Consider the following 144,179-nt stretch of genomic DNA (forward strand, 5'->3'; position numbering starts at 1 on the left):
CGTTTGTTCTGGAGAGTCTACTTTTTTATTCATAGGTCTTTCCCAATTGTGACGTATGTAAATCTGGTGTGTCCCTTCTGAAAATTCATTGAAGAATCGGTCCATCAATCTGTCGAATTGGAAGACCAGCCACTCTCTATTCGCTTTATGCTATAACACGTTTCTGCTCTTTACTCCAGGGACAAGGGACCTCAAAGAAGAACGAAAATAAGTAACAGCTTAATTTCACTTTCACTTCAAAGTTCTCTCAAAGTAGGAATATGCTGAGGGATTACTTGTCAAATTTCGTCGCTTCCATTTTAAAAGGTCAGTATGGGAATCAATTTTATACCATTAGTTTGGGGAGCATCCCACTTTCTGTAGTTAATAAAAATATGGCACTTCATCTACTGAGAATTTGGAAAAACGATTGTGCTTCATCTGATATATGCATATGTAATCTCTTATTCTCGCCTGGCTAGTTTTCATGTCATCAGACTCATCACAGTGTATCCAGGTTTATAAAAAGAATCACCTCAAAAATCATAATTCTCATTCTACTATTCACATTAATCAAGACAAGGGCATAGGAAAGGCTGACTGTTCGTCTCCCCTTGAATCACAGTCTCCCCTTGAGTGAGGAGGATCTGGCGATCTGCTACATTGCAGACTTATAGTGCAATTGCACTTGGACTCAAGCTTCATAGGTTTCATTCTATCAACTTGCTTTGGTACAGTAACATTATGAACGATCTCAGCCTGCAGAAGAGAATAGTATCTGTGGCTTCCTCCAATGTTATGCTTCTTGACAGAAAACCATTTGGATCCTCAAACTTTGATGTCTCTTGCTCTGTCAACAACAGTAAACCATGAGAATCAACCCAAGGGATCCCAAATCAGTCCAGTTCGACGTAGGACAAAAACTCATAAGATTCAAAAAGAATGAGAAGCTGATGGTTGAATGAACAAGCTTCCACAGAAAACGTAGTCCTTCATGCATGATACAATTTGAATTAATGTTTTACCTCTACAATGGAATACCACGTATAAAGTGACCTTAGAAATTTAATATTTAAGTGTTACTCTGCTCCCCAACCAGGAACTTCTAGCTCCTCCCGTGGTAAGTTTGTCTTTAACTTCTAGCTTATGTATTGTCCATGTATCATTTCTTAATACTGAGAAAAATTACCATCCAATTTGGCTTTATTATGTTATTATGTCTTCATGAATTTTAATTTTGATGACATTGTAGGTCTTTGAGTGTGCAAAGCCAAGAGAGGAAACATTATCAAGGCACTCAATTCTTGGACCAGGTTGATTTAACTCCTAATCCTATTGACTTGCCAATGTTAGACTCTTGACATTTATATATTGATATGGTTAATGGTACCACGTCTGTTTTAGTTGAAATGCTTCTCTTTAATAAGTTCATTCCTATTGTTTAACTTCTAATTCTGTCTTAGTTATTGTTTATCAACAGTTTCAATAAGTTCATTCCTATGATATTGTGCATCTTAATGGTCCTTTTTATTGTTTTGGTTATTTACATGTGCCATTTCAACTTATGTCAGTTATGTCGCCTGGTTCTTCTGATAAAGAATATTATCCAACTTCTAATATGGAATCAGTTGAATCATCTACCGAGAGAGAAGTTGTCTCCAAGAGAAAAAGGACTTCAAAAGTATGGATTGATTTTATGTTAGTTACATATAAAGGAGAAGAGTTTGCCAAATGCAAACATTGTGGAGAACGACTGAAAGCAAGCAGTGCTCATGGAACTAGCCATTTAAGTCGACATATAAAATCATGTTTAAATAGGCAAATCAATGAAGGAAAACAGAGAACTTTATCACTTGCAGTTAGTGACTCTGGTGCAACTTATGTATGTATACAAAAATTTGACATGGAGTCTATAAGAAAGTTGATGTCAAAGTGTATAATAGCACATGAGCTTTCGTTCAATTTGGTAGAGTATAAATATCATAACAAACTTCTTCAAACTTGCAACCCTAAGTTTGTTCCATTTTCTAGAAGAACTTTGAAAAGAGAAATTATGTCAATGTACAAAACTGAGAAAGCCCGACTTGAAGGATTTATAAATGATTCTATGCAGCGAGTTTCATTGACATTTGATATGTGGACTTCACAGCAGACATTGGGTTATCTATGCGTAACAGGACAATACGTTGATAGATATTGGAAGTTGCATGCTCATATGTTCAGTTTCGTACATGTACCTCCACCACATAATGCAAATAGTTTGTGTGAGGCTTTATTAGAATGCATCTCTAAATGGAACATTCAGTCAAAGTTATTTTCTATTACTGCTGACAATTGTTTGACAAATGATAGTGCAATGACTACACTGAAAAGGAACTTAGGAAGAAGAAATCTTATTCCAATGCAGGGGCAACATTTGCATATTCGTTGTGGTGCGCATATTCTAAATTTTATGGTTCAAGATGGTATGCAGGATCTACATGATACAATTTCAAAAATCCGTGAAAGTGTTAAATATGTAAAGGGATCACCAAAGCAGTTACATTCCTTTAAGGATTGTATAAGAACAATGGGCTTGATTGGTACAAATAAATTAACTTATGATGTTCCAACTCGATGGAACTCTACATATGTCATGTTGAGAGATGCATTGTTCTACAGAGATGCATTTCAACATTTAGCTTTTGTAGATCCCAATTATATAAATTTACCTTCTGATGATGAATGGTCTTATGCAAGTACTTTGTGCCAGTTCTTGAAGTTATTCTATAATGTTACAAATATCTTCTCTGCCACTAGAAACGCAATAGCTAATGTGGTTTTTGAAGAAATACAGAAGGTATGCAACCATTTGCATAAACATCAGTTGGCTGACAATGATTATATAAGGACATTAGCATACAAAATGCAAGAAAAGTTTGACAAATATTGGAAAAATGACTACAATGTTCTCTTGGAAATTGCATTTGTCTTAGATCCTAGATCCAAACTGAGATATTTGAAGTATGTGCTTGAGAGTCTAAATGAAATTGATGCAATGGTACAATATTGTATGCTGAGTACAAAAACGTGTACGGTGCAGACAATGAAGAAAATGAAAATGCAAACAACGTCATTGTTGATTTTGAAGAAGAGAGGGCTTCAACTTTTTCAAGAGATGCCTTCTTCACATATTACATGAGTTCTTCATCTCCTCAAGTACCTCACATAGATCTGGAAGCATATTTAACTGATCCAATAGAACGATCTCGGCCTAATGAAGACTTCAGTATATTATCTTGGTGGAAGGCAAATGAAAGTAAATATAGAGTTTTATCTAAAATGGCTCGAGATATCTTGGCAGTCCCTATATCCACAGTTGCATCTAAGTCTGCATTCAGTACAGCTGGAAGAATCATTAATGATTATCGATGTTCAACCACTCCTGAAACTATTGAAGCACTAGTTTGCACACAGAGTTGGATTCGTGATGAAGATATCTCATGTGAAACGTAAGATGTTCATTGTTTAATGTTAAATTTTAATCATTTTTTTTTGTTTTTCATGATATACTAACATTGTAGTTTGCTTGTGGTGATGTGTTTTTTGTAGTTTTGAAGATAAGGAAGAATCTTCTGGTGACGAATTAGCATGATTTATATTTCATTGTGGTAAAACATTTCCTTGACATTTTACAAAATCTTCTTGACACACATACACACACAGGCATAGTTTCCTATGCTATAAACATAGTGTTGCACCATATGAGATCAATCTTATTGTCTCTCTTTCTCTCTTTGCTTTCTCATGCAAATTCAATGGGTGTGGTTGTTACAGTGAAAACACATATGAAGGAAAAGGATGTCACATAACAAAGCTTGATCAGTTTTTGCTCGATCGGAAGACAACGCAGATGTTGCTCTTGTTTGCTCAGCCCTCCTAATATATATGTAGCATGCTATGTGGGTGGGATTTGTACTCTTTTCCTGTCTTGGTTGTCAAGGTGGTTTGAGATCTTGTAATTTCGAAAAGGAAGATATTATGTGCTGTTTAGATAGCTGGTATTACCACTAATATGGAGATTCAGTGATCAATCATGTACTTTGACACTATTGGAAAACAATTGCACATGCTTATGGATTTCTTTTATACTAAGGCTGTTTTGCTTTGTACTTGGATTCTAAACGTACATGGTTCTTGATTTTGTATAGCTTTAGAATACTTCATGGGGCCATTTGTACTCCACGCCATGCACTTTGTTTGTTTGAACCGGCAGTGTGTGCAATTCCAAGCAAGTGGTGCTGTCTTGTTGTTGATCCTTTTTATCTTACAAAAAATTATTGGTTTATTTTCTGTTTTGCAAGGTGATTATAAAAGCGAACTGAGCCCAGCAACATGTTTGAGAAACAGGCCCCGCCCGGCCCACCTAAAAGCCCGCCCGGCCCGTTTGATAACGGGCCGGGCCAGGCCTCGGGCATTAATCGAAGCCCGAGGCCCAATATTACATGGGCTCGGCCCGATAAAGTTTTTGGGCTTCATTTTGACATTTTTATCGGGCCGGCCCGATGCCCAGCCCTAGTGATGAGAAGAGACAAAAAATTAGATGTACAAGGTTTTGTAGTTGCAAACTGGCATGTGACCCAAACGATCGCTGAACATCATGTTACTACAACATTGTTGAGATGCAACAAGAAGCAAGAAGTGGTGGCAAGGTCCAATGCAGAAATTGAATATCGTGTGATGGCCGCAACCACATGTGAACTAACGTGGATTAAATGTCTCTCATGTGACATTGGAATTAAAATAGAGGATCCCATGGAGTTAAAATGTGATAAGAAGGCTGTAATGCCTATCAGTGCAAACCCAATATTCTATAAAAGGACAAAACACATAGAGGTGGTTTTTTATTTCTGTTGGAACTCATGGTAGGAGAGAAAGAGTAAAAAATCATCTATTATCAAACCCTAATAATTTACTTAAGAGTGACTAGGGAGTGGCAAGCCTTATTACAAAAGAACTTCACAAAAAATAAATAAATAAATAAAGAGGACTCTAACTCTCTAGAAATTTATAAAACTACCCAACTTAAACTTTATAGTTTTAACACTTCCCCTCAAGCTGAAGTGTGGATATTAATCATGTTTAGCTTGTTACAGTATCTAGAAAAGTCACCAATAAAAAGAGTGTTAGTAACTGCTTACTCTAGTGATAGACCAACAAGAAACTTAGCAACCATGGTAGGCTCAAAGTATGATTTATAACAAGATTTGCGTGGGGGATGCAAGAATTTCAATCTCTCACTGATCTTCTTGTTGAAGATTATGCAAATCTTCTTCAACTTGAACAATTTTACTAACATTTTGTCATGTGAGCATGTCTACTTAAGGAATTCTCACATCTCCTTAGCAGTGGTGTAGTAGGCTATAGTGAGAGTAATATGTGGTTCTATATTGTTCATAATCTAGGACATAATCATGTTATTGTCTTTTTCCTATGTCATGTACTTGCTTGACTTTGCAATAGGTTCATCATCTTCAATCACATGTCTTTTCTTATGTCCTATGACAGACATCATAAAGGATTTAAACTATATTTCATAGTTTTGTTCATCTAACTTGACTGTAGATCCATAATATAAGGGATTGTTGGTCACTTTATATTCATTTGCACCACCTGACTTGTTATTTTTAGTCATAATTATGCATGTTAGGAAGCTATATCAAGAAGACAAAGTACCACAAAAAATTGCGGCTGATAGTTCACACCAATAGACGTAGAACTTGTAATTAAATAGTCACTCAAGAAATTGACTGGTAGAACATAAAACATATATAACATGCACAACACCACTAAGAATTGGTAGATGATATCTCACAATAGTTTTAGTTCAATAAATTTACTGACCATCAACTATAAAAGATACAATTTTAGGTCTATTACATAAAAAGAAAACAAAAAACGCAACTACAAGTCAACCAACTCATCACAAATTCTACATCTACGTCATCAACTCCACAAGCACACCACAAACACAATAGAAAATAGCTTCCTACTTCATGCCACTTTTCCACATCAAAAGTCTAATCATGTCTACATCCACTAATGTGATTAGAGTCTAGTAACCACAAGAAGGATCAATCGATTTAGATTTGATCAGATCTGGACATTAGTTCTTCGTATCTAATCCTTGCAATAATGAAGGGAGAAAAACATGTCTGACATGACAAAAAATCAAATGATCTGAATTAGATCTCAATCTAACTAAAATTTAGAGATACTAAAAGAAAACTACAATCACCAAAATCTCTCCACTACTATTAGAATTTGTGAAAAGTGGTCACCGCTAGTGGAAGTTCTATGTTGCCACCATCGGTGGCTTTGATACCATGTTGGAACTCACAGTACGAGAGAGAGAGAGTCAAAACACATCTATTAGTGAACCCTAATCTCTACTTAAGAGAGATTGGGGGCGGCAAACCTTATTACAAAAGAACTTCACAAAAATATATTAAAGGAATAAAAAGGACTTTAACTCTCTAGAAATTCAAAAAGCTGCCCAACTTAAACTTTCTAGTTTCAACAATTTCATTAGAGAGAAGACGCAGTCCAAAATCATCAAGATATCATATTTGTGTAGTGAACTACAGTTAGCAGATATATTCACAAAGGCTTTCAGTAAAGAAAAGTTTCAGCTCATTTGTAATAAGTTAGGAATGTCAAATGTTGGATTCCCAACTTGAGGACGAGTGTAGAAAAAGCATGAGTTAGGTCCAGCTGTAAAGCATTCAATTAACTATCCTCAAGTATGTACAATAATTATTTTTATTCTCAATGAAATACAAAAGCTTCCTATGCAAGTCTCCAAATCTCCTTTACTCTTCTTTGTTCTGGTTCACCTCTTGCTCCTGTGAGAAATCTTTGATTTCACATATATTTATCTCAATTCTCATATATGTTTGTCCACATGTTGAATATGGTCACAGATACTATGAGCTTGGCTTTTTTGTAGTTCAACAACTCATTGAGATTTTCCAATAGATGAACTACACACAAGGTGTGATCGATTTCCTAGGTTAGACATGATCTATGGTTGACATGCAATATTAGATATAAATTCAGACATAGATCATGAATCATGCCACATATAACAAGTCATACTTTCATAACATGATTATGCACATAGGAATTTAAAATTCATAGCATAGAATCCCACTCATGTATTATGGATCCTACACATTCATAAGTGTAACTATCATGATTAAACAGTGGATTGTATCATGATATTAAATATTTCACATGCATTGCATAGAATCATGAGGTCTGCTTAACATGGATATGGATGGATCCTAATACAAATCCATAAAATCTGAGTAACAAAGTCATAATGAATTATTTAGAATATGTCTTCTTTATGCATGAAAATTTTCATTCAAGATGTTCATATTTGAATTCAAATTTACAACAAATTCAAAATCAGAACAAAATCCCTGATCTAGGAAAAACCATATGCACATATATTATTTATATTCATTAAAACAATACATTGATCTAATCAAAATCTTTAAATCAACTTCATGTCTATCATGGATCTGAAATTAAGTAATAAAAGCATATCACATCGTGTAAAATCTAAGTCTAATTCAAATCACATCGTGTATAATCTAAATCCAAATTCAATCTCAATTTATATCTGATTCTAATACACTCTTTAGATCCACTACTTGAATGGCAAATTCAAGTAAAGATATGTTATTTATCATTATTCTAGATCATATGTTGAATTAACTTGAAGAGAAAAAAACACATACTTGAACCAACATTATAAAGTGCAAGTTTTGAAACTGGAATGATAGCCTGTTTGAAATATATCACACATTTTAGATCAAGGTCATATAATAGAACTGAACATGGCATAATTTTATGCTAATTTCCCATAAAATTAGTCCATAAATTACATATACACAAAAGAAAGGTAAAATCAACCTAATAACCTTCAAGGAAAAAAATGGAGCACTTTTAGGTACTTGTTGTTATAGCAATGAGAGAGGGCAACCCAACAACTCTCGACCTCTCTGTTGTGCCACTCTATGTCTCTAACAATAAGAGGCAAAAGGAAAAAAATGAGGCACTTTTATGTGTCTATTGCTGGGGCAATGAAGGAGGACGACCTAGCAACCGTACCACCCAGCTCGATCTCTCTTAGGCATCGCCAGTATTAGAGACAATGGCAAGGAATACATAAAACATCATTTGTAGTCAATCCTTTGAAAAAATTATCACCCAAGAAAAGACAAACCCTTTCCCTGCTCATGCACCCTCAGTCACTTGATCATGGGTCACCCTTGAATCAAAACAAGGGTGTTCCCATTGGCAGGCATTCCACATCATGGCAATGCCTCTATTCAATTGCCCAAAAGAAAATTACAGATGACGAAGAAATCAGCCACTGACAATGAGTTCTGACGACTTTCTTCCTTTTATTTATGTACTTGCTTGTCTTATTGTAAAAATAAATACACATAGTATTATATTTCTAACATTGCAAGTTTAAGGCACAACTATCAACAACCTGCGAGACACCAAAGTTGAGCCAAAACCAGGCTCTGATACCAATATCGATCATAAAGCCATATCAAATACACATATGAATCACATTGAATACTAAGTCTACTGCTCCAACCTTTGATGTTTTGATTCCTTTGTTTGTAGTAGAAGGTGAAGGTCACATTTGTTGACTTCAATAGTTTGACAGGGTTAGACTTCTCACAAATGGAGGAAGCCAAAACTCCACAATCCTAATTGCATAGAGAACAAAACATAGGGAGAGATGCAGGTGAAATCTCCTCTTCAATGCCTCAAGCAGTTTCTTGATTCCTCAACTACTGGGTTTCATTTTCTATTCTTGAATGCTCATGTGAAGATAAACACTCACCATAGGATTATCATCAAATTTGGATGAACATCGTATATGGATTAGGATTGGCTCCTTGAAACGTGCTTGGGTGGTTGTGGCAGCAATCACTACCCTCGTTAGGATTTCATCTTGATCCAGACCATCATGAGCAGATCTTTATATTTATCCAACATTGAATTTTTATGTGATGCTAGAAAGATGAACTTATGCAAACAAATGAATGTGTGCCTTTTGAGCAATTTTTCAAGAGTTCCTTTCTTGCAGAGCCTAGTTAACCATTCTTGGGCTGAGTCTTTCTACATAACTTCAATAAGAAGCCTTTTGTTAGGTGCCAGGGTCTTAATGCCTCTACAATGGTCAGGCAATTTGTCCACTCTGTCTATCACTTCAATATCCCCTTTTTTTAAACCCCCTTGATTTCTTTTCCTTCATTGGCACATGTAGTTCTAGAATTTCTAATCAAGTATACAAGTGAACCAATTTTGAGAAGGGATCCATTATTTATGAAACACCTTGCACAACAAGAACTTGACGATGCGCCAATCTTGATAGTAGAATCTCTCTCATTCAAAGCCTTGTTTCCCCTACCATAAAAATGATTATTATAATTAGGTTGGCCCTTGTTTCTTAAATTCCATATCCTTCAATTATGGAAGCAACAAAATAAATGCTTTCATTGGAGTCTTTTGAAAAACTGACTTGTCTCTAATTTGTTAACTTGGTTAACACATATCATCACTCAAACTTCCTTTGTACCCAAAGAAATAGTCATCATCCTACCAAAATGAAACTAGCAATCTTAGATTTAGAAAATAAGTGGCTAAAATTTGTTTGGCTACTCTACAACATATATTAGCCATGTAGATTCATTAGGATTTGATCTTGTTGTCCATGAAAAACTATTTTTAAGGAAAGGGAACAATATGATGTGAAGGAAAAAAGTATTCTTTCAGCCAAATGGCCATAGAACTTTGAGATTTAATCCTCTCCCTTAAAGACAAGTTACTTGCCTATAAGGACACCACCACCTGAATTTGTCCTCTTTCATAGTGTTGCTCTTACACATGGAATTAAATTCCTTTATCTCTTTCTGAGGATGCATCAGCCAAGATGAGATAGACATAGATGAAGTCATACCCTTATTGCACACATGGTTAATTGATTGAGGTCACTTTCAAAATTTTTACTATCACTAACCTGGTTTGCATATTTCTATTAGAGAACCTTGCGCCAAGGATCATTCCAAAATTGAAGTGCATTGATTCCCATCACCAACATACCATTGTACACTACATGGTTCCAGCCCTGTTCTGATGGTCACTTCATATTTGCAGTTTGAGGAGGAATTACAAACTAAATTCGAATCTAAGTATTTTCTATTAATTAGTTGTTAACCGATGAACTTGATTCTCATGGAGAAAATGCCAGCCTAACTTTCCCAAAAACAATTGATTACTTTCACAAGTTAGGAACCCAAGCCTACACTCAAATGGGAGAGGCATGATTTGCTTCCATGAAATGATGTCAAGTTTCAATTCTCCTTCTCCTACATGAAGGCACTTATTGAAGCCCCCACAATTGAGATTTTAAGGCAATTTGAAAAATCTTCTATCCAATAAGCAGGGAAGGAATTTAGCACAAATTTAACAATTGGAGTTATTCTTCTTACAAGTGAGATACTTAATGGCTTAGCAACTTAATTTTCTTTAGGAGCTTATTGAGGAAGGAGTTCAATAATGTAGATCTCAACCCACCTTTGATTAAGGGAACTCGAAGAAAATTTAAAAGGAGGTCAGAGCATCTCCATTCACTTTTGTGGCCAATAATAATAATGCTATCAAGGGACCATACTAAATAGAATGAACAACATCCTTATCTTTACTAATCTCTGGATATGATTTTTTGTCATAAAATTCCAAGCTTTCAGGGGAGTTCAAAGTTGATCTTCCCTATCTTGGGTGAAGAATATGGTATCCTCATTATAGAATGAGCAACTGCATCTCACATTTTTTTTTTAATTCTAACCAATTTTATTAGATTTTTTTTAATGCCAACATGGAGTTAATCTAAAAATAGGTAAAAAAAGAAGTGATCTCCTTATCTCAAACCCCATGAACAATTTGTAGGCTCACTATTGATCAACATTTGAAATTTGTCAGGTTAAACTTCTATTCGTCTTTCCATTTATGCTTTGGGGGACCTAAGGAATTGGAGTGATCATTCCCAAACCCCTCAATCTACACTATCATATGTCTTGATAATATCTAATTTGGAACTTATTGATTTCCTCTTGCTATAAGCAAGCATGTCCACTATTTTGTAAGTCAAGATAATGGTGCCTAGGAAGCTTCTAGTTTTAGAAGGACAAATAATAGGCTTGATTCTATCAACTATCTCTTTGGAAATGTAAAATTGCATAAACTTATTTTGCAAAGATCCTTCAATTCAATTGCACCCTCTGATTTTCTTCTTCTCAAAGACACCTTTGACAACATTATTTATGTTTTTTTTTTACTATGTTCCAGTAAGACTAAAAGAAGGCTGTAGGGAAGCCATAGGGCCCTAGGCACTACATTTCCGCTTGATGAACCTCCTACTCAGTTACCTCCAAGATAAGCATTCTCCTCATTGCTCACTTAATGGTTTACATGAAGACACACCTTCTTCTTGACCATTATAGTGATCCTGAATTTCATATGAACTACTTCGGTTTGACCCATGGTAATACATGACATGCATTTTTTAGTCATATTTTACATGGATTTTTTGACTTTTTTATGGGTCTAACATTGATGTTCATGTTGGAAATGGTTTCAAAGAGCTTTCATTTAAATTTAGTAAACATCAGAGTTAAAACAAGTGAAATAAAGCAAAAATAATGTAAACAAAGTCCAATGGCAAAACTATCATTTCAAATGTAGATCTTAGCGCTAAATCCACCACAAATTCTATTCCTATCTTTGATCCAATGTAAAAGTCCAAATTAACCCCGTAGACCACCAAACTTGAATTTTTTTTATGGATCGGCTTAGGTGAAAAAGAGTTTCTAAGGGGGGTTTATGAATTTTCAGCAAATGTCAATTAGGGTTGAAAATTTCAATAAATTGCCATAATGGGGTCAAATTTTGCATCTTCCTCAATCCCAAGAGAGAGCTTTAGCCTTCCTTACATCCTTCTTCAGCTTCCATGGCAACAACATATATTTTGTTCAATCAAAACCCTTCTTCAATCATTTGCTCCAAACTAAGCCGATTAGTCTTCGATTTCACATATGCCTAAGCAGTGGACAACTTCAAGGTGTGGATTGTTGGCTATAGGATGCAGTTCTTGATGGGTGAAGATTGTCAGCATTTTCAACCAAGCCCTAGGTGAGTAATTGTCTCTTCTTTAGCTTAAGTTTCATGCATAAATTGCATATGCACATGGATTAGGTAGGATCAGTTTCATATAATACTTGTGCATATCTGAGTTTTGTTTTACGATATTTCTTTGCTGCAACATTTATCTAAGATTACATGTTTATATATGTGTTTAAGTAGGTACAGGATTGTTGAGGTAATTGCATTGAAGAGAACATATAAAAGCAATAATTCCTATCTTTGGCAGTTTCATTTAGGAAATAGCCATTGTTGGCTGATTCTTTACCCAAAAATATATATCATTGTTTTAGATTTGTTTGCACGTTCTTATAATTTTGTGATGTGCAGGGTTAGTGCATATTTTTTTCAGATAATATTTTGTTGTTTGATTTCAGGTTTTTTTTTTTTATATTTGATTATTTCTACATTGTCATTTGAAATATTGTGTCTTAGGCATCATTTTCTTTAGTTTTTTATGTTTTTTGTTGCTTCCACATTGGCAAATATTAATAGGTTGTAACAAAGTTGTATCATAGGCATTTGCATTTGAATTTGAATTCATCTTAATGTGAATAATAGGATTATGGTTTGTTGTGTTGGTGTTATGAGACATTGTTTGAGTTTTCTGCAAAGTGTATAGCTTTCTTGTATATTTTGTGTTTTATTCATGTTGATGGTTGTAGCTAGTTATGTGCAGGTTGTATTGAGGCCCATAAACTGTCAACAATAAATCAGACATGTGAGTTTCTCACCTGAATTGCTAAAATAGGCAATCATCACGAGTTCTCTTTTCTTGTTGGTAGGGTTGTGTGAGGAGTGAAGTAAATGGAGCTCAAAGTTTGGGTTAAGAAATGAACTTAAGTAAATGAGTCAAGCTTGAACTAGGGAAGCTTGGCTCATTTAAACTCAATTAACTTCATGGCAATAGAAGAAGCAAAAGGTGTCTCACAATCACCACAAAAAACAAGTAGTACCAATAGGTTTCTTTGTGGCTACCAAGGGTCAAGTTATAAGTTTGAATCAGGTTGCTTCCTTTGATGGTATACATAATTTTTTAAATAAATGGCTTGCTAAGCTCAAGCCAAATCTAGGCTCAAGCTTCACTAGGCCAAGCTCTATCATTCTTAAGCATGAGATGACCCGACCTTGACTCGAGTTTGGGCCGAGTTCAAGTTGTGCCTTTTGGGACTCTAGCTAAGTTCAAGCTGACCTAGCTTGGTTCGAACTTGGCTCATAAACAGCCTTACATGTCGGCAAGTTCATCCTTAATCATTTAAGTTATTTACATTTTTCTTTCTTTTCCCATCCTCTGCCTTTTTGGTTGGGAACTTGCAAATTGTTGATGACAGTTGCTTCTTCTTGCCTTAGAGGATGGAAGTGTCTTACTCATCAACAATGTCCCCTTCACATCCAAAATATGGCTCTGATAATACTCTATAGGTATGGAAGTCCTTTCTGTAATATCATCCAACTTGAAGCCTTGGTACTCATTTACTTACATTTTTAAGCTTGCATAGTGATCTTGGAGGATTCTTTTTAATGTTGGTCAACTGATAGAGTGTTTATCATATCCTTTACTCTCACTCTTGCCACAATGGCAAACAAGCAACCTGCAAAATAAAAAATCAACATTATACTCGAGCTGGCTGAAGGAAACCTCACCAAATTATCAGTTAAAATGTCTTCACGCTGTCCCCCAAAAATTCTTTTACACTAAGTTGTCTAGAAACACGAACTTGGTTATATATGCCATACTGGTGCACAAAAATTTCATGTGTGAGTACATAATGTCCATATTTGAAAGAAAAAGGAATCATTTTGTAAAGAAAAAAAGAGAAATAAAAAAAAGTGAAGGACTCACAAGGACATTTCTTTTTCAATAATTGCAAAAAGGTCTCATTTTTCCTTTATAAGAATATATTTGTTGTGTGCACCGACCGACACACTCAACTCGAACTCCTATAAACACCCGCTCGCCCATCATTCTTGCTGACTTCCTTCGTCTACGTCATCTCAATATTGACAATCTACTTCTTCACTGAACAAAGTAACAAGGAGGTAGAAGGTGGTGATGGTTTGAGGCAGTCAAGAACACAGTCATCTTTCAATCGTTGTAAAACTTAAGCTGTAACATGTGCGAAAATTATCCTTTAGCTGATTTGGATCTGATCGAACTGTTCTAAAAAAAAAATCAGACATTGAAAAAATTTGATATGAGATAGAGAAATCTGATGACATTCAGGTTTAAAAAATGAGATATGATCGGGTTTAAATATATATAAATATATAATGAGATTCAAATCTAAATTTAAATTTAATTTAATTTATTCAATTTAAAATTTGGATCTGAATTTAAAAATCAGACTTGGATCATGAAGCAGAATTTCAGATACAACTTTTCTTCACTCTTATTGAAATTCAAATTTAAATCCAAGTAAATATTTGAAGCAGACATGGAAGTGATTCGTTCCGTTGACATCGTGGTTTCACTCGAGGAGGGCAGGCGCGTCCGTCAGTTCTCACGGGCGGTCCCACCAGAGGGACCGACCTCATGGCCCCCCACAAGGTACCTTAATCCCTTGCAGGGAGCTCCGTGCTCACTGGCACATCCAATATCTCACCCAAGGAAGCACCGTCATCCACACCATCTTCTCGGCGGGAAGAGAAGAAGAGTAACCGACGGGAAGGATGCTGCTTGCTGCGCCGCCGACTCTGAGCTTGTGTGAACGCTTTGTGCTGCCCCTGCGGCTTCGCCCTTTAGGGGATGATGGTTCCGGTCTGCTGCAGCCGCATCGGAACGCTACCTCCCGTACTGCTGCCCTTGTTGTGAGGGCAGGATATACGCGGAAGCCCACTGGTACGCCCGGAGCATATCATCTCTTCGACGATAATACAGGCGAACGCTTCATAGTGTGGGGAGCCGCTGACGACGATAGCGAGGATTTTGTCGTGCCCCCAAAGGAAGTCCTCACGCAGAATCCTGATGTGCCGCCCAATTCAGGTCAGTCTACTTTTTTTGTATAGTTCAGGAATCTTATGCCTGCGCTGGCATCTGGTTGGCATCCGATGCTTCCCTTTACTCCTTTTTGTCGCTTGTTGTTCAGTAGTGGTGCTTGTTGCGTTGGCGGAAGAAATGAACTGCACGCTGCGTGGATACTGGTTTTCAAATATTTTCTTTAATTTACGGTGGAAATGAGGAATTAATGATGGTCATGACGATGACTGATGTCTGAGCGAAAACTACATGTTATTTAGGCACACGCTAGTTCGCTTCACATAGTTAACCTAAGCGGCAAGGACTAAAATGCAGATTCTCTACTTTTAAAGAAATCATGAGTCGATAAATTTTCTGCTGCAAACGTGTTTTGATTAAATGAGCAACTATATAAATCCCAAATTTTTATATTAAATAAGAAATGGCAATTTGGTGTAGGTAGAGACGGAAGGTGCTCGATTGTTTGTTGCGTGGAGCCAACCTGTGGTCTAGTGATGGTTGAAACACTTTATTAGAATTACACTATATAAGAAGTGTCAATACCATTTAAAAGGACAATAAGCCAAATCGATTCAAGGAAAGCTTTTCGGTATACGTCCAGACATTCCATAAGGACAAAGATAAAGATGAAAATAGACAGTTTTACATAGACCATTAGAAATGGTCATGTCGTCGAAAAAAAGGAGGACAGATCCCTTCTAATCTCTTGCAAGTTTGCCCTTGAGTATGTGGGTTAACTTTTTCTACGAATGGGATGTTTAAAACGTCTTAAATGTTTAATAGACCTTCGCTAGTCACAAATTGAACTGATTTAAACTTTTGAGTTTCTCTAATTGGAGAACATGAAATAAGGTGGTGTAAAGTTGATCTACAACCTTGCGGAAATCCATGGAAAGAGTTTGTCTGTTCTCTAGTGGATCATGACACTGATGTCTCACTAAATGACAAGTTGTATCTCAAGCATCTGAGAATTTGTCTTTTTTGCAGTGTCCTTTGGAAAACGCCACTCCAAATCTATTATTGCTTGATTGAACTGTATACCTGTACACAACACAATTACTTAGAAGGAGGTTTACGAAGATTTGAGGAACATGTTTAAGCAATCAGAATTCAATTTAAATTGAGTAAAACAAGAGATATTAAGGTGCTTGAATTCAGTATGATTTCTTATCCCCTCTTAAGATCAACCAACTAGTTTCTTTTTATTCTGATGAATCCCGTGAAGAAGGGTTTTGTATAAAGGTAGTGAAAACGTAATAAAATTGATGCCAGCCACAAAAACTTTAGGGGGTGTCTGGATGACAATCTAAAACGAGGTTTTGGGAGACAAAACCTGGTTTTGCCCCAAAACACCATTTCAAGAGTGTTTAGATGACATTCAAACCAGGTTTTGTCAAAACCTGGTTTCCATGATGGCCCTGAAAGACCTGCTTCCCCCCAGGTTTTTCAGGCAAGGTTGATTGTTTGCTCTAAACCAAGTTTTTCACTTGCCATGAGAATTTGAGAATGCTAATGCAATGCTAAAAGTTGTCAAGCTCTTTGAAAAGTCAAATTAAACTCAGCTACACTGTCAAGTTCCCCGTTATCAAGTCTAACAAATCAAAGTAAACAAAGATTCTCCAATGAGTGAGGCAACACTTGGATGAATAGAAGGTCTACACCATGGGGGTACAACAATTTCCAATGCAAAATTTCGCATGTCAAAGTATAGATGTCATTTGTGGTGCAGGTTCATGCCACAAAATTTCTTTTCCGACGCTAGTTATCAATGTGATAGGGAATGTAGAAGGATGTTGACTAACAATGGCAAAAAATTATCTGTTAAATAGCCTCTGCCCCTCCTTTGATTTTCTTTACATAGTCCAATGGAAATATTAAAATTGAACCCAACCTTGGCAAAACTCGGACTTCGGGTTAGACTGGACACGTTGAGAGCAGAAATACAAATACAGATCTAGTTTTTAAAGTTCATCCCTTGGATATTATGTACTAATAAGGTGAATGTACGTTTATAAACCTTACCTATTGGATGATATGTTGGACCAAAAAAGAAATTTATTATTCTATCAAAGACCAAATATCTTAATCTAATGTATACGTAGAATTAATCGAAGCTATGTCCATTCTGTTTATATGTAAAAGATGATAATACATCTCAATCCAAGGTTTTAAACTCAATGACTTGGTACTCGACTCGTAATGAATTGATTCGTAACTCATTGGGTCGACTCAGCCACTCGACCTGGTTTTGACAACTTCATTCCTTGGGTGAAGCATATTTTCATATTTATATTATAAAATAGAGCTTTTGATTCATTAAAGGACTGGTATATTACGCATAACATGCATAATAATATATATCATATATGAAACACAAACTTTAGTAATACATTTACTACAATTATGTTATATATATATATATATATAACCCAACCAGTTCGATATCTACTGCTTCATCCTCCACACCCACTAGTTTACTTCGTCGTTTTCTCACCCCACAGGCACCCATTCCTAACCTGCCTCAGCCATAAGCCTCCCAGTTTGTTAAACATTACAATGACTGCTACATGGAAGATCCTATTCAACCTAGTCAAAAACCCATGTACAACCAAGTAGTTGAACTCCTAGAACAAGGATACATACAAGGAGTTCAGTTCTGGAGCCTCAAGGATCACTATCCCAAGGGAATAGTACCAGATCGAACCATCAACTACAAGTGTGTTGAAGCCTCTCATATATCGCAATGTTCACCAGTTGATTCATAGAGCAATCGCAAAGTTTTGTTTGCTCTAAACAAAGTCATGCTCCCATCATGGAAAGATTCAGCTCTGCTTGAAGAATGGCAAGGACCTACTTGCTGTATTCAAGATATTACAGGTTGGGGAGGACACTTTATGTCTTTGACGGGGACAAAGAAAAACTGTTCTTTGGCCTCAAACACATAGTACCACACCTGAACGATGATAATCTGTTTGTCCCCGTTTTTTGCACTCTTAACAAGGTGCCACACAAGTTTGGATCGGAGATTCACATAAAGACAGCCTTCGACGAGAGAATCGACTTGGGACTACATCTCAAAGTGGATCGATTCGGAGCTTGACATTGAACGCATCGAAGACCATGAACCAAATCTCGTGGAACACACCATCTTAGACAGTGACGATGAGCATGAGCACAGACATGGTCATCCTGATCATGACAATGACTCTTCATGTAGCCATGACTCATGTCATCTGCCCCAGAAAATCTGCACGAAGAAAATCATGGTAGATGAATCCTGTTACAACTGGAAGGAACCCAAACCTTTACTGATGAAGATGTTATCTCGAGTACAATGAAGCAAACACTCTATTTTTGAAGCCGGAACATCCACAAAAATCTCAGAGATCCATTTTGCTCTCATTGAACATGAGATAGAATCATTCAATGATAATCAAGTAGTCTCATTTCTTGGAATAAAGAAGAATGATCTCTATATGTTGCCAGACAATATTATGAAAATCCAGAGATCCATCAAACAGACTGAAGTTTCACTTTCCATCCAAGGAAGTGGAATCAGGCCAGTGTTTCTCCTATTTTTCACCAAGGAAGATGTCCAAGGATGGATATGAAAAAGATACAAGTTTGTCCATTTAGGACAAATTGATGTTCTGGTGAAACCACATTTCAAGTACGAGTTAAATGCTCTGTACTTAATCTCACTCCTTGATGTTCACCATATAGACTGAAAGCAAGCCCTTATTCATCAATTTACAGAAGAACTCTCAAAAGATGGATTATATCGTGTCTAGCGAAACTTCACGTTGTCACTACAAGATCCACATCTCTTGCAAGCATTTGTTCTTTGCGTTCAGATTAAAGAGGTAAATTTGGTCTCCAAATCTATATATGCCACCATTACCTCAAAGATGCACCTTCAATCTCCTCCGGAGCACTATCACCAGCTTGAAATTGGACTATGGAATAAATTTTCCTTTGTCCATGAACAAAAATATCATGCAATTCGGAATGGAGATTTCGAATGAAGGATTTCTACAGGGGTATCCAGCAATTGGAGAATTTCCGCAAAAAGCATATTCTCAAAATATCCGGAAAAACATGCCTACAGGCAATTCCAGTTACAGCTGCAGCCTACAAGATCACTAAGCTTACCACCAGTACTTCCAACCATCAAAACGTTCTCTGAGGAAGCCTCATCCCCAAATAGAGACTCGGCGGTGAAGATGATGATGATGACTTCACCCAAAACCCCCAAAGCCGAAACTGGCGAAACAGTGGTCAACTATGTTCTTAGTGGAGATTGGCCCCCAAAAATGGCCTATACTATGACCACAACAGAAGAAATCCAAAAAGGAACACCCGAGTTCCGAGCAGATGTAAGCTATCTACTTCTGCACTCGGCCCAATCATCTAAAACCCAAGATGACAATACTCGGCAACTCAACTACCTCATTCACTGGAACACATATGCAAAAAAGCATTTACAAAGAGAAAGCTGAAGGACCTAAACCAATTTGAGCAATATGCTGAAGATTATCTCAACGAAGCATGTCGTTTAGGAGCACATGCCCTATCAACAATTGGTATGTTTTTTCTTGCTTCGTTACCCGAATCACTTGGTAACATCGTGCTAGACGAATTATCACACAAAAATGTCTTGGTGGAAAGTTTAAATCTCGTTGATCTACAACAAATAGTCCGACAAGAAATAAAAAAGTTATGTTACAGAATTAGGGCAAAAAATGAATTGCCCAAAGTCGGAAAGAATATTTACAGCCAGATTGACGGTGCTGAAGAATATAATTTGCCAAGACGATTCAAGCCAAGGTTCAGACGAACCAAAAGGAGGAGACAGTTCAAGTCCTATAGATTCTTCAGGAGATGAAGAATCAGTGACAAAAAAAAGCATGACAAGTATTTTGCATGTCGTAAGAAGGGTCATTATGCTAATAAATGCCCTAACAGAGCTCCTCAACAAATCAAAATGATGTTTGAAGTCTCAGAAATAGAAAAAGATTGGGATCTGATCGAAAATGAGGAAGAATTTGAAGAGTGCTTCAAGAATAAAAATGTGTTCTATCTTGAAAGTGAAGAAGAAGACGATGAAACGATGAGCACCATTAGCATTGCAGAAACATCGTCAGAAGCAGCAGGGCGAATTTTCATGGTAGCAAAAAAGAAAGAAAAAGATGCCATGATACAAACAGAATCTGAATCAGAACCAGACGAGTCCATGTGTAGAAGCGAATTTTGTAATAATTTCGCATCAACTAGTACTTATGATATCATTCATAGTAGCAGCAGTGAAAAGAACACAGACTCAGAAGAATCACAGTCAGGAGAATCAAGTTCAGAAAACGAAGGAGTTTATTCAGAAGATGAATTCCCGGTAGCCCCAAAACATCAGGAGAAATGGGCAGTCTCAGAAAATGTAGCAAAGGCTATACAGGAAAAAGGTACAACTCCTATCAATTTTTGGAATTTTATACCTAAAAGTAGCCTTAAAATTCTGAGATTAGGCAGATAAAAAAAATGTCCGTATTTGATATTTCCGTAATTATCTCGGTTCAAATTGTTGCAGATAAAAAAGGAAAATGGAAAAAGGACGAGCCTTCATTGACACTGGCGCAAATATGAATTTTTGCAAAAAAGAGATAATTAGCGACTGACTATATTATCTCGAAGGTACCAGAGTCGAAACAATGAACGGAGAAAGAAGACTCCATAACTTTGCTTTAAATGTCCCGGTCAAAATAGGAGAAAAAACGATAAGTGCATACTTTGTACAGATCGACGATGTCGGACGTGACATTGGGCTAGGATCAGTTACTTTGGACAAAATAGGCCCATATACCATATGTAGGGACTGTATTGTTTTCATGATAGGAAGAGAACAACAAGTTGTTCCGCGTTTGTCTGCCTCTTTTAAAAGGATGCAAAACAAGAAAAGAAACACAGAGGTCAAGACAAAAAACATGACTCTGCTTCAAATCATGAAGCAAGAGCTTGAGTTTGAAGAAGAAGTCGAAAGGATCAAAGCCATAAATCTACTACCAGGGCAAAGAATAGATTGTCTGCCTGAATTCACACAGGTAGTATTAATTCCTTAGCATTAATCCTTTCACGGATGAAGTGACGGTCAATCTCAACATGCTTTGTTCTGTTGTGTAGAACAGGGTTGTTGGCTAAATTGATTGTAGACTTGTTATCACAGTACATCTTCATAGGTCCTTCAATCTTTATTCCAATATCAATCAACAATATTTTCAACCATAGTAACTCTGACACTCCCATAGCAACGACTCTATATTATGCCTCTGCATTAGATCGAGAATATACATCCTGTCTCTTGCTCCTCCATACGACAATGTTTCCTCCCAAGTAGACACAATACCCTGTAGTAGACCGTTTGGTATCAGCACAACCTGCCCAGTTTGCATAATACCCCTCGATCTCTACAGTCCCTTGTCAGGATTTCTCTTCAAGTAACATAATACTCTGTCCACAGCCTTCAGATGTGCATCAGTAGGTGCATGCATGAATTGACTCAATACATTCACCGCAAAAGTGATATCTGGTCTCGTGAGGGTAAGATAAATCAACTTCTCAACCAGACGTTGATATCTTCCCTTAGCTTCTTCACAGAGCAGCTCTCCATCTCTAAGACTCAACTTGTGTCCAGTGTCAAGTGGGGTAGAAGCAGGTCTACACCCCAATTTACCAGTCTCTTCCAACAGATCTAATGTGTATTTCCTTTGGTTTAGCACAAGGCCGGTACTAGATCTAGCAATCTCAATACCAAGAAAGTACCTCAGCTTGCCAAGATCATTGAGATCAAATTCCGTAGCCAGTAACCCTTTTAACTTGATGATCTCCTCCTCATCATTACCTGTGACAATCATGTCATCCACATAGACAAGTAAAAGAGTGACCCTGCCCTCTTTTTTCTTCACGAACAGAGTGTGGTCTCCATTCCCTTGATTGTACCCATGATGTTGCATCCCACGTCTCAGTCATTCGAACCATGCTCTGGGTGACTGCTTGAGATCATATAAGGTCTTTTTCAGCTTACAACATTTCTTTGGTTCTTCATATCCTGGAGGCATACGCATATACACTTCTTCTTCGAGATCACCATTGAGGAAGGCATTCTTAACGTCAAGTTGGTACATCTTTCACTCCTTCATCACAGGTAGGGATATAACAACTCTAACTGTCTTCATTTTTGCAACGGGAGCAAAGGTCTCCAAGTAATTAATCCCATATTTTTTGCTAAACCCCTTGGCCACAAGACGAGCTTTGTATCTTTCAACACTTCCATCTGGTTTGTACTTGATAGTATACACCCACTTGGATCCAACCGAGTGAGCCGCCTCAGGAATCTTCACAACTTCTCATGTCATGTTTCTTCTCAAGGCTTCCATTTCTTCTTGCATTGCATAAGTCCACTTGGGATCACTTTGAGCCTCAGCAACATTCCTGGGAATCATAGCCAAAGAAAGAGAAGATACAAAACATTTGTAGTCTTTGATCAGTCTAGAATATGAAACAAAGTTACCAATAGGATGTTGAGTACATGACCTGACACCCTTTCGCAGGGCGATAGGAAGCTCTTCACTAGCAATAACAGTCTGAATTTCTTCTTCAACAGGTTGCTTCTGAGCATGACTTGGGTCATCTAGGAAAGGACTAACTGGATTGGGAGTAAAATTCTCACCACCTGTCATCTCATCAGTACAAACTCTTCGACAGACGATTGCATTCCTCTCCTGCCCCAGTAGAACCTCTCCATTTTTCTCTTGTTCACGCACCTCAATAGAAGGACCAACGGATTCACGCCTGTAGTCCAAAAAATCTATAAACAGAATTTCCTGACTCGAAGAATACTCTTCCTTTGACATAGAATTCTCCCCCTGAAGAGGATTCTCACCAAAATAGGAAGCATGTTCAAAGAAAGTGACATCTTTGGTAACATAGGCACGACCAGTGGAAGGGTCCCGACACTTATACCCTTTTTGAGTGCGAGAATAACCTAGAAATATGCCCTTAATAGACCTTGGATCAAGCTTTTTAATGTGAGGACTATGATTGTGAATAAAGCAAACACAACCAAAGACTCTTGGTGGAAGAGAGAAAGGTTCACGACTCCTCGGTAACATAGAGTGAGGCGTCTTCCCATTCAACACACGACTAGGCAAACGGTTTATAAGATACGTACTGGTCAACATAGCATCCCCCCAATACCTTTTTGGAATATGACGTTGAAAAAGAAGAGCTCGAGTCATATTCAATAACTGACGATTCTTTCGTTCAGCAACTCCATTTTGAGAAGGAGTATAACTACAGGAAGTCTCATGAACAATTCTCTTTTTCCGAAAGAAGCTATCAACAGACTGACACATATACTCACGAGCATTGTCAGATCGAAAGGTCTTAACAGATGCTCCATATTGAGTTTCCACATAAGCAATGAAAGTCTCTATGACAGTAGGAACTTCACTACGGTTTTTCAACAAGTAGACAATAGTGTTACAAGAACAACCATCTATAAAGGTGATAAAATATTGAAAACCATGACAAGAAGGAATTCCTGAAAGCCCCCACACATCAGAATGAATCATGACAAAGATCTCATTAGACCGATGGCTAGATAAAGGGTATGAAGCCCTGACATGTTTGGCCAAGTGACAGACATCACAAGACACCATAGTCATATCTAACCTAGAACATAAATAAGGAAACAGCTGTCTAAGAAGTCCAAAAGACAGGTGTCCAAGGCGCTCATGCCAACGTAGAATCAATTGAAGGGAGTCCTCTCTGTTCTTTGTTGCTTGACTGACTGCCGTCATGAGAGCCTGAGCAGTACGTATAGGTAAACGATATAGCCCGTCAGAAGTCAGACCAATCCCAATTCTCTTCCCTGTCACCAAGTCCTGCATAACACAGCGATCAGTAGAAAAGATAAATTTGCAATTCAACTCCTTCGTGATCTTGCTAACCGATAAGAGGTTCAAGGGAAGATGGGGAACATCTAGAGCATTGTGGACTAAGAACTTGTTCAAAAGTGGGAGACTCCCTTTCCCAGCCACAGAGATAGAGGAGGAACTATCAGCAAGAGAAACACGTTCCTTTCCTGACGAAAGCTTATACCCATGAAAGACTTTAGGATCGTCGGTCATGTGGTGAGTAGCGCTACTATCGATGATCCACTCTCCCATACGGGAATCCGCCATCACGTCGATAGAACAACCAAATTTCTCCTGCAGTGACAAAGGGCAGCCACGGCAATTGGGAGCACGCAGCAACTGGTGTGAGCAAATGTGCTGGAACTCTACAACAGATCCCGCAGGAGAACAATGACGCATGGAGTAGAGGCAGCGCTAGACGGAAAGGGCAACACTGAACCGAACGAACAGGAACTGTCGGGCGGTGCAGAGACAGAGGGGCGTCGGGCGACAGCAAGAAACAAGAGAGGCGTCGGGCAAGTAACGACTAGAACCGTGCGACAGAGAGAAGAGCGTTGGAAGGCAGAACTGGCGACAGTAGACCAGGATACAACAGCGGCAGTCTCCGGCAATGACAGTATACCGTAGCGGTGATGTCCGGCGGCAGCACTGGTGTCAGGCAGAAGGACAACAGCAGCGGAAACAGAGAGAGACGCCAGTGAGATGCCGAAACTTCACGACGGCGGCGGCAGCAGCAGCAACAGCAGGAGCAGTGGCGGCAGCAGCAACAGCAAGTGGTTTAGGGTTGGAACTTCACAACCCTAAAAAAAATTTTCAAGCTCGTTGGCTCTGATACCATGTAGAAACACAAACACGGAGAAAAAGAATACAAAGAACATGATGTAACGTGGAAAAACCGTCAACAAGAAAAAAAAAACCATGGGTGAGGAGGAGCTGGTTGCCCACTAGCCGCTAGACTTTCTTTCTCTTAAGATTTCATTTCTCATAAGGATTAGGGTTACACGACTTAAGTAATGCCCAACAAGGGCTACAAGATGGATCGGGTGATCCGGACCCGGTCCCGAGACCCGTCTAACACACTTCAACAGCCCTAATTCTGTAAAATAACTTTTTTATTTCTTGTCGGACTATCTGTTGTAGATCAACGAGATTTAAACTTTCCACCAAGACATTTTTGTGTAATAATTCGTCTAGCACGATGTTACCAAGTGATTCGGGTAACGAAGCAAGAAAAAACATACCAATTGTTGATAGGGCATGTGCTCCTAAACGACATGCTTTGTTGAGATAATCTTCAGCATATTGTTCAAATTGGCTTAGGTCCTTCAGCTTTCTCTTTGTAAACATCAGCCAGTCAAATGACTGGTGTGCTAAAAGGTTGGGCTGAAACTCCAAGATTATCCTGTTTCCCAAGACTGCTAGATCATCATTCATGATCTCTTGTTTTTCAAGATTTGGTAGAAATTTCCACCAGTTTGCTACTCGTTCTGAAAAGGTGAAAGGTAATATTCTCCATGCCTGGTCTGGATATATATATGTGTGTGTGTGTGTGTGTGTGTGTGTGTGTGTGTGTGTGTGTATACTCACACAAACACACGCATATAAGATCCTATCCATAGATGACTTGGTTAAGCCCACCTTGAAGTTGACTAAAACTCGAATTACTCGGCCAGGTCATCCCATGACTCTGCTTGGCCATGACAATTCTTTGTTTTTCCATATTTTTTGACCAGGTTGAGAACTGAGTTTCCCAAGTCAGCTCAATTGACTCAGGCGGGTTTTTTGACATTTTTCAATCTCCTTGAGAACGCATGTTTGGCATACTCATCATTATGTTATGTTTGCATTTCATATCGTGATCCCTCGTAGCCTTCCCTTCTTTTCTTTTTCATCTTTCCATGGTTTTTTTCTCTTTGTTTACTATTATTTATTTCTATTTTTCATATTGTTAAAATAACTTGAATTTTCATTTATATATTTTTTCTTTCTTTGTAAATATTTTTTGCATGTTAATTTTACTTGATTTTAGCTTTTCTTTCCTATTCTGAGTTCTTTCATATTGTTAAAATATCTTGAATTTTCATTTATATATTTTTTCTTTCTTTGTAAATATTTTTTGCATGTTAATTTTACTTGATTTTAACTTTTCTTTCCTATTCTGAGTTCTTTGAGTTTTTTCGAAAGCTCTCTTGTATATCAAATCCTTGAAAAATGTATAGAAAAGAACTTAAAATCATCCACATGTACAACAAGTGCTTTTTTAGCACTTTATCTTTCAAATTAATTATCATATGTCGATTGGTAAGTTAACCTTGGTTTAACTTTGGTTATTGACAAAGATCATAGGGATGTTCACATTGGCACTTAGATATTTCCCTCCCTCTGTTACTTCCCCTCTTTGTGAATGTCGGTTAGGTTATTCAGTTAGAGCAAGGAAAGAAATGGGTGGTCTGTGATGGTCGGAGAAAGTAGAGAATAGTTGGTGGAGGTCACCACTTCCATCATGGTCCTGCTGTTGGTGGTGGTCAATCGTGGTATATTTGCTAATGGAGTGAAGCCATGGTAGGTTTCCTAAGTATCCATGTCTTGGAACTACCTTCCTGACATGCAGTATATTACCCAAATTGGTACCCCAGTGACTTATCAACGTACTAAGAGTGTAGCACCAAATATGTGTTTAATGGCATGGAGCGTCAATCTATCTGTGATCAGTGGTTGAGCCAAAAAATTATTTTAGGGAGGGCCATTTATGTTTTCCGAAAGTTTTAGGAGGGCATCTATTTGTGCTACAAAATTTAAGAGGTGCCACGCACCATTTTTTGAAAAAATTATATGTAAAATTGAATTTTTTGAAAATCCAGTTACCCTATCGGTGACGAAGTCTTTAAATTTTTCATCAGTCTTAAGCGGCAAACAGATATTGCCCTCGTTGTCGTGGAAAAGAAGGCTGTTAATGCTACTGAAACTTTCTTATTCAACATTTTCTCTGGCATAAATTGTTTTAATTAATTATACTTGTTATGGTTCTCTAGGTGAGTTCTGATTTTTGCTATATTGATTTTCTGAGGAACAAATCTTTTGGACAACAGGGAGTGGCTCACTTGATGGTGTTGTAAGCATTGGGAAAGTAGAACACATGGATGGATTTTCAGGAAGCTTCAGCCGGTTGAAGGTTCATAACGTAAGAGCACTGATCAGGAAGTCCAAAAAGATGCAAAAATGCATTGGCAAAGTTAACATAGGCTATCAGAATGCACTTCCAAATGAAGAGGAAGATTCGGAACATCATCCTATAGTATTAGTGAGAGAGGATAAGGCGGTCATGGGCAAAGGTTCTGTGGATAAAGTAAATATGGCGACTGCTGATGTCAAACATTTATGTCAGAACCAAGAACATGGTGATGCATCTTTTGGAGAAAGTAGCTTTGGCTCCCTAAGTTCTAGTGAGAAGAATGTTGAAGTCAGAGAACCTTTTACTCCAAGAAATCGTTCTTCCTTGAGAGGATGGGCTTCTGGACGTTACGTTGGAAAAGATGAGACAAATGCATGGAAACCTTCAACACGGAGCAGGGGACTTTCTGCTGGTAGAGAATTTTTCAGTAGGAAGTCCTTTAAGAGCTTGGGGTGCAGTGACAGTATGATTAATGCTCTTAGGAATCTGAATATTCTTCGACCTTCTCATATTCAGGTGACTGTTTCTATTGAAATAGGAGCAGAATAAATTACCTTAGATCAGCTTTCAAGATCTAAGGTAATTAACAATGATAGACATTTCAAATGCAGATGTATAATGTTGAACTTGACCAAATAGTAACTTTCAGTCCTTTAATTATAGGCACTCTCATATCTCCCTGTCTTGGAAAGGAGAACTTGCATAATTGCTGAACAAAGTGGTTCTGGAAAAACTCTAGCATATCTGTCACCAGTTATACAACGGCTTCGGGAAGATGAAGCCCAGGGTTTAGCTAAATCATTGCCTGGCAGGCCTCGTGTAGTGATATTAGTACCTACTGCTGAATTGGCTTCTCAGGTTGGTTCTGACCATTTTGAGTTCCCTACTTTCACATTTCTTATCATTTTATCAGCTACTAATTGGTTCAACCAAAATGTTACCATTCCTTGTCACACATATTTCATTTCTTTATTGACTTGCTTACATCTCTATTTCGTGGCTAATAAAATATCTTACACAATAGGTATTGCTTTATTTTTTTCTTCTTAGATGTACAAATTTGGAGTCTTATTGCAGTGTATATAAGTTTTCTATTTTGTGCAGTTTCATTTCATTAATCTTTGTACTTGATGTTGAATGTGGAATACCCCTTAAATAGCATGATATTTCAATATTTTGATCCATTCAGTCATGTATGATTTTGTTTAGTATCTGCAGCGGTAATCTTCGTCCATTTTTCGTTGATAGGGTACATCACCGTCAACATAGAAGAAATTGATAAGATCATAAGAACAACACCGATCGAAGATTATGAGGAAGATTAATTAAGAAATTAGTTTAGGCAACCACGATTTACAGTAAAGCCCTAAATTTTGGGGAATAAACAAGAAAAATAAAAAGCCCTAAACTTGATTTCGTTTTTTTGCTGGAGAAATTAACATTGCTGGATGCGGTCGCTGGATGGAAGCTGTCGCCGAAGGAGCTGTTGCCGGAGGAGTTGTCGCTGGAGTTGTAGCTGGACAAGAAGCTGGCTGTCATAGTCGCCAGAGCACAGTAGCAGTCGCAGGAGCACAGGCTGAACGAGAGGCTGTTGCAGGAGCTGGAGCTGTCGTTGGAACTGTCGCTGGAGCTCTCGCTGGAGGTTGTCGGGCAATCGATGCGCAGCGTAGAGCAGCGGCAGCACTTCAAACAACGTTTCCGAAACCCCGTCACTAGCCTGTCGGGACTTATGAAATGAATTTGAAAACAAAAAATTAAAAATTGTGTGGATGAATTTAACGTTCGCTCACTTTGACTGCACCCGACTCACCTTTTACCTGGGTCGGGTGCGTGTTCAAACAATTTTGGTGGCGTCGGTGCCGAATCAGCAGCGCACCTGCACGCACCTCGCCCGAGTGCCCTTCAGTTATGTCCAGGTGACTAAGGCTGTTTGCCATCATCAATGTAAAACAGCCAGCAACAATGAGCTCTAAGGCACAAAACAAACAGCTTCAAAAGTTCAAAAGAACTTGAACACCTCAATGTGCTCTAAGGCACTGCTTAAAGACTAAAAGTAATATTATTGTTGAAGAAGAGGAGCAAGGAAGAACAAGATGCAGACATGGAGATTAATCCCCTTACAGCCTTACTTGTACACCAAGGACAGCCCAGCTAGCTGTAAGACTAGCCCCATGAAGTAATATTCTAGCTGGTGGGTGCTAGCCGATAGCTAGCTTGGTAAAAAATCAAACTCTAACGTTGACTTAAAAACATATAAAAAAAAAGTAAAGAAAAATAGAAAAATAAAAAAAGTTACATAATTCAGCCCTATGTACATTGTTCTCTATGTATGGATATTCTTAATGACACATACATGTCATATATACTTGCATGTCTTCTAACAATCTATATTTATATTCGCTCCAAAAATTTCTTGGTATCAACAACTTTGTCTGATGTTGGTTTCTTGAATAATGTCTGAACAAATTTAGTCCGAGCCAAAGGACAACTTCTTGGAGAATATGCCTGACTAGACGTAAACATAGTTATAAACATAGATGATAATTTGGAAATATCATGTTTTTTCCCAGAACAACATAAGCCATTTCTAAAGGAAAATCTCATAATAGTAAAGCAGTATTCTTGCAATAACGTTGTGATATTATCACACTATTATCACAATGTTCCCCCTCTTTATAAGTAAAATCTTTTTTAATGCATTATATTGTATTTTTCACTTGTTCGTTTATTTATAGAATTGGAAAGGTACATTTAATGTTTATCAATATGTTTCTAACAAAATGGTATAAAGCTCTTAATTTCACAATTTTTTCTATTATTTGTTTGAAGTTTTATTTCGTGAGATTTTCCTCAAAAACAATTTTGCCCAAAAATACTCAGGAAAACCATGCTGGCAGAAACCCGAGAATGTATTTGTGACTGTGGCTGTAAATATGCAAAAGGCTTATGGTTATCTGTAAAAGAAAATGATTTTTATATCACAAGCTGTAGAAGAGAAAACTAATGCAGAAAAATTATCAGTTAAAAAGCACAAAGAGGAATAAGAAACAGAAGGAGAAGGAGGTGGAAGAGAAAAGATGGACGAAGAAGAAAGAAAGGAGCAGTGGTAAGAGAAAGAGTTAAAAAGGAAATGGGGACAACAAAAGGGTAGAGTAGAAGGGGCAAAGAAGAGTAAAGAAGAGGAGTAAGGTAGGAAAAAGGAGCAGAAGAGGCAGAGGGTGAAGAAGAAGAAAGAAAAGGAGAAAGAGTTGGAGAAAGAAAGAAAGATCAAAGATAATATAAGAAGGGTGGTGAAAGAATGCAAAGAAAGGGAAGGGCCAAAGGATGAAGAGAGGAAAAGAAAAGTGAGGTGGAGAGAGGAGGAGAAGTACATGGCACGAGCCTCTAGGTCATTTGCTCTTCTAAAAAACTAAAAATTTTCTCCATATTTATAAATTATAGGAGTATAATTTTTTGGTAATTAAGTTCCATTTTAAGGACTATAAGTTAGACTTATTGTCAATGTAGGTGTCTATGCACCTACACGTGCTAGTGTTGGCTAGCAATATTCTAATCAAAACTTGGTTTTGGATTTGATATGTCAATCCACGTTTCCTGCAGGGTTCAGTTTAAGTATGAGCCCATTTGGAGCATGTGATTGCCTGACTGGTACAAGCAGTTAAGAATAGTACCTAAATAAACAGACCGCACAACCTCATGTAGTGAAATAACTATTATGAGATTATCCTATTTCTGGATTATTAATGATTAAAAATTTAAAAGTCAAAAAATAATTTAACATGGACATAAAAAGAAAGCATCATAGGCATCACTCACATGACCAATGTTATCCATAATCATAAGAAAACAGGCTTAAAAGTACCGAATCATGTCTAATCATTTGACTTTTCATATATGTAGTCCTTTTTCTCTTAGCCATATTTCAGTGCTGTGTGAGGTACTACATCTATTCTAGTTCTTTTGGTGGATGAATAATTTTCTAATTGAATTTATTGTTGTATATAAATAAGTTGGTTTGCGAATATTAAGCACCTTCCAGTCCTGCTTATTGTTATGCAGGTCTTATGTATTTGCAGATTGATATCCAAATCTGGAGTTCCATTCAGGTCTATGGTCACTACGGGGGGTTTTAAACAGAAAACTCAGGTGGATAATCTTCGGGAAGATGTTGACATTCTCATTGCAACACCTGGTCGATTGATGTTCCTACTTCAAGAAGGATCTTTGCAGCTGAATAACCTTACGTGGTAAAGTTACTTGATTGCTGGAACCTTCTTCCTGGTTTCAAGATTTTCTTGTGGATGTTTTTAATGCTATTGTATTGTTTGCAACTGGCTATGGCACGTAATTTAAATGTATGAACATATCTTGTATCCTTTCATAAACTAAAGTACATACCCTGTAAGAAGCACGTTTTTTAGGACTTCAGAGTTATCAGGGTAAGGAAAAAAATCCTTTAATGTGTCAGTATCCTCTTAATGTTTATGCAAGTTCTAGGCATAGTGGATGCTGTCTTCCTGTGTGTGTGCCGAATCAAAGCCATGCATTCTAGTATTCTGATGGACCAAGAAATTTATGGCATAATCCACATAATTTGTTGTGTAAAAGTAAATATAATGGCACCATTCTCTCATATAAGTTTGAGCTTGTTGGATGTGCTTTGTATAATTCATGGGAGTGTCATTTTATGTCAGCTGTTCCATATCAAAAAGGTTGGAGCATTTCTATGTTTTATAAGTCAAAATGGCAATATTTCTATCAAAGATACATTTAAAACCCTATTTTTTCAATGTAAGAAAATTATTCTTTATGTGCCCGAAGCCCCATGCTGTATGTTTCTTAACGTTGTCCAAACATCCTTAGATCCACTAATGTAAGAAAATTATTCTTTCTATCAATTTCTGTCATGAGTCATGACGACTTATCCATAGCCAAAGTTAGCCTTTAAGAGACAATTATAAGGGGGATTATCTTGAGCTCTTGTGCGTGAACTCCTATAGCAGTGATTGAATCTATCATCTCTATGTAGCATGAGACTGTTTACAGTATTATAGTCAAGTGAAAGAACAACAAACAACTCATATCTTTATGCCTTTTCTTTGGTGTTACAAACTCTTCTCTTGCATGGTTTGCCATTTAAGATGAAATGTTTAAGTTGCCGACCTGCACTGGTCCTGGTGCTTCTCCATCTCTCTAAATTGAATTTTGAGCTATCACAATTGCAGTCAGTCAGGTATGTGCACATTAAGCTGGACTTACTCAAGTGTGGTGTTGTTGGTTGTGAAGCTAGAAAATCTTTCAAAGAGTGTGTGGGAAAGGGTGTGGATGGGGAAGGGGTAATTCATGTTTTTGAGAAATTTTGGGGGGCTAAAGGTTGTCTTTTAAAAAATTACATGCAAATTTTGTTTTTTCAAAAATCTAGGAGGCCTGGACAGCGGACACTATTCAGTTCCTCCATTTGTGTTGTTAAATGAGTTGTGAATTTATAAAATTAATCAATTATCAATTTAGTCACATAAACAGTTCTCTTTGCTTCATACTCATATATATATATATATATATATATATATATATATATATATATCTGGCCACGTTCGCTGGTTTTTTTTTAAGAATTCAATCAACGGTGTGAACATAATGCCTAAGAATGTATGGTTGAAAGAAAAACTCAAAAACCTTGATGCGAAAAGTGCACCTTGTGCCGTTGGAAAACCCAGAAAGTTAATTTTTGAACCTTATAAAATCTTACTCACAGATTGTATTTCAATGTTTTTTTTTATTGAAAAGATTCATATAAGTTTGGTTACATAAATACATTGGTATGGTTGTATTTTTAAAACATGGCTGGTTTCTGACCCAAATGACTAGACCACCCCAGATGGCTAGGGTCTTGCAACTCTGTGTGTGTGTGTGTGTGTGTACAAAAAACGTATGTGTACAGAACAGAATAACATAAAAATTTTTATTTGATTAAACTAATGAATCAGTGACTCTGTCTGTCATTTGTTGATATCCAATTCGAGTAAAAGTCGAATTGTAAATGCATAGCATAGTTGACTGACTTGTTATAACTTGCTATTCCATTTGGTGAATAAGAGCAGCCCATGCAGCTGAACAAGCATACAATGTGGGTGCAGCACAGAGGTGGCAACCTCCTTAAAGAGTTTGTATTACAAAAAGGTCCAAGAAGTACTACTGCATGGAGATGTAGCATAACCTGGATGACTTCATTCTCCATGTCAACCATTTTACTACTTCTTTCGTGCGTAAATCATCAAAAAGGCCTTTTAACCAAAGTTCTGCCCCAGCAGTATCCGTTCAAAAATTTTTCACTACTTTCAGGCATACTCTTTTAAATTGAATATTGGTAAAAAAAATCACTTTTTTGAATTGAATATTGGTCAAAATCACCCTAAAGCATCCAAAACCAAGCATGATGACTCCCATCTTATCAGTATTCCATTTCTCCAGTTCGGACTACAACAGTGCTAATTTCCAGTCATTGCAGCAAGCTTGGAGGAAAATCCAATACCACCAGAAATTAGATGTGGTTTTGGTTCACAATTTGTGTAGGATGATGCTCTATCAACCCAGTTGAACGAAATCATTAAACCTGCACTGACCAGGTCACAGATGTCAAGGCCAGCGGTTGTGAAGTTGCTAAAAAGAGTCTGGTCTTAAATCCTTCACAATTCCAAGCATGGGTTTGCTGCTATCTTGAGCATAGGGGATGAGGAAGTGGCGTTTTCCAACATTAATAACAAAGAGCATGACAACCCTCTTATTAAGGATGGCCCAATAGAGGAGAGTGTTGACAAATGTCCCCATAAGGCTATACGGAGGAATTTAGCATCTTTCTGCTTATAGTAGTCTCAGTGGGGTCTGTTTGAATCAAAGTCTCAATAATGGAGGTGGATGGTATAGCAGATGACTGAGAAACTTAGGGGGGTAGAATGACATGGTGCCTCCAGAATAAAATTCTGGAATTACACTGTGCAGCACATGTACGTCAAACGGGGCAGTATTTTTCCAGAATTTAAGGGCCATTTAGGAATAAAAATTGCTGGATAAAAGTAGGCCCCTGAGGAGTTCGATTTTTATTCCAGACAAGTTATTTCTTGGATTCCTTTTTCTGTCTCTGTAGATATACAACAGTGACTTCTTGGGTTAACCTTTTGTAGTGTAAGTTGCTCAAAATATCTTGGGTTCAGGTGTTCATTTGCATCTGGTTGTTCCTTATTTGTTAGGAAACTATTCATAGGTGGCATTGTATAGGTATGAAGAAACTCCTAATAGCTTATTTTCTTCTGCTCAAGAATTGTGTTTGTTGCATATAATTTTCATCATTTTTTCTGGCATTATGTAACACCATTTTTTTTAGCATTCTTATTGTGCATGGAATACTCAGTCATGTCTAATTGGCATTCATATTGTACATTAAGTACCTTTACAGTATGATAAGCCGATACTATACTTTAGGTTAGATGGCAATCAAGTGGCATCTGGTGCTACTGGTTCATTGAGCATTTCATACATGGGGAAAGCATATTTTTCGCAGCACAAGATTGTGCACGGGATTCGTATACTGATTCAAGAACTTTTATGCCAAACACAACCATAATGGTCTGCTTAATTCATCCAGGATTCTTGGAAGTTTTTGCTGTTTCTCAAAAAATCAAAATGCAGAAAATGGTTTCTGATATAAGAATTCCAGGCCATCAAACACTGTCAAAGTGGAACCTGAAACATATCCTGTTCCAACTTCGACTGAGGAATAATGCTTCTGAAATTCTAGTTCCAGAAACATTATTCCAGGATGTCAAATGGGAGGAAATAGAAAATAGATGAATTAGTCATCGTATAATTCAGTAATTTTGCATGGCGGCCACATGAAGGACTTGGCAATGCAAGATCTTGCATGAGCCTTTCTGGTAAATTCATGCACAAATAAAAACTTGAGAAGTATTGCAATAATGAAATGGGTAATTCAAAATATGTTATTCTATGATAAAAAATTTTGTAAAAGTGTATGAGATGAGAAAATTATTTGAAATATAAGAAACACATAATGTAACAAGATATTGATGCAATAATATTGGGATCATGTGAAAGCAGTTTATACCTATCTCCATGTGATGTGCCATGTGAAAAATTCACGAGACAAAAACTTCTTTAATGTGTAAACTTTTCATCAATGTACATGTATCTGATTCGACGAAATCAGAATATGTGGATCCATTTTGTGCTTTATTATCATAAAAACTGGTTTAACATAATATAGTGCATTTTTTGTCTGTAAACATTGCCGTTATCGTTTTCCCCACTATGATGCTGCATTACACTAAGTATGTGGTATCTTATCAGATTCACAATTGAACAGTGCATCTTTCTGTCTCAATGCATGATGCTCCTGCTTAGGGAAATAAGGTTTGTAGGAAATATATGATGCTGCACTGTAGTAAGTATGTGGTATCCTGTCGTATCTACAGTTTAATACTGCATCTTTGTGTTTGAATGCATATTCCTGCTTAGATGAATTACAAAAGAAGTACAGCTTGTGTACATCTGCTCCTGGTGAAAAAAGGGTGTTATTTGAATAAAACTATATGAAACAAAATGTTGTGAATGGTAAGAATATTGTATAGGTGTTAGTGTTTCAGGAAAACAAAAAAATAAAGAAAAAGAAAAAAGGAGAAAATAAGCTCTGTAAAGTTTATTGTTAATCTAAGTTGAGTCAGGATTTAGTACAAAACCATTTCGCCCGTTGAAAGTTCCTACTATGGTGCTAAAGGATGAAGATGCTTGACAGACTAATTATTTTGTTCATATATGCTAACATTGCATTACAGATTATATAAATTGCCTTCCTTTATTTTACCATTTTCAGCGTCGTACTGGATGAGGTGGATGTGCTGTTTGGTGACAATGACTTTGAGCAAGTCTTTCAATGCTTGATCACATCTGGCCCTGTGGCAATGCAATATATTTTTGTTACCGCAACTTTACCAACAGACATATACAACAAGCTAATCGAGGCATTTCCTGATTCTGTGGCAATTATGGGTCCAAGCTTACATCAAATAAATTCTGGTCTTGAAGAGGTATGCTAGTGGTTTTTTGATATTGCACTGTTCTCATATTATTGCCATTTGCATGTGTGTGGGGCCCAGTATCTACAAGTATTAATAAACAGATTTCCAATAGCTAACTTATCTTAATTTTTTTTTTTTTTTTTGGGAAACTCGTGTTGTATTGACCTGATGGTTTCTTTTTCAAGTCCTTTTTATCACACATTTCCATCAGTGATATGACATGGATCGCATTTAGCTATCAGGATGGTGTCTACCTGTACGAGTTAAGAGAGAGCATAATTGCAATGTGTCTTCTTCATTGTATGCTTGGCTGGTTCTAAATTTTGTCGAAATATATGCTGATTGTGTTATCGTCTAATGCTCAGAAACAGGATAAAGTACAATTGCTATTGAATTTTGGATTTATTTGGCAAAATTAATTGATTTACTCATGAGTTAAGGAAGTATGTTTTGTGAAGATGGCTCTGGCTGGTAGTTCATTAGTTTAGCCACCCATTCAAGTGAATTTAGTGTACAAAGGTCTAAGTCCAAAAGCTTTTCATTTTTTGAAAAAATAAAAAAAAATATCGTGGAAGGCATGCTTATAAGTGATGTGGAACATTTATGTTGTATAATTTGATAATAAAAAGCATATAGTTGGTGCTAAAATGTTGTTTCTACTGCTTATCATCATATTTTGAACTACATAAGTTGTGGATATTAACAGATGATACATCATAATCTTTTTCCAATTTTCAGGTTCTTGTTGATTGCAGTGGAGACGACAGAGAAGAGAAAAACCCTGAGACTGCATTCCTCAACAAAAGAGCAGCTCTACTACGGCTTATAGAGGATTCTCCTGCATCTAGAACAATTATTTTTTGCAATAAGGTTTGTTGATTTATGTATCTATAGCTTGTCACCCTTGTTATTCCTGTAAAATGCCAAATGTGGAACTCGAGAATGGCCTCATACTTGACATTTTGAGAAAATTCTATGTCCGTATGTTCTAGTCCTGATGCTACCTTGTACCTCGGTTTGTACTTTGTAGTTCCTTTTTAAGGACCGTTGAAGCTAGCTATAAGATATGAGTTCTGAACTGCCCAAACTGGGCACTAAGTCAGTGTTGGGTCAACTTGGTACAAGTGACACCGATGTGTGCTCAACTCTTACATCGGGGTTGAATGCATGAGGACTGGTATTTCCTAAGGAGTAAATCTTGACTTCCCGAGTATAATAAAAGCTTAGCAATAGTTTAATATTTAGAACCTTGAGAAATCTGATGAGCAATTATGATTGAATCTGTTATAGTTCATAGTTTTTTGGTATCAAATTGAAACTGGTGTGTTAGCAGGTTAGATATGCTGGACAAGGTGTTGGGTCGTTATAACTCTTGCAAAACTGTTGCCATGGCTAGATTATACCATCTAAAGGATTGAGTTATTGGACTTCAAAGTTTAAACCCCTTTATGATCTGCAAACCCAATATGAGTTTTATCAAGAAATCTGCCGAATAGGAAAAGAGTAGAACTCCCAATATTATACTCCTTGGATGTGGCAACCTTATTTCTTCAACATACATCCCTTATTATTTGAAAACTGGAAACTGGTTTTTACTTTATGCAAATCAATATATTGATTCAGTTTATATATTGTTCATTTTATGTTCTATTGTATGTTCTTTCCTGACTCTTAGAAAAATAATTTCCTCCTGCAGATTGAGTCATGTCGAAAAGTTGAGAACATGCTGCATCGCTATGACAGGAAAGGCTCAAAGTTGAGGGTCCTCCCATTCCATGCTGCCGTTGCACAGGAATCACGTATGTCAAATATGAAGGAGTTCTGCAGTGCACAATTCCAAGGATCTTTGTTCTTGATTTGTACTGACAGGTAGTTAATCAGTTCAATTAACTGCATTTTACAACGATAATCTTTTTCCTTTAAAATGGATAATGGTCTTCAATGCTTATATCACTTGTCATTTTTTTGCCTGACTGGAATTTCCTTACCTCCCTTTGTAGCGACCATCTGGTAACTTCTTTGGTGGCACCGTGCACGACCTGTGTAGTTTATTAGGTGCCTTTGACCCAGAAGGCATACAAGCTTGACCAAACACTTCCACCCCCACCCTCTCTCTCTCTCTCTCTCTCTCTCTCTCTCTCTCTCTCTCACGCAATCTGGTTGCATCATATATATTGTGCCTTGGTCCAGAACATACGTATTAATATTTTGATTGTGACTACCTGGATCCTCCATGGGGTTCCTATCTTGCTAGATACGTTTGGACAGAAGTCTAGTATGTAATTTTTCACACTTGCTGATACATTGGTGCAGAGCATCTAGAGGAATCGACTTTCAGAAGGTGGACCATGTTGTGCTGTTTGATTTCCCTAGAGACCCAAGTGAGTATGTAAGAAGAGTTGGGAGGACCGCGCGTGGTGCTGGTGGCAAAGGCAAGGCATTTGTGTTTGTGGTGGGAAAACAGGTCTTCTTAGCAAGGAGGATCATGGAACGAAACAAGAAAGGCCATCCTCTGCATGATGTGCCTTCTGCCGAGCTTTTTGTATGAAGTTCCATGTCCATTTTATTAATGAAGTAGCAGGTCTCTTGGTTGAGAAGGCCGCCTCTCTCTCTCTCTCTCTCTCTCTCTCTCTCTGACCCTCTATGTTTTTTCAAGAGAATTTAAAATCATTTGTCATTGACTTTTAAGTCATTTTTGGTGTTTTTAAGCTAATTACATATTTTCAATCAATTTGAGCTATCAAATGAGTTTAAAATTGCAAATTGAGATTGAAATATCGTCAATTTAGATATTCAGTTCAGAGTAAGAACAAAGTATTCAAAGCAACTGGCAAATGTTAACGAAGTTTAGATAATACACTTGAGCGACCAAGTCTAGTGAACATTACCCTTATTTATCGTATTTCCTCTATATTTAACAAAATATCAGGTTGTCAAACTAGATATGCGGAGAATACGATCTTTTCTTTATTAGGATGCCTGCAGCTTGTATTCATGCATAGGCAAGTTTCTTGAAAATGATGTGAATTCTTTTGAAAAAAAAATCAGTTAAGTTAGTGTTTGACATCATTTTGACTAATAAAGTATTAGACAAAATGAAGTTTCGAATCGGGCAGGACTCACAGAGGAGACGACCTCTAGGACTTCACCTTGCATCGGCCCCATCTAACTAAGAAATCTATTTAAGATTTTCATAAAATCTTGTTAGTTTCGAAACCAAGTCTTCTTGACGAGAACTAGAAACAAAAAGTCAGGAGCTCCTGAGATTCGAAAACGATCAACTTGCTAACCTTTTGTCTCAATGCAAACACTCGTTGGGGATTCCTCTACTTTCTTAGTTTCTTACATCCTGAACTAGAAAGTGGGGGGAGGAAAATCACAACTCTTGTCCTGAAAGCCTGCAGGACTTAACCCTCAGCCTTTAAACCCCAACGATGACCGCAGGATAACGGCCACGGGAATTACGTGCTCTTCACGTGCCGCAGGTCTAGCCAGCTACGCTGCAGACCTGTTGGAGAGAGAGAGAGAGAGAGAGAGAGAGAGAGAGAGAGGCCGTTTCCATTACCACGAGTAATAAATGGTTTCCAAATTTGAAAGAGTACAGTAATTCCTATACTTAATTGTTTCCAGGATGTAAATTTGTTTAATTAAGTGGACCCTTTGAAAAGCTGCATGAACTATTTAGTAATACAGACCTCCTGCACAATGCTGTATTTTAAACATTTTTACCAACTTTACTTTCAAACCAACTAGTGCTAAGAAAATCAAAAGGCTGGTAATTAAGAGCCTTTTGTTAACAAATGGACTGTATTTGAAGATATTTTATGCACAAATTCGAAGGGAAGAGACTTCTCATTCTCTTTTTATTTTATTTTTTGTATGAAAAGAAAGTTAAAACAGAAGTGCCATCTTTTCTTTTGTTTAGAAGAAAGTTGAGAGAAGGGGAAGATGAAAACTTCGTCTCCTTCCCAATATATTTTACAAAAGCAGAAAGAGGGAAAATGCAGAATTGCAGAAGTTTAGATATTAGATGGGTGGTACCCAATCTCAACTGAGAAACGCAATAACGTTTTTCTCTTTATTTTTTCTCTTTTTCTTTTCAAAAAATGATGAAGCTATATTATTCATTATTTCCATTTAAAAAAAAAATGTGAACAGTTCCAAATTTTTGGCAAAGAGGATTGTTCAATCAGACTACATGTGGTTTTCGACAAGTTTCAAAGGTCTTTTTTAAAAAAGAAAAAAAAGAGAAAAAGATTAATTGCAACTTGCAACAAAATCTTTCATAATTAAATTTCCCGTTAGGAATTTCTATTTTCTTTCCCTTCTCCTTTCTTCTTCTTCGATTGAAGAAAAGAAAGAGTTAGAAAAAAAGAAAGAGCTAATTACCAGTTACATTTGAAATGGTGAGAACAAGAAGTAGAAGGAGGTTTATGCCCAAGAGTAGAAGTCCTAGAGTGAGTTATTTTCAATGTACCAGTTACATTTGAAATGGTGGGAACAAGAAGGAATCACCCGGCATTTCCAGATATATTACTCAAAAAATGGAAACAATAAAGCTGGTAAATTGGAATCGAAGAAATTCTGTCGCTATTGTCACTGGGTAGATTGAATTCGTGCTGGCATTGTTTAGGAGAAACATTGTTTTTTTGTTTCTCCTTCAACCTTATTTTAGCAAAATATGAACGAAATTAATGAACCATAGTAATGAAGCACCCACACTAAGTAATAAAATATCTGGAAAAAGTACAATAGCTGCACCATTATTTTTCATCGTAACTTGGAATGCCGTGCTAATAATTTTTCCTTAATAATATGTGACCTTGTTCAATTATATGTTTTAAGAAAAAAAAACCCCATATCTATATATAAACCAGACCACTTGGGTAACAAATAAAACTAGACCTATTAAAATTAATTATTAAATTTTTTTTTTTGCAATCTTAACCTTATAAATGTGATCTTAATAGTGATTTGATGAGAAATATATGCTAACTTAGTCCTTTACTTACTTAAGTAATGTTTTTTTAATAGTAAAAAATTGAACGGCTCTTATACCATAAAAAGTTTGATAGTATAAAGATCAATTATTTTACAAAACATGACTTGAAGTAAAACATGATTTATATTAAATTAATGTTTATAAACACATTAGAAAGTTCATATTTGTTTAAAACATTTTTTAACATGAATTTAATTGGTCTGGTTTTTGTTTTTATCCTTACTCGTGTGGTCTGGTATCTAGCAATGATATATATATATATATATATATATATATATATATATATATATATATATATATATATATATTCTACCAGCTGATAGGATGGCTAAATATTTAAAAGTTGAGGCTTATAGAACCATGAACTGTTGTTAAAAACATAGAAACCAACCATTATACCATAAACCATGGTTAGTGTTTTTATTTCATGAGATTTTCAGTGACATTTTTAAATATTGTCATCCGGTAACATCTGATAGGCAGGTGCGTTCAATTCCTATATATATGCATGAAAGTAAATAAAAATTTTAAGTGCAAACTTTGCTCTTCTAACTTCAACAATATACAAGAACGAAAATTATGTGAAAAGCGTTGCATACACTGCATAGACGTTTGTCACCATCTGTAGCCCTCCAACCCAAAACCAGTAAGGATATTAAATATGAAATAAATATGAAGGTCCTTTGAACACTACCAAATCGAAAGGACCCTGACAGACGCCACGTTGTATAGGGTTTGCATCTTTCTTGTTCTGGGTTTTTGTTAATTGTCTTCCGTGTCTTCTCTTTTCTCTAATATTTTTCTGCGTTTGATGCTGTTGTGGGTAGCGGTATAAGCAAGGAATCGCCAAAAGTCTGACAACACTGCTTAAAAGTTGTCCGCACCGTAGATTCATGAAACATTTAAATGTTCAAACTACCCCATTAATTTACCCTAATCTTTAAAATGGATTCATAGAACATTTAGAAAATGTTCCAACCGCCCCATTAATGTGCAGAAAAAGCTTCAAACAGGCAGCTTGGAAAATTCCTAATCAAATATGTCGCTAATATCAGCATATTACCAACAAGCATTGGTCTACAAAACTAAGACTGAAAAACTTTTGTTGCTGGTGTTTTACTTGCAGGTGACCGAGAGGTTATCCACCACCCAAATGAGGCCTGAAGGTCCCTGCATTCCCCATTTCTGAGATGCTGTACTGCGCAGGGCCTGGGTGGGCAGCAGGCCATCTTCAACTCACCTTTTAGCAGCCCACGAGAATGACACCCATAGGAATTAAAATGGACCACGCCCACACCACCCCCACCCCAATCAGCTATGCCATGCCTCTTGGTATTTTAGTTCACCGATTGAAAAAAGGACAAGTTTTTGTGTGTGTGTGAGAGAGAGTGTTTGGGATTGGACATGAAAATTGATAATGCCCCCAAATACAAAGAATATGAAAAAGGAGGCCTCAGTGACTTAACATTTCTTGGTGCCGCTATGCATTACATCCATTTTCCCGAAGTGCTGTGTCACCACTTTACAGACAGCGCGACATTTAGCAGGCAGCATAAACCAGTGCGGCAACATTTAAACAGCAAACAGGCTCAACTTCTATACACATGGATCAGTGGCTTGTCGCCAAGGCAGTTACCAGTAGCCCGAGGATGAGAAAAGGTTGGGCACTAGCCTACACAGAGCAGGAAGAATTGCATGTAAGCTTATAATATATGAAAGGGAAAATTCCATTTTAGAACCTACCGTTTGGCCACAATCCTATATATGGGTTCATGTTTTCCTTTTCCCTGATACAATCCTAAATTTTCCTGATAACTACCAAAAGGGAGCCTCAAGTTAAATCATGCGATCCTGACGAAATGTGAACTTACGTTTTGCAACATTGTTCTTTTAAGGTAAAAGTGCTAATTTATACACGGACTGTCATTCCCTTCATGTTATTGATATTTTAACTAGTTAAGTGATACTTGAACTAGAGTTAAGAAAGTCAAATCATTCTTTGATCAGTGTGGGTAAAAAATAAGGCCCATATCAGGAAAATCAAACAACCTAAGGCCCGCACTTGGGATTAAGACCAAAATATAGTCACCTAAATGGAAATTTTTCAATGTAAAACTATGCGGTATGAACAGGAAAAATAACACACCTGGTACTTGACATCATACTTGACTGGGTCCTTTAGGAAATACTGGAACTGTAAAAACAACAATGAGAGATTAATTGGACTGTGGACTTTGACATGGTATATCCAATGATTTTGATAAAGCATAATCACCAAATGTGCCCTTTGCTTAACTAAAAATTCAGCACAAATAAGAGACTGAAAGATGCTCCTGAAGAAACTATTGGAGGGAACAGGAAGATGAAGCGATAGAAATCAATGTCCATATGACAACTAAAATGTGGACAGTAACAGCATCACCTGGAAAATTACTTGAGGAGCAATCAAACCAAGTAATGCCAGTGCATAGTATGGCTTATCAGCTCCCAAAAGGTAACCTGCCATGATAAACAAGAGAAAACAATTAACACCACAATCATTATGATTCATTTTCTCTATTGTGGGTTTTAGGGATAAAAGCAGGTCAGCTTCAGACTGCATAACCTACAAGGACTTGGACTGAGATCAGATGGGGAAAAGAGATACTAGTTATAATCCATTAATTAATTCAATAAACATACACAAAGAAACAAGGATACACATTCAGCTAGCCTGGCTTTAGATTTATTGAACCCGAAATGATTGAACCACAATTTATGGGACACTGAGATGGATCTGATCCACTGACACCCCAATAAGTTACACTGCCACCATCATTATTTTATTTACACTTGCACTAAATGTAACAAGTTTATGTCACTGGTCACATGCTTCCACCCTGGAAACTTTTACATTTTCCATTTACCGTTATTATCGCTTGACAATATACATTGGTGAAAAGTCATGCAGAAACAGTCACAGTTCACAAAAAGGGCTGCAATGACGCAAACTTAGTGATGTCAACTACTAGAGAACAATGAACTTGCTAAAATGCATTAAAAAAATATTTGATTTTAACAAGGTTTGTCGAATCAGCCATCAGTATTATTGATCTTAATGTTATTATTAGCATGATTAGTATATCAAAGAGAATGAATAGCCAAGAGAGTTTAGCTACGAAATGCATATTGGTTGAAAACAAAATTTAGTTTCAAAGCCATTCATTAGCACCCAAAACAACACATCAGATATATAAGATTGAATTACATGATAAACATTTTTCAAAGAGCTAAGAAGTTCATGACCATAAGAAGCACAGAAGAAAATCATCTTAACAAGTGGGAGAGAATTTCCATACCAGCAACCGCCAACTGAGTCACGTCAATTGCACCAACACATATCCACTTTGCAGTATCAATGCCAAATGCTACTGGCAATGACTGCAAGAGAGTATGGCGAGAGACAACATTATGCGAGAAAATTAGTTGTTACTAGACTTATATTTCATATGCAATTTTAATGATATTTAGAACTTAAGAGTCAAAATTAAGCGGCAAACCTTCAACCCTAGTGCCCTATCTCCCTCAATGCTTTTGAAGTCATTTACTATGGCTATACCAAGCTGCATTTCCAAAAGGCAAAAACCTTTTTAGTGTGGCATCCACACATGGAAAGATCAAAGACCACAGAAAAAAAAAAAATCAAAGCATACACCGGCAATGCTATACAAGAGAGTCAACACGATTATGTCACTCGTTAGATTCCCAAATAAAGCTTGGCCTGCCCACCTGTTCATAAAATAATGAACTGGATCCAGTTATCCATAATTGTAATTATTTTACATGATAAAGAAACAATATACTGTTATAAGAATGTCATGATGCAAAGTACATTATATCCAACTACCTCTATGTCAAGATCCAGTTGCAAAGAGAAGTACACTGACATACCAGGGCAAACTGATGTAGCTTGCTCCAAGAGCAAAGTTACCAATCCATCCATTCTGCTTGAGCTGAAAATGAAAAGATCCTTTTGATCACAACATGTGTGTGCATTTGTATCGATATATTAGAAGTAAAACCATTTGTTCAATAGATGTTTCTTTGGAGGAAGACCCAAACCTTCAAAGGTGGAGCAGAGTATATGTATGAAAGTAAGGATCCACCGAGAGCAAGATAAAAAATTGTTGGAAAGGTATGGCCGGCCTATAGTTTAGAAAGTAATAAAGACAATAAGTTGACATGCAATTAATATATGAGAATATGCCAAATAAGAAGGCTCCACACAACACATCAACTCACCCATAGGTCCAACAAACCACCCAAGCCAAGGCCTCCTAGAAGCAGCAACCAAATTTGAGTTATAACCTGCAAGAGCATCCAGATTATCTCATTCAAGTGCTCAAGTGCCATTGCGACAAACAGAAATAATTGGCAAAGACTCATGAATACAATGACTCCAAGGTATTACAGCCTACATCCCGCAAAGATGGACATGGACATATGTACAGAATGATAGGTAATCTTTGCTAAAGAACAGAAATCCTTTTTCTGAAACTAGGACTTGACAACATGATCACATACCATGGTTACAGGCACACAAACAGTGTACGTGTATGCATATTGCAAGCATTCAGGTGCATGTCTATTTGAATATAACACTAACTCTTCAAAAGAGTTTATCCACTTGAGTCCACATGACTCAAGTGCAGGTGAAGTAACAAATAATTTGCTTTATTTTTTGATGAATCAGTCAAAAGTCATAGCTTGTCAATTGCCAAATTGTTAATTTTGTGGACAATTCATACATATACACACATACTGCAGCCATATTTGTCTGAAAAGTGCTGCACCCATACCTTGCACCTGTATAACATAGATGCGAATACATTCACATGCACGGCATGACTATATACACAACTTTTAATCAAAAACTGCAATGAGAATCTTAAGTACAAATACTTGAAAAACTAAGACCTAAACTGAAAACTGAAAGGCCATTTTAATCTGGTAAATGAACAAAAAAAAGCAACCAAGACCATGACAATGTTAAGGACGCAATGTCAATTATGCTGAAGATTGATTGATGTCTCTGACATGTCATGTTGTGTTTAAGTATCCTGCTGCATTGACTAGGAATAGCATACAGAATGAACTCTCATGAAAACTTTGACCACATTATCATGTAAACAAGTGAGTGTTTGCCTACATATGTCACCATTCGCTCCCTGTTCATTCTAGAAGCCCTGGACTTATAAACTGAAAGCATCACTATTGGTTAACCCACAAAAGGGAAAGTCTCAAGGACACACCTAATTTGATGAAAACAAAAAAAAAATCAATATTATTAAAAACACACAGGTTTTGCTCTGTTATTCAAAAATAACCTTCTGTCAATCATGCCCTAGGTTGTTACTAAATTAAGCTGGGTTAATTAATGAAATGACTTAAATACCCTTGATATAAATGAATGTCATTTTGATTAGTTTTCTATTGACCTCTTTGACCATATAAAATGAATTTCAGTTCATGTCCATGAACTTTAGGCACCAGGGATTAAATCCATGGTTCTCAAATCCACAGTTTACCAGAACTATGGACTCAAGGTAGGTCCCTCGTTAAATCAGATTCTTGGGTCTAAGATCCTGGGTAATCAAATGTCCCCCTGAAGATTTCCACATTATTGCAATCAATAGTTTCTTACAACCCTGCCAAAGATATGAAAGAAGTACCTATCCAAAAGAAAGAAAAAAAAATCATGTGGACAAAAAGACCATCCTAAAAGTTGGCCTAAAGAAACTCTACATTCATGCTACACAAAACCTCTCAGTTAATTTAAAATTTTGCAAAGTGGTTTAGATCCCATCTTCTAATGTTTTGACCTTTTGAACCATTAGAACTCCAATTATTAAAGATACCATCAAATAGTATCAAACATATGGGGTCTAGACCAGGTCCTATATATATATATATATATATATATATATATATATATATATATATATATATATATTAAAGATAGCATCAAATAGTATCAAACATATGGGGTCTAGACCAGGTCCTATATATATATATATATATACTTTCTTTATATGGCATGTTATTTTCATTGTTCATATTTTAGCACATTGTTGTCCTTTAATGTACTAAGCTTCAACAAGACCCATACTGGAACTCGTGACCATTTATCTCCTTCTTGTCCTCTTTCTCTTGTTTCATGTGGTTGACAAAATTCAGGTGATGCAACAGAAATCTAACAAGCTATTGAAACAGCGTTAGGTCCCAGGTCTGTGATTGCTTCCAAAAGGGATAACTCTTGAGATCTCAATCTTCTTTAAGTCAAGGTTTGCACCTTTTTCTGAAATCTTGCTTCTTCCTTTTCTTGTTGTGTCCTATGCAAAAATCTGTTTTTTTTTTCAATCTGCTTTGCATCAATCTATCAATCTCCTCGTTGATCTCTTTCTTGCTAGTAATTGTTCATAAATCCCCAATTTTCCTATCTGTAAACCCTAATTACTGCTTCTGCTCTTTCTCCCTTCCCAAAGCATCTGCTTTTGTCTCTATCCATACAATAAATAAGTCTTCTTTCTGCTCGTCTTTGTTCTTGTCCATGTACCAAATTTTGACCTAAATTTGTTAGCATTTTTTGTTGTGTTGGAGATGCATTCTTAGTCTATTGATTCAAGAATCAAGCTTCTTCATTACTTACAAATGAAAGAGATTTACGAACCCAGAATTTGCAAATTCTGATCTCAAAATTCTCACAGAACTTCAGTAGAGAATATGACTGAATGTAAACAATACTCAGTCAGTTGCACACACAAAACATTCTCACAAAAAAGAAAATAAATCTGCATTCAAGTGGAAGGAATTACATAACTCTCACAAAGAGAGCTCCCAAAAAGCTCAGTTTACAAGATGTATGTAGAAATATGAACAAGGAAAGGAAGAGGAACAACGATCACGATGTAACGTGGAAAACCCTCAACACGAGGGAGAAAAAACCACGAATGAGGAGGAGTCGGTGCCCACTAGCCGCCAGACTCTCTCTCTCCTTAGATTATCATTAACACATAAGGATTAGGGTTACATGACTTAAGTAGTGCCCAACACGGGCTACAAGATGGGTCGGGTATGGATCCGGACCCGAAACATACGATCTATCAACACTCCCCCTCAAGTTGGGCATACATATCAAACATGCCCAACTTGGATACATTCCTCTCAAATGAAGCTGAAGGAAGAGCTTTCGTCAAAACATCAACAGTTTGGTCTTCAGACTTCATGTAAGGTAAGATCAACTCTTTCGCATCAATTCTTTCCCGAATGAAGTGACGATCAATTTCAACATGCTTTGTTCTGTCGTGAAGAACAGGATTGTTGGCTAAGTTGATTGCAGACTTGTTATCACAATACGTCTTCATAGGTCCTTCAATCTATATTCCAATGTCAGTCAACAATATCTTCAACCATAGTAATTCTGACACTCCCATAGCAACTGCCCTATATTCTGCCTCTGCACTAGATCTAAAGCAAACATCCTGTCTCTTGCTTCTCCATACAACAAGGTTTCCTCCCAAGTAGACATAGTACCCTGTAGTAGATCGTCTGGTATCACCACAACCTGCCCAATCCGCATCAAAATAGCCCTCGATTTCCACAGTCTCTTGTTTCACATACAGGAGTCCCTTGCCAGGATTTTTCTTCAGGTAGCATAGTACTCTGTCCACAACCTTCAGATGTGCATCGGTTGGTGCATGCATGAATTGGCTCAAAACATTCACTGCAAAGGTGATATCAGGTCACGTGAGGGTAAGATAAATCAACTTCCCAACCAGACGTTGATATCTTCCCTTGTCTTCTTCACAGAGAGGCTCTCCATCTCTAAGACTCAACTTGTGCCCAGTGTCAAATGGGGTAGGAGTAGGTCTACATCTCAATTTACCAGTTTCTTATATTTCCTTTGGTTTAGTACAAGACCAGTACTAGACCTAGCAACCTCCATACCAAGAAAATACATTAACTTGCCAAGATCTTTGAGATCGAATTCTATAGCCAGTAACCCTTTTAGCTTGATAATCTCCTCCTCATCATCTCCTGTGACAATCATGTCATCTACGTAGACCAGCAGGAGAGTAACCCTACTCTCCTTTTTCTTCACAAACAGAGTGTGATCTTCATTTCCTTGTTTGTATCCATGACGTATCATCACTCTTCTCAGTCGTTCGAACCACGCTCTGGGCGATTGCTTAAGGCCATATAAAGCTTTTTTTAGCTTACAACATTTTTTTGGTTCTTCATATCCTGGAGGCATATGCATATATACTTCTTCTTCGAGGTCACCATTGAGGAATGCATTCTTAACATCTAGTTGATACATCTTCCACTCCTTCATCACAGCTAGGGATATAACCACTCTCACTGTCTTCATTTTCGCAACAGGAGCAAAGGTTTCCAAGTAATCAATTTCATATTTCTGGCTAAATCCCTTGGCCACAAGTCGAGCTTTATATCTTTCAAGACTCCCATCTGGTTTGTACTTGATGGTATACACCCATTTGGATCCAACTAAGTGAGCGGCTTCAGGAATTTTCACCACTTCCCATGTCATATTTCTTCTCAGGGCGTCTATTTCTTCTTTCATTGCATCAGCCCACTTGGAGTCACTTTGAGCTTTAGCAACAGTCCTGGGGATCACAGCCAAAGAAAGAGTAGAAATAAAACACTTGTAATCTTTTTCAAGTCTGGAATAAGATACAAAATTACCAATGGGGTGTTGAGTACATGACCTGACACCCTTTCTCAGGGCAATGGAAAGATCTTCATTCTTCTTTTCAACCTCATCATGAGTCTCCACAGTCTCCACGGTAGGACTTGGTTCATCCAGGGAAAGAGTGACATTAGGATTGGAAGTAGATCTAGCATCACAAGTCATCATCTCTATCTGAGTACCTCGTCTAGAGTAGAACTGTCCAAACAACCGAGGGCCTTCCTTCTCAATGCTAGTGTCACGCATTTCCTCCTTCTCAGGCACATCAACAGTAGTAAGCGATTCTGCTTTCTTGTAGTCCAAAAAATCTGTAAACTGAAGTTCCTGTCTCTGAGAATACTCTTCCCTGCCCATAGACTGCTCCCCCTGAAGAGGATTCTCACCAAAGTAAGAAGCATGTTCCAAGAAGGTAACATCCCTCGTAACATAAACTCGACCAGTAATAGGATCAATACATTTGTATCCATTTTGCGTAGGAGAGTATCCAACAAAAACACCTTTGATAGACCTAGGATCAAGTTTCTTGACATTTGGACTGTGATCATGGATAAAACATACACAACCAAAAACACGATGAGGAAGTAGGAATGGTGGACGACTGCTAAGAAGTAACGAGTGGGGAGTCATACCATTCAAAACACGACTGGGCATGCGGTTAATAAGATAGGCACTAGTAAGAACTGCATCACCCCAATAGTGTTTAGGAAGATTTCTCTGAAACAAAAGAGCCCTGGTGACATTAAGAAGTTGACGATTTTTCCTTTCAGCTACCCCATTTTGAGGGGGGGTGTAACTAAAAGATGTCTCATGAACAATCCCCCTTTGTCTAAGAAACTCCTCAACAGACTGACACATGTATTCACGGGCATTATCGGACCGGAAAGTTTTAACATTCGCACCATATTGGGTATGCACAAGAAGAATGAATGTTTCGATAATACGAGGAACCTCACTGCGGTCTTTTAACAGGTACACAAATGTAGCATGAGAGAAATCATCAATGAAAGTGATAAAATATTGAAAACCTTGACGGGTATGAATTCCCGAAGGTCCCCATACTTCAGAGTGAATCAGGGAAAAAGCTTCATTAACACAACTAGTAGAAAGAGGGTATGAAGCCCTCACATGTTTGGCAAACTGACAAACATCACAAGAAATGGAAGACAAATCAAAGGAGGAACACAAGTCTGGAAATAAATGTTTCAAAATCCCAAAAGGTAAATGCCCAAAACGTTCATGCCAGTACATAAAGGACTGAAAACAATCTTCTCTTCTCTTATCTGTCTTGCGGATCGCTGTCAGCAGAGCAGTAGCCACACGTATGGGAAGACGATATAATCCATCAGAAGCTAAACCAATCCCAATCCTCTTCCCTGTCACCAAGTCCTGCAAAACACAGCGATCGGCAAAGAAAATAAGTTCACAATTCAATTCTTTAGTAAGTCTACTGACTGACAAAATATTTAAAGGAAACTGGGGGACATGTAATGCGCCCTGCACATGAAATTTGTCCAACAAGGACAGAGTGCCTTCGCCTGCCACACAGGTAGAGGAACCATCTGCAAGAGAAACACGTTCCCTTCTCGAGGACAACTTATACTCATGAAACAATGTTGGATTACCTGTCATGTGATGAGTAGCACCACTATCGACAATCATTCCCCCACAGAAGAGTTACCTTTATTGCCAATAAAGGCAAGAGCATGATTAGTTGTAGTCTCCTCTGAGGTCTCGATCTTGTGGACATCGATCCTGCCCAAATAAGTCATTAGTTCACGAAGCTGATTCGCCGAAATAGAAAGTTTTTCCCCACTGGATTTGGGCGCCTCAGGCCCAGGTGTTTTCCCACTAGAAGACCTCCCTCTATTTCCTTTCTTGTCTGGATAGAGATCCCAACAGTAATCGACGGTGTGACCCGTCTTCTTGCAGTGTGTGCATCGGCGAGGGGGTCTAGCCAAGCCTCCAGGTCCACGGCTCACAAGGGCTGATCTCTCATGAGAGAGACCAAGATCCCTCTTGCTTTCATTGGTGACCAGCCTTCTCTGTTCTTCTGCTTCAACAACCGACGTCTTCAATACTGGACACCTCTCCAGAATTCAGAATCTGGCTCCGAACACCTTCAAACTCATCATTTAAGCCAGCTAAAAATAGGAACACTCTGTTTTCCCATTTCTGGGCAATGTAAAGTGCCTGATCTTGGGGACAGTGCCACAGAATATCAGAGTGATAGTCAAGTTCTTCCCACTTGGCTTTCAAAGCCCCATAGTATTATGCAACAGAAGAGTTCCCTTGGCAGAGGTTATAAACAATCTTCATTACTTGATAAGTGCGACCGTCTTCTTCTGGCCATACATTTGCTCAAGGACCACCCACATGTCCCGTGCAGTCTTCTTCCGAAGGATAAGAGGCTGAATCTCAGCGGAGATAGAGTTGACAATCCACGTTTTTACTTGATTGTCCTCAAGGAACCAAGTGTGCCACACATCACTTGTTCTTGCTGGTTCAGGGTTGCTCCCGTCGACATAGGCCATGCGACCACGGCCAGCAATCCCCATAGTCATAGCCGGCGACCACGAGAAATAGTTCTCCTTTGTGAGGCGATCTGATTTCAATTTGACTGACCATCGACGAGGAAGAAGAGGCTGCCATAATGACAAACCCACACAACGACGAGAGCAACAAGGGCAGGGAGCAACTGCAGCGTGGAAGACGGCGGCGTCGGGAGAAGGGCGGAGCGTGAGGTGCTTGGCGGCAGCGGGAGCAGAAAACGGAGGCGGGAGCAGAGCAGCGCAGAAACCCTCGGCGGCGCAAGAGCAGAGGGCAGCGCTTGCCGAGCACAGGAGGACGAGCGGCGGAAGGGCGGACGACCGCAGTCGGACGGGCGACGGGAGGGCGGACGGCGGCAGACGGACGGGCGACGAGAGGGCGGACGGCGGCAGACGGCGGACATCTTGGAGTCGAACGACGGTGATGAGCAGTGACTCCGTCAGACAATAAATAGTGCGGGGTGCCTCCTCCAACACGTTAATGCCGGAACTTCACGGCTCTGATACCATGTAGAAATATGAACAAGGAGAGGAAGAGAAACAACGATCACGATGTAACGTGGAAAACCCTCAACACGAGGGAGAAAAAACCACGAATGAGGAGGAGTCGGTGCCCACTAGCCGCCAGACTCTCTCTCTCCTTAAATTATCATTAACACATAAGGATTAGGGTTACATGACTTAAGTAGTGCCCAACACGGGCTACAAGACGGGTCGGGTATGGATCCGGACCCGAAACATACGATCTATCAACAATATACATAAAGTCTTATAAATGAGAAAGGAAAAAAAGAGCTATTGGGACTTCCAACGGCTAGAAAATGTAGCCATTGGATGTCCCAACAGCTACTAATACGGCTGCATAAAGCAGCACAAAACAGAAGTAAAAAACACAAAAATATGACAAAAGAATAAGAGCTACAAAACTAAATTCTAAAACAAATAATCATGTTAAATCCTAAGACATGTATCCTAACAACAAAAGATCAAACATTTTCTTGCATTAAAACAGGCCAAATAGCAGAGTGATAAGATTGCTTACTGATCAGACATGCAATCTAGTTGTTAATCAATTCTATTCTCCAAATTTGATACAAGAAAGGGAAAGAAGGAAAAAGAAAAGAGAGAACAAAGAATGAGAGAACTCTTACCAATTGAACTGTGGCTGTGTTGAACTGTAGCCTTAAAACTGTCATATAGTCCACAAGTCACCCTTTTCTTCCAGTCACGTTTCTTACATTTGTGTCATTACCAATCTTTCAATTTGATTCTTCTCATTCTCAATCTAATCTTTCATCGAATTTCCCGAACAAATTGGTTTATGAGAAATTCAACAACTTCTTGACTTGGAAAAGATAGATTACTTCCTTCACCAAGAACCAAGATCTCTTTACACACCTAAAATGGATTCAAAAGACATAACCTTTATCATCAAACGGCTCTATCTAACTGTGCCCTTAAAACTGTCATCTCATGCACAATTCTTCCTTCTTCCGTCGTCATTTTTCTTTTGTGCCATTTCTCATCCTTCGATTATGGATTCTAATCATTCTCCATCTCAACTTTCATTTAATTCTTTTAGCCAAATGGTTTATGAGAAACTCAATGATTGTAAGTTCTTAACTTAGAAAAGATGGACGGCTTCCGACCCACCAAAATTCATCACTAGAAACTAAAGATGAAACAGGATTGCCTCCAACAAATATTCTTCGGATTTTTGTCTCTTGGATCAAGATCAAGCTTGCCCACACTAGCATGGACTATGCAACACAAACTCTTCAAAAAGGCTGTCACACCCAAGTTGACATGACTCAGGTGTGGTTGTGGCTTGAGTGCAGCAGGAACAAATTGCTTCCTTTCCAGTTCGATCATTGATAAAACTCGAAGCTTATTAAGCAAAAACAACAAAATTAACAAAAGATAAGTTATGTTTTTATCATCTAAAGAAAAAGTGTTCTGTCACATCTGCACCTGAGATGTGTTGACTCAGGTGTTAACAGATAACTTTGTGAGGATGCTTATTAGTTCATTTCAAACTGACTTGCAAATATTTCACCACCTCCCTTTATCGTTCTCTCATTCTCTCTTTCTCCCTCTCACTCTGTATGCCTGTGTGTGTTAGCTTTATGAGGATGTTTACTTGCTTAGTAGTTTTTTTAAACTGACACAAATCAACCACATAACAATTAATAAGTGATGAATCTTACAGATTTTCCAATTCTTGCCCAGGTAACAACACAAAAACTCCACCTCAGTGTCCCTGTAGCCAAAGATTAGCAGTAACCATATTTCATAAGATACCTGACATTCTCTTTCTCTCTCTACAATCATCTTGCAACTCTTAACTTATAGTTGTAACTTTAAGCGGATACTTAATAGTTTTAAAACTTCGAAAGTCACAATCAACTGTATAATTATTAATGACTAATGAGTTTCACAGCTTCTCCAATTATGCATTCAAAATACAATAAATGTTCCACTTCAGTGTTCGTTGCGTTGCCACAGATTAGCAGTAACCATATTTCATTGGATACCTGACAAACTTTTACTTTTAGGATAATCTATGATAGTTTTGTCAAAAGTTTCAAATAGCAAGTTCCAAATATTACAACTCTTCGCAATTTTCCATACCCAGAGACACACTAAATAGAGTAATTATTCTAGTTCAATGTCCTTTTGACTACTATACCTCTTATATGAATAATCCGTTCACATAAACATATAGGAACATGAACTTACAATAAGTCTAAGCCCACACAACAGAAATGCCAACGAGGAGAACAAGAAAAGAGATAAGGTGAACATACTAGTAATGACAGAACAAGACGGAACAAAAGATGAAGTATTGCCAGCATTACTCACAGGAGACTAATATTATGCATTATAAAATGAAGAACCATATGTGAAAATAAAAGGAAAAAAATCTAGGTAGTAGTTTATGATTTTTAAACAAATATCAACCATAGTAATTATGATTTTCAAAGAAACGTACCTCACTCTCACTTATGGCCCCGGATGGAATAGGACGATAAGGCTCATTGATTGCATCAATCTCTCGGTCATACCAATCATTCAAGGTCTGAAAACAAAGCAAGACTTTCATGATAAGAATCGATTAAAGAGGTCGATTTCCCATGTATAATGTTGGATGAACCAAAAACATATTTTTTCCCACAATTTCATCAGGCATTAGAAATTTCAGATCTGTAAAATCTTTATTACCAAGTCAGCATGGAATTCTTTAGTTAATCAAGAACTTCTTGACCAGTAAAACACTTAAGCACTTTTATCCTTGGCAAGAGTATGTTATGGCTGTGGTATGTTGTTAATGCATGAATTTACTTGTTAGTTATGCCCTATGAACGTTTATATAATGTAGGCTGTGTATACTTGTTTCACCAAAATTGAGGTCAACTGATGAAAAAAATCCCACAAATCCAGGTTGAGTGAGCAAGCAGTAGCATGTTTTTCACATGTTAACGTAAATTAGTGGGTACCTTTTATTGGCCAATAAAGATCATGCTCAAAGGATCATATAGTTTTGACTAATTGTTCCAGTCTCTGCTCTGCAAATCTGGTCAATGTGAAGTAGCATAACACAGCCAGAGGAGACCTAAGCTCTTTTGTAGTAACAAAATAAACTGTGTTTTTCCTTTTTCTTTTTGAGGACCAGAAAAAGATGAATTACATGTGTCATATGTCAGGATCTACAAACTGCAACCATTGCCCACATGATGTAATGCTGTTCAGGGATCTAGTTCTCTTCAAGTTCAAACTGAGTGACTAATAGCTGTTGTCCAAAGAACTTCTCGGACAGAAAGCTGAGTCATAGTAATGTGGTTATGTTCTCCTGGTTAATGGCCAAAAAGATTGATACAATTAGCATCAGACCATCCTGATGGGTCACGGAAAGGAGTCGCTTAATGCAACTGATTTGCAAAATGAGATTGTGAAGGTTTGGTGTGACACTTGATCATGTTTTGCTCAACAGCTATGGCAGATCAATTCTTAGCAATACAAGTAGAGAAGTCAATCTCCCAATCTAAAAATTCCTTCATGTGCATTTAATGGAAGCCTGCACTAAGACATAGCACAGAAACCAGATCTTACTTTAGTTATTCATGTATTACACCTAAAATCTAATAAGACACATGCCAGTGATTTCATGTGTGTACTTGGATAACAAAGACTTCTCATTGAAAGGCATGATGAAGCCTAAGCCACAAGGACTTGCCAAAATATTCACCAATTCTAGAGAGCAGGTGCAGCTCCATTGCAGTGTCAACGTACACAAGGTGAGTTTGGTGCAGTAAAGGAGTGTGAAACCTGACTCTAGCCAACAGCAAGTTGCTTGTAGTGAAAACGTCTCAAGTCAAATTGTCCATGTTTTGCTTTTTTATTTTTTTTATGGCACATGGTTTGACTCTCCCCACACATCCCCGCCCTTCTCACTCTTTTATGTTACATAGTTATTGATGATTTTGGTGATGACATTAAAAGCCTGAAAGATTTGATGAATAAAAGAGTTGTGATCTCAAAACGTTAAAACTTAATTATCTTATTGCTAATTTTGTTATTTCTTGGCATTTTTTCTATATATACACACACACATATATATATGCCCTTGCTGCACAGAAACCCCCTGCACCTGCTGGGCAAAAATGTAACTTTTCTTTCTAGAATCATAAACAGTTGAATACTTGCATCGGCAGATGGCAGGTTCATACTTCACATGTTAAAAGGATGACGTACTTTTAACTTTTGTATGAACCAAGAAAAATGCTTAAAGAGTGAACATTATTGCTTACTGATAAACCTGGATTGATTAACTGATCAAACTTATTTATTTTATTTATTCCACTCTAAAAAGAACGTGTTCTAGAATATGAACATTACTGTTTACTGATAACAATCAATTATGCTAGAACAGGCAGTTATAAAGGCTGCCAACTAGTAAGAACCTACCAACCCAATAAGGTATTTATCATTTAATTTTTTGGGAAGTTATTTTACAGATGTCCACTTATTATATGAATTGGATGGTTGATGTTTTTGCAGTCATTCTTTGTCTTTCTTGAGAATATATAGGTGCGCGTGCATGCGAGAGAGAGAGAGAGAGAGAGAGAGAGAGAGCGACCTGCGTATAACCTGTAAGACATGGGCCAGACATTATCATACAAACGATAGATTTCGCAACATCCTCAATGGTCCAATGAAAGTTCCCTGAAACACAATTGACAAGCATATCAAGGATATTTCTGAGTCAGTCCAACTTGATTTACTAAAATAAATAAGCCTGTTTCAATGACAAATTAACTTCATTGGAAACTGGGTTTAGTGTTGAAAACTCGCTTAGCGTTGAACTAGGTTACTTCAAATGTTTGAATCACAATACAAACTAGGTTGTTCAGAAACCAGTTAAGCCATTAACTCAATTATAACTGGATCACCAAAAGTTGGTGTCTCTCAGATTTTTCACAATCGTAAACTCAGTTTATCAAGAGAGGGCTCCAAATACTTGGACCTCCTGTGAAGCTCTAATGAAAAGCCTGCAGCCCTCCCCTGAAGTTCTGCTGAAGAACCTGCAATCCTCCCGTAAAGCTCTAATGAAGAACCTACAACGGTGTTGTTAGATTCCCTATGATGGCATGAAGGAGGTAGCATCTCATGAAGGCCATGGAGCTGCCGAAGAACATACATGCGACTAGCAGATTATCCAGCAATTAGCAGATTATGATAATTTTATGGTAATAAACTAAGGCAAATGACATAAAGATGATATCATGTAACTAGCAGATTATCATAAATAAGATACTAATATCCTAAATACAATTATATCACAACTACTCATTTAAGAAGTCTCAACTTCTTCCAAGAATTCAAATTTACTTTTTTATAATGGGTTTTGATTACCCAGAAAATATGATCACTGCCTGCTACTTAAACATCATTAAAGAACTAATGATATCATGTCCACCAAAAGAGAAACAAATGAACAGAATAAACCATGCAAAATCTAGAAGCTATGGTAAGAAGAAAAATTAATTTCCTTGACTGAAGCAAAGTACGATCCATAAAGTTTAAAAAATAATACCTGAAGCAGCAGCCCCGCAAACCACTCCCCAAACCAATGGTGGCCAAGTAACAGGCTTAGTAAGTTGAAGCCGAATTTTCCATTTGTCCTATGAGTAGGCAATGAGAAAAATAAACAATGGAAGAGGAAGCCTTCATGAGCAGATTAAACTTCAGTTTGGAAAATGAAAGCATAACAAGTTTTTACATGCATACCAGCCTATGATAGGAAAAAGCCAGGACATACAAATAAGACATGCAGATTTACCTATTTCAACAAGGACTTGGTCAAAGATGTACACAATTTCAAAGCTCAAACAGCAAGCATTTCTCTTGATTTCTGGGGGGCTTGAACTGAAATTTTAGCACAAACAATTTTGGCATTTTTAGGAAGCCCTCCAAAAATCATGTGGAGCATCGAGAAGCTCCATAATCCGACATAAGAAATTGGAGATAGGCTAATTCCAAAATCACGTTCAAATAAATTTCATGAACTACTTCGACTTTCCAAAAGCGCCGCTGTTTTCCTCTCCTCGTGAACTGCAAAGTCTTAAGACAGCGCAGTGTCCCAAAAGGCAGATAAACAAGACAATGTCGAAGACCCTCAAGGAGGTAGAGAAGTTGATGCACGACGAAGAATTAAATTACATAGTGAAGATTAAATTTCATTAAGTCATTACATCGATTTGTTGTATAGAACAAAGGAATTCACGCATGCCGTTTTACTCGGTTGCTGCATTTTCCAGAAAATCTGTCAAGGAGGTAAAAATATTGATGCACGAAGAAGAATTAAATTACATAATGAGGACTAAATTACATAAGCGATTCGCATTGATTTTGTTGTCTAGAAAAAGGAATTCATGCATGTCCTTTTACTCAGTTGCTGCAGTTTCCAGAAAATCTGTCAAGGACGTAGAAAAGGAGACTAAGTTGCTCCACCCAACAAATTGACTTCGTTCTCTCGAATAAAAGAGTTTGGGATATCAAATTTAGTTCCTTGATATTTCTCTCTCAGTCAGCCTAGTTGCTGCATTCGAAAGGAAAATTTCAAAGAGGGGCCGAAGCGACAGAAGAATGCGGAGCAAGTGAATGTTGTAGTCGCTCAGTTTTTCTTAGGTTAGCAACAGGATTAGCAGTGAAAGAGAAGACGAGTGCAGACCGTCTCCCGGGCGGCGTCCTTTATGCCAAGAAGCTGATTTATGTTAGAACCCTTCCCCGCGGGCGCGGCATCTGGAGCTTTAGAAGTTTTAGCTGCATAAAACAATGGACTTAGTAACAGATTCGTTTGTGCCCAATAAAGAAGGTTCTCATTCGACGAATAGTAAGAGAGAACCGACCATCGTTGGTCTCCGTTTCCGCGGCTCTGATGACGAAATGCCTCCCTGCTTAAAGGCGAAAAACAGTCAGCAACACGCACTCGTGCACACACAAACACAGAGAGCGAGAGAGGGACGTACTGTGGAAGCGAGTAGTGGGAGAAAAGTTGCGGAGACGAGTTCTGGAAGGACTTTGAGTTCCCACTCCTATTGAAGGCATCAGACACAGGAAGGAAGCCATCGTGATGAAATGGATGGATAGAGACAGAGAAAGAGAAAAATGGAACAAGCAGGGGCTGTTGCTGCTGCTGTCGCAGAGGATTACGAAGGGTAAGGGAGAGATGGGCCGAGCAGGAAGAAGACGCGTACGGCAGGCACACAAGATGATAGAAAAGAGTGCGTAGTCAGTCTGCCGCCTGGTGAATGGAAAGGACTTAGAAAGGCGCTTATGCCAGCAAATAAGAAGAGGGCACTTGGTAAGTTCTTGGATAGAGAGCTGTCAGTGTTCAGGCTGAGCATTTAATAGAACCGGCGCGTAATGACGTCATCATGCATTTTTTTTTGTGATTTCCATTTATTAAATTTCCTAAGTAGTGTTGGAGTAGTTGAAATTTCACTATATCCGTACAATTAAAATTTAAAATTACAAAAATATCATGTGAAACAAATGTACGTTAAACTACTAGGTTTTGGGGGCAGATCTAGCATTTTAACCCATCATTACAGCTTCATTGAAACAACTTTCCTTGTGTGCCTTCAGGTTCAATTTTTTAACCACAGCAACTTCTCCTTACTTGCCTACAAAACCTACAAAGATCAAAATTTTGGATTCAGACAGTTTGATTTTGTCATTGGAGATCTTGTTTAGGCCTTGTTCTTATCTTCATTTACGAAATGTCAATGAACTTTATGTCACTGCCATTGATCACATCTTTCCTTTCATGTGTTGACTTTTTTTTTTTTTAACCACAGCAACTTTTCCTTACTTGCCTTCAAATTAAGACCCTCAAAGATTGGAATTTTGTGTTCCAATAGTCTCATTTTGCCATTGATATCTTGTCTAGGCCTTGTTCGTACCTTTGTTCATGAAATGTCGATGAACTCTATCTCCATGTCATTGATTCAATGGTGAGCAAGCTTCGCAAGGAATTCTTCAATGAGGGCATTGATGATGGTGTTAGCCAGTAATGCTTGTTTCTTTTTTTTCTCTTTTTTTTTTTGACATTTTGATTTATGTTTTTGTTTTGATGATAGAACAGTGGCACTGGAAATGCGGTTTCAGTTTTTCTCAATTCATGCTAGAGATTGATGTGTGTTTTGTGATGTTGATGCATTTTGAAGCAAATAAGGATGTCTTGATAAGTCCAGGGCATGGAACAACTAAAGCAAAAAAGAATGGGAGCAACTTTTCCTCATGGGAATCTTTGATGGGAATACAAGTCTCAACTTTCGTTTTTATAAGAAAAAAGAGATGAGGTAATGTGTTTATATTTTCATCTAAAATAAAGTGTACTAGAATTTATACCAAATTTTCATCACTTGTAAAAAGGTGGTCTCTTAACTTCAACAATTGTACTAGTGATAAGGAAAACCACTCACTTGCAAGAAGCTCAACTGTCTTCTTTTAGGCATCAAAGTTTGAGGCATTGCATAGTTGCTGGTTTTGAGAAGCGGCTGCATTCTCTTTGCTGACATGGAAGGCCATTGTGATGACTATGCCACAAAGAACAACTATTTGGACTTCATATAGTTGCCTTCCTCTATAGTAGGACCACTCTCCATTAACAGTCAAAACAAAAACAAAAAAAATGCATCGCTGAAAACTATCATGCCCTCAAACATGAGACTAAAATGTAAGGGTTAATTGTTCCAGCCCATCAACACACAAACTAGTTGTGGAATCTAGAAGTTTAACTCCACTTCACCAAAACTCGGCACAAAGTACTTTGTTCTTTAATATCGGCATTTTCATGCCAGACATTCAAATGCCACCTTAGTCAATTATGCAAATGCCTCTTACCCTATGGCATGTAATCTTTTGTGTGTTTCCACATTGTCTTTATGCACAGTTCCTAATCATTTGTTGATGTGTACAAATTCCTTAAAGTGTTTGGGAAAAATTTTAGGTGAAGAACAATGAATGGAAAGAGTTATATATTCTCCTTGGTCAAAAGGTGTCATGGCTTGGGAGATTTTCTCTCCACTAAAGATGAAACATTCACTAAAGCATTTTGTTTATTCTGAAATAGCTTCATAACATAGCCCAACAACAAAATATAAATGTAGCAGCAACCTTAAAGGATTGCTATAGATACTATAGATTGCAAATGTTGTTAACCAACAATGGTACAGCATTGTTGGTAGTCCAAAAATAGCAGAGTTGCATGGTACGCATATTTTCGTAATGACTAAGCATTGCAAAAGTGGCAGTAGTGGTTACCATAACAAGCATGACCTGTGGTTAGAAAATATTTTGTAATAGACCGGTCATGAATTGCAAATCCAAAATTAACATTTCATGAATCTTCAGAGCTAGTATTCTATATAGTTTCAATGCCTTGAGCACTATCATTATAGATGTGTACAAAATACACATTAAACTACTTGTGGAAGTGTGTATGAAAGCTTGTGTGTACTAGTTATATGCAACTTACAATACTGGCAGAGGCATGCTAGCAGTTTGCTAACTTGCGATATACAGATTGCCAATGTAAATTACAACCAATCTCACTCAAGTTTTGTTGTTTAATTTGTAAATTGTAGGTTGAATACTTGACAACTACAAAATGTCAAATATTATGGCAATTTATATTTTATTAGAATTTGATGTTGAATGCTCACCTAATGCAATCAAAACTAGGCATACTAAGCACATGTATTGCCAACATTCTGCATTTATTTGTCTCTTAATTTGCTAATATGCATGAGTATGGTATGATAGTGGTTCTAGCAAAGTACAACTAAATTGAGACTTCTAAATGTTGATGATAGTAAGGAAAATAAAACAAAAGGCATGGATCAATTGGTTGAAGATGTTGAAATTTAAATTGCAAAGAACCTATATAGTGCAATAGTTAAGTTGTTTGATGGATGCAATAGATAATGGTTCTATAAATTTGCAGTCATACTCAAACTGGTGACCAGCCTAATGCATGAAGTCGAAGATATATTTTATTAGATGAACAAATCTATGTATAAAGCATGGATGATGCTCTTATCCTTTGTGAAAGCTCCATGTGAAGGATTGAAGTTCAATAACGCAGTAGATGCATTTAACTTCATATTAATTATGTATTATATCACATTCCCATTATGAAGTTTATCACAAAAAAATGAAATAAAAGGGGATTTTTAAGATCATGACCTATGTATGTTGGAAATAGGAGTGGTTAAAAAAGAACATTGTAAATAAAATTTAAAGGGGGCATCAAGATGCATATGTAGTGCATGAATGGTAATAAAGAGGCTTTGGAATGATAAATTTTTTCTTAGGATGTCTATAAGAGCGCACAACCACTCTTTGGCTTCTCTTACTATTGATAGCATGTTAAGATTGCATTAACAAGCATTCATGTAGATATTAGAGATTTAACATTTAATGTTGGTATATCTCTAAGCCAAACTTATTAGATTTGCAAGTTAGATTGTGGATTTGCAAGTTAGATTGTGGACTTGAGGATGTAGCATTCACATTGTATGACATAAAGAGTCACCTTCAATGAATGAAAAACATGTTATAGTAGGCTATATGGCAAGCAATCAAAAACATGCTATAGTAGACTATTTACAAAAGAAGTCGAGCATGAACTTGGGGTTTCTGTAATGCCCTTTAATTGGAAGACAATGGATATTATGTTATTACAAGTAAATTATGAGTATTTCAATGATATGCTTGTATTTAAAATGATGGCCTTTGTACAATTTATGGGCATAAACAATCAAACTCATAGTTGCATTTGGTGGTGCATTTCTTTTTATGATTAGTCAATAAAAAAATTAATTTATTTTTTATATGGTTTTATTGAGGCAATGAATGTGGTGCCAAAATTTATAATGTTTTTTCATGCTTGCTGTTGAAATTGACTCCAAAAAATTAAGAAATGTAACAACACACAACAAAACTTCAAAATAAGGTATTGAAGAGTATGAACAAAATGTATATGAAAAATGAAAGCAACACTAATTGCATAACCATTTTCTAATCTCCAACCAAGGCAAGAAATGTTGTCTAAGGGTTAACATCATATTAAATGACTCCACTATTAATATTATTGATGCCTACAAATCGTATGACACTGCTAGAGATATCAAGAGGAAGTTTTTCACTTTATGTGGACATAAAAGGACGACTGACATGCTAGAAGGTTGTGAAGATAAAAATGAGAAAAGAATGAGGCATAACATGATGGTTAAGGCACATGAAAAGGAAATCCAAGTGGCTGATAGAGGCAACTACATGGTGGAACCATCAAGACATTACTATACGCACATGGAGTTATTCATATGCATTGGTTTGCACCTTCAGTGTATTCAATCTCATATGCAGCAGCTATATTGCCCACAGTGTTTGGTTTTGTAGGAATAAATGCATGTAAGACTATGATTTGATATGATGTAAACAGTTGTTAAATGCATATGTGAACTAGATGCAAATTATTATTGGTACGAAAGTTACTGAAAGCAATAGATTGACTACAATGCTTGCAAAGTGCACAAAATAATCTTGCAAGTGCCTTGCATGGTTTGTGAAGTACAAAATAAAGCAAAGTGCAATCCAACAATATGTTGCAAAGTGCACACAACTAGTATTGAAGCATGTGCTTGCAAATTGTAGTTTCTTGTGAAGTGGCTTTGACAACTTACTTTTTAAATATTGTATTCTTGATGCAATATTGATATGAATATTATTTAATTTAATAGTGATTTTTCTTTTATATAATTCACACAACATATTTGTTGTATTTGACAATTTAAAAAGTATTGGAACATTGCAATGACTTTCATTATAGTATTGCCTTCTCAAACAGTAGATAGAGTTATTGTTGAAAGTTTGAAACAAATACTTTAGAACTTTGTTGTTATTTATTTTTTTTCACAATTGACATTCCTGTCAAATGTTCTTTATTTATATGCAAGGCCGGCTTTCACCCATTACACTTCATGAAAAACTCTTAAACGTCCACAACTACCTAGTGTCCTCAGCCTAACGAAAAATCTGACTTAAACATAGACAACCTTTTCTTCTCCTATCGTCAATCATTGAAGGGAAATATTTTCTAAGGATCTTTAACATGAGCAATGACCTCTTCTTCTACCATCATCTAAATAAAAGCAGAATGCTTGTATAAGGTCAACCAATAAGGTCACTGAAGACGAAGATTTATTAGATGTGAATATATCCTATGAACACTCATTTGAAAATTATGCAAGCTTAACACACGCAAACCCTGAGCAACTAACGTCCGACTGGGAAGTTCAATATTCTTGAGTTTGTTTCCTACTTGACAACAACTGATGAGATGTAATGGTAGATATATTTGGTAAGCACTCTATAGAAAGTTCAATAGGTCAAGTTTCAACAACATGAGGCTGTTGATCCCATCACAAACAAAACTGCATAGGATTACGTTAGCGGCTAAAGATTTTTCATTTCTTTATTTTTTGAATTTGGCATCTAAGTGATAATGAAAGAATGAGATGTTAACACTTAGTATTTTTTAAGTTCCACAATTTGTGGAACACTTATCTTCTTTTCTAATATCTCTCTCCCTTTTGTATGTAAGAGGTTGTTCAGGATAATGGATGAATTAACATTGTATGCTCTCTCTTGTTTTCTCATATCTCTTATTTTCTTCTTCCATTTTAACATGGTATAAGAGAATTTTTAGGTCTAGCCATTGTAGAAAATATGTTACCATCAAATCTAAAACAAGGTGTTGTCAATGAGCTAGATCATACCAATCCATACTATATTTTATCTCTCGAATAGACCACATACTACACTCGCTTCCTATGTCATAATTGGAGAAAATTATATGAGGGGGAATAAGGCAATGGCAATGACCCTTAATGCCAAAAATAAACTTAGTTTCATTGATGGTTTTATCTTGAAGCCAAATAACTCATCTTCCTTAAGGGTGGCATAGGATCAATGTAATAACATTGTTGAATCCTGGATTATTAATTCATTTCATAAGGAGTTGGTTGGAACCCTGAATATATTAATTTCAGTATCAAATTATCAATTATAAACAACACAAATCTTCTATCGCAATGTATTATACCAAGTTGAAGGGGCTATGGGATGAGTTAGCTTTATGTGTCACTATTCATGATTACTCGTGTGGATCATTTAAGGCAGCTTTAGACCTCAAACAACAAGAACAACTCATTTAGTTTCTAATGGGCCTTAATGAAAGTTATGCAGCCATTAGAAGCCAAATTTTATTGATAAAGCCTCTTCCAAATGTCACGAAGTCATATTCTCTTCTTATTCAAGAGGAGCAACAACTAGATGTCATCCTTGTTCAAGTTGATAAAAGGTTTTCAACCCTTGCCATACAAATTGAAAAAAGAAATAATTTATGTTAAGGATAAAAGGAGGTCACAGCTAAAGTGTAAGAATTGCGGTAAGTTTGCTCACCAAGTGCCACTTTTGTGTTGGTTTTACAAACAAGTCGAGTGGCTCCAATGTGTTGATTAAGCCAAATGCTAATGTTGTTGGATCCTCAACCTCCACCGAATCCAATGTTGAGTAGTTCAAGCATTTTCACCAAGCAAGGTACCGATGATCTCAAAGTAAACCTGTCAAGCAATCTTTCACCTACTTTATGTCATATGTCTACCCAATCATGGTTCATAGATGTTGGTGCGACATACCATATCACCAATATTCTTTCCGACCTACACCAACCATTAGCTTGTGACCATCCACTTGTCAGTCTACTAAATAGAACAAATGTCCAAGTCACTCATATTGGAAATGTCTGTATATCTCCTTCCATTACCTTGAAAAATGTTCTTTACGTTTCTAACTTTGCCTTCAATCTTATTTTTGTCTAAGCTATGTGGCAAACCAAATTGTGAGGTAATGTTTAATAACAATACTTGTGAACAACAGAACCGTTACTCGACAACTATGATTGAAATAGGTAGATTAAACAATGGGTTGTATGTTCTTGACCACCAAAAACCATAGCGAATACTTCTCTACCAAGTCAGATCTATGGCATTCACAACCTGGACATGCTTCAAATTCTAAGTCTTTTTTTTTGTCTCATTTGAACCTAATTGATTTTTATGATTCTTTTCATGACTGTGATGTTTGCAATATTACCAATAATGCTAGACTTTCTTTTCCCAATAGTAACATTTTCATGCACATGCCTTTCGATCTAATTCATAGTAATGTATGGGGAGAATATTGTACACCTTCATTAACCAATGCACATTACCATAGTAGATGATTTTTTCCAGTCAACTTGGGTGTACCTCATGCCACATAAATCAATGGTTTTTGACATGATAAAAAATTTTGTTGCACTTATAGAAAACCAATTTCAATCTCGCATCAAAGTTCTTAGAAGCAACAATGGAACTAATTTTTTCTATCATGTCATGCCAAGGTTCCTTCAAGAAAAGGGATTGATAAGCAATATAGTTGTGTAAACAAAATTAGCCAGTTGGATGCAAAAACCAAGATCTCCTTAATATAACTCGAGCATTTCCTTTTCAAGCCAAATTACCCTCAAAACTTTGGAGAGAAAGTATTACAACTGCGGCCTGTTTGCTTAATAGGCTTTCATTCGGTACCCTAAATAATAAGACTCCATGTGAAACGTCTTGTATAAACAAGTTCCAAACTACAAACATTTGTGAATTTTTGGTTGTTTATGTTATGCTCATACATGCACAAAACACACAAGTTTGATATGCAGACAAGAATGTGTATTTTTATTGGGTACCCGTATAGGCAGTTTGCCTACAAAGTTTATGATCTTGAAAATAGAACCTTACATTAGTTGGGACATTCACTTTTGTGAAGATTATATTCTATATAATAATTGATAATGACACTCATGAAGATGAACCATTAGTCCTTCCCTTGCCTCGATGATAGAGATGAAAGTAAGCATGACTTTCTATTCAACCAAAATCCCTTGCATAACAATGATTATGACACCCATACTAGTATGCAAGTATCAACTCTACCCCAACACCGTGATGTCTCCCACCATCTTCAACCAACCCGATTCCACTTGATCCTTTCCCATCGTCTTATTCTGGTGACCCATATATTGAGCTTTGTAGATCCAACCAAGCTAAACAAATGCCATGCATATCAAGGATTACAAATGTTTTTCAATCACACCTGGTTTCCATCAATGGCTAACACGTGATGGCTCCAACAAACCTCACGGTACTTGTTATCCCACAACATCATATTTTGAAGACACCAACTTTAATTCATCTCACAATTGTTCCATGACCACTCTATTTGAGTATAGTGACCCATCCACCTTTGCCCAAGCCATGCAGGATCCAAAGTGGCATGATGCCATGAAAGCTGAAATTTATGCATTGGAAACTAACCATACCTACATGGTAACTAAACTGCCCCTTGAAAAGGTTTCCATTGGGTGTCGATGAATATACAATATCAAGTATCAATTAGATGAGTCCATCAAGAGGTACAAAGCTCCCCTTATTGCCAAAGGTTATATACATATTGAGGGTATTGACTATAATGAGATTTTCACCCCAGTTTCCAAAATCTTCACTATTCAATGTCTCCTTATAGTCACTAGACATCTTTTTTTAAGTAGATATCAATAATGCCTTCTCACATGGTGAGATTTAAAAGAAACGTCTATATGCAACTTGAAGGTTCATTTGACAAGGGGAGGTTGGATTGGTGTATCGACTGAACAAGTCTATCTATGGACTAAAACAATCGTCACACAATTGGTTCTTTAAGTTGATGGTACACCTTCTCAATCCAAAAGAGATTATTCTTTATTTTTTTAAGTTGACTACAAATGGCTGATTTTTTTTGTCATAGTGTATGTAGACCACATTATTATTGTAGGAGATGATTTGATGAAGATTGATAATCTCAAAGAGCTCTTGAACCAAAAGTTCAAGTTGAAGGACTTGGGAAAGTTGAGATACATGTTGGGCATTGAAGTAGCCCGATCTAATATTGGCATGTTTATGTCACATAAGAAATACCTCATTGACATTCTTTATTATGCAAGATACATGAGCCAAACCATGCAAAACCCCTATGAAACAACACTTGAAGCTAGGTAATGACACTGGAGACATCCTAAAGGACTCAAGTTCATACAAAAAACTATTGGAAAACTTATATATTTGACCATAACCAGATTAGACATTGTTCATGCTATTTACATATTAAGTCAATTATGAGCAAACCTTGTCTTGCACACCCAGAGATGATAAATACATTGCTAAGGTATCTAAAAGGTACTATTGAGCATGGAATTCTACTATAATCTACCCATTCTTTAAAGGGGTAGTGCGACTTAGATTGGGCCTCATTCCCAATGACAAGGAAGTCCACAAGTGGGTATCATGATTGGCAACAATTCAATCACCTAGAAAACCAAAAAGCAAACTATGGTGACTAGATCATATGCTGAATTGGAATATTAGTCTATGGTATCAGCAACTTGCGAGCTTGTTTGGTTGGAGGCTATTTTATGTGATTGGGATTTTCATCATAAGCAACCACTTGAATTTATGTTGCAACAATCAAGCAGCCATGTACATAGAAGCCAACCCTATGTCTTATGAGAGAACAAAACACATAAAAATAGATTGCCACTTGATTAGAGAGAAGATCCAAAGCAAAGAGATCTAAACACAGTTCGTCCCATCAACACAACAAGCCATATACATATTTACTAAAGCATCTAGATGGGAAGCTTTCCAACTCATCAATCCTAGAGCGTCAACTTGAAGGGGAGTGTTAGCAGCTAAGGATTTTCCTTTTCCTTATTTTCTAGATTTGGTATCTCATTGATAAGGAAAAAAGAAATTGTTGAGATAGAGCAGTTTCTAAGATCCACAATTTGTGGAATGCTTATCTTCATTCGTATTATCTCTCTCCCTTTTGAATTTAAGAGTTTGTTCATGATAATGGAAAACAAATCAACGTCGCCTTCTCTCTCTTGTTCTCTATCTTATTTTCTTCCACCAATTTAACAAATTACCCCTCTCTACAAATGGTAATATATAACTATATTTGAAATGTGTTGTATATTTTTATTTAGAGTATTTTCAATGTTATATTTTCACTGCTACATATTATTTTGCCAATTCATGGGGCCAACAAGAGCACTGGATGCATTACTTGAGTGACTTTCCGATCAAAACGTCAACTTCTACAATTTAATTCAAGGATGGATTTTCTCATCTTGGTTGCGGTTACGGGTTGGCTGTTGAAATTCATACTATTTTTTGCGCAAAGGAGACGTGCCTTTTGCATGTGTATGAGGCTAACACTTTTCAAGATCTTCCATTGTATCGCCATTACATTTTACTCTTTAATACAATTCCAGCCCATCCAGATAATAAGACATAATCACAACATTATATTGTTGAATTAACAACAAGCAGCTTCCATGATTTTCACTGCATGGTATGTAAGATGATACCACATTCCTTGTCAAGACGTGACGGTAGTTAGTAATTGTAGTGCTTTGCTACTGTAGGTTCCTTTTGGAGAGATATTTTAAATCTGGACGTTGGTCATTTCAAATACTAGTAAACTATGCTAATCCCCATGCAAATGAATGACTTCGGCGGTGGAATGTTCTTCTTTAAATACATGGCATGAGTTTTGTTGGACCAACCCATGATGTTCACACAATATGGCATGCCAACAATTTGAGCAGAGTTGCGCGTTGAGCTGCTCCGCTTCCTCTAGAGACAATAAGAGGAGAATCATTGAGATGGCGGCCAGAAAATGTCCTCAATTTGGTATATGCATTTTTTTTATTAGTGTCCATCTTTCGTCAGTATGATATTAAAAATGAATGCACAAAATTTTTTGTAGCTTTTGTCCATATACACTTAACAACACTATCATACCAACATTAATTGTTATTTGTTCACGTGTCTGCTTTCCAATGTGCCTGATATTTTATGTACTTTTTCATCATGTCTTCTTTTAATATGTCTTCTCTATGATTGTACAAATAAATTAAATGAGTTTTATGCAGGGTAGGTGTGGACTAAGTGTTGGCAATTATTCACATCGACCCTAGAAAACTTTGTATTTTTATATTAATATTTTAAAGCAAATTTTTTTAATTTATAATTTTATATATTGGTGCTTTTAAAAATTTAAAATTTTATACCTAATTCCTTTTAATCAAAATTTTCTACCTCCACCCCTAAAGCACTATGTAGTTGGATCAATTTGGTGCATAAAGCTGGGCAAAGGTGGGGGTAGTGATGCTCGAATGGTGGCCCTAGAAGGGCGGTGGGTGAAGGTAGGGTCACAATGGACATTGGATGGCAGGGAACGACTGTAGAAGATGGTGGTGACTATGAGGCCAAGGTTGACAGGTCGAAACTTGAGAGAGAAGAGATTGAACAATGAAGGACAAAAGTTTCATTTTAGAATTTTACTCTAATTCTTGAACTTAACTCCATGAATTGATGTCATTTAAGCCAGTCGAGTTGAGTCTAACTCGGTGAATCGATGTCATCTAGCCCAGTCGAGTTGAGTTAATGTAACTCAAACTTGTTCATTTAATAGTTTAAACTTAAACTTATTCTTAAACTCTACTCATTTAAAAAACTAGTGTAGTTCGAATAAAACATATTTAGTGAGTTCAAATCCAAATAAAGTTGGTTCGACTCGACTGGACTCGACTCGTTGTTGAGCGGGTGATGTCTATCTCGCGCTCGGATTCGTTTAGATCCGAGGGAGCGCGCGCATTCAGTCTATTTGGTCGATCTCGGGTTAAACCACAGACAAGTTGACATGGCATACGGTCTGGGCAGGTTTGCCTTATCGGATTGGCAAAACCCGCCACGGCAGCACTGTGGGCTTACGAGGACGCGGACTTATATAATGAGGACCTCCGCCCGGCTCTGCTCGCGCACGAAATGATCGTCAGCATGATGGCGGCGCCGGCTCTGCCTACGAGGACGGCGAAACCAGAGTGGACATCTGGCGTCCATCTCCTTCCTTCCTTCTCGCAGCATCTGGCTGCGACGTCTCAGACTCCGACCCTTCAATTCCCGAAGTACAATGTCGCAAGAACGAACCCTGTGCTAAAGAGTTCAAGAACGGATAGAGCAACCTTGGCTGTTAGGTCCCAAGCTTCACCTGGTACTCTCTCTCTGTCTCTCTCTTTTTGTCCCTCTGACACACATGCACGCACACGCACAAAAGAAGCGTCTATCTTTCTGTGGATGCAGACCAAGTTGATCTTCATTCCTCGGTTGTGTTTGGATGAATTCTCAAACCACTGTGCCACTAGGTTACGTTCCTGAAGCAGATTTCTATAAAATCGAAGCAATTTTGAGGTATGAGTGGTTCTTTCACTTTACCATTCATTTGGCGTTGAAGCTTTTGGTTAGTATGTCCCAGTATCTTACGTGTTCCTTTTTGGCCCCGGCGGCGGGCGGTGGGGATTTCGGGGATGTTAAGGCCGTGGAGAGTTTCTCATGTGTCATCCGTGAGTATTCCTATGATGAAGGTTTGATTGATTTCTGTAGCGTTTTCTTTACTCCTACTTGGATTGAGAATTGTTTCCTTCTTTGGGGTTTTTAATGTTGTGGTACTCAAGGGTCTTCTCAAGATGGGCATTCGTGGCGTAACTATATCTGACGTTAGGGGCTTTGGCGCCCAGGGTGGATCCACCGAAAGACATGCTGGTGATGTTTCTGCTACTTGAATCTCTGAGTAACTTCGCTTGTTAGCATTGGTCATTGTGGGGATAATTCTTGATTATGCAATGCTTCTCGTACTCGATTCTTGAACGTGATATGTTCTTCGTATTCCTGTCTCTCATTTATTTGCTAGATCTCCTTTATCTACAAGATGTCTATTTGCCGTAACCTTTTGTACATGCAGTCTCTTTGGATTTTCATAAAAATTCTTCTTTGCATTTTTTTTAATCTAGCCTTAAAAACGTTATCTGTAGGACTGCTTAAATCAAGGGCTGCAAATGTAGGTTAAAAAAGAAAAACTTTTTTTTAGTCAAAATACACACAGAAAATTGAATTGTGGGTCCTTCATCATCCTGCACACCATTGGATTATGAAATCAATACTGGATTGTGTATATAAATGTGCATAGCTAATGTATATCCTTATCTCTGTACGCATTCTGAATTGTTGTCCTTGCTTTGGTGACCTTTAGGAGGATTAACAATCTAAATTGTTGTCCTTGCTTTGGTGATCTTTAGGAGGATTAACAAATTTACTGTTACTTTTTGTTGGAAAGTGGTTCCTAGTTGTTGTTCTCTTTTGTGACGATGTGCAATATTTTGTGCCATGGAAAACGACAAAGTAGCAATGGACATGCTTCTTTCAATGTTATAATGTGTATTTCAATTGATATAGGTAATGTAGACCTCAAATGATTCCAGACAACAGAATAGTCATCAAAATAGTTCTTTGGTGTGTTTGTACCCTTTCTTCTGCCTGTAAAGTAACCAACTAGGTAGAGCCGAAAAAACTTCTCCACTTTAGCCTGGCGATTGGTGATTAGATATGATTGCTGGAACCAATGGCAGGAGCTCAATGGGAACGGTGAAATTCATTTCCTTACCTTAGCGGAAGTACGATAGTTGCTAGTAGTATCCTAGAGAGGAAGAAAAACTTATAGAAGATCGCTAGAAGCATCAATAGATTACCACCACATAATTGTTAGGAAAAGGTGCTACAGATGACATGCATATGGTTAAAATTAGAACTCAATGAACTAAAGTTACCAACTGATGGTTATGAACTGCATATAACATCAAACATCTTAATCATGTTCAAATGCTTATATAATATAACACTTATAATTTGTGAACAATTACACACACACACATTACTGCTGCACCGGCACCCACATGTTTTTTTGGAAAATGCTGCACCTGCACCCAGATCCACAACCACGCGTATGCAACATAACACACACACACACACATATATCTATCTATCTATATATATATATATATATATATATATATATTTGAATGATTTTATATTAATTTAACAATCATTATATGACTATGTTTATGTGGTTATAGTTATACATTAATCTTGCATTTTATTAGTTTCTATTATTTTACTTTATTTTTTTTCTTGTTTCGCTTAAAGCTCCTAACTGCCTAGGCTCCAGGTGCTATTCATCCCCTAGGCTCTGCTTAGAGCTTTTAATGACACAAAGGCAGATTAACTCTGTTCTTTACTAGTGGATGCTTCTTCAGGAGAATGATGTGGCTTAGACACTGATACTGCAGCACAATTACGGCGTATCTTGTGTATTTATTTGTTTTTCCCATTTTTGTACGTTCTTGTGCTTATATTTTTTCTGTAATTAGGTTCTGAATTTTCTGAAGATAATTTCATTGCTAAAGTGAAAGTGGAAATAGTGGTGTCTAAGGACCAGGTATTCCTATAACACTATTAGAAAGTTCACCCTTTGTCAAGTATTGAGTTTGCAGTTTGCATTAATCTTTCAGATGTGCTATTATAAAGGTTGATAATTTGCTTGCTCATGTTTTAGTGTATTAATGTTCTGTTAGCATGCAAGTGTACTTTTGGCTGACCTTTGACTAAATTTTGTGGTTGGGCTGGCTTTGTTTCTTCCATATCTGCCGTACTGAGATGTAACTGAGGCTTGCATGTTTGTTTTTCTTGTTACAATGATAGTATCTTCTGTTTAGTAATGAGCATGATAATGTTTTAATGGTTAATAATTTTGAGGTTGTAGAAGTTGGATATGGGTTGGTAATTTGGTATGAGCTGTAAAGCTGTACAACAAGATGGAATTGTTTTATAAGAATGCACTACTGAGCTTCATAAAAGTGGTACAATTAACCTTTGTGCTGCTCTACTCATAAAGGAACTTGTACTTTCCTTTCATGGATTTACATACCTAAATGGTTGAGGTTGAAGCTGATTATATGCTGCAAATAGTTGTAGTTATTAGTATCTTTATTCCTGTTCTAGAATTGGGCAGCTCTTGCCAGCTTAACCAAGTCAGATGGGCTCCGTTCAGCTTTTGATGCATCCGTGGCAAGAAGGACATGCAACTTTGCTAGATGTGTGGTCGGATACCTACCTGCTGATACCTGCACACACAAACAGACAGGCACATGCATTTATTTTTTGAATGGTTCCATTACAGAACTGACACACACAGTCACACACACAGACAGATGGGTCCTATGAGATCCATTTCTATTAGGGCCCTTGCAAGAAATCTGTAGAGCATGTTTGTCATTTGATTTATTCTGTTATATTTATATATCATATATTACTTGGGGAAAAATCATGTGTCGTAGCTGGTGCCTTTTAGGCATGTCCATGACATAGTTGCAATTGCATTGACAACCTCTGCTGCAATTAATAATTAAAGTTCTGAGAATGATTTCCACTATAATTGCTCTAGTTGATACATTCCATAGATTCCAAAACTGGCATGATTTTATTCATGTCCAGAAAGTAGAATCAGATATTGACCATTAAGAATTTTTTGCTTTAGAATAATCTCAATGTCTAGCATCCTGTTTTTAACTTTTTGTAATAAATGGTGCTGTCAGGTTGAGGCCGTTATTGACAAGATAATTGATGAGGCAAGGACGGGAGAGATTGGTGATGGCAAGATTTTCTGTAAGGAAATATCCCTGAGTAATTTCTTTTACTAGATAGAGTTTTCTTCCTGTGGCTTCTGAATGCCTAGTTTCAAGAACAACCATTTAGAGACGTGTGTATGGCAAGCATGTATGTATTTATCTGGATTCTGAATGTCCTTTAGTTTCTTTATTCCTTTCCCCCTTTAACTAGAGTGTTTTGGTCTTTCCAACTACTTCCTTCATTAAGGACATCATATTCTAAACAGAAGACATAACATTTTGAGTCTATGGATGTGTTCCAAACAATTTAAGAGTTTTTGGAAATAATATTTAGCTGCTCATCTTGCTTTATAGTTGTTACGAGAGAGAGAGAGAGGCAGAGGCAGCAAAAAGTTGTCAAACATTACGTGACCCTAATCTCTATTAAGAGATTAGGGTTAGGGAAAATTACAAGAGAAGTCCACTAAAAGTAACAAAACATTTAAAGAGACCTTCCCTAACTTCCTAATATTTCAAAAAACCCCTTTTTTGTATCTTTAACACTCCCCCTCAAGCTGGAGCATATATGTCAATCATGCTCAGCTTGTTACAACATCTCAGGAAATCGCCTATGGGAAGAGCTTTAGTGAGAATATCTGCTGCCTGATCTTCTGAGGAGACATGAATAGTGCTAACAATTCCTCCTTGAACTAAGTCCCGAATATAGTGGCAATCCACTTCAATGTGTTTAGTCCGCTCATGGAAGACAGGATTGTTAGCGATATATGTAGCTGCCTTGTTGTCACAATACATCTTCATTGGGAGAGAAAGTGCCACAACATTCTGCTTCTTGCTCCTCCAGGAAATAAGATTACCGCCCACAAAGACACAAAACCCGGTAGTAGACTTCCTATCATCTACAGATCCAGCATAATCAGCATCACTATACGCCTCGATGTCAACACATTCTCCTTTCTTGAACCATAGCCCCTTTCCCGGGGCTGATTTCAAGTATCTTACAATCATTAGAGCTGCATCCCAGTGAACTTTTCGGGGTTTTTCCATGAATTGGCTCAACTTATTCACAGCAAAGCTAATGTTGGGACGAGTGACAGTCAAATATAACAGTTTCCCTATCAGAGATCTGTAAGATCTAGAGTCAAACGGCTCTGAGTCATCATCATGTATATGAATGCGAGGATTCATGGGAAGTGTGGCAGGTTTAGCTCCCAATAGTCCTGTTTCCTGTAGAAGATCAAGAGCATATTTCCTTTGAGACACTACAACACCTTTATTACTACGAGCCACCTCAATACCAAGAAAATAACGAAGTTGTCCAAGGTCTTTCGTAACAAAGTGTTGCTGTAAAAACTCCTTTGTTTGAGCTATCTCTTGATCATTTTCCCCTGTAAGAACAATATCATCCACGTAGACAATCAATATCACAAGTCCTGCTGAGCCTCGCTTGATAAACAATGAGTGATCAAGTTGGGATCGGCTAAATCCACACTTAGATAACACTTCAGTAAGCTTTTGGAACCATGCACGGGGACTCTGTTTGAGTCCATAAATAGCCTTCTTTAACTTGCATACCTTGGAACACTCCCCTTGTCGTTCAAAACCAGGTGGTTGCTGCATATAAACAATTTCAGAAAGGTCTCCATACAGAAAGACATTTTTGACATCCAATTGAAAAAGAGGCCACTCTCGTTGGACAGCAAGAGAGATAATCAAGCGAATAGTGCCCAACCGGGCCACAGGCGAAAAGGTCTCAAAGAAGTCAACACCATAAGTCTGAGTATAACCTTTTGCGACAAGACGGGCCTTGAACCTTTCAACTGACCCATCAGAATGATACTTGATGGTGAATACCCATCGTGAGCCAACCACATCACAGCGTGTTGGGGGGTCTACCAAATCCCAAGTCTCCCGAGAAAGAAGAGCATCCATTTCCTCCTGCATAGCTTGTCGCCAACGTGGATCTAACAGGGCGTGATGGTGCGAGGACGGGATAACATGACTAGATAAAGCTTGATCAAACTGTACTAAGTGTGTACTCAGATGAGCAGTAGAGACAGAATTAGATATAGGATGTAAGGTACACTGTCGCTTGCCTTTGCGAATAGCAATAGGGAGATCTGCTGCAGAATAGTCATCACTTAAACCTGAGTCAGTCTTATCAGTAGAGCTTACCTCTTGAGACGATGCTGGTGGACAGTTGAGAGAGGGACCTAGACGACGAGTGTAAACCAATGGAGGCTCAAGAAAACGTTCATGTGACCTAGGTTGAGATGATGGAAATGACTCAAGTGACACTGGTGGAATAGGAAGAGGTATAGGTGCATGCATCTCAGATGAAGAGGGACTTGACGGAGGGAAATAAGGACGAGACTCAAAGAAGGTAACATCCGCACTGATAATGTCTTTCTTGGTCACGGGATCAAAGCATTTGTATCCCTTTTGATTAGCTGAATAGCCAATAAAGATACATTTGATAGCTTGGGCAGCCAGTTTGCTTTTGTTCGGGCCTAGGATATGTGCGAAGCAAGTGCATCCAAAAACTTTGGGAGGTAAATGAAATAATGAACGCCCTGGATATAGAATTTGAATTGGAATACGGTCTTGAATGAAGGAAGAGGGTAATCTATTAATGAGGTAACACGCAGTAAGGATAGCATCACCCCAAAAATAGGCAGGCATGTGAGAATGTAACATGAGGGTACGAGCTACGTTTAGGAGTTGCCAATGTTTGCGTTCGGCTACACCATTCTGTTGGGACGTATGTGGACAAGTATATTGAGGTCGAATTCCATGGTCGGCATAAAACTGAAGTAGAATGGAAGACTTGAATTCAAGAGCATTATCAGTGCGAATATTTTTGACAATGAATCCAAACTGAGTTTTTATTTCCTTGATAAATTTTTGAAGAATACATATGACTTCAGATCTTTCCCTTAACAAGAAAACCCAACTGACTCTAGTAAAATCATCAACTAGAACAAGATAATATCGAAAACATGATCGAAAAGGAACCCGACTAGGACCCCATACATCCACATGAATGAGATCAAAAGGACTCTGACTCGATGGACTCTGACTCGAAGGAAAGCTGCTCCGTGTATGCTTGCCCAACTGGCAGGCATCACATAAGAAGGACTCTGATGCAGGAATGTCTGGAAACATGCGACGAAGTTTTGGCACGGAAGGATGACCCAATCTGAGATGCCATTGGAAGGGAGAAGGCTTGGAAGGGACTGAAGATGCAGCAACATCAACTGGGATTGACAAAAAATAAAGGCCCTCACGCTCAGATTCAAAAATGACTTTACATTGTAAGTCGATAGCTAGCTGCTTCACAGATATCAAATTAACAGGAAACTGAGGTGCATATAGCACATGTGTAATAGTGCCTAAATGTGGAAGATAAATATCACCGCTACCCAAAACAGGGGACAACTTGCCATCAGCCAGCTTAACATACTGTGGTGTAGAAAATCTGACAAATGATGAAAAATTTTGTGGTTGATTACAACAATGTCTAGAAGCGCCCGAGTCTATCATCCATGTCATACCTGGATCAGCAGTAGGAGCACCAACAGAGAATGCTGAATCTACAACAGCAGCATTGGTAGATGTAGAGGCAGATGTAGAGCCAGACCTCTGAGCAAGAACACGATCATATTCATCCTTACTTAGGTTAAGAGAATATGACATAGATATAGAAGGATCAGTAGAAGACTCAACCATAGATATTGTTGCCTTTGAATGAGTTGCCTGGGATGAAGAAGGACCTCTGCTTGTGGTGATTCTACCTCCACCACGTCCAGAGGAAACATTAGACCTGAGGTGAGGATGTTTGTCCCAACAACGGTCCTCTAGATGACCAATTTTGCCACAATAAGAGCACTGAAATCTGCCACGTCCAGCACCACGGCCTGTACCACGCCCCCTAGTGCCTCCAAAAGAACTGGGGCCCCGTCCTCCTGATATCACAAGTGCAGAGACTGGTATGTCATGCGTAGTCTGAGAAAGAGTGGCTGCAAAGCGACTCAGCCTATTATACGTGTCTGCTAAATCTGGAAGTTCACTGCCTGTTAGAATTTGAGACTTTGCCACAGAGTATTCTGAAGATAGGCCAGATAAGAACTTTGCCACCATACCAGTCTCAACGTGTGATGCATAACAATGCTGGCAAGGTGGGCGAAGAGCCTTTAACCGTTCATATGCAGCAGTCAAAGTAGCAAAATATTGAGATAGGTCCTGATCCCCTTGTCGAATGTTGCATAACTCCTCTTCTAGTTGTAGGATCTTGATTACATTAGTGGCATGCGAGTATGTCTTTCTCAAGAAAGACCACATATCCTTGGCCTTGGTATAATATGCAATAGTTGGGGCTATATGAGACTCCACACTATTCATAATCCAAGACATAACAATATAATTATCTTCATCCCACGCAGCATATATTCCTTTTTTCTCAATAGGTTCATCCTCCTCAAGAATATATTTCTTCCTATGACCAGCCACCGACATTATGAATACCCTAGACCATATTTCATAATTTGAGCCATTAAGTTTCATCGTGGTTCCATAAGAGAATGAATTCCCAGCCATCTTGTAGTCAGTAGACCCTTCAGATTTACTGTTTTCAGCCATAGTAAATAAAGAAGACCAGATTGACGCAAACGTGTAAAGAAGGAGGGCTAGGAAATTACTGTCACTTCAGATCTGATTTAGCCGATGACAAAAAACAAGAATGAACTCCCAACGACTGAAGACTGTTGCTCCCAACGACTGAAGACTGCTGCCACTTATAACAACAGCTAGTTCTCATAAAACTTCCTGTCCACGTGTCAAAGAAATCCACGAAATCAAACAAAAAACTTGTACTAAGGATCAGCAACAGTCCTCACGCAGCCTTTCTTTACTGAATTTGTATCCACGATCTATAGAAAAAATCTGATCATATTCAAAAACCTGAATTTATAAGCAGCACATAGACTCCACAAAGCATCCACAACACCTCACGCAGCTTGACTTTACCGAAACTGTATTTACGATCATCACAAACCACAGCGTCACACGTCACGCTGCATCCACAATAGTCTCTTCATACGACCAATATGAGGATCTGATCACGCCTTCCACATAGGCGTGATCAGGTCCTCCTTCTCACGGCACGCCCAACCCCTATTCCCTCACTGTCTCCTTATTGGGTGATAAGAGGGAATAAGGAGTAGCGGTGACAAGGGAGAGAACGAGAGAAAAAAAAAAAGGAACGAACTCACTTGGCTGTTCGTCGGAGAAGATGGTGATCGCCGGAGAAGGTCACCGGAAAGTGCACTCTGCCGTCGACGCCCACACCCGCTCTGATACCATGTTACGAGAGAGAGAGAGAGAGGCAGCAAAAAGTTGTCAAACATTACGTGACCCTAATCTCTTGGTTAGGGAAAATTACAAGAGAAGTCCACTAAAAGTAACAAAACATTTAAAGAGACCTTCCCTAACTTCCTAATATTTCAGAAAACCCCTTTTTTGTATCTTTAACAATAGTGTTCAAATGTTCCATCAGTTCCTGTTTGAATTTGCGTACCCACTTCCTACCTATGATCATTATTCCTAGTTTCCTTTAGTAATAATGTCTTTGCCTTCATTACATTCAAAGGGGGGGGGGTCATCATAAGAAGATATGCAATTAGTGAAACTCTATATTTAAGAGAGGGGTAATCCTATACAAATCTTGGAACTTCTGAAATTCTATCTGATATTTGGTGATTAGGTTGGTTAAATTGAAAAATTTCTTTCAGGGGCACTTTCGAAATTATTTCTATTTATATGGTTGTAAATAATGGGTTCATTGGATGTTTGTCCATTGGTATTTTATTTGAAGATTTTGTTCAAAAGCTTTATTCTCATTGTCATGATCAAGATTTATATTCAAAAGAATCATCTCTTGTTTTTCTGTTTGCTTTTATCACAATCGGAAAAATAATTAGGTGGAAATTTTGTGGTGTTCCATTGCCCGCCCAGGATGTGACACTCCACCATCTCAATAGGTGCTGGAACATACATTGTACCTTTTTTTTTTCATCCATTCATCAATTCCAGATATTTTTTGGTCAGCGATACTTGTTCAACAATTGTTCCAAAGAGAATCCAGGTTTTCGAAAAGCTTGTTATGTGATTGCATTTGGTGCAGATAGAGCATCAGTTTTTCAGCCAACCCTTTCAGAAAGAAAAACATGAGGACAGTTCCTTTTGGGCATATATGTACTGTCACAATGCAGATCTATGATTGCAGATAGTGAATGAACAATACATACTGAATAAGTATTTAAAACATGGCATCATGTCCCAATTTCTAGGCAGCACCTGATCTTGAAAAAGAAATCCATTAATCACATTTCTGACTTTTTGCTATTTTTACAGTTGCAAACCTGTCCTGATGTTTCTATTTTCCTTTGTTTGGTGCCCCTTGTATTTATTTTAGTGAATCATCTAGCAGCACAAACTGCAAGTATACCCCTTCTAGTGGAATTCTTTGGCAATGGATTAGAAGATCGAGAACAGAAGATGATAGAATGCTAGGAATATCAAGAACCCAAAGACTGGAATGTTATACTGAATATGTTCTTTTTCCTGGTTGGCTTGAGATCTAGATGGCATCTTGAATTGACGGATTTGTCTTGGTATCAGGTCTATATACTTACTCTAATCTGATTTTTTGATGTTATGCAGTGATACCTGTTTCTGACGTGATAAGAGTTCGAACAGGTGTGAAATTAATTTTTTATTTTTATTACAATTTATCAGCTTATTCTTCTGCTAAGTGATTTTATGTTGGGATAGATGGATGAATTCTCTCTGATGCTGGCTTTGAAAGTAAATTGTGCGTTGCTTTCCTATTTGTTGATTAAAGTTGGTTCTATATGTTAAATAATGTATACATGTATACTATATTATTTATCAATACATTAGATATATTAAAAAAGGCTAAGACACTGGATTGCAAGACATTAGCAACTCTTAGTATTCTTAGTTAGAAGTTGAGTCAACGCAATGGAGATATGTTTAACGATCTTATACGACGTTGCAGTATTGTAAGAATGCCTCAATGTCTTACTTTTATTTGTCCAAATATTACATATTCAGTTAATTAAGTTTCCGAGTTTATGCATGCCATAAAATTTGGACATATGGTGCAGTTAAATGGATATTGACATATTTAGAACGGTACTGTTGGAAATGGACTTTTTTATACTTTAGGGAACCTTGTACACTTTATTCATGACATCACTGTCTACACAGATGCTAACTGGGCTGAAAATCCATATGATAGGAAGTCAATATCAAAATATTGTGTTTTTATCGGCCCCATTCTTAGAGCATCAGGAAATATAAAATAGTAACTAAATCTAATGCAGAAGCAGAATACAGAGCCATGGCTGATGCCATTGCTTTGAATATTCATTTATTGCTTGAGTTGCTAGAACCAATTTCTCAATGTCTTCTTCTATGTGATAACTATGGTGCAATTAAAATTTCTCTTAATGCTATTCATAACAGAAAAAGTAAGTATATTGAGGTTGACAAGCATTTTGTCAGACAAAAATTAAATGCAAGGAGATTGAACCTTGGTTTGTTCGTTCAAATTATTGGGTTGCTGATTTGTTCAACAAAGGACTCACAAGAAGCAGGTCTTTGGTTTCTAATGACAAGTTGGTCATGGTTCAAAACCATGCAGTGCACAACTTGAGGGTGGATGCTAAGACATGTATATTTATGTTTTTATATCTGCTGTTGTATTGAATCTGGACTCAGTCCAATCCGTGTTCTATATGTTTTAGTATCTTGTAGATGACCCTCTCTTTAAGGGCATACTTTTTCGGTTGCATATGTAACATTAGGGACTCACCCTTTAAAAGGAAGAATACTATCACCTTTTTCCACATTGGGGCGTGTGACATTCTTGGCTTTTTTTTCTTCTTTTCCTCTTTCTTCTTGCTGTGAATAGGCTTTGGAGATTTCTCACATTTAGAAGCCCAAGAAGTTGCCAAAATTAGAAAAGATTATGAAAAACAGATAGATTCTCTTCTTGAAGCAAATGCTTGGAAATTCAGTTTTTACCTAAAGAAAATAAAACCATAGGGTGTAGATAGGTCTTCAAGGTAAAAACCAAGAGTGGTGGGTTTGCTAGAGAGCTTTAAGGTTAAACTTGTAGCTATTATGAAATGGATTATGGATATATTCTTTGATTTGGTAGCAAAAATGACTACCGTTCGAACCCTAGTGGCTGTAGCCTCCATTAGACAATGGCCAATTCATCAGGTAGATATCAAAAATGCTTTTCTTAATAGTAATCTTAAGGAGAAGGTTTATGTGAATACTCCGCCAAGGTACATTTATTGAAGAAGAAAAATTTTCATCTGCATAAAGCTCTTCATGTGTTAAAACAAGTTCCGAAGGCTTGGTATGACAGATTTGGTAATTTGTTCTTAGTTTTGGTTATAGATCATGCTTTACTAACATTCCTATGTTTGTTAAGATAGGAAGTAGGGGAATATTGCTGTTATGTAGATGACATGATACGAAAAAGTAATGAATCGAATTAACCAAATGCTGAGGGTGACTTTTGAGATGTTAGATCTTGGAAATCTCATATATCTAGGGGGGAAGTTTCCTATTGACCAAAAGGCTATATTTTATCTCAAATTTACCCTGCAGAAGTTTCCTAGAGATCACTAATGATAAGCATTCTGATACACCAAAAATGATTAATGCTAAAAATGAGAGCTGGAGAAAATATTGAGAAACTACAGGTCATAAGCTAATTGGGGTTTTAACATCCTTGTTAATTGCCATTGTCCATTGGTGCATTGAGCAAGCCAATATGAAGGCCACAAAAATTCATATTACTGTAGTGCTCAGAATTGTCAGATATATCAAAAATACTATATAGAGGGGACTGTTCTTATCTTCATCCCCTCCTTTAGATCTTATTGCTTAAACTGATTCTGCTTGAGAACATCTACATAATCGACATCCAAATATTTGAGTTTTTGTGATAATCGACACCCAGCTACTGGGTTTTTTGTGTTTTCAGGTGACTCAGTGAAAGGAAGTAGATGAGGTAGTTATCATTCATAAAGTTTTAAGTTTTAACATAAAGCTGTGGTGACAGTTATCGGTTTCAAACTTTCCTAAAAGATATGAGAGTTCAGATACAAGTTATAACCATACTTTTGTGTAAGAAAAGAACACATTGATATGGATTATCATTATGTTCATGAACAATTTCTTAACAGCCATATTGAGCTACCTTGCCTGCACAAAATATCAAATTACATATTTTTTTGGTGAAATGCTAGATTTAGCAAGCTTTAGGTGATCACCCTGTAAAGTTTTGAGAATGAGTGTGAAATGATGTATGTATATGTTATATATATATGTACGTACCTTTTTAATTAAACATAAGTATATTCTTTGCTGCTCTACTGTTTTTTGTATTTCTCTTCTTTTTATTAGAATTCTAATTATCTGCCTACTGTTAAAGTAGCTGTTAGAGATCCGAACAGCTAGTTCAATAGCCAGTGAACTAATCATTGGGTGCTATTGCTAGTTTGCTTCGGATTCTTGTGTAATTATATCCCTTAGTTTTCATGCTGGTTCTGCTGTAATACGTTTATTAATCTTGTCTCAAGTGTGTAGTGACAACATAGTTCTTTCTTAGTCCTGCGTGTAGTTCTTTCTTAATCCCGCGTGACTTGTATTGCATACTTGGTGAGATAGGCATGGCTTGAAAGTGCATTTCATTACACTTTAGTGTGCTTTTTGCTTTCATCTATTCTTTTATAGCCAAGCTGCAGGGAGAGCCTCAGAGCTTATGTTTTGGCCAAACTTAGGGGTTTGGGGATTTGTTTTTCCGCTATCTACACGTTTTGGATGTGTGTGCGTGTGATTGTGTGGATGGACTTCGGTTCCTTGAGTAGCCTCACATATTTGTGTTTATCTGCAGGAGAGCGAGGGTTGAAGGCCGAGAGAATGACAGGTGGAAGAGCTGATACAATTGCTTCTGTTGTAACCATTTGAGTGCATAACTTTCTATGTTTGGATTGACATGTGACATTTGCGTAACAAGTAACTGTATTCTATCGTTTGTATCAGTGGAAAATAGTGGCTTTTGTCGTTCTTCCTTTCAACCATCTGGCTGGTTGAAAAATAAGGTAATTTCTGTTTGAAAGCGCTTGGGGTATTAAAGATGTGATAATGCCTTTATAGGCTAACCAAGCATTGGGAACTCGTTTGGTTGAAGGTTTTTGGCATTCCTCTACAACACTATAAAAGCTTTAATATATCGTCACATCTTCAAATTGAATTAGCATGTGATTGTTAATTAGATCAATATTTTATTTATAATAGATAGGGTTTTCATTTAGTCACTGATAAGCATGGTAATCATTGTTGTTATCAATTTATGTAATTCCATGTTGCCATCACTTTCTTCAATTAGCAACCTTTTGGGAACATGGACCAAATGTTTATTCGATACTGATTTGTTTCCATTTCTTTTGTAAAATATAATATGTAGTGGACGTTCTAGTTTTAGTAGAGCTTGCATGATTAGCATCATCTTAATAAGAAACTACGTGTTGCGTGAGTGGTTAAATGTGTTCGCGTGGAGTGATTAGGGCTTCACATGAAGAAGCTGTTCATCTAGGAACCCCCGGCGTTCGCTGGGGGGATGGAGGCAGGGATGTGGATGGATCTTGATGACCGGGGTGCCTTTCTTGATTTGGGGAGGTTTGATGGAGACACCAAAATGGAACGTGAGGTATGCGAGAACTCTCAAAGGCGCATATTGGAAGAAGATCGAGGAAAAGCTTCAATGCATTAGTTGAATGAGGAACGCATACAGATGGGAAGCGGTTTCCATAAGGCTTTGGGTGCTGATGCCACCCCTCAAGGTGATGGGTTAAAGGGATGTGCAAGGGTTGTTGCTGGTAGGCAAGATATATAGCTTGAGGATTGCCTAGTGGTGAGCGTAGACCGATGTACCAATGGTGGTGTTGCCTGCTGCAGCTTATCAGAAAAATGGAGGAGCTATACCGCTTTACTGCGGTGGCTGGGTTCTATGCAGGAAGATCGAACATGAGCATAAATTATACGTATGTTTTTCAGGCCCTACAAAAGCTTTGGGTGAATGTCAGTTGCCCTAAATTTTCTGTCATTGGGAATGAGAGATTTTTTGTGCGGTTGAGTTTTGAGGTAGAGCTCATGGAGGTCCTGCAATGCAAAAAATGGGTTGTTGGAGGCTGTTTTCTCATTGCCAGTTAGTGGAAGCTAGGTTCTGACTACGCCTAGATGAGGAGTCGATTGCTTTGTGGATTCGTCTTCCTGAACTCCCATTTTTATTCTGGAACTCATACAGCTTTAGAGCCATTGCACAAGGGGATGGGTGCTTCTTTTGTTAGAGTGGATGAATGTACTTTGCACAGGGACAAGCTTGGATTTGCACGGTAGCTTTAAACCAGTGCTCAAAATCAAGCTTCAACTCAAGGAGTTCAAGATACTTGTTGCGTTGAGAGGTAGAGAAGAACGAGAGGAAGGAGGAGAGAAAGGTAGCAGCTGAAAAACGTACGGCTGCTCCTCCTTTCATTAGACTAAATAAGATTAGGGTTAAAGACTAACCCTTTACATAAAGAGTCCACCAAAATATTAAAAATTCAGAAAGCTACCTAATACTAAATACCAAAACACACAACACTTTAAATATAAAAAAGCAACACGTTTTCTCAACACTCCCCCTCAAGCTGGAGCATAGATGTCTATCATGCTCTACTACAACACTTCATGAAATTGGATATTGGAAGAGCTTTGGTAAATATATCTGCAGGTTGGTCTTTGAAAACAACATACTCAGTAGAGATAATCCCTGCTTGGACTAAGTCTCTAATGTAATGACAATCAACTTCAATATCTTTAGTCCGCTCGTGGAAGACCGGATTATTAGCTGTTATCTCAGTGGCTGTTTGGGCCATGACTCGATATTCTGACTCTGCACTTGATCGAGCAACAACAACTTGTTTTTTACTTCTCCAAGAGACTAAGTTGCTACCAACAAAAATACAGAATCCTGTAGTAGACTTTCTGTCATCAATTGAGCCTGCATAATCTGTATCAGAGTAAGCTTCTATCTGAAGTGAGGTGCTTCTTCTAAATAATAGACCCTTCCCAGGAGAGCCTTTTAGAAATTTCAATAATAACATAGCTGCATCCCAATGGGCTTTCCTCGGCTTGTCCATAAATTGGCTTAGTTTTCCCACAACAAAGGATATATCAGGTCTAGTAATTGTTACATATAGTAGCTTTCCAATGAGAGACCGATATGATTTGCTATCAACAGACTCAGATTTGTCATCATATAAATGAGTACGAGAATTCATAGGTATAGAAGTTGGTTTAGTTCCAGTCATACCTGTTTCGTGAAGCAAATCAAGAACATATTTTCTTTGAGAAAAGACTAGACCTTCTTTGCTCCTTGCCGCTTCTATCCCAAGAAGTAACGTAGTGAACCAAGATATTTAGTAACAAAATGTTGCTGCAAATATTCCTTTGTGTCATGTATTTCTTGTTTATTGTCACCAGTTAAAATAATATCATCCATATATACCACCATAACAGCTATACCTCAGGAGGTCCTTTTTATGAACAGTGAATGGTCTAGAGGAGATCTCTGAAACTCAAACTTAGACACAACTTCACACAACTTCTGAAACCATGCTTTAGGACTCTGTTTCAAACCATATATAGCCTTCTTTAACAGACATACCTTGGTACACTCCCCCTGTTTCTCAAAGCCGGGTGGTTGCTGCATATAGACTACTTCAGTTAAATCCCCATAAAGAAAGACATTTTTAACATCGAGTTGGTACATGTTCCAACCATAATGAACTGCAACAGATATAATAAGTCGTATAGTACCCAAACGTGCCACAGGAGAGAAGGTTTCAAAGAAGTCAACACCATATGTTTGTGTGTACCCTTTTGCTACCAAATGTGCCTTGTAGCGCTCAACTGTACCATCTGAGTTGTACTTGATAGTGAAAACCCATTTCGAGCCAACAATATCTGCCTTATAAGGAGGTTCAACAAGATCCCAAGTGTGACGAGATATGAGAGAATCCATCTCCTCCTTCATAGCCTGGTACTACTTAGAGTCCAACATAGCTTGTTCATGTGAAATAGGAATGGATGTAGCTGACAAGGCATCAATGAATTTGCACATATGATTTCCCACATGGGCTATATAACAAACTTAGAAAGATGATGAATTGTACATTGTCTAATTTCTTTACGTAGAGCAATAGGTAATTCATCAGGAACTGGAGCATTAAGGGAACACTCAAACATGTTATGTAATTCAAAACTACTTACCTTCTGAGAGCAAGATGGTGTTGGGTCATTAGATGATGGATTTCTTCTTGAATATGTAAGAGGATGATCTTTAAACCGAGGGATGGAGGGTGATGATGAACAAGGAAGAGACTCAAGAGGAATTGGAAGTGAAACCGAAGATGGCATCTCAGACTTAGGATTTGAAGTACATGCAAGAAAGTATGGATATGACTCGAGAAAGGTTACATTGGCACTGACAAACTCTCGATTAGATATAGGATCAAGGCATCGATACCCCTTTTGATTTTTAGAGTATCCCACAAACACACATTTACTTGCTTGAGCAGCCAGTTTATCTCGATTGAGACCAAGTTTATGGACAAAGCATGTGCACCCAAATATACGTGGGGGTAACGAAAATAAAGCTCTATTTGGGTATAAAATTTGTATTGAAATTTTGTTGTCTATGGAAGATGATGGCATTTTTTTTATTAGGTAACATGCAGTCAAAATTGCATCTCCCCAAAATTTGGAAGGCATATGAGAATGAATCATTATGGTGTAGGCTATATCCAACAGATGGCGCCATTCTGTTGAGATGTGTGAGGGCATGTAAAATGTGGAACAATACCTAGAGATTTATAGAATGCAAGTAAATGAGAGGATTTGAACTCGAGAGCATTGTCAGTGCGAACAACCTTGACACAAGAATTAAATTGAGTTTTTAGTTCCAATATGAAAGATTTCAAGATACAAGGAGCTTCAGTTCTGTCTTTCATCAAAAACACCCAAGTGACACGAGAGAAATTATCAACAATAGAAAGATAATAACAAGACGACAACCGACTTGGAACTCGACTAGGCCCCCAAACATCAACATGAACTAAATCAAATAGATATTGACTAAACTGACTTTGACTCGATGGAAAGGAAGTACGACAATGCTTGCCCAGTTGACAAGCTTCACACTCGATAGACGTTGTGGAAGAGATTTGAGGACACAGCAGCCGAAGTTTAGGGAATGAAGGATGACCCAATCTGAGATGCCACTGGAAGGCACTTGAAGTAGAATCAACATGGAATGACGCTTCCTTAGGGGATGTATCCAAGATGTATATTCCATCTATCTCATGGCTTCCACCAATCTTCCTCCTAGTTGATAGATCCTGAAATACACAAGTACTCGAGTAAAAAATAACTCTGCAATTCATCTCTTTTGTTAGTTTGTTTACAGATAATAAATTCTTCGGGAATTCAGGTGCATATAACACATCATGGACATGTAAAGAAGGAGAAAGATAAACATCTCCACGTCCTTCAATTGGCGATAGTCTTCCATCCGCCAAACGAACATGTTGAGGAGAATCAAATTTCTACAGGTTTGAAATACTAGCATCTCTACAAAAGTGTTTAGATGCTCCAGAATCAATTATCCAACAACCTCTAGAAGTAGTGTTACCTGCAGAGTACGCTGAACTTGTGACAACTGTAGATGCCGATGAGGTAGAAGGAGTAGCATTAGACCTATGCTCCATAATTAAGTCAATTTCAGAGGACTTAAATTAAGAGATGTAGCATCTACGGAAGCAGCAGTGGGATTCGCCTTATGAGCCATACTGACAGGATGTGTATTTGGAGTAGAGCTGGATGAAGATGTCACAGACGAAGAAGTGGATGAGTTAGGTTTACCCACTTTATTCCAGCACCTATCCTCTAGGTGACCAAGACGACCACAATATGTGCACTGAAGTCTTCCACGTCCTCCAGGGCCTCGGCCTCTTCCTCTACCACGAGATGAATATAGACCACATCTTCCTCCCCCAAATGAGGCAAGGGCAGATGGCTGCGAGTTGTTTGAGGAAGGAGGAAGAGTAATAGCCAATCTGTTTAGTCTATTGAAGGCCTCATCAAGATCGGGAAAATCAGAGCCTGTAAGCATTTGAGCTTTGGATGCAGAATAATCAGAAGATAGTGCAGCAAGAAATTTAACCACAATCATTTGCTCCATGTGAGATTTGAGACAATGCTTACAGGGTGGTTTTAAGGAATTCATCTTTTCATAAGCAAACTTCAACTTTGTAAAATATTCTGTCAAATCCATGTCACCTTGCTGCATTTGTAGCAATTCTTGCTGAACCTGTAAAATTTTGCTGATATTTTTATCTTGAGAATACGTCTGCCGAAGAGAATTCCACATATCTTTGGCTGTATTATAATAACAAAGTCCTGCTGCTATGTGGGGCTGAGTGCTATTCATAAGCCAAACACTAATAATGCTGTTTTCTTCCTCTCACCGTGCATATTTACCAGTTTTTTCAACTGGTTCATCTTCTTCTAATATATATTTCTTCCTATGTCCAACGACAGACAACATGAAGGTTCTAACCCATACATCATAGTTGGCTTCATCAAGTTTGATAGTAGATCCAAACGAAAAAGGATTTGAGAAAACTTTGTACTCAACACGATTTCTAGATTCAATTCTATCAAATTGTATAGATATGTTTGCAGCCATGATAAAATCACGAAATCAGGCCCACTATAGACTGAAAATCAACCTGTGACTGAAAAAAAAAACTCTGCACCACACGCGAGGCAGATCAGACATTATATATTTTTGATAATCAGTGTTTGAAAATCAAACCTGAGACAGAAAAAAAAATGTTTGATCTGATATATATATATATATATATATATATATATATATATATATATATATTGATAATAACATGCACTGAATCAGATCTGATCAACACCAACACGTTGCAACGACACCATCTAGATCTGATACACTTCTGTATTCAGATCTGAACTGTTTCCAACAAAAAAAAAGCAACCTTTTTTTTTTAACTGCAGATCTGAACCAACAAAAAACAGCAACGTTGACCTTCAAATCTGAACCAAAACAGCAACTAGTAGACTTCGACCTTCAGATCTGAACCAAAACAGCAGCTAGTCGACTTCGACCTTCAGATATGAACATCAATAGCAACACATCTTCTTCAGCAACATAAGGGACTTCAACCTTAAGATCTGAACGTCAACAACAACACATCTTCTTTAGCAACAACATAGGGTACAGATCACGTCTCTACATGAAGAACGTGATCTGCCCCTTTTTCTTTATCAAGCAGTCCCACCGACAACAACAACCTTAAACGCCCAACTTGATCGAGAATGATAGGAAGAGAAAAGGAGAGAAAGAAAAGCTGCGGGAAACCCTAGACCACAGCCCTAGGTCCGAAGCTCTGATACCATGTTGCATTGAGAGGTAGAGAAGAACGAGAGGAAGGAGGAGAGAAAGGTAGCAGCTGAAAAACGTACGGCTGCTTCTCTTTTCATTAGACTAAATAAGATTAGGGTTAAAGACTAACCCTTTACATAAAGAGTCCATCAAAATATTAAAAATTCAGAAAGCTACTTAATACTAAATACCAAAATACATAACACTTTAAATATAAAAAAGCAACATGTTTTCTCAACAATACTATTTCAGCAAGTGCTCTATCAGTCAAAGGTTAGATAATGTCATGCTTGTGGCACTACCTCACACTATGAGGATGCCTGTAAGAATAAAGGAAACTGTGAAAGCAAATCTACAAAGGAACATGCTTGGAGTAAGGTCTTGGTGGTTAGAAAATCCAAAGGAGTATTCCAAAGAATGAGGCTAGAGGGCGGGATTCTCAGGCTAACAGATTTGAAGCGATTAGCAACCAACTTGATAAGGTTGAAGGGAGAAAGCGTCCAGCCTGTTCGGCAACTGAAAGCTGGTCCATCTCGCCCTGACGAAGATGGGGGTGCATCCTCTGGCCAGCAGAAGGATGGAAAGAAGGCTAGCGATAATGAGTGCTAGAAGTATAATAAAAGAGAGATGAAAGGGGGAAATAATGCTAGATCTAGCCAAGTAGAGGAAAGAAAGGTCAAAGATACTAGAAATTGGCCGACTAATCCTTTTTTCAGTATTAAAGAGACGGTTGTAGAGAGCACTGGTGAGTGGGAAGACCCATCGGGGTTCATGTTCGCATCTGGGTCCAAAGACTCCTTCTTGGCCAAGGAGATGGAAGGCGATATGCTTATGAAGAAAGGGCCTAGTTAGGTTTTGGCTGTTGAAGGCAGTCAAGTGGAGATATCAGATGAAAGGAAGAGGTGGACTAGAGGTTTGCTAGCAAGGGGAAGAAAAGTAGGTCTCTTGTAACGCTGATTAATTTGGAAGATTTCCTTGCTCACAGATGTAATGGTTCAAAAAAGAGGAAAATGGTGAATGAAAGTGTGAATCATGCTCTAATTGATCTTCCTCAAGACAAGGGTAATGGAGGGAACGATAATGCCATGGCCCTCGAGGCTGATAGTATTGTTGGTGGAGAGGTAATGAATTTTCCTAATCGTGAAAATCTTTAATTGGAATATCAGAGGTCTTACTAAGAGGTCTGCTCAACAGTAATTGAGTCTTCTTTTCAAGGAGTTTAATCCCTCAATTGGGTTTGTTCTTGACTTGATGATTACTAATAAGAAGATAGATAGTCATGGAGAAATACCACAGTTGTAGATATGTGTCTAATCCAAAGGGTTCAGATGGTGTAGTTAGAATCTTATGCTTGTAGAAAGAGGACGAGATTGAAGCTTCTCATATGGTTGTTGATCAGAACTAGATTGGTGCCTCCTTTCGTAGATTAGTGGACAATAAAATCTTTGTTGTTTTTGGTACCTGCCACTGAGGTTTGGGGAAAGGTTGCAAAATTTTTACCAGCTAGAGGCTCTCGTGTCTAGAGTTGAAGGACCAATACTGATTATTGGCGATTTTAAAGCCATGTTGAGTAGTAGCAATAAATCAGGATCAACACCTTCAATTGGTTTTTGTATTTCCTTAGTGGTTTCATTTTTTGCATGCAGGTTAAAGGTGGTTGAAGAGAGAAATAAGAAGTTCACGAGGTCGAATCATAGACAATGACAATATTGAGTGCAATGCAAGCTGGATTGGTGCCTTGTGAACGATGAGTGTTAGACCAATTTTGGAGGTGAGGGCAGCCAAAAGGTTGACACTTGTTAGTTCGGACTACTGTGCGCTAGTCTACTAGACCAGGGAGATTAGAGATGACTGCAGGGGTAAAAGGCCTTTTAGATTGTTCAAGCCTTGGTTGATGGCCGAAAAAGGCAAAGCAATGGATTTGGAAGCTTGGAGAGGTGAGGTTAGAGGGTGTTCCATGATGCGCCTCTTATTTAAGCTTAACAGATTGAGAATGGCCCTTTTAGATTAGAAAAAGAATTCCTTTCGCAACCTTAATGATAACATTGTTAACTTGCAAAGTACATTGGAGGTTTGCATGGATTGAATGGAACAAGGAATTGAAGGTGCGTGAGATGAGGAACATGGGGTGAGGAAGCAACTATCTCAGGTGCTCCTCATGGTAGAAGAAATGTGGAAGCGAAGGTCTCGAGTTCGTTGGCTTGCGGAGGGTGATAAAAACACCTCTTTCTTTATACAATGGCTAAATCTACGCAAACTAAATGAAAAATTAGAAGTCTAGAATGCGATGGCATAAAGTATGTACATGGTAGGCACACACACTGGAAGTGTGCACTGCGTACTTTAAGGAGGTCTTAGTTAAGGATGAAGCGCAAGGATGTTTGTTTGAGATAACAAAGTGAGGGTCACAAAATCTGAAAATGAGGAGCTTCTCCAGCCTATCTTGGAGGTGACTACAACAGTGTAGAGTTTAGATAAGGACAGTGCAGCCAGTCCGAATGGCTTTGCTAATTATTTCTATCGAGAGTGTTGGGCGATGGTGAAGGATAATGTTATATGATAGTCGTGCAAGACTTTTTCTCGTCTGGGAAACTGGTGAAGAGTATTAATGAAACTATGATACGCCTCATCCCTAAGAAAGAAAATTCTAAGAAAGTTGAATATTTCAGACCCATCTCCTTATGAAACACTATATATATGATCATCGAAAAGGTTATTGTCAATAGATTGAGGGGCATCATGAGCCGTATTATTAATGTTAACCAAACAACTTTTTTGAAAGAGAGAGATATCCATGACAACATCATGTTGGCTAATGAGACCATCAATTCTAAGAAGTTCTGGGACAAAGGAGGCTGTTGTCTTAAGCTTGATTTGATGAAAACTTATGATACTTTCCTGGGCCTTCTTAGCCAATAGTATGCAATTTGCAATTTTTGGGGTTTCATACAGATGGAATCATAAATTGTGTAACCTCTCTGGCTTATGAGATTCTTGTGAATGGTAGGATGAGAGAGAAGTTTGTTGGGAGGCGTGGGTTCTATTACCTTTTTCTCATTATTATGGAAATGTTTAATAGACATTTCATTAAGGAAACAATTCACAAAAACGTCCTTGTCCCTAAAATTTGTTGAGTGAGGCCTAATGGTTGTGCTATGTTGTTTGCTAACGATGTAATCATGTTGGTTAAGGCCTTCAAGAGAACAATTAATACTATAGAAGTAATTTTGCAGCACTTTGAATGCCTTGCTGGTATGACTCTGAAGTATGAGTTTTTTGCTAAAACCATGGTTGATTGCCACATATGGGGAATTTGGGGAATTCAGAGTATTTTACAATGGTCAATTAGGGATATCCCCTCGGGTATGTTGGGTTACCTCTGTTCTTGGAAAATCTTACAGAAGATCTGTTTGCCACTCCTCTCACTAAGGTGGAAAAGAGGTTGGCTGGATGGAAAGCTCGGACCTTGTCCTACGTGGGCCAGATATGCCTCATCCGGTATGTGTTGATGACTTTGTTTTACTATTGAATGATAGCCTTTAAATTGCCGAAGGTCGTATTAAGGAGAATCAAGCAAACTTGTATTAAGTTCTTGTGGAATGAGGAAGGAGGACTAAGATACATGCATCTAGTTAAATGTGAGAGACTGTCTTCCTCTAGAGGGAGGAGGAGTTGGGATAAGAAGGCTAGAAGAAGTGAACAGAGCGATGCTAGCCAGTAGGTGTGCTTGACTTTTGACCAGTGGGGATCTTTGGGCTAACATGTTTAAGAAAAAATATTTGATCTTTCACAGTCTTGACACTCAAAAGATCCCCTAATCAAAGCTAGGGCTAGAAAGGATTGTGGTGGGGATGGAGCTGAATCCAAAGCAAAGTTGAGTGGAAAGTTAGAAATGGAGAATGGATTAGGTTTTGAATTGACCGATGACTGGGCAAGTCCTCATCTATAGAGTTGATGAGAATGTATACGTGATGATTTGTAGTGATGTTAAAAACAATATTCAAGAGCAACTTTGTGTTAACTAGGAAAGTCCGTCCCTTGCTATTGCTATGCATCTTGGAGTGTCAATTGCTAACATTAGGCTACATGATGCCCATGATACCTTGGTTTGGAGTGAGGGTGGTAAGTAGAACTTCAAGGCAGGTAATAAGTGTAGAGTCCAAGGCACTAGAAAATGGTGGTGGAAGAAACTTTGCACTAGGAAGCCCCATCCAAGAGTTGTTTGCATTCCTACATTGCTTGTGAAGGTAGGCTACCCACCCTTGACATGATCTAGAAGGCTAGGATTCAGCTAGCAAAATTTTGTTCCTTGTGCCGATGTGATGAGGAGACAAATGCCCATGTCTTGATAAATTGTAAGTTAGCAAAGGAAGTTTGGAGGTATATTGTTGCAAAGTTTGGTAGAGTTATATTCCCCCAAGGTGAGATTGTATATGAGTTTAAGAGATGGCTGCAAGCAAGGATCTCAGGGAAGTGGAGGCGTCAGTGCTGGAGGATGTCTTTCTTAATTGTTTCCTAAAATATGTGGCACCTCAGGAACAAATGTTTACATGACAGTATTGAACCCCCGGTAAGTAGGTTCAAAAAAGATGTTTGGAGGAACTGCATGGATAGCTTTTTCTCTGTCAAGTGGCCTCTTGAGATAGAAATTAAACTAAGAATTTGAATGAAACTAAGTTGTACTGCGAAGACACTGGGTTGTGTGGTGATTGCCCATGTCAAGCATGGATCGAGAATAACAGGCTTGAGCTATGTGGGTAAGGGGCAACTGGGTTGTGTGGTGATTGCCAAGGATCATGGAAGGATTCACGAAGGAGAAATGTAAGTCTTGGAGCACATTCTGAGATTCCATATGGAATATGGTGGCGACTATGCTATCATTTCCCCTATCAAAGATTGGGTGAGGACAATTAGACAAAGATTGAAAGGGCGACAACAAATGAATGTTGAAGTAGGTGTTTTGATCAATTTCAGGTGAGAATTTATGTGGAGTAGGGTGATACTATAGTTGACATTGACCGACTGATTATGGATCATGCCCATTAGGGCTGGACATCAGGCTGGGCCGGCCCAGCCCAAAAAAAGTGGCAAAAACTAAGTCCGTTAATGCTATCGGGCCAGTCCGAGACCCGACCCGGGCTTGGCTACCTATCTTTGCTAGAATCTCATCTTCAATAGCATTGCCAACTCCTACAGCCAAAGATCATCAGAAAATTAACTTCCCCATGTCAAGAAAACCAACTGAACTTCATTGAGTTCTCCTCATAATGAACCCCAAACATCAAATTTTCTGATTTCCTGCTTTTTGCTATGAACTGAACCAAAAAATGCCACCATAATGGCCAACTCCCACCCCCACCCCCCAGTCAGCTAGAAAAATTAAATGCCAAGAGACACAACTTCAGAAATGAGACCTCCACAATGACCTAACATGAAATGGGCACCCAACTATCTGAAGATTGACCTGAAATCAAATCTGAGAAGTTTTGAACCCTCTTACCCCTGAGATTTCGTTCTGGAGTGGTGCCCAGAGCTAGGAGACCCTTCGAAGAAGTCGCTGAGAGCGATTTCCAGGTCATCCATAGAGTACTTGATGTAGCCATCCGAGTGCCTCCCACCTTTCAAGTGGTGCCTAAACCTCCCCAGGAAGGCCCTGTACACCGACAACAGTTTCTCGGCGATGCAGATCCTCAGCTCCTCCCCAAGCTGCGAGTCCGGCACCTGCCAAGCAGCATGTGTCCGGTGGGCATCCTCAAAGGCCTAGCAGCAAAGGAGAATGACATCGACGGGGAGGATAACAAAATGAAAGTTGAAGCAATGCCCTAACCTTTATTTTTTTAGTTAGTCGGGCTTCTCGGGCCGTCGATGATTACAGATTCAAGCCCGAGCCCAACCCGTTAAAGTAGTGGGTTGGGCCGGGCCCGATAAGACGAGCCCATTAATCCTTTTTCTGGTACTCGGCGGTGGCCTGGCCCAGTGCCCAGACTTAATGTCAATGACCTTCATGACTATCTTGCTAACTTGAATATGTAAATACAAAGCTTGTAGGCTATGTTCTATTTTCGGTGATGGGTTGAGCTTTGTGAGTATTGTTAAGGTCTATTTCTGGCCTTCCCTTGTATATAACCATTTTACTTACCATTTTGTGGAAATAAATGTAGGGGGCCTAACCCCCAAGCAAGCAATTTACTTCGTAATAAGAAACTACGTTATGTGAGCAGCCTTGTTCTGAAAATAATATGCTTTTGGGTGAGGATTCAAATATTTTAAAATCATAATTGCATCACGTTAGTGCACTATCATTGGTTTGTTCATGAATTAACTCAAAGTAAAAGAAATATCATGTCTCATCACAATAGCATATACCAACTTACTAAGAGAGGATCAAAAGCTCCTATTGTCTAAAGTATACAGAATTTTGGTTAAAAACAGTCTACGCCAACAATTGGTTATCAACCAAATTGCACATTCTGAAATTTATTTTCTCTTTTTAGTTTTTAGACGTTTGTCAGAAAAGTTTTATAAGGAAATCTTATGAATCTTGCCCTCATGCGTCTGTTTGCACCTCAGAGAGAAGGTAGTGTACATTTCGTTTTTGTGCAACGCCTATGTTATGTGCAGACAAAAAATAAGTTGAAGCAATACACGAAGGCAATGGAGCCACATGTAGGCAGGCAGCTGTCGGCAGTTGCCCGCTGCAGTCCCATAAAGGTGCTTTATTTTCGTATTGACGCATTCAATTTTTTTCTCGTTTACATAAATATGTTTGCTCACTTATATATAGTGTTAAAAGTTAGATTAATAAGAGAAGTATTTTAATAGGAGAAGTATTTTATCTTACTCTCTAACAATATAATTCAAGACCCCCCCACCCTTTCTCCCATCTCCACAGGATAACTTTTGTGCATTGGGGCGATGTCTCTGTTATGTTCCAATTTGCATATCAATGGTCCACTGATGCCTTGAGAATTTGAAGAAAAGACCATCTACCAACCTTTGTCTTATCTCTTGTGCCTCTAAAATTTATGAAAGTTTTTTAATTAATACCCTTAGCGTAAATTTCTTGGTTCCTCACTAAGAAGGTTTCAATAACAAAGAGATCAGGACATTACCAGCTAGGATCTCTATGGGCAGGCCTAGGTCACACCTGTTCTTGCTAGTTGAGTCCGTCTTCTCCTTGACTAAGATTATATAAAGCTAATTTGACTTGAAAATCCCCTTAATTTTCAAAAATTCTTACCAGGACAAACATGGTAATCATAGGCTAGCCAAGTCTTCTTGAAACACCTAAAGTCTAATGGCGGAGCCAGAAAAAAATTTTGGAAGGGCACTCGTAGATTCTATATTCAAGGGGCATTTTGTATGTGACCTAACAAATATTTGAAAATGTCAAAATGAAAATAAAGAAACATTAAAGGCCCACACCAGGCCATATGTGTCTCCACCTCTGCTGAAGCCCCTCTCAAACGGTGCGGTGCTAATAGTGTTATTAGAATCCGCCTAAATTAAAAAAACCGACTGATTTGATTTAGTGACGCATATTCAAAAGTGCCACTATATAGATGTTATGTTTTAGCTATTTTAAAAGTTTTCCAATCTTTTTTTTGGTTTATTTTTTCGAGAAAATGATTGTCTATTTTTTTTCCTGATCCAACCTGAGTCGGTGGATCGGCAATCGGCTTAATGTGCCGGGGCAGCAATTCGGTTCAAGAATCTATTTTGACAACAGCAGTGTTGCTAATTCTCTGGGTTCACTAGGCTTACTACACCTTAGCACATACCGAGGTCAAACGCTCACGTCATACTGTGACATCTAACTTACAAAACTATAGTTTGAAAAATTTAATAGAGATTGAAATAAAATTTTTTATTTTTTTGTATATATATTAAACTAAAACGTTTTAGATTTACATATAAATTTTTAAAGTTTTTAAAATCTAAGGGAGAGGGGGGCGCCAAGACCCCTGAGGGCACCCTTTCCTTCGCCCTTGGTAATGCGAAAGGTTATCAGGGTGCATATCGCGCTCATTTCTCAAGTTGTTGCCAAGGATATTAAGGACTTTAGGCTAATTGCTCTTTGCAACTGTATTTACAAAGTTATGGTAGGAAGAATGAGGCACATTCTGCATAGAATCGTGGGGGAGGAGCAGGGTGCTTTCCTATCCAAGAGACTCATCCATGGTCAGGTGTTATTAGCACATGAAGTGATGAACAGTCTGGGGAAAACAAAATGGAGCCTCCATCTTACTTAAAGTTGATTTTGCGAAGGAATATGACATGACAAATTGGATTTTCTTAAGAAGAGCTTTGGTGATTCTAGGCTTCCAGAAATGCTGGGTTAGTAGGATCCTGGCATGTGTCTCCTCATCTTCCTTCGCTATGTTGGTGAATGGAAGGGAAGAGAGATTCTTTGATGGTCATAGGGGTCTGCGGCAAGGGGACCCTCTTTCGCCTTATCTATTTGTGCTGGTTATGGAAATCTTGAACAAGAAAACAAAAGCGGATAAGGATTGGAACCATATTATGCTGCCAAAACCAAGATGTATGAATAATCGCCCCCTCGGCCCTTTTATTTGTTGACGATCTTATTCTTTTGTGTGCAGCGGATATCAAATCTTTTTTTTCTACCAAGAACATGGTTGATGATTTTATCAAAGAGACTTCCGTTTTAGAAGCATGGAAAGCCATTATCTGGACTAAGCATGTGCCCCCTTCGGCTCCGTGGTTCCTCTACTTGGCTATTGAGGATTAGTTACTTATAGACTCGAGGCTCCAACACATTTTGCTTGCTAGCAGGTGTCCAGTCTGTATGAGGGACGCTGATTCCACATCCCATCTGCTTATCACTTGTACATGAGCGAAGAATCTTTGGAAGTTTGGGTGCAATAAATTTCATAGGAAAATGTCGAATGCTGCTAGGAGTAAGGTGCTAATATGTAAGTGGACAGAGAGTAGACCGAAGCGGGGCTGGCTATCAGATTGTTGGGCAGCAGGGCCAACGCTTATCGTTAGCTCCTTATGGAAATACAGAAACTCCATCGTGCATGGTGGACGGAGTGTCTTGAGCAAGACCGCATGTCAACAGTTTGGGAGGATCTGAAGGAGATGCCGACGAGGGGTATGGCTAAGGAATTTGAGGTGATGAGGCCATGGTTAGCGACTGGAGTTGCGACTGACTACTGGTCCACACAGGATAGGAAGAGTTTTGATATTTACCTAGCTTTCTGGCTACAGTCGAAGTGTCTTAAAAGGGTGTTTTGCATTAGAGCTGATAGATCTTCCGTCTGTTATGGAAGCAAGATTTCTTGGATGAGGGGAGATATGGCTTTGTGGGTGTTAGAGAACCAATTCATGCAGCAAAGAATGATCATACGCATAAGTTAGATAAATATGATAAATCTTCAGATGATGCAATCAATTGCTAAAAAATCAGGAGTTGCTAAAAAAGAGGTCGATGTCCAAATCTCTTTATCTATCGAAAGAGATAAAATAGAAAATGATATTTTTTAAGAAAACAAGTTGGATATCAACTCCATGATTTTAGGAGTCAAAGATTGTGATTTGAGTTCTTTAAATAGTGGAATTTCTATCTCTCATAACATGTTGAAAAGAAAGTAGAGAGACATTGAGGACTTAGATGATTCCAGCACCGAACCTCGTTAAAATTTCATATTCATTCTTGTTCATATCCTTCTTTACATGGTATTAGAGCTTCACGGTTTCTGCTCTAAGTATTGATCCTTGGATGGTGAATCACTCCGCAGCTAATTTTCATAGATTCTTCCCTCGGACATGTGTTCTTTATTTTCAGTGGAGTCCGACTACTGCCGACATTAAATCCGTCAGATCCTGAGATCAAAATGTGTTTTGATCATTTGAGGAGAAAGCTGATGAAATTCCGAGCATTTTGAGCCCTTACCCATCCAAAACCATTGAGAAATCAGGGAGAAATCGATTTTTGAAGTCTGCCGGCAGTTTTTCCACTTTTGCGGTGCGAAAGAGGAATTCCAGCGAAACCCAACGGAATATTCTACCATTCTTTGTTTCCCGGTGAGTCGGCTGTCAACATGTCAGGATTTGCGTGTCCCAACAATTCTCCCTTCACCGTGTCAGAGCTGCGCGGCGAATCCTGCTGAGAACTGCCGACTCTTTCGAAGTGCCGGCAATACGAAACAAACAAACCTACACCCCAATTGGCTTCATTCATTGATATCTATGGCAACATCATCGACATCTTCAATGTCGAACAGAACTCTCAGCACTAACTTCAACTTTAACTAGGTGCCATCAAACTTTTTTTAGTTTCTCTCTATCAAACTTACAACAGATAATTATACGGTTTGGGCTGCTCAACTCAAACCCATCTCGATCACTTATGGAGGACTCATGTGTTATATTGATGGAACAAACCATTGTCCACCCAAAACTATTAGAAATTCTGAAGATGTTAATCCTAATTATATATTATGGTTAAAGCATGATCAACTTGTTTTAAGTTGGATTATTACCTCATTGAGTAAAAACGTCTTGTGTCAAATCATTGGCTTGGAAATTGCATATGAAGTCTGGTCTTTCTTAAAGAGATCATATGTCTCTCATTCTCATTCATGCATAATTCATCTTAGAGGTCAATTTTAGAATCTAAAGAAAGAAAACAAGACAGTAGATGAATTTTAGCACGCAAAATCTATTGCGCAACAATTAACTATTGTCTCTAAACTTGTTGATGAAGATGACCTTATCATGCATTTATTGAAAGGACTGCCAAATGAGTATCAAGCTTTTAGGGTCTTAATGGAGATCCGATCTACACCAGTGACGTTGAAAGAGCTTCATGGTCTACTCTTGACTCAAGAACACAATATAATAAAGAGTATTGGTGTTGAAACTGATCAGCTGAATGCTTCTATTAATTTGACAAACAATGCTAGTTTCTTTTTCCACAATCAAAACCATGGAGGATCACTTTATCGTGGTGGAAGTGGAAACCCTAGCGGCAATTTTAGAAGTCGTGGTGGCTGATCTCAAAGTAATTGACCTTGTATTGCTTGCCAAATTTGTAAGAAACCTGGTCACTCTGCTCGCTCATGTTATCAACTTGTCTCTTATGCTCAAAATAATACACCTTTGGCACCAAAAGCATATCATGTGGCCCTTCACCAGAGCTCCACCAATGGTCAAAACTGGTATCCAGATTCTGGGGCATCACATCATGTGACCAGTGACTTGAACAACTTATCTCTACACTCTAAATATCAAGGCAATGATGGTGTTCTTATTGGAGATGGATCAGGATTGGCTATTAACCACATTGGTTCTACTTTTTTTGACAGATTTGTCATGAGTAATATTCTTCATGTACCTAACATCTCTAAAAATCTCATGTCAATACACAAATTTGCGAAGGAGAATAATGTTTTCTTTGAATTTCACCCTTCTTGTTGTTATGTCAAGGATCTCACCTCAAGAAAAGTGTTGCTCTAAGGTCAAAGTGAAGAAGGTTTATACAAATTGACCTTGAACAAGAACAAACAAGTCTTCACCACTAGAGATGTTGGCGTCAAGGACTCGGTTGACACTTAGCATAGACGTTTTGGTCATCTCTCTTTAAAGATTGTTATGAACATCTTGAATAATTTTGGTTTGTCTTATGATGATTTTATGCAACATAAAGTATGTGAAGCTTGTCAAAAGGGTAAGAGTCATCGTCTACCCTTTAACAAGACTTCTACACCAGTACATGGATTCTTAGATATTGTTTATTTTGAAGTTTGGGGCCCTACACCCATAACTAGTATTGATGGATATAGATATTATGCTTTATTTATTGATGCCTATTCAAAATATTCTTGGATATACCTTCTCAAGAACAAATCAGACTTATATGAAGTTTTCCAAAAGTTTAAATCGCATGTTGAGCTTGTTACGGGTGCAAAAATTAAATTTCTGCATTCAGATTGGGGTGTAGAATATCAAGGTCTTACTGGTTTTCTTGAATCAAATGGAATTGGACATAAGATTTCTTGTCCTCACACTCCAAAACAAAATGATGCAGTTGAAAGACATCATTGCCATGTTGTTAAAACCGAGCTCACTATGTTGGTTGATGATTGCGTGACAAAAAAGTATTGGTCTTATGCTTTTCATACAGCCACAGAGTTTCCACCAAAAAAATTGGAGGACTGAGTCCATTTGAAGTCATGTTCAAAACCAAACCAGATTACAATTTCTTAAAAATCTTTGGATGTGCATGTTTCCCATGCTTGTGGTCGTACATGAAAAATAAATTTGAGCATAAATCTGAAAAATGTGTTTTTCTGGGCTATGCACCAAGGCATCATAGATATTTTTGTCTCAATCTCAGAACAGAAAGAATTTTTATATCATGTCATGTTATTTTTTATCAAAGTTGGTTCCCCTTCAATCAAAATGAAGAGAGATTTGACAAGAAAAATTACAAAAAGGAAAGTCATGACAACCAGATTGTCACTATACAATATCCATTCTCTCAAAATGGTATTGATGACAATATTGAGAGGACACACGGAACTCCTACTGGTGTTAATCAATCAAATGGTAAGATGAGAATCCAGATCAAAGTATGGCTCGTCAAGGTGAGAATGCAAATCAAAAGCACAACTCCTCCACCAATTCACACAAGAACTCACCATATGACGATTAGATTCCAAGATAGCACGTTGAAACCAAAGGTTTACTCAACAAAACACTCTCTTCTATAGATGCTCTTAGCCAAGCACTCTCAGGATAAAGATAATATACAATTTCAAGAAGCAAACAATGATCCAAATTGGATCGCTGCTATGAGAAATGAAATTATTGCATTGAAGAAAAATCATACTTGAACTCTTGTTCTTCGCACAAATGAGCAACATATTGTGGGATGCAAATGGATTTATAAGATAAAGCACAAAGCAGATGAAAGTTTAGAAAGATACTAAGCGAGGCTGGTTGCGAAAGGATATAGTCAGCAAGAAAGAGTAGATTATTTCGAGACTTTTAGTCCTGTAGTTAAACCAACCACAATCAGAACTATTACTTCCCTTGCTATCACACAAAATTGGTACTTAAGGCAGCTTGATATACAAAATGCTTTCCTTCATGAACACATCAATGAGAATGTTTATATGAATCAACCACAAGGATTCAAAGACCCAAAATTCCCAAACTATGTTTGTAAACTTCAATGAGTCCTCTACGGACTCAAGCAAGCACCAAGAGCATGGTTTTCAAGACTCAGCCTCTTTCTTCAACAAATGAGATTCAAAGGTGCACAAATTGACAATTCTTTCTTCATTTTAAGACACGAAAATTATACGGATTTTATTCTTATATATGTAGATGATATCATTATAACTGGAAATTCTCCAAGAAATGTGCAAGATCTTATACATAGGCTTGGACAAGAATTTGCATTAAAAGATCTTGGAGACTTACATTTTTTTTAGGCATTCAAGTTGAAAACCATAAGCAAAGAGTTCTATTATCTCAATGAAAGTATATTGGAAATTTATTGCGAAGAACAAAATTACTTGATGCCAAAATTGCTAACTCTCTCGTGGCTGTCTCTCCACCACTGCATATTCACTCTGGTACAACTTTTCAATACCCAAGTATCTATGGAAGCACTTCAGTATGTTACTCTTACTAGACCAAACATTTCCTTTGCAGCAAGCAAAGTCTGTCAATTTATGCATCCTCCGACTAACGAACATTGGAAAGCAGTCAAGAGAATTCTATGATACTTAAAGGGAACTATTGATTATGATTTTGTTATACACATAGGACAAGATTATTCCATAAATGCCTATTCTGACACAGACTGGGCAGGAGATCCATATGATCAAAAATCCATTACAAGATATGTTGTTTTCATTGGACCAAATCTTATATCTTGGAGTGCGAAAAAACAATCCACGGTTTCAAGGTCGAGTACAGAATCAGAATATTGTGCTTTGGCAAACACTGTTACAAAAATAACTTGGCTACAATACCTACTCAAAGAACTTAATGTACCCAATTGTAGCACACAGAATATATGGTGCGACAATATTGGAGCCACTTGCCTTGCATCACATCCAGTGTTTCATAACAAAAGTAAACACATAGAAATAGACTTACATTTTGTTGCAGATAAATTAGCAAAGAAGGAACTTGCAATTAGCTACATTTCTACTCGAGATCAGATTGCAGATATATTCACTAAGCCCATAGCCAAAGATTGTCATGCTTTTATTTGTATCAAGCTCAACATCGAAAGTCATGCATTGATATTAAGTTGGACAAATCATGCGGCAAAGGATGAGATAATACGCATAAGTTGGACAAATCTGATAAATCTATTGTCAAGATGATACACTGCAATCAGTTGCCAAAAAATCAGGAGTTGCTGATGAAGAGGTCGACGTCCAAATCTCTTTATCTAAGGAAAGAGATAAAATAGGAAACAATATTTTGAATGAAACAAGTTGTATATCAACTCCATGATTTTATGAGTCAAAGATTGTGATTTATGTTCTTTAAATAGTAGAACCTTTATTCTCTCATAACATATTGAAAAGAGAATAGAGAAACTTTGAGGACGTAGGTGATTTCAGCACCAAACCTTGTTAAAATTTCTTGGTAATTCTTGTTCATATCCTTCTTTACAGTGAGAAATCCGGATCGTGTACTGACTTTAGTTCCTAACTTCAGAAATGGGGCGAGAATGGTGGTGGGTCGTCTTTCGTGGAAGAAGAAATTAGTTCAGTGCCAGTCTCATATCAGTAGCAGTATGTCAGCTACTTCTCTTTTTTTCCTCCTTAGGAGCTTTTTGTATATTTCCAATTATAGTCTGCCTGCAGAGGTTGTAAAGAGCTTTTTTTGTCCCTATTTTAAGGAATCCAAGAAGAAATTTGGTGAAATGTACTGTGAGTGCCCTTTTATCTCTCTGTCTTTTTGTATAGATTCATTTTGGAATAAAATTTGGGGAGAAGGAAATGGAATTTATCTTGAGAATCAAATTTAAGATAAGGTGAATAGCAACAAAGGAAAGAAGATCGAGCCGTCCATTCAGCATTCTGTTATAAGAAATAAGAAAGAGGAATTTCATGAGAGATCTAAGGATCTGCCTTCTTGTAAATCTATCAGGTGAACGCAATGATCGATATATATCTCATGGTGGTGTAACAAAAAATCATCAGCAATAACGTTGTAGTTTGATCTTTGTTATCGTGGATGTAGGGTACTACAACAAAACCAAATGAGAGATATATATCTCATGGTTGTGTAACCAAAAATCATTATTAACATTTCAGTTTAAGCTTTGTTCTTATGGACGTAGGCTACTACAGCCGAACCATATATCTCTTGTATTATTTCTTCTCTTGCTCCATTTTTCTTTATGTTATATGCACCATATCCCTATCCTTGCACAATCAATATTTCTAACTTCATTTCACTCCAGTTGTCAGCAGACAATTTTCATTTCTGAAAAACACAGGTCTTTGCCCTGTCAAAAGCCAAGATCTACAAGGTTTTTTTTTTTCTTTTTTGGTGAGTCCCTGCCCCACCAGATACCAGATAATGTTATTAAGAAAGCACCCACAAATCATCTCTCAATCCTACTTATGATGCCTAGAGAAAAACCAACAAGCTTATCAAAGGATGGATCAGTATTTCTCTATCAAGGAGTGTGCTTGGACTGGTAGTTGGGCTCGACATCTCTAGAGAAATTCAGAAGGCTCTTCTTGATCTATATGCACAAGAGTCTCGAGAGAGTGAGTTTCATCTCACCCATCTCATGACATCTCTCAAAGCAGCCATATGACATCCAACCAAGTGGCAACCAAGAAGATGACCCCTACTCTACTTGGCAGCAACATAGAAATGATCATCATCCACTGACTGAAAATGTTCATGAGGCTGAACCACTTCCAGCATATTCTTATCATGATGATGGACTGCAATATGACATCATCCAACCAAGTGGCAATCAAGAAAATGACCAAACACTCTACTTGGCAGCAACATAGAAATAATCATCATCCATGAAGTGAAAATGTTCATGAGGCTTAACAACTCTCAGCATCTTCTTCTCAAACCATGGTTACTAGGTCCATCTTTGGCACCCACAAACCAATCCCAAGTATGCAAATCTTCATACATTATATCCTAACATCTCTAAAGAACCACAATCTACTCAATAGGCTCTAAATCAACCCGGCTAGAAAGAAGCTATGGATGAAGAAATGCGAGCCATAAAGAAAAATAAAACATGGAAACTTGCCTCATTCAATTCTAATATGAACCTGGTTGGATCAAAATGGGTATTCAAACTAAACTGAAGTCTAATGGAATCCTCAACAAACTGAAAGCTCATCTAGTTGCAAGGGTTCCACTCAAGTAGAAGGGGTGGATTTTCATAAGACTTTATCACTTGTAGTACAACATGCTAGTATTTATACAGTTGTCTCTATTGTAGTTACAAAATGGTGGGAAACTAGACAATTTGACATTAAAAATGCTTTTCTCCATGGATCCATTAGCGAAGAAATTTATATGTGGCAACCATCGGGCTATAAAGATCCCTCAAAACTAAATATCGTTTGCAAATTACAACGCTCTCTCGATGGCCTTAGATAGGCATATAGAGCATGGTTTGCAAGGCTCAACTCTTTTTTTTTTTTTGTCTATGGTTTTACTTTTAGTTTGGCCGACCCATTGATGTTTATTTTTAAGCAAATTTTAAAGCTTTTAATCCTTCTAGTATGTGTCAATGACATGGTGCTCATCAGTAATTGTTGATAATCTTAGAAAAATGTGTTTAAAATTTTCACCAGCAGTTTCTCAGAAAGCATCTTGGGTGTCATGCTTATTTTCTAGGGATAGAGGTGACATAGAACTCACATGAGATTTTATTATGTCAAGCAAAACATGTGAAAGATATTTCAGAAAGAGATAGATTGGAAGAATGCAAACAAGCAAACACTCATATGCCATAAGTTGCTAGATCAAGGAGATGTGAAGTTTCATAATCCCAAGCTTTAGAAAATTCGTTGGGTCACTTCAATATCTTACATTATCAAGACCTAAATTTTTTTTTGCTTGTGAGCCAGTTTAGGTACCACCTTTGGAGAAGCCTTATCAAGCTATAAAACGTAGATTAAGATACATTAAAAGATCAGTTAACATGGATCTTCAAATTATTCATCAAAGTGGACTTGGTTTATATGTTTTTTATACTCATATGGGCTGGTTGCCAACAAACCAAGAGGTCGACTGCTAGGTTTTGTATTTTTATGGGGCCCAATTATGTTGGAGTGCCAAGAAACAACACATTGTTGCTCATTCAAATGCAAAGCCGAGTATAGGGCCATGGCTTCAATGGTCGTGGAGTTAGTTGGATCCAATATTTGTTGAAGGACCTTGGAATTCAGTTGAACAAAATGCTAATTTTATTTTACGATAATAATAGTATTTTTGCATTATATAATTCTGAATTTTTCATAATTGAAGCAAACATATTCAAATGGATTTTCACTATGTGAGGGAACAAGTTGCTCAAGGAGGCATGTGCATGAAGTATATCAAGTCTAAATTTTAGATTGCAGATATTTTTAGGAAAGCTTTGGCCAAGGATAAATTTCACTAGTTAAGATTCAAACTTGGACTACAACAGTGGCTCAGTTTGAGAGGGAATATTAAAGACAGAAGTAAATCGGATGTCATTACAATCAAGGAAGAATAAATAGCTAGACTTACAAACAATCAAGGAAACATAATTTATCTTGAGAATCAAAGGCAAGATAGGGTGAATGACAACAAAGGAAAGAAGATTTCACCTTCCATTCAATGTTTTGTTATGAGAGATAAGATAGAGGTATTTCATGTGTGATCTAAGGATATGCCTAATAGAATTGAAAAAAGATAGCAGAGAGAGAGAGATTTTATATGGTTCAGACAATGTGTCCTATGTCCACAAAGTTTTTCACTTTGATTAATTTTCTCTCATCATCAAATCACATGTTGTTACATGGGCAATTTTAATAAACTTTACTAAAGAGTCATTGCCATCAGATCTTGCATTTATTTCTTTCCTTGAGTAAGATGTTGAATCTTCCTATCATTCTATTCTTCAACGTTATTTCCTTCAAATTCTTTGTTTTCCTTTGAGTTGGCATGCTATTTTCTTCAATTGTATTGTTTCTCCTTTTGGATGATTTTGACATTGAGCCTTTACAGTCTGATGAGGCATGTGCATTCATTTGCCAAGTATTGACTACTTAATTTATGCCAATTGGTGGTTGTTGCTTGCTATCATCCCCCCTCAAGCTTACCGAAACTGACAAGGTGAACTTGATTAAATGCAATTTTGGAATAGGGACATTATGGTATTGTTTTATCAGTGGCTTTGTGAAACTGTGGATGAAACATATTTGATCTATCATTTTTCCTTTGTTGAGTTTCTTTTTGAAAAAGTGTAGATCGATTTCAATATGTTTGTTCTATTGTGATAGACATGGTGTGACACAAGATAGGTGGATCCAATGTTGTTACACCACACCACAGGACATGTTTAGCTTCATTTTTTTCTCCTAATTCATTTAAAAGAAATTAAATCCATATAATTTCTGCAAGAACACTGGTGATGGACTTATACTTTGAATATGTACTGGACCTTGATACAACGTTATGTTTTTCTACACTCCAAGCCACTAAATTATGTCCAATGAATGTTGTATAGTCTCTTATAAATCTTCAATCATCTGTGCATCTAGCCTATTCAACATCAATATAGGTTGTCATATTTAAATAAGTGGGATTCTTGAGAAGAAGATAATGATCAATTGCATGCTTTAAGTATATGAGAATTCTTTTTACTACCACTTAATGTTCATCATTAGGAACATGCGTAAATTGAAGTCATGAAAGCTATATCTGGTCAGGTCATTGTAGTGTACTGGAGAGCTCCCATAGTAGTTCTATATAATTGGATTATTGAACTTTGCCATAGAGTGAGGTGTCTTTGTCACAGAGTGAGGCGTCAGAGATGGATTTGTAGCCATAGGTGCAAGATAGGTTTGGCATCCACCATATTTGTTCGCTTGAGAAGATTGACTGTGGACCTTTGTTGTGATAAGACCATTCCTTGACAAGTGTGGTTCACTTCAATTCCAGTAAAACTGTGGAACTCTCCTAAGTCTAATTGCAAATTCATTCTCAAAGGCAAGCATCAACTTTCTTACATGATCGTCAAAGTTTCTTGTTACAATATTATCATCCACATACATAAGAATATATGCAATAATATTTTCTATTGCATATATTAAAAGTGATGTGCCTATGTGTGCTCTTTAAAGCCCATTTTGTGTAAAAAGAGACTCACTTAGTGAACTAGGCTCTTTGTGCTTGTTTTAGACCATACAAAGTTTTCTGTAATTTGGAAAATGAAAATTTTCAAAACCAGATGGCTGGCTCATATAGCTTCTTCATTCAGGGTGTTGTGAAGAAAAGCATTTTGCACATCTAATTGTCTCATTTTCCAGGTGCTTGAGTGCAATAGTCAATACTATTCTAATGGTTGTAGGTTTCATGACCGGGTTGAAGATTTATTCCTATTTTTTGCTGTACTCTTTTGCTACAAGTCTTGGTTTATATCACTTCAATGTTCCATCAGCTTTTCTTTTTATTTTGAAAACCCATTTACATCCTACAATGTGCTTTGCACTTTTTGAAGGGACTAAAATCCAAATCTAATTCCACAATAATGTCTTTTATTCACTTTTCATTTCTTCTTTCCAATTCTTATTCTCTAATGCTCCACCAATTGTAATTGGTTCAGTTCCTTGTGAAAAGGTTGAGGTCATTTCTAAGGGGTATTTGGTACAAGAATGAATATAGTTTGGATATGGTTTTACTATACTTTGCAGGGAACAAGTGACCATTTGGTGAATTATGGATGGGTTTGCATCAAATTGAGATAGATCTAGATTTAAATCTTCTTTTTTGGTCATTGGGATCTATATTGCCATGAGCATTGGTAAGATTTTCTTCTTCTCCAGTTGAGGTATTGAATATGGGACTTTAATCACTATAGTCTCGGGTGTTTTCATGGCATTCAGTTGATGAGATATGCAGCGCAAGAGAATGCGTATGAGCAATAACATTTTGGAATGTTGGCCTCTATCATGAGAGCCAATTGGTTTCAATAATAAGGTGGTGACGTCTCTCTAAGGTTCCATATTGCTCTGGCATATGTGGGCAAGCAATTCTTTGCCTGATACTACATTCATTCAAAAAGGATTTCAATATTTGATACTCTCCACCACCATCAGTGTGAAGGTATTTAATTTTTGTAACATATAACATTCTCAACAAAGAACTTAAAACCATGCAATTCATTTAAAGTGAGGTTCCTTTCCAGTTTCCGTATTGATTTTGAATTTCATGTACTCAGGCAGTAGATCTTTGAGTATGTGAAGGACCAAATCATCTCTATCCACTAGTTTGGATGGGTGTGCTATACTCTTGGCCTTATGAGTATAGGCATCCATATTCATTGACCCCTTTGAGATCTTGAAGCTAATACTTTACTTGTAGGATCCTTTATCTAGAATGAGTTGCGTACTAGTTCTTTAAGTATTTCCAAATTTCAGCAGAAGTATTTAACCCTACAAGTTGGGTATCGATCCTCTCTAAGAGCGATGATTTAATTCACCCATTAAGAGCTGACCTTGACATAGTAATTGCAAATAGTTTTGGTTTATAACTTTGGTTTGAATATCAGACTTCAGCAAAGCAAGGTTAGTGCCATCAATGAAGCCTTTAAGGTCATACAAGATTAATAGATGGGTAAACTGAGCTTTCCAAACTGAGATTCCCAAATTATATAGCAATCTTGAGTTTGATACACAAACGATGCTGCAGACCATTTGGATGCATGAAGGAGGATGAAAGGCTTGTACTAGTATTTAGGTTGCTTAAAGGAACTGAGCTTTATGAGGGATTGGATGATGAAGCCATGATCTTTGAAACATATGATGAAGATGTCTAAGAGACTGTTACAATTTAGGAACTAGAATATTGAATACGTCCACTAAAAATCTCCATTGGCTCTGATACCTGTTTGCATTCCAAAATTTTCATTGGTTTTGGAGTGTTCCAGAAAAATAAGGTTTTGTTTTGAAAGAGGAAAGAAAGAGACTCGACCATCGGTATGAGAATCAATCGTTCCCTTTGCCTTTACCGGGGGTAATCAATCCAAGGGCTATGTTTATCATTGATGCATTTTTTTTGGCTTAAACATCTTTTTTATTCTATATGTGGTGTAGAAGAATATTGGAAGTTTGATGTTTCAAACTTTTGAAAAGGTTATTGAACAATTACTTGAGAATGTGAAACATTCTGATAAAAACTAAAGTTGAGAAATCTTTTAAATATCATTTGAAAAGCTTGGGGAATCACTTTGAAGTCATTTTAGTGTTCTCTTAAGACTTTAAGTAGGCTTGAAATTTTACTCTAATTCAGTTACCACCTAGTTAGAGCTCTATCTCATCTTGCTTAAATTCTATTAGAGATGTGTTTGTGCTTATTTATGATATTTAGTGGAAGTGAATGCATGGATGCATCAATCCTAAGATGAATAGAAGAAAAATGACTCATTCCTACCACAATATTCATCTAAGGCATTCCTACCATAATATACATAAAAGATTTTTATTTTTATAGTTATCATATATAAGAAAGAAAAGTTTTTTAAAATGGATTGGGATTATAGACCATCAAGCATGAATCCAATATTGGATCATTACTTGAGTTGTGGTCTTAATGAAGTCGGTAAATGAAAAATTAAAATCTTAAATGGTAAGATATTGGAAGAATGAAAAAGATGAAGGACTACATCGAAAGAGGGATATAGAGAAAGAAAATGATCTTGAAAATCATAAAATCACATGTTTTGAAAAATAAAGATATGTATTTGTATACATATATGAAAGCTTATGAAAATAATGTTATATCAAGTAGAGAATAGAAGATCATTTTAGAAAGAGAAAGAGAAATTTTAAAATGAAATACACGTACATATATATATATATATATATATATATATATATATATATATATATATATATATATATATATATATATATATATATATATATATATACATATATATATATATATATATATATATGAGAGTTTATAAAAGTATGTTAAATCATAGAAAGAGAAACAACAAATAAAGATATTCTTGTGCATGCATATGTATATAACATGTATATATGCATACGTTTTCATGAATATGAAAATCAAGGAATGATTTGAAAATAGTCGACTTCAAATTTGATATAGGCCGGAAGGGAGCTTGGACTCATGCAAAAGCCTAAACTAAGTCTCCAAGGCTGCATTAGAGAGATTTCTTTTGAAAATGTTTTGAAAAATATGATTTATATAAAAACATAGAATATTATGATTTAATTTGCCACAAGGGGTATATTTCTTCTACCATTGGGTATGAAAGGAAACAAATCATACAATAAGATGTTTATTAAGGTTGTAAATGGGATGATTAAAAGGAAACTAACGCGAAATGTCATGTAAATGCATATTAACATGTACACATTAGTGAGGTTTCCCTGGGTTGGACAAGTCCCAACATCAAAAATCAATATGAAGATAAAGAATCCTCAAACGACACTCTCATTCTCACCATACATTCACATATAGACGGAAAACCAAACAACTATGCATGGGTGATACATGGACAATATTCAAGGAAGGAAAGAGAAAGAGAGAGAGAGAGAGAGAGAAGATGATAGGAAGAGAAAGATTCAACTAGAAAGGAGGGCATAATATAACTATGAAATAAAGGATCATCTCATCTTTCCATGCTCCCGGTGAACTTGAGCATAGCCTTTTTTTTCTAAGAAGAGATTGAGTGTTATCTCCTTTGACCATAGGAAGATGAAGATGAGAAAAAAATGAAGAAAGGAAGACAATGCTACATTCAATAAAAGGGAAAACATGATTCAATCATGAAATGAAAGATTATCTCTTCTTTCAATGCTCCTGGTGCACTTGTGCATAGCCTCTTCTCTCTAAAAAGAGGTTAAGTGTTATCTCCTTTGGCCATGGGGAGATGAAGAAGAGAGGAAAATGAAGAAAGAAAGAGATGAGATATTGATTACATACCTCTAGTGAGAATAACTTTTGGAAAAATGAACACCTTAGATTGAAGATCCCCTTGAGTGAAGCTTCAAGATGATGCCTCCAAGAGGGTTGTGGCTTGCTCCAAGTTGTAGAAGAGTGGAAAGAGGAAGAGAGAGAGAGAAAGAGCTCAAGAGAAACCCTACGTCTGCAAGTGATAATACTGTAGGGTTTCTCCGAAGGCCAACTCTTGCCCAAGAGGGGGGAAGTGGGGGTATTTATAAAAGATTTTGGAACCAAAACCCTAAATTTGAATTTTTTGACCTAAAAAGACTAAAATCACCCTCTAAAAAGAGACTTTTTGTCAAAAGGAATGACAAATGAGTCATATCCACCTAAGAAGACTAAAATTACCCTCTAAAAGAAGATTTTTTGTCAAAAGGAAGCACAAATTGGTCTTGTCTACCCAAAAATACTAAAATCATCGTCTAAAAAGAGACTTTTTTGTCAAAAGAAAGGGCAAATTGGTCTTGTCCACCCAAAAAAATTAAAATCACCATCTAAAATGAGACTTTTTGTCAAAAGAAAGGGCAAACTAAAATCACCCTCTAAAATGAAACTTTTTGTCAAAAGAAATGGCAAATTGGTCTTGTCCACCCAAAAAGACTAAAATTACCCTTTAAAAGGAGGTTCTTTGTCAAAAAGGAGGGGCAAATGGATCTTATTTACCAAAAAGACCAAAATTACTCTCTAAAATGAATATAAAAAAGGAGGGGCAAATGAGTCTTGTTTACCAAAAAGACCAAAATCACCCTCTAAAAGAAAGTTCTTTATAAAAAAGAAGGGGAAAATGGGTCTTGTTTACCAAAAAGACCAAAATTACCCTCTAAAAAAAGACCTTTTTGTTAAAAGGAAGGGCAAATGGTTCTCAAATGCTTGATTTGGATTTGAACTTGGGTTTTTGAATCTAATTTGGATTTGGATTTTGTTAATATGTTTGCTATCTTTGTCATGGGCAGAAATTTTGGTTGCAAAGGCCGAACTGTTGTTTCAAAATTTTAGGAGGGACTAAAATATAATTTTTAAAATTTTTTATATAGTTAAACTATTTTTCTAAAATTTATATGCAAGATTTTGAAATTTTAAAAATCTGAGGGGGAGGGGGGCATGCCCCTGCCGGCCCCCTGCCTCTGCCCCTAATCTTTGTGGTTTTAAAAAAAAAAAATCATTCGTTTATAAATATTATATAATTCACAATTTTGAAAGTGAAGCTTCCTCTCCAATCCTCGCCTTGCTTCACCTCATCGCCACTGAAAATATTGATTCCAGTTATGTCTATTCAACTTGGATTTGTCAAAAAAATATCAGGCAACAAATTTTGGAAATCATATTTCATCATCCAGTTCTTTCTATATAATTTTGGTGCTTCTGAGATTTATCCAGCTACCAAAACCTTCAAATATTTGTGAATTTTGTAAACATCAGTACTTAATTGTCTACGTTCACTTGCTGCTTACATGACCCTTACTTCAAGCAAAATACATTATTTCTTACCCATAAGAAAAAAAACTTATATACCATTTTGTTGCAAACATAGAAGTAACCCGTCGCTTATCAAAAAATAAAAATTTACTGTGTCTAATTGTAATAATTTAATTATATCTCTGTCTCTAATAGTTTGATGGTACTTCTCTTTCTTTTCTTTTTCTCTTTCTCTTTATATATGCTACATTCTTACGAACTTGGACGTGTAAAAATATTTCACATAAGGCCTTTCATATGATCTCAAGTTTTCATTAATCACAAAGTTGAAGGAAAAAATTCAGTATCGTAGGTACGTAGATCAGTTTGGATGTTAGATCTTAATTGGATATGATGTGAATAGCTTTCTAGGTGTAGCAAGAAATCAACAAACGGTATATAATTTGTCAGCAAATTAAGGATCTCATGTTCGTTTTATTAAGTACATGATTATGTATAAATAATTGCTTGAGATCATTTAGTCATTCAAAAATGCACGCATGAAAACCTCAACATACACTTAAAAGGACTATTTGACCTTTACTTGTCACACCGCATTTTTTTAAATATTTTTTCACAATTTTTTGTCTCCTTTTATCGCCTTTTGTTCCTCATACGTAAAAGAAAAGCAAAATCGTGAAAAGGCTGACGTCAAGCTTGTGAATTAGGGAAACTTTTTATTTTTTATTAAGAGACTAACCTTTTTAAAATACATTTTAATATTTTTTATTAGTAAAACATGGTGTTATAAATTATTTTATAAATTAAATGATTGTTCATGCATTTGTAAATTATGTAACCTCAAAAGTACTCTCAATTAAAACAACAAACAAAGTACATAATAAATGTTAAAGATTCCACCGTCACAAGCACAACCTCCTGATGCCACATGTATTGCAGCATTGTTATAACCCAAAATTTTATCAAAAAAGGTCTATTTCATTATTTCATATGAATTTAATTCCTGAGCCTTAATCCTAAGCCTTAAGCCCAATCCTAAACCCAAAATAAATATACGACTAATCGATCCAAAATGAATCTCTAAACCTATGTCAGATCACAAACACAAAATTCAAATTCAAACCCAACTTTAGACATGATCCAAAATCCATCTCCTAGATCCGAATTAGATCTAAAACCAAAGTCTAGATCCAAATCAAGCATTTCAAACTTCCAATCCAAAACTGAGATCAAAACGATAAAATTTGATGCTATCGAGCACCGCACGCGCATGCACAAACCTTTCCATTGTTTTATGTGTCATCCTCATGCCAAAAATGTGTTTTTGAGCTTAAATCACTTAACGGAATGCATCGACGACAAATTGAACTCAATTCCGATTTAAAACGAGCCCGAAGTCACTCAAAAAGGAGTCAACCACCCATTTGTAACAAAAACATTTTTTTTTTTACATTTTAAATAAAAAAAAAAGGTTTTTATGATTTTTACATGATAGACCTTTTTTTTATTATTTATTTATTTTATTTTACCATATTTTATTTTATTTTTTAAATAATAATAAAACGCATGTCGGCATGTGCGAGCGCAAACACGCACCACACGGTCGTGGGCTCGCGCGCCGTGCGTCTTGCACGACAACACTCATGTGCTGCCGCGTGCTGATGAGTCGGGGCCTACGTGTGCATACCCCTTTCTTGGCTAAAACCGCCCCCCAAGTTTTGGACCTGGTTGGGTGGGCATTAGCCCAACTTTGGGGTGTTTGTAGGGTTAATGGTCAATTTCACTTGGTCAAAGCTTATTTAAAAAAAATAAATTATTCAAAAATATTTTAAATTCACATGAAAATATTATTGAATTAAAAAAAATCAAATTTTGAGTTTTTGTTCCAAAACTCTATAAATACCTTCACAATCCTTCCTCTTATGCGTGAACTAATCATGGAGGAACCTTTAATGTTTCATCAGTTGAAATTTTTTATTTTCTCTTACCTATCTCTTTCTATTTCTTTCTTCTTTTCCAACTTTGAAAACAAACATCTCCAAGTTCCAACTCTTCAAGCGAGCATGAGAAGATATTAGAAGTATATAGTCCTCATTTCATTTTTATTTTTCGTTTTCCCTTGCTACCTCTTCATAGCCATGCAAAAAAACACTAATGGTGTCCTATTCAAAGTGGAGAGCTACAACTTGAGTGCATCGGGAGTATGGGAGTATGAGCAATGCGAACCAAATTTATTTCTTTATTTATTTTCAAAAATATGTTTGTTATATTGTTCTCTTCATCTTTTATGCTTGAAATGATGTTTATGCATGATGCATTAATTTTTCTTAATCAATGAACAAATGCAATGCGAAAATGAGTGCTTGGGTTGGGGTTTTTTCATTATTAGTTGATTTTTGAGATTGAGATTTGTTCAACCCAAAAAAGTCGAATATGTACATGTTAAAATGCATTTTTATGTCATTCTCACACTTAGTTTTTTTATTAATCATTCGATTATAGACCATAATGAGTGTTTTCTTACATTGATCTCTATTTCATGTATGTTTAATTTTCTTCCATACCCAATGGTAGAAGAAATCGATTTTTTTGTAATAATTGTGGTTTTTAAGTTCACATACAAAAAAATTTAGAATCATATTTTTCAAAAGATTTTCGAAAGCAAGAACCTGTTTTAATGAGAACTCAGAAACTTAGCTTAAGTTTTTGCACTATTCCTCTCTCTTTCACTATTCCTCTCATATTAAAGTCTTTTATCTTTTTCATTCTCTCAAATATTGTTTTATGATTTAATGTTTTAATTTTTTATTTGTCGATTTCTTCAAGACCACAACTCAAGTAATGACCCAATATTGGATTAATGTTTGATGGTCACAACCTCATTTCATTTTTAAAAACTTTTTTTTTTCATAAAATTATTTATGACAATTAAAAAATGAGAAACTTAGATATATGTTATGACAATTAAAAAATGAGAAACTTAGATATATGTATGATAACAATGCTTTTAAATGAATGTCATGGTAAGAATAAATGATTTCTTCTAATGATGTCAATTCTAATGATGTCAAGTTAAAGCATTTATACATTCACATTCACTTAACATCACAAATGATCACAAACACATATCTAAAAAAAAACTTAAATAAAATGAGATAAAACTCTAATTAGATAATAACTAAATTAGAGCAAAACTTCAAACCTAATTAAAGTTTTAAGAAAACACCAAAGTGATTTTCAAAGGTTTCCAAATTATTATTTATAAAGATTTTTCAATTCAAAATTTCTCAAATCAAAATGTTTTACACTCAAATAATTCTTTAAAATTTTCTCAAAATCTTAAAACATCAAATCTTCAACATTTTTCTCAAATACTACAATGCATTTAAAAAAAAAAGAATGTTTAAGCCAAAACAAAATATATCAAAAATAAACATAACTTTTAGATTGGTTACTCCCAGTAAAGACACCGGAAACGATTGATCCTCGTACCGATGAGCGAGTTCCTTCCTCTTTTATTTCAAAACAAAACTTCATTTTTTTAAAGCACTCCAAAAACCAACAAATTTTTTGGGATGCAAATAAGCATGCTTAACATGGAAGTCGCCCTCAAACAAACATGATAATTTTGTAAAGATTTCCACCTTTTTTTCACATGGATGACGTTAAAAATGAGGAGAAGGAAGGATTTCTTTTCTTTCAAAGAAAAACAGTGGAATTTTCTCAATGGCTATGTTCATGGTTGTTGGAGAGAACTCCTCCTAGGAATGGTATCCGGTTCAGCCCATCATGAGCAAAGCCCAATGATGAGATCCAACCATAGCTTTATACCTTGTTCGTTCATTTTAAAGGTTTCCTAGCATTTAAACAGACTGACATGCCATTACTGGCAATAGGCAAATCACTTCAACATGAGACATAACATGCCATTACTGGCAATAGGAAAATCACTTCAACATGAAACATAAATTTGGTTTGTCCTTAAAGCAGGGGCAACCAAAGCTCGGACCAGGCTTAGACAGGCCATTGGGCTATAGTCTTCAACTAAGGCTCCGATGTTGACCTGGTAAACGAAACCAACATCAGACTTTTAAGCAGGTTTAGTATCATAAACTCAACAAACTTGAATAGGTATTTGACTCAATCAAGCTATTCAGAAACAGTTTTATCAGAAGCCCAGAAGCCCAAAATAACACAGAAAAAGTCCACAGATTGGGTTACCATCTGCAATTGGAAGGAAATGTGACTGTAGGCATTCCACTCCCACATCACATTTCGTTTTAAAACTAGACATAACCATGCAGAGCTTTGAAAATGCATGTCCCAACTTAGTTCATGTTCAAAGCCTGTAGAACTTGAACCAGAGCTTAGTCATCTCATTCAAGTGAACTGCATGAAAACTGTTTTGTTATTAAAGCAAAGAAGAAATAGAAAATTGATCATATCGTTTTGGATGTATACCATGCTTACCGACATAAATCACAGCTGCATTATGTTGAATATAATTTCGATATCCAAATTACAGCATGCTTAAATAACACGGAAAATTAAATCAAATGGCATAAAAATTTGGGTGCTCGTCCCAAATAATTATTAACAAGAAAGAAAAGAGCATCAGCACACCCTTAAATGAAGGGGTACACAAAAAAGTTTAGCCATAATACAAGAACAATATACCATGAAAGGATAACTCTAACAGCAAACGCCAAAAGACTCTATTAAGTCTTGGAAATTGAAAACTAGCCAATCAGCTTTAGCAGCTACACTTTCACGCAATTGAACTCCTCCATAACAGATAAACAGGTCCGCACCACCTGGCCTACGGGCCTAAACAGAAAAAGGAAAAGAGGAAAGCAAAGAAGGTAAGCAATTGGAAGTTTTAATATGCCAACAAAATACAGTTAATGGCATCACATTATAAAACATTGCATCACAATAGAAAAACAAGCAGACCAAGTTTCACATAGCTCGCCAATGGGGAAAAAAAAATCCTGAATGCCTTCAAAGTGTTGACAGGATATAAATAAGAGCTAAAAATTTTCTGGTGCTTATAACTAGAAAAACTATTGCATCAGCAACGCAGCTAGGAGACTGAATAGAAAAAAATGCAGGACCTTTCGTTCTTTGAAGAAAAAATTTTTGAAAGAATGCATGAAATACATACAAACAGGACTACATATGCAATACCAGCTCATCGACTCATCCTTCTCCAAGGAAAATACACACACTCTCAAAGATTAACGTTTACTGACTATTGCCATCACATCTAAGTCGACATGGGTTCGTATTTGGATGTATAAGGCGAAGATGCATTTAATACTTAATTCTCACATCAACTGAACATTGTCTGTGGCAGCATAACAGAGGTTCCTGAATAAGGGAACATGGAAGCAAGGATACAAACAACCAAAACATTCATGGACATCCTACTGAGCCAAAAGTGCACAAATCCCTTTCACACAGATATGCCAATGAGGACAAATTTTCATTTTGAGCATCACGCCTACCTCAAGGTCTGTTGCCCCATCACCAATCATGACCAATAGCTTGTACCCATGCTTCTGCACCCAATATTGAAAGAGATTATACAATAATTTATACATGCTCAAGTGTTAATCATGGGCAACAAATATACAGTTTTACCTTCTTTATGGACTCAACAGCAACAGCTTTCCCTCCACTTCTTGATGTTGGTTCTTCTGTGTTAAACCCAACGAACTCGCCAGAGCTTCCAAATAGGAGTTCATTTGCATATATATTCTCATGTGGAATACCAAGAGTTGAAGCAACGGGCTGCACCAAAGTTTTGTCTGTAAATACTTGATAGTAAAAGGTGGCAAGGATTTTAATAATAGCTTCAGAAGCTACAAGAAAGTCTAGATCAATTTGCTAAAACATAAAACAATTGCTTCTTTCTTTCCTTCCTCAATTTTCACTTCAATCAGAAGCTGGGCAGACATGTGAAAACCCCTACCTAAGATAGGATAACTATGTAAGACTAGGTAATATGCCAATAATCTAAAATTTATCTCATACGGGAAATAATGCCCCAGATTCCACCTATAATGAACAGAAACCTGCCAAAATAGGGATGTTATAGTTCAATACTGGTAATGAACTCATGAAAGACTAGCTAAAGTACTTGCATTTCCTGCCAACTGACATAGGCCCTGGGCAGCCTCCTTTTCATCTAGGTTGTAGTGCCTAGAGAACTAACTTAAAGAAAGGTCTTACAGCAGTTTTCTTTCTCCTTTCTTCTCTTGCTACCATTTAATTATTTAGATATTTTTTTTCTTCTTTCCTTGTTCTAGTTCTTCTTCCTTCTTTATTCTTCCTTATACTGTTTTTTTGCCTGTTTATGCCCAACCTAGGCACTGCCTAGCCTTTTGAAGGCTGCCGCCTAGGCTACTTAGCACTTCTCACTAAGTCTAGTTCCTTCTTGTAAAAGATAAGATATTATGCTAGAAAGTTCAATATCACAAAAATTACTTGGACACATTCTCTTGAAACTGCACTTTCAATTCCCTTCAACTCTCCACTGGAGATGATTGTTGACTAAAAGATTTTGCATGAATTTGGCATAGTTGGAAAAGTTTACCTTTTCAAGCTATGGCAAGTGCATCTCATTTTAAAGATGGTTAGAATTTCATGCTTTTTTTTAAGCTCCACTGAATTATGGATTCTTAAGCAATGAATAAACCAAGAACCTGAACAACCCATCTGTGGTGACATGCATTTTATGTTTTACGCTGCCTTAGTCCGCAAAAGATGTGAAATTTGTAAAAGTTGATGAGAAAATTCAATGCCAAGACCATTTCTAGCAACTAATAAGCTGTAAAGTCAAACCTAATGTGAAGGTTTTCGCACCTGTTCATCATATATTAAACAACAGAATAATCCAAATAGTCAACAAGTTTTATCCACCCTCAGACCCTCACATTTTTCCTTTCATACTGAAAGATACGTGCCTATATAATTCGGCTGACTGGGAGTTCATAGACACTATTAACCTAGGTAGATACGTGTGATGCATATGTCCAACAAACCTTTATCGTCTGCTGATGGTAGAAAATCAATTAGGATGGAAAGTTCATTTTCATTCAAGGTCATGTGAACTAAGTTGCAGAGTCGGGATTGATCCAGTACAAGTCCAATATCAAATACCGAGACAATCTGTCTCAACCATGACTTTCAACAATGAATGATATGTAGACCACTCGTCTTCCACCTATGGAAGTTCAATTATGTTAGTGCAGACCTAATCCTACAAATATTGTAGATCCTGTGCCAGGATATATTGGCCAAGAGGTACCATGCTACTGATTGAGGCTGTTATTTGTTCAGTTGAAGTACTCCATTTGGTCCAACAGATAACTAGAAAAATAGGGAAAGTCCTGTGAAGATGCATAGATATATGGTTTACTTTACAAACCTCAAAAGTACTTGCAAGAAATTAAAGTTAGAAAGCATAATCATCATGGAGTCTGGAATTTCATATGGCCCACCTTGTGATTGGCTGTTTCCCGTTTTACTAAACATTGTTCAAACCAAAATGACAAATATCATTCCTGGGAATTTCTAGAAAAGACTATTCTCAGAAGTTTTTCTTCTGATTTGTTCTGCAGGAAAATTTTAGAGTTTACAAAACATTTAAAATATATGCAAATAATAATAAAATATGAAACTACGAGTTTTATACACATTTTTCTTACAAAAAAAACTGAAAGATTCAAAATAATTTTAAACATTTTAATTGAACAAAACAAGGAAACTATGCACATGAAGCACATATAAGAAGCTTCGTTTAAAAAAAAAAAAAAAAATACTTATTTTTGACAATATTTTGAAAAATATGGTGCAACATTTTCTGTGGAAAGCACTTTTTTCTTTTTTGGCAGTAATATTGTGACACTTTCAAAGTCTATTTCTTTTTAAGGCTCGCTATGTTTGACACTAAAACGGTAAAACCTGTGTCCATGACCATGCAACATAGGTCCTAACCTTCTGGTTTTTTAAGAAAAAGGTGGCCATTCATAGGAGGTGCATTCATGTTATTGTTCTGTCAGACTGATACTTTCCAATGCTACCATCTAGTGGCTCTCAATGTCATACCAATTGGCTAGTCAACCAAAACATGCATAGCTATAATGCCTGACAAACACAACTAAAGGCTCAACATAGTTATACACATTCAACATTAGACTGCAAGATAAGTACTACCAACAAAGACTTAAGACAATACTGCAATTACATCAAGATAAGAAACCAATTAAATAGACTCAAATTTGGTGCCATACATTGATCATTTGACGGAAGCCACCAGAAATGAGGTAGACATTGATATTCTCCGCCTTCAACTTTTTCATCAAGTCAGCAATGCCTGGGGAAAGTCTAGTTAAAAATGAAAAAAAAAAACAGAAAAACAACAGATCTTAGTAAGGAGATACTATGATAGCATCGGATCAGAAAAAAGAAAACTTGAAAAATTATCAGATTAAAGCATATCAAGTGCATAAGCCACAAAAAAAATACAGACAGCACAAGAACCAGGGGAAAAAAATGAGAGAACTAGAAAGGAATAGGAGATTATATGGAAAAGTGACATTTGATGACCAACTCAGTTGACAGTTCATTCTACAACAAAATGCAAACTTGATGGAGAAACATATAGTAAGTTCGAAGACAATAAAACACAAACTTGATGGAGAATCATACAGTAAGTTTGATAGCACAATCGAAAAGCTAGTCTAATTTGAAATTAGATATTAGAATGTTCATAACTTGATTACTCCCATCAATGGAGCCATTTACACAAACTTTCTTCTATAAACCATCCTCAAGCGCACCCTCTAGTAGAAGCGTCCAGTTTGCCTTCTCTTCATTTTTTATGGATGAATGTGGTCTTTGGTCAAAAGCTTATTAACGACAGCTTGTGTGAAACTTGTCTGATCTCCAAAATTCAGTAATTCAAAATGAAACGATGGTGATCACTAACTATAGCGCCTTTCTGTCAAAACCATTGTCAAGATATTCAAAATATCTCAAGCAAACTGAGAAAAATAAAAGAAAGAGAAAATCACAATATTTTGATTAACATATATTGCAATATTTTCGTTTTAAATAACTTTGTTAGATGCTCGACCGTCTCCCTCTCCCTCTTTCTCTCTCTGTCTCTGCCTAAGACTGGGTTTGACTGAACTTGATTCTTGAACTATGGGTTCTTCTCCCTCTCCCCTTCACAGGTGTTGCAGTCAAGGCAGCTGTTTGCACATGGATCTTCTCCTTCTTGAGCTATTGGCATGTGGCGAACTACCAACATTGTGGTTATTGTTGAAAGGTTAAGGGTGCCATCCCTGCAGCGATTCAATAGGATGCTTACTTGGAGTGGAGCAAATCCAAGCACATAGGAAAGAGCTCCTAAACATCCTCAATATCCTACCGTGCAAGCAGACATGAGCATTTTACAAGCTAGATTGTCTGGTTCTAGCTAAGATGAAAGCAACACTTTTGTCAGCTCGACCTAGGGAAGGGGAGAGGACCTATTTCATGGTCCAAGCGCGAGAGATAGCTAGTACCAAAGGCCCATTACTAGATCTTCTCGCAGACTTGGGGCACATGAGCAGCACTACGTGAATTGGATTTTGACAAAAGCAAGTCCTGTGGCCTAGTACTAGGGAGTGTAAATGAAAGAGAATGGGGCGCTGGGTGAGTGGCCCTTGGTGATGCGACGACCCCAGTAGGAGCAGTGAGGCCTCAACCGGTACTAGTTTTAGAGGTCGGTTGGGGTTGAGCGACCATTTCAGGCAACTAGAGGCATCGTCTGCAACAGACATGCTCTAATATCAATTGTAACTCCAAGAAACTAGCCTAAAATACTCATAAACCATGCCATTGGGACTCTCATAGAAGTTTAAAGGTCAATTATACTAGAAAAAAACTATTTTAGAAAGCTGTGTTGGGTTCTATTATTTATTCTTCATAAAGGACCAACAAACCAAAGAAATTTAACTGGGGATAGCAGAGCAACTTCATACTTCAAAAAATGAGTGACAAAGAAAGAGACGGGCAAAACAAAACGAATTTATAGCGACGGCCAACAATCATGGGCGATATGTGGGCGAGAATCTATTCACCTTGGAGGCTTTTTGATGAGAAAATCATTGACCTGAGCCAAGGAAGGCTTGAACAAGTTGAGCCTCGCAGCCAGAGCTTCCTCAAATGGCACGGATCCACCCATTGCTCTTTCTCAGATAATAAGGGGAAAAATAACAACAAAATCAATGAAAAGCAGGAAGAGACCAAAAACAACTCAATCCCCGACCTTTACCGAAACAAACCTTCTCGTCCACTCCGCGACGACTTGTCCGGCGCCGCAGAACTCCGCCAACTCGTCGATCCCCTCATCGAGGCACACGGTGCTGTCGACGTCGAAGCACACTGCCTCAGCCCCCCGCCAGATCTCCAACACCTCTGCAACGAAGGCAACAAAAGGCAACTCCTCAATCAATTAAAAAAGGAGTCGACGCGAAAGAATGGAGGAAACACAAGAAAGAAAGAAAGAAGAGTTAAAACCTTTCGTAGGAAGAGAATTGTCGTGGAGCGCCGGAGAACGTTGATCCGGTTGGACGGGGGCTGCCATGACGACGACAGAAAGCCGATTTCTGAGGCAGGAAAATGAGAACCTGGATCCCGAGAAAGAAGCAGGACAAAGGAGAAGACGAGAGGAGCGAAGCAGAGGGCGGAAGGAGAGGGAAGGAGAAGGATGGGAAGAATGGAGACGGGAGAGTTGGATTTGCAGTCCCGCCATGGAGTGCCCCAAGAGTGAATGTTAAAAGCGACGGCGTACGAGGGAGAGGGAGAGAGCGGGGGCTCCAATTGCTCGCCGACGGCGTAGGCCGTTACGTCATGCGCGAGATTAAAGAACAAGAGGACAAATTTTAAATTGAACCTGCACTTTTGGCTTAATTTAATCCTTAGAAATGTAAAAATGTCTTCCTTTTTTCTTAAACTATAGACAAGAGGCAACAAATAAGCGCTTAATTTAGTAAAAAAAAATCTCAAACAAAAAACTTGTTAAAAAAACAATATTATTTAAATTTCAAACTTTATGGTAAATTCATATGTAATAAAAATAATTAAAAATGAAACATCAATATGTAAATAAGTTAAACTTTGTGAGTTGGTGTGAGCAATTGGTCACAACTGCCACAACGTGGATCGTTAGTGATTGATTTTACTCATGATTCGAATTAAGATTTAGCAAAACGTATTTTAGATTGGCTTTTCTAAAAAAATTTTACATGGAGCTTAAAATGTTTAAAATACACTAAATCCCATAAAGTGCAATTCACTACAGTTAATGTTAAAGTTTTTACCAAATTTTATGAACTTTTTGAAATCATAGATATATAGACAAAAGTTTCTAGGATACCCATCCTTCCCCATGCTTAAATATTATTGTGCTCATCAACTCTCTCATGCTTAAGCCTAACTGTATGAAATCCATGCTAAAGAAAACAAAAAAAAGAAGTAAGGGGAACAAGAAGAAATGCAACTTGCAATAACCAAGAAGCACATTGAGCTAATGATGCATGTGCTGTCCGTAGCCATGCAACTAACTATGTTAAACACAAAGATCAATGCATACCTAACTTATTTGAAAGAAGTCAAAACAACTTAACTTAACTTCAAGAGTGAAAATTTGTAGTGTATACAGCTGAATCAAAAAAATTTCACGAGGGAGCCAAATTAAAGTTTTTAAATTTTAACAAAATTTCACGAGGGGGCCAAATTAAAGTTTTAAAATTTTAACACGAGACGAAATATCATTTTTCAAAACTTTTATGTAGGACAAGTAAAATTTTTTAAAATTTACATGTAAATTTAAAAAAAATTAGGGTAGGACCAGGGCTCATGCGGGCTCCACTTGGCTCTGCCCCTAGCGTATAGAGTACTTCAAGAGAGAGAAGCAATATGCACATTCATAAAATGCTTCCTCTCATGCAAGATAATGGCTAGCTAGTCAGACATAGGGCATACTATGCTTAAGAATTTAAGCACCACCTTATGATATATCATTGGTTTGAGCACAAAAACCTTCACCCCTTTTGCAACCTAATCCACTGCAACTAAAGCATACAAGTATTTGACGAAATGATAATAGAAAAGCGGCCATAAAATTGACCCCGAAGATAAAATATCTCTATGACCAGTATGGGGGGTAGTGGCATCATGTCCCTATGAGGCATGCTCGAGATTTATGATATGCTAAGTATATTAATGGTGACCAAAAAGTTCCCTGTGCATTGGAGCAAAGTAGAGAGAGATTGGTTGCATGCATCATGTCTCCCTCTACTTAGCTCCAATGCACAGGGAACTTTTTTGGTTACCAAGTAATTTATGATATACTTGCTGAAGCTACCTAGATGGATAGATGATCTTCCATTGTTTTTTAAAACCCTTTTATTCTTGGATTTCAAGATCACATTCTTGAAGTAATAGAATTCAAATAATCAGATGTAACTTTGCATCTTTCATGCCCATCAAGTGCTGCAGAGTTGCATGGTTTTAGTAAACTATGACCTTAACAATTAACATCTAAATTTCTCCAAGGCAAAAAGTACTATTAACAATTCCTTTCCACTATTGCATAATTCAATTGAGCATCATTACTAACATAGTATACCACATAAAGTTTTTATCAACATTTTACTATATTTCTAAGGTGTATGATAACGGTCGTTTGGTAACAGTAACACATTGTTACTATCCCATGAATCTACCCCGTAAAAATGTTGCAGATTCATGAAATACTTGTTAATGTGATTTATAAATCTGCCCTATGTCACATGGGTGCGGGTGCGATACGGGTACGGGGATACGGGTGCGAACACGGCAATTTTCAAATTTTTTGGATACGTGGACACAGTAAATTTTATATTTAAAAAAAACATTAAATTAATAGAAAGTTTGTTTTATCACAGTATTTGAAAGGATTATTGATGGAAATAATTGGATGCATCACAAAAAATTGATAAAATGAAAAAAAAAAATTTATTTTTATTTTCTACTGTGTCCGCACCCACGTGTCCGAGTGTCGACACGGACACCTGGGCTATTTTGCCGTGTCCGTGTGACATAGAATCTGCCTTATTTTTAAGGGCAGCAGGTTCATAAGATAGTAACAGAGTGTTGCTGTTGTCATTCCATAGAAACATATAAACATGATTTTCTCTTAATCTTCGGCATGCAGTGCCTGGTTTTCTCTTAGTTTGCTTTTCAAAATTTTTACAAGCGCAAGTTGAAAATTTTTGAAAACTTTAATAGGTAAACTCTGTTTTCTAAAATTTTAGAGAGGGCTATGGCCTCTACCGGCCCCTGGGCTCCACCACTGCACTGACCACTTCTTTCTTGTCTACCTCTTTAATGTTGGGTTGAGCTGTCCAAGGGCAGAGCCAATGGGGGCCAGCAGGGCCCTAGCCCCCCTTTAAAAAAAAAAATACATGTAAATTATACAAAACTTTATTTATCATATATAAAAATTTTGAAAATTTTCCGTTCATATTAAAATTTTGAAACTATAATTCACGAAAATTTTTCGGCTTGGCCCCTGTGCTGCCTTTGCATTTGCGTGTATGGCTTAGCACCTTCCTGTAACACTATCGAATGCATACAGAAAGTCGGATCAATCCCGTGGATCCCATAGCAAGCCACCTAAAAGCCATGCCATGAACTTGAATTAGTTGCTCTTTTTGATCATCAGTCATGCCCGAAGCAATATCGAACACTCTCTCTCCGAGGAATACATATTTGAGAATAGCCAGCAAGGGCTTAAGCGCATATCGGAAGACACTGCATGCTGAGGCTGCAATAAATCTGGACTTGCCTTCATAAGGTCGACCTTGGATTAATGTTAAACAGAACTTAGGGAAAAACACAAAGACATATTTAGTTAGATATCATATTATTTGAGATTTTATACCAATAGAGGTAAATAGTTCTGAAGCACTATAAGATCTTACTTGGTAATTGCATGATCATAAAATCCAAAAGCAGTTGTATTTAAGATGGAATATTCTTCTGTTTAGTTACCAAAAATCTGTTAAGGAAAATTATTTTATGGATATAATTGACGTTAATTGTTACAGTAAAAGAGCCCTTAATCTGACACCTTTGCCTGCCCTATATACTATGATTTGATGTTTAGATATTGATCCTTGGGAGATTTCATTGTTTTACTCATTCGCAATAGCCCATTACTGATATAGCCTTGAAACCTTTTTTTTTAATTGAAGAGATTACAAAAATAAAAGATAATAATTATAAGAATAATAAATCCATTGTAGAGAAGGACAAATAAAAGTTTAAAAAAAGAGAGAGAGAGAGAGAAAAGAATTCCAAACATTTCATTAGTAATGTCTTCAAGCTATATTGTCATAAGATCAGATGAAATATATAAGTTTTCGTATTTTATCAATTGATCACTTCAGATATCTTTGTTCCACATCTCATCTCTCTCACAAGAATTATTAGTATGAGAGTTCAAGTTTTGGAGTATCTACCTAACTAAAGTTTCACTTTAAATTAAATCGTACAGGAACAAATCTAATTTGGTGGTGCCCAGTTGAAAAAGGACGGATTCCTCAAAAAAAAAAAAAAGAAGAAGAAGAAATATCTGAAGACGGAGGATGATGAGTGAAGTAAATGTATTTGGTGGGCGGTTGGTGAATGAATTTCTTAGAGAGGAATCAAAATGGACATCAAACTTTTTCATGTTCATCAGTTGGTGTTTTGAAAAGTATGGGAAGTGAAAACTCACTTCGGCCTGAATGCCCGTCGGTATCGGGTTGGCAAGATGAATTATCCCAGCGTATGTGTCAATAGTAAATATCAAGATATTGGAAACAGCCGGATAGGTTAGATAGTTATTTTTTTATTTTACATTGCAAAAAGAGCATTGGCGACGGACTCCACACTTGTTTTGCCATGAATTTTAAAGATGAAATACATTTTTTAAAACGGTTTTTGGTAACATAAAATGAAAAAAATAACCATCCAGCCATATAGCAGCCACCTGTTTTCAATTTTTTTTAGATATCTAATTTATTAAAAAAAAAAGACAAAACAGCAGCTTAACGTCTTTTTTTTAAAGTCGCTCACAAAGTTTCTCTCTCTCTCTCTCTCTCTCTCTCTCTCTCTCCTGGTGCAATGGCGCCCACAAGTTAATTTGCTCGAATACAAAAGGCATCCTGCGAGGCATATACAGTATGTTATCCTTTGCATGGAAGAATATTCCTTTTAGTCCCTTCCCACACAGAAGTAGCATGATCATAATAGAATTCATAATATTGTGCTACATATACGCCTTTGGCCTCACATTGAAGTAGTCAAATGTTCTATTAAGAATAGGGATGCAGTGCCTAAATGATGGTACATCGTATCTAATCCTGATGCCAAAGCAGCCCTGCACTCAGGTAGATAGGAAGTGAATGCTTGGCTCTCTTCTTGGTGGCTTTTCACTCACCCAGAAACCTACAAAGTTTAAAAACATACCGAAACCTACAAAGTTAGAAAACATGCCGAAAGTTGTTAAATTTACACAAGTTTCGTACATATATAATATCTTGAGTGTGCAGATAGGTTGCATCAATTATATGGTACCTAAATTCATTTAGGTTCTGAATTCCGAAGCAGTTCCAAACCCTAGATGCAGAAGAAAGAAAGGGGCATCAATCTCTCACCGGCCCACACAGTGGGGTTCCCTCCACTCACCCGAATTGCCCACTGTCCACACCAAGGGCGAAGGAAAGGGTGCCCTCAGGGGTCTTGGCGCCCCCCCTCTCCCTTAGATTTTAAAAACTTTAAAAATTTATATGTAAATCTAAAAGGTTTTAGTTTAATATATATACAAAAAAATAAAAAATTTTATTTCAATCTCTATTAAATTTTTCAAACTATAGTTTTGTAAGTTAGATGTCACAGTATGACGTGAGCGTTTGACCTCGGTATGTGCTAAGGTGTAGTAAGCCTAGTGAACCCAGAGAATTAGCAACACTGCTGTTGTCAAAATAGATTCTTGAACCGAATTGCTGCCCCGGCACATTAAGCCGATTGCCGATCCACCGACTCAGGTTGGATCAGGAAAAAAAATAGACAATCATTTTCTCGAAAAAATAAACCAAAAAAAAGATTGGAAAACTTTTAAAATAGCTAAAACATAACATCTATATAGTGGCACTTTTGAACATGCGTCATTAAATCAAATCAGTCGGTTTTTTTAATTTAGGCGGATTCTAATAACACTATTAGCACCGCACCGTTTGAGAGGGGCTTCAGCAGAGGTGGAGACACATATGGCCTGGTGTGGGCCTTTAATGTTTCTTTATTTTCATTTTGACATTTTCAAATATTTGTTAGGTCACATACAAAATGCCCCTTGAATATAGAATCTACGAGTGCCCTTCCAAAATTTTTTTCTGGCTCCGCCATTAGACTTTAGGTGTTTCAAGAAGACTTGGCTAGCCTATGATTACCATGTTTGTCCTGGTAAGAATTTTTGAAAATTAAGGGGATTTTCAAGTCAAATTAGCTTTATATAATCTTAGTCAAGGAGAAGACGGACTCAACTAGCAAGAACAGGTGTGACCTAGGCCTGCCCATAGAGATCCTAGCTGGTAATGTCCTGATCTCTTTGTTATTGAAACCTTCTTAGTGAGGAACCAAGAAATTTACGCTAAGGGTATTAATTAAAAAACTTTCATAAATTTTAGGGGCACAAGAGATAAGACAAAGGTTGGTAGACGGTCTTTTCTTCAAATTCTCAAGGCATCAGTGAACCATTGATATGCAACTTGGAACATAACAGAGACATCGCCCCAATGCACAAAAGTTATCCTGTGGAGATGGGAGAAAGGGTGGGGGGGGTCTTGAATTATATTGTTAGATAGTAAGATAAAATACTTCTCCTATTAAAATACTTCTCTTATTAATCTAACTTTTAACACTATATATAAGTGAGCAAACATATTTATGTAAACGAGAAAAAAATTGAATGCGTCAATACGAAAATAAAGCACCTTTATGGGACTGCAGCGGGCAACTGCCGACAGCTGCCTGCCTACATGTGGCTCCATTGCCTTCGTGTATTGCTTCAACTTATTTTTTGTCTGCACATAACATAGGCGTTGCACAAAAACGAAATGTACACTACCTTCTCTCTGAGGTGCAAACAGACGCATGAGGGCAAGATTCATAAGATTTCCTTATAAAACTTTTCTGACAAACGTCTAAAAACTAAAAAGAGAAAATAAATTTCAGAATGTGCAATTTGGTTGATAACCAATTGTTGGCGTAGACTGTTTTTAACCAAAATTCTGTATACTTTAGACAATAGGAGCTTTTGATCCTCTCTTAGTAAGTTGGTATATGCTATTGTGATGAGACATGATATTTCTTTTACTTTGAGTTAATTCATGAACAAACCAATGATAGTGCACTAACGTGATGCAATTATGATTTTAAAATATTTGAATCCTCACCCAAAAGCATATTATTTTCAGAACAAGGCTGCTCACATAACGTAGTTTCTTATTACGAAGTAAATTGCTTGCTTGGGGGTTAGGCCCCCTACATTTATTTCCACAAAATGGTAAGTAAAATGGTTATATACAAGGGAAGGCCAGAAATAGACCTTAACAATACTCACAAAGCTCAACCCATCACCGAAAATAGAACATAGCCTACAAGCTTTGTATTTACATATTCAAGTTAGCAAGATAGTCATGAAGGTCATTGACATTAAGTCTGGGCACTGGGCCAGGCCACCGCCGAGTACTCTGCTCGACTTGTGCCTGGGCCCGAGTACCAGAAAAAGGATTAATGGGCTCGTCTTATCGGGCCCGGCCCAACCCACTACTTTAACGGGTTGGGCTCGGGCTTGAATCTGTAATCATCGACGGCCCGAGAAGCCCGACTAACTAAAAAAAATAAAGGTTAGGGCATTGCTTCAACTTTCATTTTGTTATCCTCCCCGTCGATGTCATTCTCCTTTGCTGCTAGGCCTTTGAGGATGCCCACCGGACACATGCTGCTTGGCAGGTGCCGGACTCGCAGCTTGGGGAGGAGCTGAGGATCTGCATCGCCGAGAAACTGTTGTCGGTGTACAGGGCCTTCCTGGGGAGGTTTAGGCACCACTTGAAAGGTGGGAGGCACTCGGATGGCTACATCAAGTACTCTATGGATGACCTGGAAATCGCTCTCAGCGACTTCTTCGAAGGGTCTCCTAGCTCTGGGCACCACTCCAGAACGAAATCTCAGGGGTAAGAGGGTTCAAAACTTCTCAGATTTGATTTCAGGTCAATCTTCAGATAGTTGGGTGCCCATTTCATGTTAGGTCATTGTGGAGGTCTCATTTCTGAAGTTGTGTCTCTTGGCATTTAATTTTTCTAGCTGATTGGGGGGGTGGGGGTGGGAGTTGGCCATTATGGTGGCATTTTTTGGTTCAGTTCATAGCAAAAAGCAGGAAATCAGAAAATTTGATGTTTGGGGTTCATTATGAGGAGAACTCAATGAAGTTCAGTTGGTTTTCTTGACATGGGGAAGTTAATTTTCTGATGATCTTTGGCTGTAGGAGTTGGCAACGCTATTGAAGATGAGATTCTAGCAAAGATAGGTAGCCAAGCCCGGGTCGGGTCTCGGACTGGCCCGATAGCATTAACGGACTTAGTTTTTGCCACTTTTTTTGGGCTGGGCCGGCCCAGCCTGATGTCCAGCCCTAATGGGCATGATCCATAATCAGTCGGTCAATGTCAACTATACTATCACCCTACTCCACATAAATTCTCACCTGAAATTGATCAAAACACCTACTTCAACATTCATTTGTTGTCGCCCTTTCAATCTTTGTCTAATTGTCCTCACCCAATCTTTGATAGGGGAAATGATAGCATAGTCGCCACCATATTCCATATGGAATCTCAGAATGTGCTCCAAGACTTACATTTCTCCTTCGTGAATCCTTCCATGATCCTTGGCAATCACCACACAACCCAGTTGCCCCTTACCCACATAGCTCAAGCCTGTTATTCTCGATCCATGCTTGACATGGGCAATCACCACACAACCCAGTGTCTTCGCAGTACAACTTAGTTTCATTCAAATTCTTAGTTTAATTTCTATCTCAATAGGCCACTTGACAGAGAAAAAGCTATCCATGCAGTTCCTCCAAACATCTTTTTTGAACCTACTTACTGGGGGTTCAATACTGTCATGTAAACATTTGTTCCTGAGGTGCCACATATTTTAGGAAACAATTAAGAAAGACATCCTCCAGCACTGACGCCTCCACTTCCCTGAGATCCTTGCTTGCAGCCATCTCTTAAACTCATATACAATCTCACCTTGGGGGAATATAACTCTACCAAACTTTGCAACAATATACCTCCAAACTTCCTTTGCTAACTTACAATTTATCAAGACATGGGCATTTGTCTCCTCATCACATCGGCACAAGGAACAAAATTTTGCTAGCTGAATCCTAGCCTTCTAGATCATGTCAAGGGTGGGTAGCCTACCTTCACAAGCAATGTAGGAATGCAAACAACTCTTGGATGGGGCTTCCTAGTGCAAAGTTTCTTCCACCACCATTTTCTAGTGCCTTGGACTCTACACTTATTACCTGCCTTGAAGTTCTACTTACCACCCTCACTCCAAACCAAGGTATCATGGGCATCATGTAGCCTAATGTTAGCAATTGACACTCCAAGATGCATAGCAATAGCAAGGGACGGACTTTCCTAGTTAACACAAAGTTGCTCTTGAATATTGTTTTTAACATCACTACAAATCATCACGTATACATTCTCATCAACTCTATAGATGAGGACTTGCCCAGTCATCGGTCAATTCAAAACCTAATCCATTCTCCATTTCTAACTTTCCACTCAACTTTGCTTTGGATTCAGCTCCATCCCCACCACAATCCTTTTTAGCCCTAGCTTTGATTAGGGGATCTTTTGAGTGTCAAGACTGTGAAAGATCAAATATTTTTTCTTAAACATGTTAGCCCAAAGATCCCCACTGGTCAAAAGTCAAGCACACCTACTGGCTAGCATCGCTCTGTTCACTTCTTCTAGCCTTCTTATCCCAACTCCTCCTCCCTCTAGAGGAAGACAGTCTCTCACATTTAACTAGATGCATGTATCTTAGTCCTCCTTCCTCATTCCACAAGAACTTAATACAAGTTTGCTTGATTCTCCTTAATACGACCTTCGGCAATTTAAGAACATTCTCCTTAATACCTTTTGGATGATGTCATATTGCAGTCCATCATCATGATAAGAATATGCTGGAAGTGGTTCAGCCTCATGAACATTTTCAGTCAGTGGATGATGATCATTTCTATGTTGCTGCCAAGTAGAGTAGGGGTCATCTTCTTGGTTGCCACTTGGTTGGATGTCATATGGCTGCTTTGAGAGATGTCATGAGATGGGTGAGATGAAACTCACTCTCTCGAGACTCTTGTGCATATAGATCAAGAAGAGCCTTCTGAATTTCTCTAGAGATGTCGAGCCCAACTACCAGTCCAAGCACACTCCTTGATAGAGAAATACTGATCCATCCTTTGATAAGCTTGTTGGTTTTTCTCTAGGCATCATAAGTAGGATTGAGAGATGATTTGTGGGTGCTTTCTTAATAACATTATCTGGTATCTGGTGGGCAGGGACTCACCAAAAAAGAAAAAAAAAATCCTTGTAGATCTTGGCTTTTGACAGGGCAAAGACCTGTGTTTTTCAGAAATGAAAATTGTCTGCTGACAACTGGAGTGAAATGAAGTTAGAAATATTGATTGTGCAAGGATAGGGATATGGTGCATATAACATAAAGAAAAATGGAGCAAGAGAAGAAATAATACAAGAGATATATGGTTCGGCTATAGTAGCCTACGTCCATAAGAACAAAGCTTAAACTGAAATGTTAATAATGATTTTTGGTTACACAACCATGAGATATATATCTCTCATTTGGTTTTGTTGTAGTACCCTACATCCACGATAACAAAGATCAAACTACAACGTTATTGCTGATGATTTTTTGTTACACCACCATGAGATATATATCGATCATTGCGTTCACCTGATAGATTTACAAGAAGGCAGATCCTTAGATCTCTCATGAAATTCCTCTTTCTTATTTCTTATAACAGAATGCTGAATGGACGGCTCGATCTTCTTTCCTTTGTTGCTATTCACCTTATCTTAAATTTGATTCTCAAGATAAATTCCATTTCCTTCTCCCCAAATTTTATTCCAAAATGAATCTATACAAAAAGACAGAGAGATAAAAGGGCACTCACAGTACATTTCACCAAATTTCTTCTTGGATTCCTTAAAATAGGGACAAAAAAAGCTCTTTACAACCTCTGCAGGCAGACTATCATTGGAAATATACAAAAAACTCCTAAGGAGGAAAAAAAGAGAGGTAGCTGACATACTGCTACTGATATGAGACTGGCACTGAACTAATTTCTTCTTCCACGAAAGACGACCCACCACCATTCTCGCCCCATTTCTGAAGTTAGGAACTAAAGACAGTACACGATCCGGATTTCTCACTGTAAAGAAGGATATGAACAAGAATTACCAAGAAATTTTAACAAGGTTTGGTGCTGAAATCACCTACGTCCTCAAAGTTTCTCTATTCTCTTTTCAATATGTTATGAGAGAATAAAGGTTCTACTATTTAAAGAACATAAATCACAATCTTTGACTCATAAAATCATGGAGTTGATATACAACTTGTTTCATTCAAAATATTGTTTCCTATTTTATCTCTTTCCTTAGATAAAGAGATTTGGACGTCGACCTCTTCATCAGCAACTCCTGATTTTTTGGCAACTGATTGCAGTGTATCATCTTGACAATAGATTTATCAGATTTGTCCAACTTATGCGTATTATCTCATCCTTTGCCGCATGATTTGTCCAACTTAATATCAATGCATGACTTTCGATGTTGAGCTTGATACAAATAAAAGCATGACAATCTTTGGCTATGGGCTTAGTGAATATATCTGCAATCTGATCTCGAGTAGAAATGTAGCTAATTGCAAGTTCCTTCTTTGCTAATTTATCTGCAACAAAATGTAAGTCTATTTCTATGTGTTTACTTTTGTTATGAAACACTGGATGTGATGCAAGGCAAGTGGCTCCAATATTGTCGCACCATATATTCTGTGTGCTACAATTGGGTACATTAAGTTCTTTGAGTAGGTATTGTAGCCAAGTTATTTTTGTAACAGTGTTTGCCAAAGCACAATATTCTGATTCTGTACTCGACCTTGAAACCGTGGATTGTTTTTTCGCACTCCAAGATATAAGATTTGGTCCAATGAAAACAACATATCTTGTAATGGATTTTCGATCATATGGATCTCCTGCCCAGTCTGTGTCAGAATAGGCATTTATGGAATAATCTTGTCCTATGTGTATAACAAAATCATAATCAATAGTTCCCTTTAAGTATCATAGAATTCTCTTGACTGCTTTCCAATGTTCGTTAGTCGGAGGATGCATAAATTGACAGACTTTGCTTGCTGCAAAGGAAATGTTTGGTCTAGTAAGAGTAACATACTGAAGTGCTTCCATAGATACTTGGGTATTGAAAAGTTGTACCAGAGTGAATATGCAGTGGTGGAGAGACAGCCACGAGAGAGTTAGCAATTTTGGCATCAAGTAATTTTGTTCTTCGCAATAAATTTCCAATATACTTTCATTGAGATAATAGAACTCTTTGCTTATGGTTTTCAACTTGAATGCCTAAAAAAAATGTAAGTCTCCAAGATCTTTTAATGCAAATTCTTGTCCAAGCCTACGTATAAGATCTTGCACATTTCTTGGAGAATTTCCAGTTATAATGATATCATCTACATATATAAGAATAAAATCCGTATAATTTTCGTGTCTTAAAATGAAGAAAGAATTGTCAATTTGTGCACCTTTGAATCTCATTTGTTGAAGAAAGAGGCTGAGTCTTGAAAACCATGCTCTTGGTGCTTGCTTGAGTCCGTAGAGGACTCATTGAAGTTTACAAACATAGTTTGGGAATTTTGGGTCTTTGAATCCTTGTGGTTGATTCATATAAACATTCTCATTGATGTGTTCATGAAGGAAAGCATTTTGTATATCAAGCTGCCTTAAGTACCAATTTTGTGTGATAGCAAGGGAAGTAATAGTTCTGATTGTGGTTGGTTTAACTACAGGACTAAAAGTCTCGAAATAATCTACTCTTTCTTGCTGACTATATCCTTTTGCAACCAGCCTCGCTTAGTATCTTTCTAAACTTTCATCTGCTTTGTGCTTTATCTTATAAATCCATTTGCATTCCACAATATGTTGCTCATTTGTGCGAAGAACAAGAGTTCAAGTATGATTTTTCTTCAATGCAATAATTTCATTTCTCATAGCAGCGATCCAATTTGGATCATTGTTTGCTTCTTGAAACTGTATATTATCTTTATCCTGAGAGTGCTTGACTAAGAGCATCTATAGAAGAGAGTGTTTTGTTGAGTAAACCTTTGGTTTCAACGTGCTATCTTGGAATCTAATCGTCATATGGTGAGTTCTTGTGTGAATTGGTGGAGGAGTTGTGCTTTTGATTTGCATTCTCACCTTGACGAGCCATACTTTGATCTGGATTCTCATCTTACCATTTGATTGATTAACACCAGTAGGAGTTCCGTGTGTCCTCTCAATATTGTCATCAATACCATTTTGAGAGAATGGATATTGTATAGTGACAATCTGGTTGTCATGACTTTCCTTTCTGTAATTTTTCTTGTCAAATCTCTCTTCATTTTGATTGAAGGGGAACCAACTTTGATAAAAAATAACATGACATGATATAAAAATTCTTTCTGTTCTGAGATTGAGACAAAAATATCTATGATGCCTTGGTGCATAGCCCAGAAAAACACATTTTTCAGATTTATGCTCAAATTTATTTTTCATGTATGACTACAAGCATGGGAAACATGCACATCCAAAGATTTTTAAGAAATTGTAATCTGGTTTGGTTTTGAACATGACTTCAAATGGACTCAGTCCTCCAATTTTTTTGGTGGAAACTCTGTGGCTGTATGAAAAGCATAAGACCAATACTTTTTTGTCACGCAATCATCAACCAACATAGTGAGCTCGGTTTTAACAACATGGCAATGATGTCTTTCAACTGCATCATTTTGTTTTGGAGTGTGAGGACAAGAAATCTTATGTCCAATTCCATTTGATTCAAGAAAACCAGTAAGACCTTGATATTCTACACCCCAATCTGAATGCAGAAATTTAATTTTTGCACCCGTAACAAGCTCAACATGCGATTTAAACTTTTGGAAAACTTCATATAAGTCTGATTTGTTCTTGAGAAGGTATATCCAAGAATATTTTGAATAGGCATCAATAAATAAAGCATAATATCTATATCCATCAATACTAGTTATGGGTGTAGGGCCCCAAACTTCAAAATAAACAATATCTAAGAATCCATGTACTGATGTAGAAGTCTTGTTAAAGGGTAGACGATGACTCTTACCCTTTTGACAAGCTTCACATACTTTATGTTGCATAAAATCATCATAAGACAAACCAAAATTATTCAAGATGTTCATAACAATCTTTAAAGAGAGATGACCAAAACGTCTATGCTAAGTGTCAACCGAGTCCTTGACGCCAACATCTCTAGTGGTGAAGACTTGTTTGTTCTTGTTCAAGGTCAATTTGTATAAACCTTCTTCACTTTGACCTTAGAGCAACACTTTTCTTGAGGTGAGATCCTTGACATAACAACAAGAAGGGTGAAATTCAAAGAAAACATTATTCTCATTCGCAAATTTGTGTATTGACATGAGATTTTTAGAGATGTTAGGTACATGAAGAATATTACTCATGACAAATCTGTCAAAAAAAGTAGAACCAATGTGGTTAATAGCCAATCCTGATCCATCTCCAATAAGAACACCATCATTGCCTTGATATTTAGAGTGTAGAGATAAGTTGTTCAAGTCACTGGTCACATGATGTGATGCCCCAGAATCTGGATACCAGTTTTGACCATTGGTGGAGCTCTGGTGAGGGGCCACATGATATGCTTTTGGTGCCAAAGGTGTATTATTTTGAGCATAAGAGACAAGTTGATAACATGAGCGAGCAGAGTGACCAGGTTTTTTACAAATTTGGCAAGCAATACAAGGTCAATTACTTTGAGATCAGCCACCACGACTTCTAAAATTGCCGCTAGGGTTTCCACTTCCACCACGATAAAGTGATCCTCCATGGTTTTGATTGTGGAAAAAGAAACTAGCATTGTTTGTCAAATTAATAGAAGCATTCAGCTGATCAGTTTCAACACCAATACTCTTTATTATATTGTGTTCTTGAGTCAAGAGTAGACCATGAAGCTCTTTCAACGTCACTGGTGTAGATCGGATCTCCATTAAGACCCTAAAAGCTTGATACTCATTTGGCAGTCCTTTCAATAAATGCATGATAAGGTCATCTTCATCAACAAGTTTAGAGACAATAGTTAATTGTTGCGCAATAGATTTTGCGTGCTAAAATTCATCTACTGTCTTGTTTTCTTTCTTTAGATTCTAAAATTGACCTCTAAGATGAATTATGCATGAATGAGAATGAGAGACATATGATCTCTTTAAGAAAGACCAGACTTCATATGCAATTTTCAAGCCAATGATTTGACACAAGACGTTTTTACTCAATGAGGTAATAATCCAACTTAAAACAAGTTGATCATGCTTTAACCATAATATATAATTAGGATTAACATCTTCAGAATTTCTAATAGTTTTGGGTGGACAATGGTTTGTTCCATCAATATAACACATGAGTCCTCCATAAGTGATCGAGATGGGTTTGAGTTGAGCAGCCCAAACCGTATAATTATCTGTTGTAAGTTTGATAGAGAGAAACTAAAAAAAGTTTGATGGCACCTAGTTAAAGTTGAAGTTAGTGCTGAGAGTTCTGTTCGACATTGAAGATGTCGATGATGTTGCCATAGATATCAATGAATGAAGCCAATTGGGGTGTAGGTTTGTATTGCCGGCACTTCGAAAGAGTCGGCAGTTCTCAGCAGGATTCGCCGCGCAGCTCTGATACGGTGAAGGGAGAATTGTTGGGACACGCAAATCCTGACATGTTGACAGCCGACTCACCGGGAAACAAAGAATGGTAGAATATTCCGTTGGGTTTCGCTGGAATTCCTCTTTCGCACCGCAAAAGTGGAAAAACTGCCGGCAGACTTCAAAAATCGATTTCTCCCTGATTTCTCAATGGTTTTGGATGGGTAAGGGCTCAAAATGCTCGGAATTTCGTCAGCTTTCTCCTCAAATGATCAAAACACATTTTGATCTCAGGATCTGACGGATTTAATGTCGGCAGTAGTCGGACTCCACTGAAAATAAAGAACACATGTCCGAGGGAAGAATCTATGAAAATTAGCTGCGGAGTGATTCACCATCTAAGGATCAATACTTAGAGCAGAAACCGTGAAGCTCTAATACCATGTAAAGAAGGATATGAACAAGAATGAATATGAAATTTTAACGAGGTTCGGTGCTGGAATCATCTAAGTCCTCAATGTCTCTCTACTTTCTTTTCAACATGTTATGAGAGATAGAAATTCCACTATTTAAAGAACTCAAATCACAATCTTTGACTCCTAAAATCATGGAGTTGATATCCAACTTGTTTTCTTAAAAAATATCATTTTCTATTTTATCTCTTTCGATAGATAAAGAGATTTGGACATCGACCTCTTTTTTAGCAACTCCTGATTTTTTAGCAATTGATTGCATCATCTGATTTCTTGACAACAGATTTATCATATTTATCTAACTTATGCGTATGATCATTCTTTGCTGCATGAATTGGTTCTCTAACACCCACAAAG

At 37.3% G+C, this 144,179-nt stretch overlaps 4 protein-coding genes across 5 annotated transcripts; 2 read left to right on the top strand and 2 right to left on the bottom strand.

Annotated features, from left to right (window-relative positions):
- Positions 1 to 14,747: 14,747 nt before the first annotated feature.
- LOC116254508 (DEAD-box ATP-dependent RNA helicase 50) lies at positions 14,748 to 39,053 on the top strand. Its single transcript, XM_031629942.2, has 8 exons — positions 14,748 to 15,232; positions 27,282 to 27,880; positions 28,028 to 28,222; positions 31,424 to 31,611; positions 36,252 to 36,465; positions 37,195 to 37,326; positions 38,153 to 38,325; positions 38,770 to 39,053. Exons 1-8 carry the CDS (start codon positions 14,920 to 14,922, stop codon positions 39,002 to 39,004), a joined length of 2,049 nt encoding a protein of 682 aa, XP_031485802.1. The 5' UTR covers positions 14,748 to 14,919; the 3' UTR covers positions 39,005 to 39,053.
- A 3,844-nt stretch (positions 39,054 to 42,897) lies between these two features.
- Positions 42,898 to 60,617, bottom strand: LOC116255104 (chlorophyll synthase, chloroplastic). Of its 2 annotated transcripts, none has more exons than XM_031630857.2 (15): positions 60,283 to 60,617; positions 60,163 to 60,210; positions 59,985 to 60,076; positions 58,848 to 58,935; positions 57,891 to 57,976; positions 55,746 to 55,832; positions 45,740 to 45,805; positions 45,560 to 45,643; positions 45,389 to 45,450; positions 45,151 to 45,226; positions 44,998 to 45,060; positions 44,797 to 44,878; positions 43,881 to 43,957; positions 43,605 to 43,652; positions 42,898 to 43,130 (listed from the first exon to the last, which is right to left on the bottom strand). In XM_031630857.2, exons 1-15 carry the CDS (start codon positions 60,380 to 60,382, stop codon positions 43,068 to 43,070), a joined length of 1,122 nt encoding a protein of 373 aa, XP_031486717.1. In that variant the 5' UTR covers positions 60,383 to 60,617; the 3' UTR covers positions 42,898 to 43,067. The 2 variants fall into 2 exon arrangements, with proteins under 2 accessions (XP_031486717.1, XP_031486718.1); XM_031630858.2 differs by having other exon boundaries at positions 60,163 to 60,207; positions 60,283 to 60,615.
- An 11,640-nt stretch (positions 60,618 to 72,257) lies between these two features.
- LOC116254652 (nitrogen regulatory protein P-II homolog) lies at positions 72,258 to 86,331 on the top strand. The gene is made up of 8 exons (XM_031630181.1): positions 72,258 to 72,511; positions 72,663 to 72,708; positions 72,833 to 72,860; positions 72,972 to 73,059; positions 74,721 to 74,788; positions 75,945 to 76,014; positions 82,695 to 82,730; positions 85,972 to 86,331. Exons 1-8 carry the CDS (start codon positions 72,286 to 72,288, stop codon positions 86,043 to 86,045), a joined length of 636 nt encoding a protein of 211 aa, XP_031486041.1. The 5' UTR covers positions 72,258 to 72,285; the 3' UTR covers positions 86,046 to 86,331.
- Positions 86,332 to 121,779: 35,448 nt separating this feature from the next.
- Positions 121,780 to 128,114, bottom strand: LOC116253905 (phosphoserine phosphatase, chloroplastic-like). The gene is made up of 7 exons (XM_031628898.2): positions 127,795 to 128,114; positions 127,560 to 127,692; positions 127,356 to 127,463; positions 125,520 to 125,613; positions 122,866 to 123,015; positions 122,730 to 122,783; positions 121,780 to 122,049 (listed from the first exon to the last, which is right to left on the bottom strand). The coding sequence occupies exons 1-7, from the start codon at positions 128,027 to 128,029 to the stop codon at positions 121,915 to 121,917; spliced, it is 909 nt and encodes a 302-aa protein (XP_031484758.1). The 5' UTR covers positions 128,030 to 128,114; the 3' UTR covers positions 121,780 to 121,914.
- Positions 128,115 to 144,179: the final 16,065 nt, after the last annotated feature.

Source organism: Nymphaea colorata, chromosome 5, assembly GCF_008831285.2.
Source record: "Nymphaea colorata isolate Beijing-Zhang1983 chromosome 5, ASM883128v2, whole genome shotgun sequence".
NCBI classification, from domain to species: domain Eukaryota; kingdom Viridiplantae; phylum Streptophyta; class Magnoliopsida; order Nymphaeales; family Nymphaeaceae; genus Nymphaea; species Nymphaea colorata.

Coding starts and splice junctions, on each gene's coding strand:
- LOC116254508 (XM_031629942.2), top strand. CDS start 14,920: ATGCTGCTTGCTGCGCCGCCGACTCTGAGCTTGTGTGAACGCTTTGTG. Junction 31,612..36,251: donor CAGCTGAATAACCTTACGTG/GTAAAGTTACTT, acceptor TACCATTTTCAG/CGTCGTACTGGATGAGGTGG. Junction 38,326..38,769: donor TTCTTGATTTGTACTGACAG/GTAGTTAATCAG, acceptor ACATTGGTGCAG/AGCATCTAGAGGAATCGACT.
- LOC116255104 (XM_031630857.2), bottom strand. CDS start 60,382: ATGGCTTCCTTCCTGTGTCTGATGCCTTCAATAGGAGTGGGAACTCAA. Junction 45,451..45,559: donor ACTCTGCTCCACCTTTGAAG/GTTTGGGTCTTC, acceptor TTTCATTTTCAG/CTCAAGCAGAATGGATGGAT. Junction 43,131..43,604: donor AGTATGATGTCAAGTACCAG/GTGTGTTATTTT, acceptor TGCTCTGTGTAG/GCTAGTGCCCAACCTTTTCT.
- LOC116254652 (XM_031630181.1), top strand. CDS start 72,286: ATGATCGTCAGCATGATGGCGGCGCCGGCTCTGCCTACGAGGACGGCG. Junction 72,512..72,662: donor TAGGTCCCAAGCTTCACCTG/GTACTCTCTCTC, acceptor CTGTGCCACTAG/GTTACGTTCCTGAAGCAGAT. Junction 82,731..85,971: donor CGTGATAAGAGTTCGAACAG/GTGTGAAATTAA, acceptor GTTTATCTGCAG/GAGAGCGAGGGTTGAAGGCC.
- LOC116253905 (XM_031628898.2), bottom strand. CDS start 128,029: ATGGCGGGACTGCAAATCCAACTCTCCCGTCTCCATTCTTCCCATCCT. Junction 125,614..127,355: donor CTCATCAAAAAGCCTCCAAG/GTGAATAGATTC, acceptor ATTTTTAACTAG/ACTTTCCCCAGGCATTGCTG. Junction 122,050..122,729: donor ATGGGGCAACAGACCTTGAG/GTAGGCGTGATG, acceptor TTTTCTGTTTAG/GCCCGTAGGCCAGGTGGTGC.